General features: G+C 40.7%; 4 protein-coding genes across 11 annotated transcripts in view; 2 read left to right on the top strand and 2 right to left on the bottom strand.

Moving 5' to 3' along the window:
- Window positions 1–37,920: 37,920 nt before the first annotated feature.
- On the bottom strand, window positions 37,921–41,198 carry LOC119915718 (WAP, Kazal, immunoglobulin, Kunitz and NTR domain-containing protein 2-like). The gene is made up of 2 exons (XM_038735429.1): window positions 40,567–41,198; window positions 37,921–40,307 (listed from the first exon to the last, which is right to left on the bottom strand). Exons 1-2 carry the CDS (start codon window positions 40,750–40,752, stop codon window positions 38,760–38,762), a joined length of 1,734 nt encoding a protein of 577 aa, XP_038591357.1. The 5' UTR covers window positions 40,753–41,198; the 3' UTR covers window positions 37,921–38,759.
- A 6,132-nt stretch (window positions 41,199–47,330) lies between these two features.
- Window positions 47,331–101,326, bottom strand: abcc3 (ATP-binding cassette, sub-family C (CFTR/MRP), member 3). Of its 8 annotated transcripts, none has more exons than XM_038735422.1 (31): window positions 100,996–101,323; window positions 86,150–86,326; window positions 84,335–84,460; window positions 82,491–82,628; window positions 80,365–80,490; window positions 79,942–80,003; window positions 79,183–79,314; window positions 73,640–73,903; window positions 68,135–68,312; window positions 67,776–67,937; window positions 67,523–67,615; window positions 66,292–66,495; window positions 65,467–65,613; window positions 65,301–65,388; window positions 64,899–64,965; window positions 64,638–64,764; window positions 62,726–62,902; window positions 62,439–62,606; window positions 61,187–61,370; window positions 60,965–61,073; window positions 60,272–60,428; window positions 59,010–59,217; window positions 56,728–57,041; window positions 53,299–53,498; window positions 51,446–51,572; window positions 50,111–50,212; window positions 49,459–49,605; window positions 49,218–49,376; window positions 48,658–48,824; window positions 48,357–48,551; window positions 47,331–48,142 (listed from the first exon to the last, which is right to left on the bottom strand). In XM_038735422.1, exons 1-31 carry the CDS (start codon window positions 101,029–101,031, stop codon window positions 48,031–48,033), a joined length of 4,653 nt encoding a protein of 1,550 aa, XP_038591350.1. In that variant the 5' UTR covers window positions 101,032–101,323; the 3' UTR covers window positions 47,331–48,030. The 8 variants fall into 8 exon arrangements, 7 of the variants coding, with proteins under 7 accessions (XP_038591350.1, XP_038591351.1, XP_038591354.1 ...); XM_038735423.1 differs by lacking the exon at window positions 56,728–57,041 and adding an exon at window positions 58,152–58,462 and having other exon boundaries at window positions 100,996–101,322; XR_005446996.1 differs by lacking the exons at window positions 47,331–48,142; window positions 48,357–48,551; window positions 48,658–48,824; ... (2 more) ...; window positions 50,111–50,212; window positions 56,728–57,041 and having other exon boundaries at window positions 100,996–101,325.
- A 492-nt stretch (window positions 101,327–101,818) lies between these two features.
- On the top strand, window positions 101,819–132,676 carry si:ch211-176g6.2 (ras-associating and dilute domain-containing protein). Its single transcript, XM_038735421.1, is given in 20 exon segments — window positions 101,819–107,143; window positions 108,273–108,475; window positions 109,273–109,447; window positions 111,109–111,341; window positions 112,267–112,724; window positions 114,936–115,232; window positions 115,380–115,793; window positions 117,889–117,926; window positions 118,013–118,239; window positions 118,439–118,560; window positions 124,977–125,241; window positions 125,875–126,047; window positions 126,685–126,829; window positions 126,953–127,113; window positions 129,251–129,478; window positions 129,481–129,509; window positions 129,511–129,617; window positions 129,706–129,914; window positions 131,594–131,733; window positions 131,862–132,676. Coding segments are annotated over 20 exon segments (3,846 nt in total). The 5' UTR covers window positions 101,819–107,015; the 3' UTR covers window positions 131,956–132,676.
- Window positions 132,677–137,612: 4,936 nt separating this feature from the next.
- The window catches only part of LOC119916487 (serine-aspartate repeat-containing protein I-like), an 8,819-nt gene continuing 2,252 nt past the window's right edge, over window positions 137,613–144,179 (top strand). The window contains exon 1 of the mRNA XM_038736523.1: window positions 137,613–137,673. Coding sequence (XP_038592451.1) covers window positions 137,613–137,673 — 61 coding nt within the window. The remainder of the gene's footprint in view (window positions 137,674–144,179) is intronic.

Genomic DNA, 144,179 nt, shown 5'->3' with positions numbered 1-144,179 from the left:
GAAATGAAATAAATGAAAGATATATATATATTTAATTTTTAACATTTATGCTTGGTTTAATCTTATTATTTAATTATTACTTATGAATGTATTCATTAAATCCATTAAATTCTTGGTGAGACTGCATCAAGACCTATGTCTCACTCATAAACATGTGATACAAACATGTGACACTCTGGGGAACGCATGAGAGGCAGCTAAGACGTCATTCACAATTCTAAAAGTACAGGCAGATTGCAACCAAGAGCATCAGCAAATACACATGCATTTTTGTAACTGTATTTGAAGGTGCATGCACACAAACTCACACCCACAGAAACAAACAGTATCTCATTATATCTCAGTTGTGCCCTGCAGCAGGCTGAGTATTTAGACAGTTGTCCGGATTTTGTAGGGAGTTACTGTGTTAGATTGTGAGCAAATTAGTTCAGACCCTGAGGGCTAAGTCGATGCCAGCCTCAGGCTCTGCATGTGTGTGTGTGTCTTTTAGTGCAGAATTGTGCGTGTAAAAGAGACCGTGTTTGAGTTTACTGGAGGTGGAGGACATCACACATGTCCCCATGTGCCTCTGCCAGTGTCCAAAAATAAATGGACTCCTTGTTGATGAATTCATCGGAGGGTAAAGGTCACTGGTGTGTCAGCAGTGTATATTATGCTTGTCTAGTGCTCCTCTCCTCATCCTCTTCAGTCTTACATTGACTTTAATACACTCAGTTACCTCTTCACATTTCTTCTCTCATCTTCCTCCTCTCCCTCTGCCTCTGCATTTGCTGTGGCAGCTGTTGCTCTTTTTAATTTTAGTAGGCCTGTTGGCTGCCTGGTGATTAATTGGATGGCGAGACTCAGGTTGTAAATAGATGTTCTATTCTCATGGTTGTTTTCCCCGGTTTGGAGACCCCACAGTTCACACAGATAACACACAAATACAGCTGACCACTGACAGACTGGAAGCATGTGACTATAGGTTGACCACACACGTGACGTGAGCAATGCATATTGATGTATTTTTGCCTGTGCCATACTTATGTCACATATGCAGTAACCAGGAGGCCCAAGATGCTGCTCATGAGTCATATTTCTAAATGTACACTACAATTCCATCATCCAACTTAAAGCAGGGCAGGTCACAACAACACAACACACAGCCGGTGATGTCCCACTGTCCATCAGCCGGCAAACATGTGTCACCAGAAGAACAGTGGCTCACAAGGGACTATCAAAGCGACCACTAGGAGGGTTGTGTGACTGATAGTGGCAGCCAAAAACATTGGTAGTCACTATTTGGTAGAATTGCTAGGCTACTTACTTAATCCGTGGAAGAGTGACTGAATTTATTAAAGCTACTGAAATAATTTTCATGCACTGTTAGCAAGTAGCATCATTAGCACCATACACAACATAATTTTAAGCAAGATAAATTAATGTTTCTCAATAAAACCTACATAGAGAGACAAAAAAACAAACAAACATACGAAACACTACAAAATTTTCAGGTCTCAAGTCAAACTAATAAAACACAATTGATGTTGAATAAGATAACTAGTTCGTGTAAAAGTAAAACAATCCTCAAACTCTAAACTGACCAGGCAACACAGCCGTAGAAGCCTCACCCCTGCCTCATTCACAGAACATTCTGCCTGGTATAAAGCATTTGCAATCAATAAAGCCCTGAACTTTGGAAAAATATGTTTATATGTTTGCTGAGAGTTAAGACTCTCTCATGTCCATGGGCGGATTGGCCATCAGGAATTTCGGGAACAATCCCAAACAGCTGATCCATTTCAGGCTGAATCGGCCGGTGGTCAAGAGTTTTTGTTCAGTTGTTCAGTTTTTTATGTTTAACTTTATGATCCACGACCGCGCTGGCCGCCCGGTGTATGTGTGTCTATCAGACTGGGCTAAACCAATACTTTCAATATTGAGAGGGGATCCCAGCAGCCCCTCCCAACTTGGACCAATCCTCATTTTTGCGGAATTCTGATTGGCTTAACAACGCTGATCAATGGAGTTTACTTTCCATCTGGGAGGAGTTTAATGTCAATAAATTTTTGTCAGGGTTGAACCCAGTCCCAGGCTTGTTTGTCAAGCACAACAGAGCCGGTAAATGTTGAAAAGGAAGAAAGAGGACAAAGAAATGTGTGGAGCTGAAAAAATAAAAACACAAGAGGCAGCTAAATGCGCCAAATTAACCGACCTCTTCATTGGTGGAAAGGTGCTGTGGCAGGCACAGATGAGGCAGGACCCAGCACAGTAATGCATTAATTATAACCTAAGATTATTTATAGGCTATATGCATTTATGTATAGGCATATATATATAAAGGAAGAAGGAAGAGGAGGAGGAACATGGAGTAGCTACAGGAGAAGGACGAGGAAAAGAAGCAGCAGGAGCAGAAGGAACCAGAAACAGTGACAAGTGCAGTGTTCAGTGCCGTGTAGGCAATTTTCCATGAATAGAATTAGAGAATGGATTATTGTTACTTATATTTATTACTGATGTTCTTCTCATTCATATGTAGCTGTAAAATCAGTATCCTACAAGCAGAATCAGGGTCCAGCACAGGGGAAACTGAGCCAGTTGTACACAAGTACAACACTATATATAAAAATAACTACAAAAAAATCTTTCTCCGCGCCCCCCACACGGCACTCGCTTAAAACTACTCTCCATCTCAAAGTCCCAGGCTGAATTTCAGTCCCAGTACACCCCTGCTCATGTCTGTATGGTCAATATGAACCTACTGCCAGCAGCCAGTTTAACTTTGCATGACTAGAAATGAGGAAATAGTCCGGCACATAACTTCCTGTAAAGCCACAACATGTTATACTTCAGTTGTTGTACAAATTAAACAAACAACATATTAATTAGTGAGCTTTATGGTGCTGGTAAGCAATATTTTTGGACTTGGCCAGGCTCATCTAACTTTGTTTAATTTGTCCAGGTTTTCAGATATCCTTCTCTCCGCTACTTTTAGCATTAACAGTATTCAATGCCCTGATATTAAAGTTTTCAACAGCATGCGCTTTAACATTGCTCCCCTGGCTGGACTGTTGACTCTTGCTGCTGTCATTTTGCTGGAATAAAGCCCATTATGGATCAGAAATACCAATAGTCACAACTTGCTCCTATTAGAACTATCCTGTTTTGAGAATCTACCATATTTTTAGTAGAATTTTCAATGTCGATTGAAGTTACTTGGTGGGTATTTTAAGATTTCATGCCTCTCTTCTGCCTACCCCATCCTGCTTTCGTAGACACCCCTCTGGACTCACAAGAGTCCATGTGAACTCTTTAAGGTGGGGTACACGACTCCTGAAAAATACCATGACACATGTTACAGAGCGAACAACAACGCAGCAAGTAATGTAACTAACATTAGCTAAGTTGTGGGGTAGCAAACTGTCGCTACAGTTGCTGCTGTGAAGCTCAAATTTAGAGAGGATAAGACGTTTTCAAGAGCACACCAGCTGTGGACAGCGATACTCACAACTGTCCTGCTATATTTAACATCACAACAACATCTTGGCAAAATAGAAAGTAAGATGAAATTTGTGGGCAAGTCGTTTAATGTTACCTGACACACAAATCATGGCTGGATTGGCAGGAATAGCCTGTTTCCCATTTACAGACCTAAGACCGTGTACAAATACATGTTTGTTTTCAGCACATACACACAATGGAGAGCGGGCAGACTATGAGGAGATGTTCGCTGAATTTGACAAAAAGATGTGTATTGCATTAGAATCGCACACTCCACCTTTAAGAGAGTCTGAAGTGGGGACTGAGATTGTCTGCTCTATCCAGTGTGTGCGTTCATGCATGTGTAAAAACAGAGTGGGAAAGGGCACAGAGGAGCGCACAATGGTTATTGAAGTTACCTGAAGTTACCTTTCAGTATTGAGATGCATGGAAATAACTGCCCTAACAGGTCAATTCATTGGCAGGCAGGTGTGCATAGATACAAGTGTATTCATTTGTGTGCTGATGTTGTGTTTGTGTGTTTATGGGAAATAAGACTGCTGTTCACTGGATCTGCAGAGCCTTACCTCCTTGTATTTGTGTCTCCTGCTACTCCTCTCACTCCTCTGAAGCAGCTAAAAACTGCAATGACAATGAATATATTTATGATTATTTCCAGTGTTTCCCCTCACCTAATGTTTTAGCATTTATGCATTTTAGCACACACATCTATAAACATAACAAACTTTGCTGTACAAAGACATTTCTGTCCTTTACTTCAATTAGATTTCTTCTCTGGCTCTGCTTATCTGGCCAGACTCATTCCTACACACACAAACACATGGCCACCCATACATTCACTTTTAGCTCTCACCTATTAATAGATCCGGCTAGGTCCACTGCCTCTCTAACGTCACTCCACTTGTCAGTAAATCTGCGCCTTGGAAACAGCACCCATGACACCACTAACCACATCACATGATGAGGAGAAATAGCCAACAATCCAGCTACCCCTATCACCTGACGCATTGGAAAAAATAACCAGGACTCATGTAGGTCAAAAACACCATCAGACCCCCGTTGGGGGTAAATCTAGGCAACGGTGAGATTAGGGTGTGCAAGGGGACATTGAAGGAACAAAAAAAATAAATGTGTGTAATGACAAAAACCTCCAGGGAATGTCCAGTGATTTGTGCTAATTGCTGACTAAAATTATACTTACCAGAATTTTGAAGACAGTGGTCTCCTGATAAAATTAACTCTATTAGAGTGAAACGCTGGAACTTTTCATTTGAGTTTTGGGGTTGAAACTTCCCCTTCTTTTTCCCGGACACATGGTTTTTATTTTTAGCCTGTCAATAACTGAGTCAGTGGTGGTTTCTAAAAAAGGGATGAAAGCTTTTTTTAGCAAAACCTTCAGTTTTGGATATTGCTGATGCCGAAGTTCCTGTAAAACCTTACATTTTCCTTTTTTTTCTGGCATGCCAGTGAATTTCATTATCCTTTGCAGAAGTATTTCAAAACATTGAGAAGATCACCAGTCAGACCACAGCAGACATTTAAACTAACACAATTACTAATAATAACAATGATGGCTCTGTTCCATTCAAGTGTCCCAGTAGAGTGACAGTGAGCCAGCATGCATAATGCCAGGATCCTGCTGTGTGCTGCTTTTCCTACTGTGACATGTCAAAATATCTTCCTGGAAAAACAGCTATAATCAATATTTTATTGTTAGGTCCTTTCATAGCAGTTAAAATAAACTATATTGTGACATGTTTTCAAAGGAGAAAACAAATACATCATGGAAACACCCATTCAAACCTTTTAAACCAATCCATTTTGACTGTCCATCTGTATGTTCACAACACTGATATTTCAACCAAGATAGCTATTTGGCTAAATGGTCCTGTCCTCACACATGTCCATGTTGATCTAGGGAGCAGCTGCATTCATTTGTACAAAATAGAGCTCCAAGTGTTCCATTCCATCCACCAGTCTTTATGCACATTTTCAATTTGTGCATAAAATAATGGGGTGGAAATGCAGGAAATTCATCAAAAAATCTGGAAAAGTTAGGTGTATTAAAAAACACAAAAAACAAAATGGACCCCTGACTGAATAATGAGTGAAAAAATTGGTTTACAAAATGTCACTGTTGAATTTTTTAATGCTGTGAGCACCAGCAACAAAATTCCATTCACCTTTACTGAACTGGGGACAGGCAGAATTAACAAATCTTTTTGGCCATACCACTACAGGTAAGTGAGAAAATATGTTTGACTAAAATGTTATCGGACATTCAGAAAAATGCATGATATTCTTCCCCCAGTTGTGCATCTAGTCTGTCTGTCAAAATATAAACAATGCATCTCTGTCATTGTACGTCCTGAATCCCAGGAGATGCTGTGCCAAACCAACAGAGAGGTTATGCTGCTGTTTATGCCACGGTAAATTAGCTAACTTTAGGTTGACTAAGCATATTTATTAGCTAAGGTTAAGTCACTGTTACTGGACAGTTGGCTACGTCAACAGCACATTAGCTTAGCCTGGCTGGAAGCAAGTTTTCCTCGCAAAATAAGTTTTCAGTTTGCACCGTGGCAGCAAATGAATCAATAAGCCTGGCTTACATTGGCTAGGTTAATGTGGTGGCTAACTTCCGTTCGATAGCTTCAAAACTTATGAGTAAAAGATGCAGGGCTTGACAATTAACATTGTAACTTGTCCTGTACAAGTAAACCATTTAGTCTGACAAGTGAAAAGATTTATCCTATGTCCTGTCCTATTGTTAGAGTGAAACATGTTGGGAAAAACCTAGTTGACTTTTCAGACCTGATCCTAGGCTGACCAGATGAGAATGGGTGAAATACAGGACAGTAGAGTTTTGAGTGGGTGTGGTCACGTGTCCAAGGTGCATGGCCTCCAGTCCTTTACATTCAGTTACAGTAAAACATGTGAAAGTCATAACTCAATGCTAAATTGTATTTTTGTTTAATTCAACTGTCTATCATTAGGAGAAAATGAACCCACAATGACTGTGTTGTATGTAACACTGTTTAACTCATTAACTGATACATAAAATTATCACATCTGTCTGTTTAATGCAGCTATCATAATCTACACTAGAAAACAAAAAGGGATAAAGAGCATGCATGGGTGTTACTTTGTGGCTACAACGCTGTTGACACAATGTCCACGCTGTTGTTGGAGCTTGTGAGGTGAATGGTAAAGAGTAGCCTAGCTGTTAAGTTAAATTCACATAGCCTATATCGTAATAAGACTGGATTTTGGAGGACAGCTCTCTACGATGAATTTGTGAAAGTCTGCTCAGCTCATTTGTAAATTCATGAATAAATGAGCACCTGATTCTCATATCATTCCAGGAACCTTTCATAAGAATAAGCGTTGCTCACGGGGATGCTCAAGACAAAGGACAGCAGCTTGACATACTGGGGGAAAGCAGATCTGCTTTTCAAAGCTTGTGCCAAAAGCAACAACAGGGTGATTGTGTAGCTCCAGGTAAGGCAAGACCTCTTTCAGAACACAGGTCTTGTTGTAAAGCTCATCCATGTCAAGAGCGTCTTCCATTTGAAGGGTGGATACAACTATGGTCAGGTACTGGTGGTTGATTTATTGATTTTCCTTGAGGTTGATATGCTGGGCAATGTACAGAAGTCCAGCTTGTGACGAGCTGCTTTCGTGCAACCACAACTGATGTCTTTGGTATGGCCATGGAGGTCAGCTCAGCAACGGCTGTTTTATCATACATGGGGTCATCTTGGCGCTTACAGAAGGACGAGAGACCATCGTGTTAGTCTGCTCGATCGCACTGTTGGCTTTATGTTGCTTGATGCTATCATGCAGTTTGACGTGTGCCTCCCCTCAGTGCGAAATGCCAAATTCAAATGCTGTGTTTGGATGGATGTTCACCAGGCTCTAGGACATGTAAGCGATGGATGGTTTAATTTCCCAATGTAAATGTTTTAATTCAACAACGTCATAGTTATACTCTAAATTTCTCTAAACGTCAACATCAATCATCATCTAGGCAACGGTGAGATCATCATCAACAATCATCACCATTGATGAACCCCACAAAAAATATTATAGCGTTCAAAAGGCAAAACTCGGCATAACAGAGGTTTGGACCTCGACGACCTCATAGCCTGATCAAACTGTCTGGCATGTTTAACAAGAAATCTGCAAACATGGAACTGCTGCTGATGCAGAGGCCTCCCGTCTTTTTCAGATGGTAAGCTGTATTCTACCTGTAGACCTGCAGAGCCTCAGTACAACACTGTTGTCGATGCTAACTTGAGATGCCTAGCACGTTCACACAAACATACACATAAAGACACACCTGTTGAGCTATGTGACTGACATGCTGGAGTCTGACGCTACTGATGCATGTCACGGATTCAGGCGTTGATGACAAGAAGACAACCCTACTCTGCGCACCAACAGGACAGAGACATTCACGCATACAGCACTTACATTGGCACCTACACCAAGAACGTCCTTCTATAGGTGTGAATGGTTGTATCAGCAAATTTATGAATGTTCAGCAGCTATGCAGGGAGGTTCCTAATGTTCAAATGTCCTATAAAAACACATTCAGTCCCACTTTAATTAAACTTTGTTTATAAGGAAAATCCTCTTATCTCAGATGTCGACATGTTGAAGTAAAAGTAAAATTCCCAGCACAGCAATTTAGTTTTCGTACTAATAAGAAGTAGTATATTTCCATGGTTCAGGGTTGTGTGTGGAGCTTATCACCAGGCTAGAGGAGAAGGTGGAGTACTCAGCACCAGCCACAATCTTCTAATATCCAATATGATGTCCCGACCTTCGCCTGCCTCTCCATTCCACCCTTTTGTTGGCTTTATCTCCACACACAGCAACTGTAAAGGTCATAATTCCTGAGTGCTCTCTCACACAGGCAGAGGGCACTTAGATGCACATGACACAACACCGCACGCAGTCCTGAGACTGCCCTGTAATGGAGATTTCACATAGGGTATGATAACTCCACTCCTGTGGCCCAGAAAAAATTATTCCCAAAGGTGCATGCTGCACACGATCAAATATCAGCTGAACTTTGTGCTTGAAGTTCCAATTTTTGAACCATGTGTGGCTAAACCATCATAAGTGCAAGAGACACAAAGGAAGGGAAAGATAAAGAAGAAAAATGTCTCTCTCAAGTTGTGTTTTTGTAAAGAGATTACAAGCTGTTGTCACCAAGGACAAGAGTTGCTGCAGTGAGCCAAAGGGACAATGACATAAACACAAACAGGGACATTTGGGAGATCCCATCATCTCCAATTAATCTTTAGTAATGTCACACACCTTTCTGTCAGTTGTGTGCTCACATACACCATGCACACAAGATGATCGGTCGATATGAGTCTGGTATTTTCTTTTAATTCTCAGTGAAACAGACAACACAGACACACTCACAGTATCAATGGTGAACTGCATAATACTCACCATGAAGTGGGTTAGTATTAAAACTTTCTCTGCGTCTCTGGCAAGTGGTTGTTAGGGGTGGGGGAAAAGATCGATACAGCATTGTATCGCGATATTTTGCAAGGCAATATCGTATCGTAACACGAACGTCAAGTATCGATCTTTTATTATATAAATTGTACATGAGAAGTTTGTTTTTTGGCACTAATAAAATAAGCAATAAATTGCAATATGTTTAAAATCGCAATAATATCGTATCGTGACGTAAGTATCATGATAATATCATATCGTGGGGTCTCTGGTGATTCCCCCCTAGTGGTAGTCTGGTTTCAGATCTCTAAATTTCTTCTCATTTTTTTTAAGTGATTAAGGACAATGACATGTCAATTTACTGGTTAAACATCTCCCACAAACAGTCCACGCAACCATACGACAGGCCTGTCAGCCTTTGAATTTCCCACATGCTGAAGCATTTTGCGTGGGCTGAAGTAAGAGAGATACACGTGGTGTCTTTTTGTAAGCCTCTCCAAAACCAAAAGAGCTAAAAGGTAACTAATGGGTTAAACAGTGTGTTTATCCGCTCTAACCTCATTAGCATGCCTGGCTAAGTAGCAGCCGTTACTTCCATTGCCAATGAGTACATCAATCGCCGGAAGCCAGTCCTGGAAGCTATCAGAGAGTTTAATGTTAGCTACTCTGTCCCGCTCTTTGTTGAATTTGGATTTACACTTCAGCAACTTCAGCTAATGTAACCTGAGATACCTTAATATTGGCGAAGCTTGTAAGCCTTTTTCTAAAAACACTTTTCTCTTTTAACGCTAGTGTTAAAACATAGGCTACTGTTTGAAAATACGAACAAGTATGTAAGCAAAGCAGCCAAAATAAATTATGTTGGAACAAAGTAACTGTCTAATCTCAGCATATCATCTGTTTCCAGCTTGCTTGCAAATTGGGCTCTGACCAACTCCGTATGGAGATCTATTGATCCTCATAATTGATTTGTTATAGGCTTTTTATGCCGGATGCCCTTCCTGACGCAACCCTCCCCATTTAACCGGGCTTGAAACCGGCAATTATGAATGCACTGGCTTGTGCATCCCCAGTAGCTGGGTAGTAACCTGGGGTTGCTTATCATACTTTTAATAGTAGAACTAAATAGGACTGACTAGTTTCTTCCTGCAATACAAGAACAGTGCTGTTTCTTTATTTCCATATCGTCTACATGGGTCATCAACTGTTACGGACACTGTAGTAGTATGTATTTTCCAGGGTTCTCATTGTAAAATGAGCTGGAAACATTAAAAAGTAAGACGTTTTCAACCTACCCTTGGAGTTAATGTTAGCTTTATTAGTTAGCTTGCTACAGCAAATAAAGTTATTGTTATAAACTGTACATGTGTGCAGCAGTAAGGTTGCGGAGCAGGGCCTAGTTCAATGGATGGTCAATGCAATCAATTGTTTGCAAAGTCAGAACTGATGAGCCAAACCTATTCAAAATAATGAACTGTCAGTGCAGAAGCCATACAGGTGCATGTGATGTATGTATGTATAAATCTGTGTTCCCTGAGCATGTCTTTAATATTCTCATAGAATATGCTGGATGATTGATTTAATGACAGTATTTGATGCATCCACTTTCCCCACTAGATGCTAGATGTAATTGATTGTGATTTGTTATTCTCTCATACAGAGTCCTTCCCCGTGCACGCTCAGTGTAAGCCTTGAATACCAAAGTATGATGCATTTGTTGTTGTCATGTAGCCATCAAAAATAGGCACAGTTACAGCATGTCATTGTCTGAAAATGCTTTTATACACGCATACCAACAAGACATGGAGTCAGAGTAAAAATTAATGAGTTTTGAAAAGTTTTCAATGGACGTTGCTGGAGTACCTTCACCCTGCATGGACTGGGATGCTAGCAACCTGCCAACCTACCGGCGCAAGTTCAAGCTAAATGTGGATTTAATATTTTCAAGAAGAAAGTAGAGGATGAAAAATCTCCTCCTTTGGATCGGAGACAAAGGTCGAGACATCTACAACACATGGACACTCACGGAAGACGAAAGAACATACTATGATCGCTTTGAAGCATACGAAGTCAGATGTCATTTTCGCGCACTACAAATTCCACGAGAAAGTGCAAGGAGCTAGATGATAAGAGACCGTGTTGTGTTTGGAATCAATTCAGTGAGTGAGAGAAATGCAATTGAGCATCAGCACTGACTTAAAGTTGGATAAAGCAGTAGACATTGCCAGGTCTCATGAAATAGCGCAAGCACAACTTAACACTAAAACTCTGGCAGCAACAGTGGCCCTTGCGAGCAGACTGTTCATGCAGTCAGTCGGCATTATTTGATAAAAGCATCTGAAAAAACGCGCCAAGACAGGCCAAAAAGAAACTCTGATTATGCACACAAGAAAGAGGAAGACAAACAGCACCCCAAAGCATGTAGCTACTGCAGAAATAGGGCCCATAGAGAAAAGGACTGCTTCCCAGCAGAAGGAAAACATTGCAAGATATGCAACAAATGGAACCATTTTGCAAAAGTATGTCGTTCTGGGCAAGGAAAAGGAGTGCATATAAGTGGGAATGAGCCAGACCAAACTCCAGACAATGAGGATTTGTTCATTGATGCAGTGACACTAAGAAGCGATGCTAATGATGCAGAGCAGGCCTTTGTAGATGTGCAAGTGGGACCAGACAGAGCTGTAATTAGCTTTAGGCTACACACGGGAGCCACAGCTAATGTCATTCCAACACATGTTTTTTAGAGGATTGGGAATACAGAACGTACTACAGCAATCAAACGGTCCACTCTATAGCTACGGTGGTGAGCGACTAGTTGTCAGAGGCAAATGTAACATAAAATGCCAATACAAGGACACTCAATTAACTTTGAAGTTGTTGACACACCTAGACTTTGGGTTTATCAAACTCATACCATCTGTATCCACCTGAAGCATCAATCATGGAGGAGTTTGCTGACATTTTTAAAGGAAGAGGATTGTTTCCTGGCAAGAACACCCTTCACACTGATCCCAACGCAGTGCCTGTGGTTCATCCACCACGCCATGTTCCACTCGCTTTGTGTGATCACCTAGAGGAGGAGCTACAGAACATGGAAAAGCAACAGATCATTGTGAATGTTACCGAACCAACTGCATGGGTCAATTCAATGGTAGCAGCAAAAAAAACGCGTACAGGCAAGCCGAGAGTGTCTAGATCCCAACAGGGAGTCACAACAATATCTGACTACCTCATCTATGGCAAAAAGAAACACGAGTGTGACAAAAAATCTCTGTGCTATGTTACAGTGCTCCAGAGAACAGTGAGTTAATCTCACCCCAGAAAAGAGCACAATCTGCGCTACTGAGGTTAGTTACTTTGGACATCTCGTCACCAAAGATGAAATCAAACCAGGTCAAGTCAAGATTGCAGCTGTGAGGGACATGGAGAGCTAGAAACAATCTTAGGCATAGTTAATTGGCATCAATGCACCAATGCGTCATCTGTTAAAAGAGTCTAGTGAATTCAGTTGGAATGCACAGCATGATGAAGCATTCAGAAAGATGAAGGAGCTCATCACGCGAGAGCCAGGTCCAGTCTTAACATATTTTGACCCCAACAAAGAGCTCAGGCTGCAAGTTGATGCATCGAAGTATGGACGCATCAAAATCGCTAACAAACAGTGAGATCAATTATGCACAAATCGAAAAAGAGCTGTACGCCATTTTATTTGCATGCAAGTATGTGTGGATGTCACTTCACTTGTGGAGAGTGACCACAAGCCACTCGAGTCCATCATGCAGAAACCACTTGCAGCTGCACCTCCAAGACTACAGAGAAGGATCCTTCAACTGCAGAGATACAACTTTAGCATCATGCACAGACCAGGCAAAGACATTCCTGTTGCAGATACTCTCTCCAGAAAGTCATTATCTGATCAAGACGGCAGTCTGAGAGAAAGCATGGACATGCAAGTGCACACAGTATATAGCAGCTTACCCGTCAGCGACGCTAAGCTGAAGGAAATCAGAACAGAGACGGGAAAAGAACCACAGCTCAGTCTACTCAGAAAGACAATCAATGAAAGATGGCCTGAGGAAATGCGATCATGCCCTCAAAGTGTAGCGGAATACTGGAATCATCAAGATGGGCTTTTGCAGATAAATGACATTGTATTCAAGGGTGAGAAAATCATCATTCCTACCTTACTGTGCACAGAGATGTTATCCAGAGTACATCCTGGATACATGGGCATGGAGAAGTGCAAGCAGAGAGCACGAGACATCCTATTTTGGCCAAGGATGAATATGCAGATTGAGAAGATGTTTGGAAACTGCCTCACCTGTCTTGAGCACAGACCTTCCAACACCAAAGAGCCCATGATCAGTTACAAGATCCCAGATAGGCCATGGCGAACCGTCGCCCCCGACCGGTTCACATGGAACAGCGAGAACTACATAATCACGGTGAACTATTACAGCAGAACATTTACCAGACATGGAATACCAGAGACTTTTATATCTGACAATTGCCCTCTGTACAAATACAGAGAATTTGAAACCTTTGCCAACATTTGGTATTTTACCCATATCACCACAAGCCCGCACTATCCCCAAAGGAATGGACTCGCTGAAAAATCAGTGCAGATCGCCAAATCACTTACAGAAAAAGCCAAATCCAACCAAAGACATCCCTATTTGAGTCTCCTAGAGTACCGGAACACTCCTGTCCACAGCTTCAGATCACAAACTCAACTGCTCATGAGTCGTCGCTTACGCTCAATCCTACCCAATAACCACCAGCAGCTTTGACTTAAGGTGGTCAGTCACAGAGATGTTTATGCCAGGAGAGTTTACCAGCAGCATTACCAGAAAAGATACTATGACAGATCAGCCAAACGGATTTCACCACTACCTGAAGGAACACAGCTATTGGAAACCAGCAATAGTAATGAGACGAGCTGAAACTGACAGATCTTATCACATAATCACAGCTGAAGGAGGGCAGGAGTACAGGCGAAACAGACGTCACCTCCTCGACATAAAAGACGATACACACATAGAGAACAACTCTGATCACACACAGTGCAGCACTACATCACACACCGCACATACAGCTAGGGAGACAACCCCTCTCACTGTCCCCTACAAAACAAGATGAGATGTGAAACCCAGGGTTGTTTTGGATTGGCTGCCCTTAAAAAAAAGTAAAATGTTATTGATTATTGTGTTTATTGAGAAAATAAGTTCATCAACACCAGTGTGTATATAATTGCTCAAGATAGAACCAGTGTTGGTTCTAGGTATGGTAGTAACACTGAGTTTTGTTTGATATATGGGATTGCAGTGCACATTAAGCATGGTTAAAAATGCTACACTTAATCATATCAAGAAGGATGGCGTTACATTGATAAGCATCCATTTTTGTTTTTGTTTTTTAAAAGAAAGGGGATCTAATATTCTCATAGAATATGCTGGATGATTGATTTAATGACAGTATTTGATGCATCCACTTTCCCCACTAGATACTAGATATAATTGAGTGTGATTTGTTATTCTCTCATACAGTCCTTCCCCGTGCATGCTCAGTGTAAGCCTTGAATAACAATGTAAGATAGCCAGGTCAATTCTTGTTGTCATGTAGCAGTCAATAAACAGGCACAGTTACAACATATTGTGTCTGAATATACTTTTGTACATGGGTACAAACAAGACAAAGTCAGTCAATGTGGAAGTTATAAATCTACATTAAAAGTTAGAATTATTAAAATGAATGATATGAAATGATGGTACAACTTTCTAATGTCACTCTTTATAACAGGCTTAGAAATTGTAACTGATAGCTAAATTAATGTTAATATATCATGTGACAATACTTCATAGATTAGTAATATGAGCATCTTTTGTATGGCTGTGAAAAAACTCTTCAGGTGGTATCCTTCTGTAATAAGGCAGTTCAAAATGTTTTCCATAAATGCTTGGGGGGGTTCTTACATTAGGAATCTAGATTAGGAGCAACCGGCATGCTGGTTTGTTTACATGTGTGAGACTGTGGGTCACTTTCCATTTAGCATGCGTTTGTGCTAGGGAACTAGAGGCAAATGAAAAAAAAAATGGTTTGTCCCTGCAAAATGACAAGCTACACACTATGTGGTTTTCTATTTCTACTATCACTGGACAGTAGAGACTCCAGTTGTGGCTAATTGCATTCCAAAACACCCTGTAGTATCAAGGAACTCAGAGACGTCACATTCTTTTTATATTTAATTAAAAAAAAATTTTTTTACCTGGGACCAAATATTTAACTGTGAATTTTTCTCTCACCTTTTTAATTTTAATTTTCAAACGGTCCAATAAGTCATAGCAATTTTTCGCAACCTGACATCCCAAAAGTTGTTCTTACTAATGTATTTAATAATCTGAAATGCCTTACTAATTTATTAACTATTAATAAAGCCATTAGTTACAACATATAGCTTTTACAAAGGGAGACACATGGATGACTTTTGTTCCAATCCCCTCATCACATATTGTGATATTGTCCTTCAACAGTTAAAGTCCCCTGCATATATTGGAGTGTTTCCTGGCATTAGAAGCCCCGACCAGGAACATGTTAATTACTCTTCCTTAATCTTCAGCCGCACAGCTGTTATAATGACTGTTTTTATTTACCCCCCCTAAAAACACACAAAACATGCTAGAAACTATCTCTGCTGAACAGTGAAGAGATTGTGTGCGCTTGCCAGCCAATAAATGAATTTGAATTTGATCGCTGGCTCATTTAGCGGAATGGGCTTCTTGCTTAGCTGGGAGACAATTAGAGCCAATCAGCTATGAACACAGCCTTGCCATAAATCTTATTTTCAGGCTGTGCTGCGCAGAGTCCCACGGCTCCAGTTTTACCTAGAACAAGACAACCCCCACCCCTTTCCCTAAAAGGAACTGAGAGTATTGATTTTGCTGTGTGATAATTATAGCTTTCATTAACAGAGGCAGCAAAACAAGGCAGTCTCCTCCACAAGTCATTTCACCCCAAGGACGTGTGTGTGTGTTGTTTTCCCTAAAAGTAAGAGTGTGGATCTAATTGATGTCCTTCGAATTGATTCGGAGCAGCTGGGCAGAAGTTATCAATAACCAGGTTAACATTTGCTGAATCGGCTTGGTGCACTGTATCTGCTTTCTCTCTCCAGGGTGTGGAAAATATAACAATCCCTGATCAGTGGACCACAGAGACGGGTGGTGTCGGGCTTCAGCATCTCATAATGTATGCAGGTACCTGGCCCTGCAGAGCTCTAAAAGTGATCGCAAGAATCTTGAATTTGGAGTTGATGGGAAGCCAGTGTGGAGAATTCAAAATCAGTGTCACATGAGGACTTTTTGAGAACCCGCAGCGCACAGTGTGCCTGGGTTAAACTGTGACTTTAACCCGGGCACATTGTGTGCTGCGGGTTTTAGAGACAAGGCCAACTGGAGCAGAAATAAGAACTTATGCTGTTAAGCTGGAGGAAATCATCTACCACCCGATTTTTAATACAGTTCACGAAGTTATGAAAATGATTATGTTGTGGAGGTATTTGAGTCTGGACCGAAGAGGTGGACTGACCGACATTGTCCTCCGCAGAGCCACACAGCTGGCATGGCTAAAAAGCAACACACACGAAGGTGTAGGAGGACAAACCTTGAAAGAACTGCACAGACAGACCAAACAAAAGATTAAAAGCGAGAATGAGGAGAAGGAAACTCGAAAATCTGAGTAGTTTTTTATTTTTTTAATTTTGTCTTTAGCACTGAGGGCCTGTACCTCAGCACAGGAAGGAGCTGGCTCAGGAGGCATATTGGGATTCAGCTCCAGTCGTCTTCATCTGTTTTCTATTCTGTCTGTGTGAAGCAGGGCGAGCAGGAGAGATAGACTGTTCTCTGTATCAGCACTCCAGGGGCTGCATGGCAGGCAGACACAAGTTGCCAACAGTTTCTCCATTGCATGGAAAGCTTCTCTTCTGTATGTAGGCTACACATTCAAACCAGCCTTAAGTTAAAGAATTTATATTAGCTTTGCTTTTAGTGAAAGTGCATGCTGGTGCAATATTGCAAAGTGACACTGCATCTGAGAGCTGGTAGCATTATAGCAGAGGGAGAGTCGAACTCCCTCTGCTCCCTCCTTTCTCCCTATGAGAAACATATGTTTTAATGCCACCACTATCCTTGGCTAGTGAGAGGAACTGTTTTTTTTGGGCTATCTATGGTGTGTGTGTGTGTGTGTGTGTGTTAGGAGGTGGTACATCATCCCTCCACTTGAGCAGCAAGCTGCCCTTGGGTTACTGCAGTATTTCTCTCTCACTGTCTGTGGCCCTTTATTACTCGCTCTCTCTCTCTCTCTCTCTCTCTCTCTCAATCTTCCATGTAATTGTATCCGGCATAAACATACAGACGTGCTGCAGTCACACACAAGCACACAGATGGGCGTGCTCACACACATACACACCCTCTCAGGGCAGATGTGCAGGCTTAAATGACCCCTCGTTTCAGAGCAGTTGCTAAAAAAAGCAGCTCTCTCTGCTCTGAGTTGATGGAATTGCATAATGAGTGTGATGTCAGCATTGTTCTTCCCACGGTAACAAGTGACGCTGACGGGCAAACGGAGGTGGGGAGCGGCGGGATGATTGAGGTAGATGTAGAGGAGAGGAAAAGCAGAGGGTGGCAAGAACATAAAGTAGAGAAAGTCAAAGCTGTAATGAGGGACATTTTTTTTGTCCCATCACCAGCTTAAATCCCAAAGTGACACTGCAACAGAGAGAAGCATCCCTTTAACACTAACTGGAATGCTGTATGTTACCCAAATTGCATTCTGCTGTTGGGTATGGACACTCTCACATGAAATGATGGCTCAGAATTAAAAATGAAATATAAAAATGTAACAGCAGACAGTTTGTGAAAGCTGAACTCATTGTTAAATATTTGACCCCTCTCATCCTACTGATCTGCTGGTATAAAGTGTCACCGACCAATCATAAACATGACCGTAGTATACTATACTAAGTATACTACAATGTAAAAAATATATGTAAAAAATCATTACAAGTTCTGCGTGTTACTAAATTAAAAGTGCTTAAATATATATTATCAGCAAATGTATGTAAATTATCAAAAGTGAAAGTACTGGTGATGCAGCAGAATGGCTGTATTTTTAGATTATTATTAATCATGCTCAAACATGGAAGCATTCTAATGTTGTGGCTTGGTCAAGAGCAAGGTGATTTTAACTACTTCTTATCCATTGGCAAGGATTACCAACTGGGTTAACTGTATGGCAATTACTTTGAAGTACTATAATTTGATTAATTGCACAATTGTTTGGTAATATGCACCATTAACACATAATCTAAGCGAAAACGATTAAGGCCTTAAAGGGTACTTCACCGCAGTTTTGCACCTCCATAAAGCTGGGGGAGTCAAACGAAACACCTTACAAAAGGAATGGTCAATACTAAAACAGCAGGAGGAGATCTTTGATCCTGTGCTCAAGCACAGAATCCTACATTTCCTATAATTCAATCAATAGCATCATTTAGTTTGACCTGCACTGCCTGGTAAACAGTTAAACCTCTCAAACAACACATCCCTACTCTGTAATGCAGGCCTCCAAGCCCAAGCCTAGATCTGAAAAAATGTCCCCAATTAGGGGTTGTGGATGATGTCATCATCAAAAAAATTCTAATTTAAATACCTTTAACATTTTTGATGATGTACTCACATGGTGCATATTCTTAAATTATTTTGCTTGTTTACCAGACTAACTTGGGGCCCATAGCAATTGTTTTTACCCAGGGCCCCCTACTGGGATAATCTGGCCCTGACTTTGGGGTGGTTTCATCTGCAACAATGCATTATATTTTATGAACTCATCAAAGGCTTTCGTAAAGTAACAAATAACTATAGTTGTCATGAATGTAGTGCAGAAAACAAAACAATATTTCCCCTTGAAATGTTGAGTATAAAGTTTAATACAGGTAATTGACTATCACATTGCAGGTTTTCAGGTTTTCTTAATTTTGCTGCCTTTTGAGGCCGTTTGCATAGAAAGTCCTTTAGTTCAGCTTTGAATCAAGACAAGGGAAAAGGTGGAGATTTTTATAACAGCAGCATAAGTGGCTTGTTTGTTAGTCAACATTGCGAACTATAGAGCCGAATGACAGTGGTGATTTTCTGCTCTGCCAGATTCATTTGCGGTCATGGTGCTTTAGTATCTGCTGTTAGCTGAGCTCATTGTCAGCCATTAATCTCAAATGGTCGCTCACTTGCTTGGCTGTTCATCATTGCAGCAGCACAGTTGTTCATGCTCCCCTGTGGGGTTGCTTTCTTATGTTTAAATCTGAATGTCTTCCTCTTCTCTTCTCTGCTGCCTACATATACTGTTGTGTCACTAGCACACAATTCTGATCCTCCTAAAGCCCTGTCTTGGTTGAGGAGGGCATGAATAAGTGGCTTGTTCTGCTGATCAAGGTCACAAGACAGTTATTGATTTTTTGGCCAAAGGGACCTAGTTATTAGCTGTCAAATAATGTAAACTCTCACTTTTTTTATGTTTACACTTTTTAAAGCTGCATTAATTTATTGTTTTTGGTCCTTCGGGACAACAAACAGTTATACTACTCATTTCACATTCAGTAGGCACCAACCAACATCAGCATTCCTTTGGAGTTGACTTTCTGTCCTCCAGATGGCAGCAAGTTCAATATTCACTCTCATTTAGCACTCTTTTGGTCTTCACCAACACCAACAAAATCCGACTTGAACAAAATATTTGGCTCTTTAGCTGCTAAATTCTCCACTATCTTCACTAGCTTTTCACTTACTTTGTCTGTAGGGCAGCAGTCGTTCAGAGTAGACTCTGCAGACTTGCTGGGTACAGGGACGATGGTGGCTGTCTTGGAGCAGGAGTGAACACTCTCCTTTGACAGTGCGATGTTGAAAATGTCAATAGTAACATCAACTTGCTGACTGGCACATGTTTTCAGGCCCAGCAGCTTTACTCATATTTACTCTCAGCAGGACTCTTACACACACATTAGCTCTGGATACTGATAGTGGCCAGATCTGGAGGTGGAGTAGACTTTATAGCTGACTCTTTATTGAGGAGATCAGAGCCAGCATAAAATGTGTTAAGCTTCTCTGGTAATGTGGTCTTGCACATAGCCTGTGATGTTTTTGATTGGCTGCCATGTTGGTGTTAAGGTCTCTCTCCAGTCTCGGCAGATATCCCCTTTCAATACATTTTTAACATAAAATATTGATTAGTGCAGCTTTAACACCAGAAAATTTAAGCTCATGTCAAGCTGAAGGAAATTCTAAAATTATTTTTTCTCTACTTTCAGTTAAAAGTTTGGCATCAGCCAATGCATTACACATAAGTATTTGATCCTATTAGTGTAGCTTTAATTACTAAGTTTCAACTTCAGACAACCTTAAAAGGATATCCTTAAAAAACACTGTCATAACCGTTAGAAGCAGATAATATCTTCTAGACAAATGTGCAGTGAACATAATAATAATTCCATATTCCAAGTCTTTGTATTTAATTAACAATTACTGACATAGAAACAGAGGAATGACAGACACATTTATATAACATAGAAAAACATTGAAAGTGAATATGAAAGAAAATGTACATTGTCAGTACCTGTTGACAACAGTCTGCTTTGTTCCATTGACAGACAGACTGAATGATAGCCAACATTATCTTGACAGGAAAGAACAATAACATCAGGTCTGTTGCTAATCAGACAAAACAAGAAGCCTATTATTTGCTTCAGCTCAGCTGATGAAAACTTTGCTTTTGTTTTTGCAGCCTACATAGCTAGTATATGAGCCTCTGTGTTCTTGATATTTTATGTGACCAAAATGCTATTTGTTATACAACATGTTTGCTGTGTCTTGAGAGTAGCAGTAGGATGTTTGAGTCTCTGACTGGTTGATAAGAGTTTCCAAGACACACAGCTTCTCTGTTGTTGTTGTTTTTTTTTTGTCATTTTAGGGAGATAAATATAATTTGGTCTGAAAAGGTTGAATATTAGTCTTTCACAAACAGGCACATGAGCCAACAGAGGCTCAGATCTATGTATGATGAAAGTTTGTAGTATTAAAAGGCAATTATATTCTTGACCTCAGAATATTAAGATCCCTGTTCCTTTAAAATGCTGTGAATCCAAATACCCACCTACAGTTACTGCTGCAGTGTAACTTTAGCTCTCTGCGTTGGCATTTTACTTGATAGAGTGATAAGTGCAGCAGTAATTAAATCACAGTGCGGTAAAAGTCACAAGGCAGTGCAAATCACAATGTGTTGATACAGTATGGCTTCAATTTCCCGGTCAATAGGTTTTAAGGTTTAAAAACAAGCTGATAAACAGATCTTCAAGCAAAAGACACTCGCATACCCTCAGTGTATTCCCTACTGCGATTCTTCATACAATCATTGCGCCACGAGAGAGATCAAGGGTGGCACCACCAATGTATTTTGGTCGTATTAAAAGGGAGCGAGCATGCTGATTTGGAGAAATAACCATCTAATTACCACGTAGGAACAGAGAAATAATGAGTGTAAGCGATGGAACGCAGCAGGAGGGGGAAGTAGATGCAGAGGCCTCTATTGTTCAGAGCTGTGGAGAGTCTGAGTTAACCAACAGTCTAATAAGCTGAGGAAAGCTTTTAAATGAAACACTGGCATTTCTCCCTCTGTGCTTCCATCCTCAATTTAAGATCCCTTTTCCTGTTTCATATTGTGATAGACAGAGTGAAAAAAAAAACACAGGCAGGGACTTATTTATTAATTATTTATTTTGATGTTACAGACAATATTGCTGTTGTTAACTTAAAATCCCCCTTGTGGTGCAATCAGCGTAATCCTTTTTATTGCTTCCAGTCAAGACAGACATTTGGCCCATATTGGGACCTTGCACTCACAGAGCACTGCTGTCCACTGAGTCCAAACTTAAATCGCCACGACGGATTGTGTACTCCCTTACGTGAAGGACTGGAAACAGCAGGGAAGAGCACCACTGTGCAAATAACCAGTGTCTCCCCAGCTCTGACGTCTATGCATTGACGTCACACAGTTTACATGGTGTGCACAGCAAGAGTTGTTCCCAGTTGTGAATGTAATCATGTCTCAGCTGTGTGCATAGACACACACACACACACACACAAACACATGCACGAGACGTGTTCCTCCTCCTACTCCGCTTTCCTCTTTTTTTCACTTTTTAATGTTTAGCGGAAGCCTAGAGATAAGGCCAAATATAGCAGAGGAGGGAAAGGGGGATGAGTGAGTCATGAGGATCAACTAAATGGATGTGTGTGTGTGTGTGTGTGTGTGTTTCCAGGTTCGGGATAAACACAGGTGAACTGACAAATACCAGCACGTTCAGTGTCTACATCAACAAACACTGCCATTCAAATTTACACAGATGCAATTAAACTGCAGTAAAGTTACTCAACATGCTGTATGATACTAAATGTGTCCCTTTATGTATTTAAGGGAGTGTAGTCTTTGTTAAAGTCTGTTTGTCATATTAAAAGTAACTGTATGAACTTTAGCAGAATAAACTAGATGTTAAAGGGGTCAGTTCACCCAGATGATTTATACATAGATACAGTACAAGAAAACATTCTTACAGTTACTTCTAGTCAGTAGTGGAAGAAGTACTTTATGTCAAACTACCAACACGACATTGTAAACGTCCTGTACTTAAAATTCTACTTGATTAAAAATACAGAAGTAAAATCAGCAAACTGTACGTAAAGTAGGAAAAGTAAAAGTACTTGTTCTGCTGAAATATTGCAAATGTGATTGAATTGTAAGCTATATATTATATCATTGGGTTGTTATATATATATATATATAGCATTGATGCATGAGCAGAACTTTACTGTTGTAGCTGGGTGAGGTGGAGCTAGTTTTAACTTCTTTGCCTACAGTTTTAACTCATAGACAGATGCGTTTTGTGAAGGATCTCATGTCAAAATGTTGGGAACTTGTTTAATAAATATTTTAAAAAGTTTTATGTAGAATCTCAATCTGAAAAGTAACCCATAGTCAAATGAATATAGTGCAGTAAAAAGTACAAGACTTCCCTCTGATTGAGTAAAAGTAACATGCAATGGAAATACCCAAGCACTTTTTGTGTGCAGCTACACTACATACATATAAGGAGAGACACTTTTATTCCCATAAGGCTCATCATGTCAAGATTACAAAGGACATTTTGGGGAAAGATTGGGAAAGCAATGTGTTGCAGCCAGGATGAGGCTATGATAGCAGCCTTCTCGCCTCTGCTTTTGAGTGCAACCGACTGGAACAGGTGTAACTACTTTAGCTTTGCTTGCTCTAGTCTAATCACAAAGTGTATCTGCCGATGAGTCATTTTAGCCACATTGTGCATAACAGGACACTTTGCTGTTGAATTTTCATTTGTAAATGCTTTGAGCACTGCAAAGTAAATTCCATATACCTCCAATGTGTCGGGTTGGAGGCAGATATCTCAGAACCTGGTTTGAATAAAAGCAAAACCATCTGCATGGCCAGTAAAAGTGAGTGAGAAAATATGTTTCTGTAATTTGCGTGAAGGACTGAGGAGATCACATGTGATAGTAACATTATTCAACCTCCAAGCATGCACACACACACACACACACACACACACACACACACAAGAACATAATGTACCAAAGCCTGTATGATTACTGAGCCATTAGCATCAGCTGTAGTGCAGCTGGAATGAATGCACAGGAGAATTGCATAAAGAGTCTGATGACTTGTGAACGAGAGTTTGGCCTGAGGTTAGCTTGAGATTCATATTGGCGGCTTCCCTGGAGACGAACCTTAAACCTTGAGAAGACAAGATGAGAAACTTGAAAAGGCAGTGACTCATCACGTCTTTTTTTTTTTTTTTTGTCTCCATCGGTATTCAAGGAGAGCAGCTGTCCTGGAGTGAGCCTGTCTGTGGATCCACTATACCGCTCCTTCCTGCTGCCCTGAGTTCACACAGAACTGTCGCCGCCGAGGCTCTCCCAGTCAAGTGGATGTGCTAATGGAGCGGAGTGTTTTTTTAAGACGGACTCATTTAAGTTTCATCAGGCTGCTCCTGAGGGGCCAAGGGGGAGGGAGTCGGCTCCAGCCGGGGGGGGAGGCGAGTAGCTGCCGTGGCATCGGCTCAGGCCATGGCTGCCGACCAGATCTGAAAGAGTGGAGCCTCTTTTCATCTACCATTCTTCTGCACTTCTTTTCATTACATTAGTACCAGTGTAGAAAGTGTTTTCAGTGGTGTGTGTTGAAAGGTAACCTCTTAGGAGGGCCCAGGGTAATAACTCCTACCTTCAGTTTTTGTTGAAACTATTTTTAAATGGGTTGATTCAACTGCATGGTTATTTTGGAGGTGGGAGGTGCTGTTGAATTGTGTTGCATTTTAGTAAAAGGTGTTTATTTTACTTTGTTCCCCATTTATATCTGTGAGGGTGGGCTAAATCACAGAAGCAATCTTCTACAATATCTCACAAAAGTGAGTACACCCCTCACATTTTTGTAAATATTTGATGGTGAACTCCATGCCCAAGAGGGTTAAGGCAGTGCTTGGAAAATAATGGTGGCCACACAAAATCTTACACTTTGTGCCCAATTTGGACATTTTCACTTAGGGGTGTACTCACTTTTGTTGCCAGCAGTTTAGACATTAATGGCTGTGTGATGTGTTATTTTGAGGGGACAGCAAATTTACACTGTTATACAAGCTGCACACTCACTACTTTACATTGTGGCAAAGTGTCATTTCTTTAGCGTTGTCGATGAAAAGATAGAATCAAATAAATGTGAGGGGTGTACTCACTTTTGTGAGACACTGTGTATGTCACACCTCTTCAGGGGGAACACGGAAGATTGCACTTTTAATTTGCAATGCTAGTCCATAAATGGGGAAAAACATTAACTGTGCCATAATAATTGTGTTTACATTTCAATTGGGGATTGTCCCATTAAAGACAAATTTTGCTACGTTTTATTTGAATGTCCAATTCGTGTTGATGGGACATGTAGTATATTGAAGTAACACATTCCTCAGTGTGTGCTATATTAAACAAGCTGAGTTCTTCTACTCCTAGCTGTGTCTGCAGTGCCTATGTATACCAGGATGCATTGCGCAGAGTTTCTGGCGCCAGTGCCCACCCTAAAATAGCCTGTAGTTCTTCCGTGACTCCAACTATGTCACTGTACCCGTCTGCTGCGAAACAACAACAGATTTTGCAGCAATAGAACTCAGATGAGGATTCACAACTGTAATCTGTTGTGATGTTTATGACCAATTATACATAGCTTCAGAATACTTTTACGTATACGTTTTGAATCTTCTTTGGATTTTGTTCCTGATTACAGTTAACATGAGATAAACAGTTACACATCTGTGTGTGTGTGTGTGTGTGTGTGTGTGTGTGTGTGTGTGTGTGCGTGCGTGTGTGTGTTTGTGTGTGTGTGTGCGTGTGTGTTTGTGTGTTTGTGTGTGTGTCTTAACAGATTGTTTTCTGAGTTTAGGCTGTTATTTGTGTCAAAATGTCTCACAATTTGAACACATTTGAGCGTGGGAGTGTTGGTGTGCTGGCCCGTGTGTGTGTGTGTGTGTGTCTGTGCTGAGTGTGTGAGAGAGGGAGCAAGAGAGAGAGAGAAATGGGAGAGTGAACACGATGTACCCAGGCACAATTTTCCTGGGCGGCGTCCAACTGTAGGAGTCTGCTTGCAGCTATGTACTTTGGGGACGCCTCCAATCACGTCCCCCGCTATTCTCTGTCCTTTACCCTAACCTGATCTAACCCCACCCCTCAACACATACTGCCACTGATACCCCTCCAATGCCCTTTACGTCCTTTCTTGTCCCACTATCCGCTCACTTCTCCCCTCTCATTCCTCTCCTCCTGCCCTCTGTCCTCTAAACTTAACCAGTCCTTTCATGGTTTTCGGCAGCCCCTTTATGGTTTCTCCCACCTCCAAGAGACCCGTACAGTCTCCTCTTTCTCTCTCTCCTCATCTTTTGGCCCTTCCTACCTTTCACTTGTCCTTTGGAAGCTTAATGGAGTGGAGGGTTTGGTCATGTGAGGTGAATGCAGTCTCTTGTGCTAAGCCTGCAGGCTGGTGCCAGTGGCATGAAGACAAAGCAGAACCCCTAAAATACACAGTGACACACACACACTATAAGCACTACACCAACACAAGAATTTAAAGTGGTAATCCTTGAGATCCTCTTCTCTCTGTTTTGGCAACACGTCAAATGGTGGTGTTTTGGCTGTGTGGCCCAGACCTTTCTGTTGATGAAGTTTCTAACTACAGTTCTTCTATTCATAAAAAAATACCCCTCTGTGCCATTTAGCCTTGCTGTCTACCATTTCTCCCAGAGGTCAAATGTGGTACTACAAACAAAAGAACCCACTCACGGCTTTGAAAGCATTTATTTCCATGTGGAGCTAGCATTATAGACATATAAAATTAAATATAAAAAATAAATCAAAAAATAAATTAAAATGCATCTGTAAAAATGCTTAGAGGACACCTCAAATGCCACACAAGGTCTTGAAGTGAATTATGCAGGTTTAAAAATTTAAAACATACTGAACCTTGAAAAGCAACAAGCGTTGGAAGGATGTTATGTTCAAATAAATGGGCATGAACATTTTGCAATACCATGTCCAGTTCTCCTTAATACATCCAAATACCTTCCAGATAGCAGGTGTAATGGATTGTGGGTAAACTCAGCCTGGTTCCAGACCTGTGAAACACTGCCCACATCTAAGATTTGTTCAGCAATTCATGCAGGTTCCTAGCAGCTGCTACTGCAGCTTCTGCGTCGACTGAAAGACATATCAGTCACTACTTACTGGTCAGGGCAAAACAAAATAACCCCCACTCCCACCAATAGCATGGCTCACATGAACACAGTACCAGGCTGAAAGAATGACGTGGATCAAAATGTCAGTTTAGTCTGATTGTCAGGCTGGGGTAAACCACCCCTGCCCTGTTTGCTTTGAGTGGTGAAATGCCATACCTGTACCTGGGGGCTCAGTTGACCCAGTTGCCTTTCTTGTTATCTTAGCTGCTCTTTGTTGTGATGTCAGAGCAAGATTAACCCTGAACCTAAACATAGCCCTATCTCTAACCAGAAGAGCCCATTCATGGTTTGTGCACTGGTATGCACATGAGTAACCAGTGAAAGTTGTAAACAACCTAAGAATTATTGTGAATGCAGGCACTGTGGCTGTCATTCTTCTCATACAATCAACCACAAAATTAAATTGACAGACTTGGGTATCCCTGACCATGTAGTTTGATTTCAGTCATACTTAAGTGATAGACAATTTTGTTACCATTTCTATGCTAATGATACACAAAGTACATCTCTGTCATGCCAAAGGACCCCATTGTACTGCATGCTCTCATTGCCTGTCTCACTGACATTAATGTATGGATGGGTACAAATCTTTTAAAGCTAAATGAGGAAAAAGCTGAGGTTATTTTAATAGAACCCAATGCAGCAAGATAAATGTTTACATTTAAATTCTCATTTAAACAAGGTCACTACACATTTTAGGAATATCGCCAGATTCAGACATTTTTAACTAAGAAAAATGCTAAAATACTCACTCACACTTTCATTACCAGCCATCCAGTCTATAAGACAACTACAGCTAGTCCAGAATTCTGCAGCCAGAGTCTAAACTAAAACAAGATGAATCACAACACCTCACTGCTTAAGACACTCCACTGTATCTTTAAGAATTTATTTGAAAGTTCTTTTACTTGCTTTAAATGAGCTCCCTCCTCCCTAGATTAGAGATCTTCTTGTTCCGGCCAGATCACTAAGTTCCTCCATGGCTTTTCATTTAAATATTCCTATGTGTTCCTTGAAAGTAGTGTAGAGGTTGGATTCTGTTTTTATGCCCCTAAACCAGGACACTTGCTGAATGGCAAGCTATCTCTGTATTTTGAAGTAATGTTATAGCCTTAGTTTTAATCATAGGTTTTTACGTTATTTTAATCTGTGGTGTTTATTTTATTTTGTTTCATTCTTTTTACATGAACTGAGTCTTATTAAACAGCACCAGATAATCAGCATTGAACAAAAGATTCCACAAGGGTACCCATGGTTATAGTCACTCCTGTAAGGGTGGAAGTGCAGCAGTTATGTACACATCAGTGGTTTCGGACAGTTCCCTCATGGCTGAAGACAAGACGACACATAGTCAACACAGAGACCAAACCGAACCCTTAAAGAAAGCAGCAAAACATCAACCAAAGCAAGTGAAAATTATGTCAATTTAGAACTGATTCCACAATGATAGCCCAAGAAACACAGCTTAAGGCAGATCACTCTCCACAAGCATCATCAAAGTTGATATTCAAGCATCAAGAAAAAGGTTTTGTGTTAGACAAGTCAAGGAGCTTCAAGTTAAACTGAGTTGAAGCGCCAAAACAAGATTAGATGACTTGTTCAAATGGATTAAATTTTTGGACTACGGAATCTTCAGGATAACACTCTCCCAGATGAGGGAGGAGGAAGGCGGGTCCAACAAGATAGAGAAACACTGATACAGAAAGAGGGATGGGTGGAAAGCGTGAGAGAGGGAGATGAACGAGGGAATGAGGGAACCGACGGGATGAGCGAGGGAAATCTGGGTTTAAGAGCTTTGCTCCGCTTTAACAAGAGCAAATTATTCGAGCCTGCAAACAATGGAGCCAAGAGAGGAAGAGGACTCAGCTGAGATCAACACCATGTAGGAATAATGAAGTTCTCCGTCAACACACAGCAGAGAGATTTTACCGTCTGGAGGCTGGAGACACTCTCCTAATTGTGTTTTGATAAAAGAGAAATGGCTCGTACTTCATTTTCCAATTATAACTGCAGCACTGATTAAAACATGGTGATTTTTGTCTATTTTGGCAATTTGTCATGCAATTACAGTTGAGTAAATTAAAGTTGAGTAAAAACTTTTGTTTGCAGAAACCCCTATTTACATAAATTTGTTCTGAATAACATATTGTTATTACCCCTGCCAAGGAGGTTATGTTTTCGGTGCTGTTTGTTTGTGTGTCAACAGGATTACGGAAAAACTACAGGCCTGATTTTCATGACACTTGGTAGAAGGGTGTCACATGAGCCAAGGAAGAACCCATTAAATTTTGGCATGGATCTGAATCACGGGGCAGATACACAAATTGTTTTTCACTTTTGTTAACAGGTCCATTGTAACACCTTTGTCTACGGAGAAATAAATTGAATTTTGTCACACGAGTGCCAACTCGTTATAATAAAGTAAGTGGTGTGTCATGACTAAACATTCAGCAAAATATAACAGGCACCTCAAATATCACCATTGAAAATAGTATCAGGGATGTGATTTTTGTCCAGCAGAGATGAGGCTTCAGTTAGGCACAACCATATTTTGATTCTTTAAGTCCAATAGTGGTTGCACTTTGTAAATTATCAATTTGTAAATCATGGAAGACTAGACTATTGGTCTTGACCCTTCTAGTTTTATTTACATTTAGAACGACAGCGGTACATGTTGAAGGTTGAATCGAACGAAACATTGTAAAAATGTATTCCAGAGTAAGCGACACAGTGTGCAGAAGTTTTTATTGAAACGACAACTGTGCCAAAATGTGTCGCCATCATGTGAACAAAAAAAACACCATTAGTGATGAAATAAATACTCAGATTTTTTACTTAAAAGTAGAATTGTCACAATGTAAAAATTGCCACTTTTAGCTCGTTGTCTTGTTTTGATAGGTGTAGTGCTGCCAAAGTGCACTTGAACAACTATTTTTCTACAAGCGAGGAAATAGAATATTTGCAGTTCGCGTACCATTTTTAAAGTATTTTTAGGAAGATCCAACCATCACTAAAGACTATGTCATGCCAAATGACTAGCCAAAAAACTTTGGTGTGTTGATTGATTCACATCAACTTATGTATTGAGGAGCATGACAGCATTCCATCTTAAAAGTTGCCAGTAGCCTTTGAGCGGCACAGTGAATTAAATATTTTTTTCTCCAGTCTGTAGCTAGCTAAGGTTAGTAAAGATGAAAAGGCAGCAAAACATCACCTTTCATTTTGTGGAACAGCTAAAAAAAGTAAAGGTTTAAAAGCTAAACAACTTCATAGGTTTTCATTGCCTAGATAAGGATGACTTTGAACTTTTCCTCAGAATGGATGTTTCAAATGCTGCTGTTTCAAATGCTGCAGCAGACAGTTGTTTTACATAAAAAAAAACCTAGAACCAAATGGCTGGCAGAAACAGTTAGCAAGTAGCAGGTGAAAATACTAATGCACTTAGCAGATAAAACCCCAGACATTTTTCTCAGGAGTTGGTGGAGACTGAAACAGAGCTAAAAGGAGAGTAAATGTTGAATAATCATCAGGTGGACTGAAATAGGACTCAAAATGAATGCGGATGTTGCAATCAAGCGGGAAGTCTGATGTAAATAAATGTACTGTAGTGCGGCACTTAAGAAAATCAATACATTTTTCTGGAATGTAGTGGAACACAGTCGAAATATAAAGCAGCACAAAATGGTAATACTTTATTTTGTTAAGTACCAAAAAATTACACAGTATAAGTACAGTACTTAAGTAAATGTACTGTAACACTGATAGCCAACATAAACAATCATTTTAGCTTCAAAAGAGCATTTATTGTAATCTGCCTGTCCTGATACAACCTTTTTTTCATGCAATTAACATCACCAACTTACATCAGAAATGATGTCACGCAGATTTAGACCGAGATGGATCAGTGCGGCTGTGGCAAAAATAGATGTTTTGTTTGAGTTTAGTCGAGTTTACCCTCCATACAGCTCTAATCTGAAGCTAAATGAGGCTCCTTCCTTATGAGTCTGATGTTTAGACTACTATCTCCCTGCTGGTAACGATGAGTGTGTCACATGGTTGAGTGTGTAACATCCCTGATAGATCAAGTATTGACCTTTCTCTCTCTCTCTCTCTCTCTCTCTCTCTCTCTCTCTCTCTCTCTCTCACACACACACACACACACACACACACACACACGCACACTCTTTGCCTTTCTGGGCACCCTGATTAAACTTCCAAAGCAGATTGCATAATACATACAACAGAAGCAGGGCAGTGGAGATTTAGAACAGCAGCCTTTCTTTCCCCCTCTCTCTCCCTCTCTCTCTCTCTGATGAAGGGATTGCATAAGGAAGGAGAAGGGATGGATTCAGGTCACGGTGGCTCTGGGAGCCACTGTGAGTGATTAGACCAGACAGACTCAGGCAACTCGAGCTCACTCCCTGTCTGGTGAAGAAGGATGGAGGGATGTGAAGGAGAGAAAGACAGAGACAGAGACCGGCCTTCCAGGCTGTCAACTCATTCCACTTGACTGTTGTTCTATTCCTGACCAGCTTGTGTGCTGTTCCAAAAATAAAACATTATGAAGGAGTGGGCGAGCACTTGCATATGCAGCGACACCCCCCCCCCACCCCACCACCCCCAAAACACACATATAGACACTTACTACTCACATTTAGAACATACAAAAGATGTCAGTCATTTATTGTGTCATTTTGGCAGCCCTTCTCTGGTGTAAAGATTGAAACCTCATCAATAAAACAAAACAAACTACAAACGTTCATATATATTTGAAAAGAAAAAAGTACAAAAAGAGAAAAGTGAACACCTTAAATTCTTTTTGGTAAGTACAACAACATCCGATTTTTCTTCACGGTTTTAGTTTCCCACATTTTGAGCCTGCCTCTTTTAGATTTCTTTGGTTTATTGATGCTTATTGGATGCTTTATACACAATTTAAACCATTTTTAAAAATGCCTTACATCAATAAATCCCCAGGGACTGCTGCGGCAGACGTGGCTAGTATGTCATTATAACCGTAATAACACCGATTTGGATGTAAACAAACAATATCTTGTATTCACATTAGCTGCTGAACTCTGACCTTTCGACTGACACCAAATTCGACCCAATCGGAGCCTACATGTCCCTTTCACAGCCTACAATAGCCAATGAGAGCCCACGCTGTAAAGAAGGGCCAGCCCCTATTATTTCGTGCCAAGCCAATTGCAACCGATGAATCGATGAAATTGTGCCAATGGCTGGCACTTTGTGTAGCCAATAAAATTCTGAAAATAACAATATCCTGCTTCAACTACGAAGTTCATGATCTACCAGCTAAAAACCCCCACATCTGCTTGCTGTTTTGAAAAAAATACTCAAACTGATGCAAACGCGGCCCCTTAAACCTGCATTCTATCGAACAGCCAGCAGGGGGCGACTCTTCTGGTTGCAAAAAGAAGTCCAGTGTGACACCAAAATGTGTGACCTATCAGATTCTGTGACCCCAATGGGAAGTTGACTACGTGAAGCGGCTGCAATTTGGTTAGGTGTAGGCACCAAAAGTACTTGGTTGGGTTTAGGTACAAAAGTACTTGGTTATGGTTGGGAAAACGTCGTCGTTTGGGTTTTGGTCACAGAGTGACTCGTACCCTCAGCACTGTGTAAATTTAACCAGCGCCTTTAAAGAAGCTTATTGGGAGTTGGCTGTTCACTTTCTCTGGTGAGTACATTTATTTTTAAGATTGTTGTTCGCTAGACAGAGTTGTCAGCCATATTAAAATGACAGTTAATGTGAATTACAGATGCACCTAGCTAAGCAAGCTAGCTAGCTCCACACACGGCCGTTAGCTCCACTGTCCGGTGCTGCTGGTTGCAAAAAATCAACATGGTGCCGGCCTATCGGCCAAACTCAGGGCTTCAAAATGGCAGTCCATAAACCAGCAGGTGATGTCTATTAAAAACCTCTAACTCTCACTGATTAACACTTTGTATATGGTTTGTTGAATCTGTACACAAACAGAAATGTTAAAAACTTCTCAAGAAATACTTCCAGAACATTATTTCCCTTAAAACAGCATTATATGTACAAATTTAAAATATTGGTCCATATTTATTAGTGAACATTAGAGGGGTTGAGAAGAAGATATATCTAATTTCTATGCATCATCTACAAGGCTGGAGTCGGGACATGTTTAGCTTAGCTAGGGATGAAGACTGGAGTCGAGGGAGAGAAGAAAGAGCTGGCCCTGACATTTTGTTTGTTTAACCCGTACATGAACAGAAATAACAATGACAATTTTGGTGAGTTTTGGGTTGGAACTTTTTAATGACATTTTCATTTGTGAGCTTTAGAGGGACTGGTAGGCCTACATCTTCTCTTTGGACAGCATTAAGCTAGCCATTTCCCCTGCTTCCAGTTTTTCTTGGTAAGCTAGGCTAAACATGTTCTAAGTCCAGCTCCACATCTCACACCGTCTGAAGGAAATTAAATAAATAAGCGCTTCCCAAAATGTTGGACCAGTTCATTAAAGCTTCTCAAGTGGAATTTAAGGGGGGGAAATTCAATGTTCGGTCATGTTACTTTAACGCCAAAATTAAATGTCAAACAAGGAAATTGTAGTTCTCCTCTTCACCTTCAGTAGACAGCTGGCATGGGCATTTCCAGGGATAAAGTTCTAATTTACTGTGCTTATACCCTTGACCATCTGTACACAAATGTGCATACCCTTTCTCTGTTTACATGGTCTTTACACACACCCTTCTTATACCTTCAGTAATCCAGCACATGACATTCAGCTGATTTAAATGTTTAATGTGAAATACACGACGCTGTCATATAATCTTTGCTGATGTTTACTGATCTGAGGATTTTCATGCCACACAATCCACATAAGATCTCATTATGCATGAAAAACAAAAACAAACTCATGATGACACCAATGAAATATTCAGGAGCAGTCAATCAGGGACGGCAAACTGCTTCTGAAAGTGTCACTCTGCTATCTCGTCTCCACATGACATGAAAATAAATGGAGGATGCACTTTCTCCCCTCATTTTCTACCAGTCGGTCACCGTTTTGCTCCGAGCTGTGAAACTTGCTGAGTGTGCATTGTGTGTATGTGTGTGTGGTTATATATAAGCCGTTTCATTACATAAGGACAGCAGCAGCAGTGGAACTGATGGGACCGCTGGTTCAGTACCTGGTTTACAGCATGAGGTTGTAAAAAGCATAATCTAGCAGCTGGATGGGAGACAGAGGCTTGCAGTCCACTTGAATATCCCCCTTTATTGTCTTCATTACATGGTTAATTATCTGGGCCTTAGATAACAGCACTTTTCCAGCAGAGCACAGTAAAACAGCACCAGAACTACTTTTCCTGAACATGTTCCTGCATTTCGGGTAACAAGGTTCTGACAACAGAACATTGGGCTCTGTAGTTGTCTAAATGCTCCATGAGTCTATGAGAAAATACATAAACAGCTATGAAGTGAAGTCATGTTGCGCACAGTCCGGTGTCACTGTCAGTAGGGCTTGTTAGACACGTCACGTGGGCTTATGCTGCCATCTAATGGAGCTGAAAGTTTACTGCGTCGGTTGATCCGTTGAGGTTGAGACATACAAACATTTCATTTATTATTTTTTTGCCAGCTTGTCCTTATATGGGGTCACAAGAGGGTCATATCCCAGCATGCACTAGGAAAGTCCCACTAGGCAGTGTCTGTAACTCCTACTTGTGTGGGAGCCACCGTTCAAACCGGCTTTCTTGTTGAGAGGCAGGCCAGCTAGAAAGTGAGGGTGAAGGTAAGATCACAAGTGGGAATCACATATTACAGATTTGTTTTAAATGAGATCTCTGAAACTCTCAATCAACCCAATGTCGTGTTTCCTTCAAGTCCAATTTTTCACATTTTTGGTCACTTTAGGGTAGCTGAACGGGCTATATGTTTTATGGCAATTGCTTCCACATCCAGCAGGCACAGAGCAGCAATAGCATTTGTCTGGAGTTGTGTTTCCTCCACCAGACCCAGGTAGAAGCTGTTTGGTGCCGAGCCCTGTAAAGTGGATTTATCAGAGCTACTGTTACAGTACTGTACAGTTGAGGGAAACTGCAGAGTTTGTGATTATTCTCTTTTGGTTTGTGACACCTTTCACCTTATACATAGTAATTTTATTTAATGTTTATATACAATATTTATTTGCTGCTTTATGTTTTCTTGGTAAGAAATAATTTCAGAATGGACCCTGGACCAAAGTAAGTTTTTTTTCAAGTTGATTGCTTGTTTTATAGTTTTTTTAAGCGAACAGCCTACAGTTCTGCAATGGTAGAATGAAGATGCGTGTATATATTATATGTGTATGCAATATTTTAAGCAATGAAGCTAAATTAATTACTGATAAATTCCAAACATACATATATGTATTATATTGCTGCAGGACCATAGATAAAAAAATAGCTGACGATAAAACAGGCTTTTGGGACTGCAGCATTTGCAGGCAGCACCAGTCTTGATCGCATTTGTTCTCACAGTACACCTACACAACAGTTCACAACCCTATGTAGCATAATCTAACAAGACTTTAGCTGATGCTTACTAAATATTTCCAAACTCATGTCAGTGAATCTGTCTTGTCTGGACTGTGCTAAATAGCGGAATCAAACAGCTCTATGTAGACAGGCTTCAGTCCACCAGAGGATGCTGTGGCTCACACAACCTACTTGAATACAGATCCACGTTACCTGCACTGCAGGAACAGGGGCAAATAAACTGCTCTGCACTAATGACATCAGGTTTATTGTGGCATATACTAGCTTTATATTCCATAAATGTTTAAGACTGTATAAAAGGATTTAAATGGGAAAAAGGCCCCCAGCTCAAACTGACCTAATTGATACATTTCCTATTTCTTTTGTGAAAACCAAACAAAAGGCATCAGGACAGCTTCAGTTTTGTCAACTTTCAGTAAGTGCGGAATATGTCAATAACATGCAAGTGAGCCAACACTGCAGATGAAATTTAGTTTAGTATTGAGTCTCCAAGTAATCTGCCAGAAGTGAGCATGTCATTTGTGACAATGAGATAATCCATGAAACAATTTGACTTTATCAGAACTAAGTAAAACTATTTAAGCATATTGGTAATTTTTTTCCTTTTCTTTAAAGAAAAAGATGACTTGATTAGTGCTTTTATATTAATGTTTTCCTGGCTTTAACTAAATCATGCACTGATTGCCTTTTCAGAGAAAGAAAGTCAGAGAGTCTGTATTAAAAAGCAGGGGTTTAGGCCACCTCTGCATGTGATTCATGGAAGTGACAGCATTTTCCCATCCAGAATAAAAGACCTGAACCTCCCAGCCTTAGAGCAGCCACCAGCTACCCACTTCAAACCTTTCAGCTGCTGCTGCCCCAGGATGATATACTGCCATGGCATCCTGTTCATCTCCAGTCAATGCGTGTGAGTGGCTACTGTATCTTTTCAATAGACGTTCGAAATGATATGGCCATAACAGATGCAGGTCATGAATCAAAGGTCTTAAACCACCCAGCTAGCTGATCTGTTCTACAGGTGCTACTGTCCGATCTCCTCTGGATACACAACCTGGAGGCACCACATAGAAATACACACCGAGTGTAACCATCTCTACTGTCCCGGACTCTGCTGTCTGCTGCGTCCTTTCTACCTGATGCAGGTCTACATCTGAGCTTTCGCATGGACCACACTGACTATTCCTGCCTTGTGTGAACTGAGCTTGCGAACGCAATGACCCCATCAAATCAACAAAGCCTGAGAGGAAGGAGAGGAAAAAAAAAATGAGAGCAAAAATTCTGTACAGCATATCAAAGCATAACTCTTGTACCTTTTTACTTGGCCCAACTCAAATTAGAAAAGCATTAAAGTGCTTGAAAAATAAGGATCACACATGTTTCGAATATGCTGAATTTTAATTGATAATAAATTGTGCTTTTGTGGACCCCAGACTTCGCATTGAAGTGGTTAAAGGTGTTTTTTTTTTTTAATGGACATAGGCTGGAAAATCAGAGGAGAAGAAAAATAATTGATGGCATTTGAGGTTGTTTTAAGGGGTTCTAGTTTGATAGCTGAACCGGTTCCCTCAGCTGAACTGTAGGTTGCACCTGTGAATGCTATAAAATTCACCAGTTGGACTCAGTCCAAGCTACATTAGAGGGACAATAGTGTGCACATATGTACCACCAATAACCATTAAGAAACCAAAAGTTATTCCATAAGCACCAGTCTGTGGTTTAAAGAGACCCTAATCCTGTGGTTCCCAAACCATAAACCATCTATCTGACTTCTTTGTTGCATCTCTTTCCCTCATTTCTTAATGATTTCTATTTTTTAAACAATGTTGCAAGAAGTGTGTGGTTTTTCAGATGAACAGTCTGTTATAAATACTGTGTATCGACACAGAACTGTTGGTTGGTTTGTGTTGCTGATATAAACTTTGTTTGTATTGCTTTCTGATGTGATCCAAGGTGCTGCAGATGTAATATTTCCTTGCTCTGGAGTCTCAACAGCTGCTGAAGTGCAGGTCTGAGCTCCCTGGTGGTTTTGCCAGTAAAGGAACATCGTACATGGGCTGATCTCCCGCCTCCTTTGCCGCTCTGGATGGGAGAAACAGAATCTCATCTGGGAAGTAGAACACCCTCGTCGAAGCCCACCAAGGCCTGTTGCTAGTAACCCAGAGACGCCTGCTGGCACAGCATGAAACACATAACTCTAGTATGGGAGTGGATCTGTGGTTTACAGCTTGGGCTCCTTACCCAATTAGACTGGATCATGGAGGCAAAGCAGAATAGGTGACGTTTTTACAAAGCCACAGGGGTCTTTAGAATGGATAGGTTCTGTTTAGGATGGAGGGGGGATCAGGTTGGGTTGGGGATATGCTATTCCTAAGTCTCTTTAATCACAACCTGTCAGAGTAACCACACAGGTACACGGAGCAGCTGTTCTCTGTTCTATAGGTGCAGAGGTACCAAAAGCAAGCTAAAATTTCACTTAATTTTGTCACATGGTGACTGTGTACCCTGCTCTATAACCTTCAAAAGAGAAAACCATTCAATCTGCCCTATTATTAAAATATAATTCTATATTACATAGATATGAACAGAAATCAGTAAAAGGAGACGAAGAAAATCCCCAAAATCTTTATTTTCTTCACAACATTACACAAAGTGATAAAAAAATGCCACTTAAACAAGACAAAAGAAAAGCTTAAATGATAATAAATAGCCAAAAAGTAAGAGCAAGTAGATAAAAAATAAATGATTCATTGTGAGAAAATGCATTGGTTAATAAAATATATTACAACTCGTTCATTTGGATGAACCACCACCTTGTAGTATATGCAGTACCTTGCACAGGTTTGTGGATGTATTTATACAACATGAAAACAGAGAAATATGGGTTCAATGCATGAAGGTGCCGGGTGGAAATACGGCTAACAAATAAAAGAATCAAACGTCTTGTAATAGCTAAATTACATACATAAAAAATTTAACTCAATTGTGTCTGTTTTGTGCTTTCATGCAAGTCTGCAACCTCCATTTCTGCTGGAGGCAAAAGAGGGCATGAGGGAGGACGCAGTCTGGGGTAACAAGAGGATCATGATGGATGTCTCATGGTATTTCAATCAACAACACCAATGACCGCACCATAACAGAAAAGCTCTGCTGTGAACAGACCACACAAAAGGAAATACAAAATTTCACATGACAGGGTTCCCCATCAGGAGCTCCTGACAACTTTCAAAAACAGAAAGAAACCCATTAAATTTAGCAAGAATGGTCCCAAAATTCAAAATTTCCTGTAATAAATGTTCAGAATGTAACAGCCTGTTGAGTCAAGAGAGGTTTTCTAACTCTAAACTTTATGTAGAGATTATATCCCTGACCCCAAACCCTATTGAGGGCTGTTGGTGATCGCTTTGAGAATGTCACACGTGTTCTTGGAGATGACCTCTCTCAGCTTTCGCACACGGCGAGGGCTGGACGCACCGACATAGCTCTCCGGCTGAAGGACAGCCATGCCGTCGTTCGCGTTTCCCATAATGATGACCTGTCCCTCAGCGGCGGCGGCCGTGATGTTTGGGCACGGGCAGTTCCAGTCCATGTTGAGGAAGGTGACCTCAAGAGGCTCCTTGCCAAAGAAGCGTAAACCCATCTTCTCATCCTTGAGGATCTCATCCACAGCCACAAGGGCATGGCCTGAGTCCTTCTCCTCCGTCAGCTCTGTCATGCGCCCCAGGATGACGAAGTCGCTCCGGCAGAAGCTCGTCACCATCTTGCCTCTTGGCTTGCAGGCCTTGCAGTGGTGGTTTTTCGGGTAGGGGCACATCTCCTCGCAGGCTTCTTTAGATTCAAAGTTGTTGTCGTTGCCCTCACATCCACCGTAGATGAAGGACTGACACTGCCGCAGGGTGCTGCTGTAAGCCCAGCGTGGCTCGTAGGCCTTACAGGGTCCCTGCAGGCTGGGGAGCCCACAGGGGCCTGACAACTCGGGGCCGCAGCACTGCATGCACTCCTCGTATGTCTCGAACACCTTCCTGGGCTGCTGGCTGTTGTTGCTGTGGCAGTGGGTGAAGGAGAAGCAGTTGTTGGTCTTGAGCTCATAGTACCAGCTGACTTTCTCCAGCTCGCTCCCACAATCTTCAGGGTTATCAGGGGGTTTCAGACACTCCTTGGGCAGGCAGCGCGTCACGTTCTTGGCCTCGGGGGTCTTGGGTGGCTCTGTGGGCAGCACAGTGAGCGGGTGGTTGGCCTGCACGGAGCCAGATGGGTTCTGAGCAGTGCAGGTGTAGACTCCTGAATCATGCGGCTGGGCGTTGTAGATGACCAGCTGACCTATGTTAGTGACCACCATATTCCCTCGCACATGATTAGGCCTCATGACTACCCTCTCCACCTCCTCTGGCAGCTGCTTCTCCCAGGTGATCTCGGGCTGGGGGCGACCTGTCACATCACACAGGAAGCTGGCTGTGTCACCCACGTTTACAGTCTGGTGAGCGGGGCTGCTGACCACGACGGGTGGCTGAGGCTCAGTGGGAGGTGGGATAGTTGCCTGAAGTGGAGCAGTGGTAGGGCGAAGAGTGGTCGCCTGCGGCAGCGAGGGGCTAGTGTTGGGCCAGGTGAGGTGGAATCGGCAGGTGACGACAGACAGGGTGATGCCCTTAGAGCACGCCTCAGCATCCATGTAGCACTTGTTGTAGTAGGTCATGCCGTCGGAAGCGCAGGTGAAGTGCGGCTCCCTCTCGCAGCGGTCCCTGCACTTACACACCGGCTGGCCGTCCCAGATGTCACACTCAGACCCCTGCTGGGTGCACATAAAACTGGCGCAAGTGGCTTCTTTGGGCATTCCCATGGGGCCTTTTTTGCCGTCCACGTAACGGGCTGCCACACAACTCCGATTCCCACACACATTTTGGCAACACTTCTCAAAAGACTCACACTCCTGAAAGAGGAGAAAGGAGAAATTACAGATGCAGGAGGCTGTGTGCATCTGGAAGACATTTTCATACAGTCCGAATGTATACAATTAGAACACAGAAAAGAGATTAATTATAGGCTAACTGACAAATTTCAGAGATGCAAGTGGATAAAAACAGATCAGATATGATTGATATAATACACAAACTGCATGCAAAATAACGAATTAAACATTTAAAAACTGTCATGTGGTTAAAAATACTTAATTCTAAAAGGTTACTCACCTGATCAGATTCACACTCTCTTGTGCAGGTGCTCATTGCATCCACCCACAGGTTGGGGTTCATGTCATTAGGACAGATCCCCGCGTGTGAATAGGTGATATGAGGCAAAACTCCGACCTCGTGCTCCATCCACACTGACACACACGCCAGGAACCAGATCCAGCGTGGAAACAGCATCCACCACATCTCCAGAGCGGTACACAACTCAACAAGTGGTGAACTTTTTTTGTTTGTTTGTTTGTTTTTTTACTTGTAGATTTCTGTGATTCAGCAGGAAGCAAACTCCACTTCTCTGAATATAAAAGTAGGTAAAACGACGACACAATTCAAAAGCGCATCACACGTGTGTGAGTCTGCGAGTCAGGACGATGTGTGTCAGCTGATTGATCCAGTTTGGTATTCCACTTCTGCAGCGATGATGCTCTATTTATACTACCACCACCGTTAACATCACTCGCCACGTTACTCGCCACATGACAGTTTTGAGTTGCTCTTGAGATGTTGGAAGAACCGTTTAAAAAAAGTCAGTGGTAAGCTTTGGGCTGGGACTGGCGGGGCACCTGCCTGTTAAAAGGATTGCTGGTAACCCCGTTTAACCCTTTGCGGGTTCCAGCGGCGCCAGAGCGCACTGTGCGTGAGGACGCACGGAGAGAAGAGACACAAAGGCAATTTGTAACTTAGACATATTATTTAACGATCGTACAAACTAAAACCACATGTTCAGCTAACACACATAGAATTCAACAGCCTATGTGCTGCACTGTATGCTTTTGCTTTCTAGTTGCAATAATTACAAATGATGCAGTACGCCTGCACACGTTAATTGTACTTTGGTTTTAATAAGCTATATACTGACTATGACAGCACACTACTCTTATTTTTGATTTGCAAATATGTAACTCAATTTTATCTTGACTTACCTGTTGAAAGAATAGACACTTTTCAGTAATAATAGAGATGATTTCCTTAAATGTTTGATTCTCATAATTAAAAAACATCTGTTTTTGCTGCAACAAAATATGCCTGTAATAAACACTTCAAGGGTTCCAGGATCAGCCTCTGTAGGTGCTGTAAGTTTTGTGGAGAAATTCTATTTAGATGTGATCTCTTTTAAAGTTTGAGTGCTTAACAAACAGGGGATTAATGTTTTCTCCTAATATTAGAATGTAATAACTTATTTCATATTATAATAATGTCAGTGAAACTCTTTCACATTCATGGTCTCTAACTGATTAGTCATAAAGAAAGAAAGCTGTGATCAACAATACCTAATGCACAAATATTTTGTAAGATAAGTTTGACATGATAATATAAAATGAAAAATGTTCAAATAAATAAATACAAATACATTTATTCTCCTAAGTTTGGTGCATTGTAAAAATAAATCTAATCAAATTAAATCTAACTAAAATACTTGCTGTACTGTGTAAAATATTTGAAGTACTGTTAATTAAAAGTCTGACTAAATAAACAAATGTACATATACAGTAAATGTTTAGAGTTAATTAATTGTTTCTCCTTTCTCAACAGTGACTACACATGACCTGTGATACGTGACTGCCGCTGCACAGCAATTTCCATTCTTTCGCCAACATTCAGCCGTGGACTTAAACCTAACAGTGTACATGCTCTACATTCTACAAAGCATGTCTTTGTACACAGGATTAGTCAATACAACCACTTTGTGTGGATTTATGGAAACTTTTCAGACTCATTCTCAAGATGCACAAGTTCCAGAAAAAAAACAGTAGAACATTATATTGACAAGAAAAGCGTAATTGCAACATTATAACAGGTTATCACCCAGCGCTCCCAAGTTTTCATTTATGAGTTTGGCTTCATACCTAGGACTTAAAATAGAAAACACAACTAGCTTTGAATACACCCCTTTTCCAATCTGACTCGCAGGCCAGGAGAGGTGAGATGAGGACAGTGTAATTTTATACAAAAAAATAAAAACAGACTTTGAAAATCAGGTGATGTGCTGCACGGTGGGCGTGTGTGTTGGCAGAGCATTTAATGAATGAAGGTGTTATTATAATTTGCTCTGCTCATTCCTTTCCTGTGTAAACTACTTGGACTGGTTTCCTCCACAGTTCAGCTGAGGACAGGGGAGCTATTAGCCCGCCTTCCAGTGCAATAACTGTGGACTCCTGCTGTGTCTAAGTGTTTGTGCGGGAGATTATTTGTTCTCGATGCAGACATGGTGATTTTAGTGTATGTGTGTGTGTGCCTGACAAGCAAATAAATAAAGTCTGTTTATCTCAAGCTTGCCGAGCTTCCAGGGCTGTAGGTCTCAATCCTGTAAGAAGGATTATATACGCATATGCTCCATGACAAACAACTGCACAAATTCTCCATGTATAATTAACTATATCAGCTTATTTGACCAAGAATTTACTATTTACTACTATATGTCTGGGGCTTTCCTGTGATTTATGAACTGACTTCAAACCTAACATTCTTCTAGTTCTCTCATCTGTATCACTGTCTGCACAACCTGACTGTAAAAATCTCATCCGATGTATGCAAACTTTTCATTAGATACTACTTCAAGCTTATTGCTGAAATGAGAGAAAACATATCCCATCACTTCCCCGGGGATATGCAGAAGGCGGCTCACCTTATACGGCCCTCACACAGTCTAAACCTGTCATGTACAAATGACACGTTTCATATGGAGGCGGAATTAATAAACTGTCAAACCCAGTGTGGACGGATACTTCTCGGGGCTACAAATACGTAGGAAATGATAGGCTTATTCTTTTTCAGTCAGGAAAACATTTCGTGGAATTAAATAATAGGGAAGCCTGAAAAGCCCGAAATTACCCAATGGCATGCCCTCAGGCGAGAGGTTATTTGAGGATTCAAGCTTCAGTAAAAGCAACAGCTACTAGAAACGTTCCTTAGCCTGATATCTGTGTAATTCGGAGAATGAAACTCCACATTTAGACACAATTTAGATAAGATATAAGATCAGTGTAAGTTGCAAGTTTACAGACCTTAGTGAGTTAAACAAAACAGCTCCACAAGCGCAGCTGACATTAGACTATTAAGCACCTGATAATGAGCTTAATGTACCATGTGTAGTACGGTACAGCACACACACCAAATATTCACAAAACAAAAAACTGAGAAAGAAAACCAAAAGACACAAATTCACTCAGCATGCAGAAACAAAAAATGGATTTATGCACAACACTGAGGCAGGACACGAGACAAAAATATGAAAAGCTACAGGAATAGTTCAACATTTATTTGCTTGCCACAAGTTAAATGAGAAGATTGATACCACTCTCTAATCTGTCTGCTGAATATAAAGCTACAGCCAGCAGGCGTTTAGCTTAGCTTAGCATTAAGACTGGAAACAGGGGGAAACAGCTAGCCTAGCTTCAGGAAGACTTCAGCTTCAGGAAGTCACTGCTCCCACCCAATAATTAGTCTGGCACATTTCACCCATGTGAAATTGCAACTTGTTATTTTTATTTATTTATTTATTTTTACAGTTTAGGGTTTTTAAAGGATAAAAACAAACATGACATAATGTGTTAATTAGCGAGCTGCGGAGACCGATACCCCTTAATGTCTGTCCTCTAAACATTAAGCCACTGCCAGCAGCCGGTTAGCTTGGAGCAGGGAGACTGGAAACAGGGGGAATCAGCTGGCCTGGCCCTGTCCAAAGATAAAAAATCTGTCTAGCACCTTTAAAGCTCACTGATTTACTCAACACATCCCCTGCATAACGCTGTAGATGTAACGTGTTAACTAGCAGCTGGCTGTAACCTTATCAGTTAACTATTCCTTGAACCATTTAAATTTTTTAAAATAAACTTCAACGTGTTCTATAATGTGAACAAAAATGTAAGGTTTCTAATTTTGTCTGTTTGTGCCATGAAATTCATGAGAAATTCACCATTTGCAGTTGTTAATATGCCAGCAGTTTTCCACATCTGCCACATAAATTTGAAACTTGAAGAATACTTTGACATTTTGGGAAATTATTTGCTTATTCGCTTTCTTGTCAAGAGTTGATGAAAGGATTGATACCACTCGCATATGAGTGCTAAAATTGAAGCTACAGCCAGCAACCGATTAGCTTAGCTTAGCACAACATGTGGTGACAAGGGGAGAAAGCTGACCTGGCTCTTCCTGAAGCTGAGAATAGAATTTAAACAAACATACAAATATAACACGTTAGAGGTTCTGCTAGACATATTTTGTTAAAGTTTGGACAGAACCAGGCTAGCCTTTTCCCTCTGTTTCAAGTCTTTATGCTAAGCTAAGCTAATCTGGCTGCTGGCTATCAATATTCCAATTGAACTCTCATCAAGGGCTAATAGTGTATTTCCCACAAAGTATTCCTTTAACCTTTTTAGACAAATGTGTGTGGTCCAAATATAGTAACAGAACATAAGAGCGTGGAAAGAAAAAGGAGCTTTTGTCACCACTTTGCTGAAGTTGTTTTCAATCTTCTTCTCACTTCTGGTTCCTGTGCCTGCAGCACAAACTGATGGGGCAAGTCAGCAGACAAGCCTCCCTGCCATTTCATGTAGCTTTGCCCATAGGCAGGGATATTACTAAGCAATCTGGCAGTGAGCACTCATTCATCCCGGGCCATCAGCATCTGTCAGTTTTGGCAAGTTGGAGAGACAGAGACAGTGTGTGTCGGCAGTAATTGGAGGCAGACATTGAGAAATGCTAACCGCAGCTTCTCTGTAAAGCACCAGCACACGGTGTGCATCTGTGTGGGGCAAGAGACATCTTGCTGTGGGGGATCTGAGGTGAACTCGTCTTCTCAGTGCTGTGTGTGCGTTTCCATTGGATCAGAGTACTAGTAAACCGCTCAATCCCCAATCAATCCTGAGAGCAGGAAACATCTGATTTCTCACGTCCACATCGTTCCCAAAAATCCACTGAGCAGACAACAACAACATCCTGAAATCTTGTTCATCTGTTTGTCTGAACAAGCTCAATTCAATTAATTTTAGTTTGACATTGCCCATGGAAAACTTCCTCATCTGGTGTTTAGACAGAGCAGTGTCATGTATGTGTGTGCTAAGCTCCATGGATGGATACTACTGACACTGCAGTAATATTCTGCTGGGTTTTAACAGGTCTTCTTCTTCTGAGGTACTCAAGTTTAGATTGGGTGCTGGAGATACTGAGACAAGGTTTTAGTGAAGGTACTGGAAACAGAAGGGTTTCTAGTGGATGCCTGATTGACTGTCAGCACACTCTAGTGGATGACTGGAATAATTACATCCTCATTTACAGATTCTTTTTCTTACATTTCACCAGCTCAGCTCACCAGGACCGAATTTTTATGTGAGGTCTACAGTTAAATATCCACTCCGTTTATTGGGAAAACTAATGAATCCTATCTGAATGAAGGTGAGACAGATGTTAATTCAACTTAATGGTCATTTTGGAGGCTGCAGTGTTTTACATACATAAGAGGCGTCCCTAATATTTCCCCCACCATATTTACGTTGAGCAATGCAGATTTAAGCTGCCAGTGCGCACACATAAAACAGCCCTGTGTTTGCTAGGTGTACCTAATGAAGTAGAAATTGAGTGCATTTAATCCCTCTTAAGAAAAGGGACTTTTGAACTAAAAGCAAATGGATATTCTATAAAATAAATATTAAAAATTCTATTATACTGCATTTAAATAGTTGTTAGCACTAAATGAGATGCTGCTCGACTTGGAGGTCACCACTGGTCTTTGGTTATGTGCATTCTACTCTTTAAATCGGATCACTAATACATAAGATTTGAATTGCTGGAGTTTAAATATTAGTGAGTGGGCTGTGATTTTTCAAATTTAAAGGAGTACATAAGTGATTTAGTGCCGGAGCTCTAGAAAACTGGGAGACCTATGAGAGACAAATAATAATTAAAATAAAGCAATTATAAAATAATTATTAATCCCTAGTTAACCATCAAAAATGTTGGATTCTACATTTCCTAAAATGCAAGTTTATAGCTTCTCTTGAGTATTTTCACCTGAAGTTATTTTGCATGGTAAGATTTTACTGAAACATATGAACAGTTTGTATAATACGATGCATTTTTCAGTGCACAGAATCGGTTTACTGAGCAATTTCAGTCTTCACCTAGGTCCCTTATGTCTTATTTAGTTTTTTTTTAGTGACCAAATTTGCAAGTGCTGTAAGAATATTCCAACCTTTTTTAAATGCCAATGAATTTTCTAAAATGTAATGTTTCAAAATTCTAGCATTCCCTTGTTTTTACTGCAACAGCCAATATTTTCACTTGTTTTACGAAAATGAGTTTTGGAAGAAAAATACACCTTCAAATAAACCATCTTTTGGATGACTACTTTTACTTTTATAGGTACATTTACATACTAGTTAAGTGCTTTCACTTAAGTAGAATTTTGAATGATGGACTTTTTATATTTTATTTTTAGTGTGATATTACTACTTCTAGTTCAAGGCTCTGAACACTTCTTCCACCGCTGTTTGAATCTAGATTCAGTTCTGCTCCAAATATGTTCTTCTCATTCTACCGACATCACGTAAAGTCAGCCTAAATGTCTTGCCCCCGACTTCGTAAAAAAGACTTTCTGTTAAGAATGTTTAGTCTCTACACCCAGGCGTTCACAACCCTGAAGACCTAATACAACTCTTTTCACAGACTGCAAGTTACTTCTAGTGACTACTAAACTGTCCATGTAAAATCATGGCGTTAACAAATCTATTACTTCTTACAATGGCTAATTTCAAGACAGCACACATGGATTGGTCTTCCTTTTTTTAATAAAGGCATTATTACATTTCATATTTTGGTGGTACAGAATTCAAGTTTTTATAGATTTGGTTCACAAAAGAATCACATATTTAACTGCAAACTTCCCTACATGAGACAATTCTTTAAAAAGTAGCTTAAATAATGATACAGTACAAAAATAGGTGGGTTTATCACAAAAGTGTATGTTTTTTTCTAATGAGGAAAGTACAGTGGCACAGTATTTTTCTTTGTAGAAAAAATAAAATAAAAAAGTTCCTCCTTTGTTGTTGATGTTTGTTGAGCAGCAGATAGCCGATTAGAAAATTATACATTCACTGGCTTTCTTCATCCCACTGGCAGAAGGCACTAAAGAGCACACTTGAATCAACTAGAAGTTACACATATGGCTTGTATTTTTCCTCTTTTGATCCCAAAGGGCCATTGATTGCAACCCAGAACAATTCAGTCATTGCCAGAAACTTAAAACAATCACAGAAGTGTATGTAAATAGCCTGATGTGGGTTCAGACAAACACAACTGTTTGCAACTGCTAATTGATCTAAGTGTGCAAAGGAGTTCATGCTTAATTGAAAACCAGCAGTAAGTGCCCTGAAAAAGAGGTACTCTTCAGTTCCACTGCCAGGTTTGAAATTCCGACTGAGCTGAGCTGATCCTCAACCCTGGTTTGTAACATTGGGACAAAAGGCGGTTCTACTGTGTCAGTCCTGCATCTTTGGCCATGCCGTAGAATATTCCTCTCTTTGATAAGAGGTTTGAAGGAGTGTCAAACTCTGCTACCTGTCCCTTGTCCAACACCAGCACTCTGCAAGAACAGAGACAAGAGAATGATTCATTTACAGTCTGCATAGTTTTCATAACAATGCTATAATGGCTAAATGCATGTAGATCCATGCATTTGAAGGGAAATTCCACCTTCATACTACCATGTTGCATTTCATTAAATTCAATGCATCATTGGCAGGGCCATGAATTTGGATGTTTCCTTTAAAGCAAGTATTAATAGATATATATTGAACCTTGTGTAATCCAGGATTGTGTTGAGTCTGTGTGCGATGGTAAAGACGGTGCAGTCTTCAAACTGAGTCCGAATGGTGGACTGGATGAGATCATCTGTCTCCAGGTCGATCGCAGCTGTAGCTTCATCCAGGATGAGGATCCTCGTCTTCCTCAGGAGAGCACGAGCCAAACACACCAGCTGCCTCTGGCCAACACTGTAGATCCAACAGAACGCAATACATGAAGCACAGCAGACTACTCTACCGACAACAACTATTCACTCAAACGCTGCTTTACTGGGTCTTTTTCCTGTGAGCCTACCTGAGGTTCTCTCCTCCCTCTGAACACTCCAGGTCCAGTTTTGCCGGCTGGTTGCTGACAAACCTGTGGAGGTGAGAATGTTCCAGAGCTTTCCACACCTCATCATCACTGTACCTCTCAAAGGGGTCCAGGTTCATCCTCAGCGTGCCTGAGAACAGCACAGGCTCCTGTAGCAGAAAAAGACAAATTAACCAAAACATCAAACTAATCCTTTAAAAGCAGAAACAATATATTATGGGGATATAAGCTGCTGATAAAAAAAACATTTACATTTTATATTTAACTGAAATATGTCAGCAGTAAAATTTTCCATTCATATTTCATTTGCTCGAGTCTGAGAGAAATAGACAACTGCTGCCTGAATGCTATTTCAGAAACGCTGCTTTAACCCTGCCAAGAAATACAGTATGTGATAATACTGTGATAAAGATTAACAGCACAAAATATTGCTATCAGAAGCTCCAGGTCAAAAGCAACTGTTGCTTTAGAATTTGATATCTGTCAAAGGCTTTTTCTATCCCTCGTCTTGTGAGGAATCTGTGTGTGAATGTGTTGTGTACCTGTGGTATGATGGTGAGTTGGGACCTCAGGTCGTGCAGGCCGATCTCAGATATCTTCACCTCATCAATGGTGATCTCTCCTGCTGCAGCTTCCAGCAATCGGAAGAGGCAGAGCGTCATGGAGGACTTGCCGGCCCCTGTGCGACCAACGATACCAATCTGTACATACAGAGCTGTGATTAGTAAAGCCACCCTCTTGATTCATTATTACTTGTGGATGGCCTCATCGCACTCTCCCCACCTTCTCTCCTCCTTTGACGCTCAGTGAGAGTTTCTTTAGGACGAGGTCCAGTCCCTCTCTGTACCGAACGCTGTAGTCGCGGAACTCCACGTTCCCCTCCATGGGCCATTCGGGTGGGGGCTTCTTGTCCTCCACCTCCCAGGGGGCCTGTGAACACAAACGCAGCATTTCTGACTAGGAAAACTTTCTGAACAAGTCATTAGCTCGCTTGGCTTTCAGCAGAACTGATTTGTTTATCACTCTAAAAACACTCAGAGCTGCCAAACATTTATTTCACCTCTGGGAGACACTGGATGCTTCAAATAAAGGATTTCACTAACAGCTATACCAGCTATAGAAGGGGCACATACTGCAATGGCTACTGAAAAAGTACACTGTGTACAGTACAATGCCCTGTTTGTCTTTGGCAACAGAGGGGGCCTTGTTGGCACCAGGTACCATTTCTGGATCTAGTTATGGTTTATAGGTCCTGTGTTGTTTGAGAACATGTCTTGGCAGCAGCACAGTTTTGTGGAATGTGGGTAAATTCCTACTTTTTAACTGCAGCACAAAGCCAACGCTATTTTACTTTTGATAGCAAATGAATGCACGGTCCAACTTCAGCTATCTCACACACGCATGCATGCATGCACGCACGCACGCACACACACACCTCTGGCTTGGTCTCAGAGTACTCCTTCACTCTCTCCACTGCTACTATGTTGCTCTCCAGATCTGAAGACATCCGCACCATCCAGTTCAGAGACATAGTCACCTACAAAAACAATATTAGAGTGTTGTTTAAAAGGTTTTTCAAAGCGATGTAATGTATTTCAGTGATCTTCAGTAGGTACTTCTGCTGTTGCCTGGAGATATGTGGAAAGACTGTGGAGTAGCTTAACTAATTTGAAAAAATATACATTATGAATATGGTTAAAACTTCTGTCATTCTACTGTGTAGTAGTACAAATACAAGCCTGACCAGAAAAATGGTAACAATTCAATTGTATGAAAAAAAAAGTTTCATAACAATGTCCATTTAATTAATGGTGTTAAATAAAATCTAGTAATTTTTCTGCTGATCAAATGAACACACTTGGAACATGTTGGGTGGCGTCCATGAAGGGGTATATGAGTTCATCTGTAACAAGGCTGTGGAGGTTGGTTAAGAATCACCAATGTATTTTATAGCCATTTCACCCTGAGCATATGCTACCTGTTAGGGTTCAGTAGGTTAGGGCTGGAACTAACAATTATTTTCAACGATTATTTTCTTGACTAGTGGTTTGATCTATAAAATGGCATAAAACAGTGAAAAAGTTGATATTGTGAATAGCTACAATTGCATTCATTTGGAGTCATGTTTCTGGAGACATGGCAAATGTTAGTCTCCTTTTACTTCTTTTTGGACTGCTATGAAAAATATCTGGTTCTTTAGCTGCACAATGTTCACCAGCTAGTAACTAAGTTTGTCTGTTGTTTGGTGGTGGGCACAATGTGTTTATCAAAGCTGCTTGCTGTAAGAAATGAGGTTTAGGAGAGTGGAGTTTGCAGCTGCTACAATGAGCTATTGAAAGAGAGGCTAAAAGACTCCTTATACTGAGTTAAACTGAAGAACTGTGTGCTAGTTCTCTGCGAGTTGGTCATAATGAATGAGTGACCCATGTTACATTAGCCATAGTGACGTTACCCATTGCTAATATTAAAAAATATGATTACTGCAGCCCAAAGTGAAAAACACTAAGTTATTAAATTATAATTTATTTTCAATGTCAACATAAAGAAGAGCGTGGGTATAACTGACTCAATCCTAAGCATTTTAAAATATAAGTAATTAGTGGTAAGTTATTGACATAACTAGCATAGATAGTAAGTTATTGACATAACTTACTATCTATGCTAGGACTTATAAACAAAACTAAGCTCAGCTGCTGATTTACGTCATCTCTTTTATACACAGTTAAACGCTACAGATTGATCATTTTACAGTAGATACATTGCACCATACCTGTAAAGCGTAGGACACTGACAGACCCACAAGGCCGGGGTTCAGACTCTCCTTTCCAGTCACAGCAAACAGAGCAGCAAACAACACGATGCAGTTCCCAATAAACTCAATACGCACTCCGAGCCACCTGTTTGACAGTGTTACAGCAGGGTTACAGTTACAAGAAGTCAAGCCTAATGTACAACTGAGGAACTCAGCTGTGGGTATAAATATGCAAAAACTTTAAACTAAAGGATAAATAGCACCAAGTAACTTATTTTCATGTTGTACTTCTGGTCACACCTATATTAGTGCTGTCACAGTTAGCGTTTTGATTGCGAATTGAAAACACCTCACTGATTACATACGAATGTCACAAATAAAATAACGACTAGTTTGCTTTTACATGCTAATCAATTATTATTTATTTTAATATGACATAGCAGAAAAAACACAGGTGTAACTAATAATCATGGCTGTATTATATTTCACTCTTCCAGTTCCATGGCACTGATATTGTGCCAGCTGACTCAGTAGCATGGCTTACTTGTTAATGGTTTCAGTGACACTTGTGCTTTTCCTGTCATGAACAGTCAAAATGTCTGTGATCAGGCCTACTGAGATGGTGTGATGGAGTTTGCTTGATTACCAACCCCAGCCTAATAGGCTAAAGTACACAGTTGTTGATGGCAGGCCTGCACAATGCAAGAGTGTAATGTATCACCATCCACTAAAAAGTAAGTGGGCCCCTCGTCCTGAGAAAGCTAGACTCACCAATATTCAGTCTTTTGCCTCTCTTACCCCCATGGTATCTTTTGGTAGGAACCATCATGGAAATGCAAACAAGGTTTTTTTATTTGAGGTTGAACTATGAAGATATTTTTGCAAATGTAATGAAATGAAAATGCTCCTACTCATTTGCATTTTGAATTATGCCACGTTTGTGTTTTGATAAAAGCCAGCTGGAGTCAAATTTGCGATGTCATGTAAACCTGAATTGATGCTGACATTTTGACTAAAATCCTCAAAAGGAGGGCTGATTTTTAAAACGCTGTTGAGAGGCTTTTAACCTTTAATGTAAAATTGTTTTGCAGTTTAATGAACGATCATTAGCACCAAATGACCATTGACGCCCTTATTTAATGATCTGGTTGCTTCTCATCCATACCGATAGTGGCCTTGATAAACCAACAACGACACTCAGTGTCTAAAAGAAATAGTTTGACATTTTGCTTAAGTTTGATGAGAAGATTGAGACGACATTCTATATGATCTAACTAACAGCACCTCTGAAGCTCACTATTTAGCATGTTATTTATTATTTGTTCAACATCCACAAACCCCTTAAAGAAGTGTAACAGTGAAAAGCTGTTGTTTATGGGGGTTATATGGAACACTATTTCTTGACGGGAAACAGTGTCTTCCTGGCGACTTGTCATCACCATGACATTGCCAGGTAAAAAGCGGAAACTCCAGAAAATGACTGACTGGACAAGAAATAGCCCTCCATATAACACCCCCACCCCGTGAAACCGCAAATAGTCATTTTCACACTTCAGTTTTTGTAGGTGGCTATTGTTATATTTGCACAAAGCCAGGCTAGCTGTTTCCCTGTTTGCCCGTCTTTGTGCTAAGCCAAGCTCAGCTAACCAGCTGCCCTGTAGCTTTATAATTACCGTACAGATATGACTGTTATCAATCTCTCCATCTAACTCACGGCAAAAAGTGAATTATATATATATATATATATATAAATATGTATTTTTTAAAATGTCAAACTATTCCTCCAGAGGCCTTAAACATCTCACCACCAAGTCTTTTCAATATTACAGGAACACAGCTGCTGTTCTGCTGAGCTGAAACAGGACACCTACCTGTTGGACACTATACCAGGGTAGTAACTCTTTTGGTTGTCATCCACTCTCTTATCACTCATCAGAACAAAGGTAGAGTGTCTGCCATAGGCTCGGATTACACTAGAGCCAGTGACAGTCTCAGAGAAATGGGAGTATATGGGAGAGCGGCTGACTGACTCCAGACGCTTTAGCTGCCGAGACGTGGCAACGTAAAATCTCTACAGGGGTTGAGGGGGAGAGAAACAAACACAACATTACAACTGAACAAGATGTCACAGATGGTCAGATATTCAAAAACAATTCCGATGCACACAGACGAGCCCACACACACACACACACACACACACACACTTGCACGCATGCACAGCAATAAAGAAAGCCTGTGTGAACAAAACACCTGCAGTGCTCATTTCATATTCCAATTTAAAAATATTTGATAGGATGCCAGCTAACATTACATAAGCTCCTCAGAGGAGGTGAGTTCAAAGACTACATGCAAATCAGCTCTCCTGCATTAACCTCGGGAATGTCTGACTCTCTACGCGGCATGTAAACAGACCAATCATTGTTGCGTAATAACTTGTCTATTTTTGTACAGTAAATAAAGTGTGTGCTATCAACAGGGGCTAAAGCACTGGCAATGTTCAACTGCAGATGTTTTGTTTTTTTAATCACACAATAAAATCAAATATATGTCTAACAAAAACAGAAAAAGTTTGAAAATGTTAAAAGTTTAGTTTTCCTTAGTATCTATATCATTTTGATATAGTGAGCGGTTTGGCTTTCATTTGCAGAATTTCGACACGTATCATTGAAAAAGCAGACCCTCCGACAGTAAGATTATAGACAAATGATGCAGCACAGACGCAGGCCATGCAGGACGGATGCCATGACAAAGCCATGAGAACAACATGTGTGTGTGTTAGTACCGCTGATATGAATCATTTAGAGGTCCAGGTAGTAAAAATGTTAAAGGCGACCACCACATGAATCTCTGCTCTAAAACCACTTCAATGATTACCTGTACAATCTTATAATTGACTCGTGACTGATGATTTTATGTCAAGACTGTTTGTTTTTTAAATTTAACTCATTCATTGGTGTAAGTGTGTTTAGGACATGTTTAAAAGATGTTTAAATGTGTTTTTATCTCTTTTGTTCTTCTGTTGTCTGATTTACCGTGAAGCCTGTGAGGTTATTGTTTATGAAATGTTCTACTGATTTAGTGATTGATGAACGGTTTGATTCGTTAACTTTAACTAATTTGGTTTGCCAGATTTCCAACGTTGCATTATCTCTACCCAGTGGGGTTAAAGGGCTACTCCAGCGATTTAGCATTTCACTTCTGTAAAGTTGGGGGAATCACAAAACTAAAAGGAAAAACCTAGGGAGAAGAGGCTGAGATTTCTGGCACTTTAGTCCGTATAATGTGTCGAGCACCAAAGACACAGGATCCTCTCAAACTCCAAACCTCCAGTTTATAATACAGACTTTCTGTTGAAGATGTAGGTCTCAAGCCCCAAACTGAGATAACCATCACTCTTTACAAGTCATTCTGTACAAAATTTGGAAAGCTCCTTCCAGAGCCCCACACAAGACATTATACAACTGTTTTAACAGGCTGATTAGTATTCCTTGTGACAAGTAAACAGAATTTCAAGTGTAAAATTGGTGGAGTACCCCTTTAACCAGATGTAATAGCAAAAATATCCCAAACAGTGCCATCTCGAGGTCCAGTGTGTTTTGATCACTACACTGTGTATTATCAAATGTAAAATGGCCTTTAAAATACTTTTACTACCTACACTTACAAGCTCTGAATCTCAACATAATACTATATGAACACAACCAGCCAAAATCAGATATTATAATCACATTACTCTAAATCCCACAAAACACTAGCAATAATTTTTGATTTGGAATTTGCCTTATTAGTGTTATCAGTTAAAAAAAAAGAGAAAATCTATACTGCAGTCATGTGAACACCACGCACACTACATTAACAACTGCTGTTCTTCAGCTTCAGTTCACCTGGCGCTGACGACACAGTCTCTGACAGACAGAGCTGCTCCTGAGGCAGGGATAACCTCATTAAACCTCAATGCGAGGACTGGCAAAGAGGTCCCTCTTGGCACTTAAGATCTTTGCAGATCAGCAAGTATGGTTAGAAAAAGACTGTGTGGAAAACAAAGAGTTTACCCGGATATGACCTGCTGTAGATAGCTTCTTTCAGTTAGTACAATGAATCTAAACATACAGTATGACTAGTGAGATTATGTCTGCCTCCAGAGCAGCCCTGCCTCTGGAAATTAACAAACTAGAATTTCAAATAGCCAAAAAACAGAATTCAAATTTAGCTGTTGCATGTTTTGTTTCATAGCATAACCTTAAAAAGGCAAAATGTGTAATTCCTGGCCACATGCTGCAAACAAATAGGAGGTAACACTTCTCCCCCTCCAACCCCTCAGCCACGCTACTCCCTCAATGATTCTGCTCCTCTGCTCTTTTCTGATCACATGTAACGTTAGAGCTTAACATTGTAATAACCTAATGAATTAAGCCTTTTAGGTCTTCCTGTGTAAGCGGCCGCCGCTTCTTCTGAAGCAATGACGTTAAAGGGCCATGGCCTTGTGTGATGATCTGTGGGGAGAGGATCTCTCCTGCCTGAGTGTGACAGCTCCTCTCTGTCACTCTGTTTAGACACAGCTGACAAATATGTAGAACAAGTATGTAATTAAATTTTTTTTAAATTAATACTGAATTTAATACTGAACCCCAAATTGCTTCCAAAGGCTGTGCCATCAGTGTGTGAAAGGGGTGAATGTGATATGCAGTATAAAGAGCTTTGAGTGGTTGGAAGACTAGAAAGGCGCTATATAACATTTACCATTATTTATCAGAATCAGATCATTTATATCATATATCATTTATGTTGTTTATAATAGCCTATTAGTGTGTTTTCTTGACAGATTTGCTTGCGGCTGTACCTACCCCGGCCTTTTCTGTTTAGTTTAACATGAGCGCTGCCAAATGGTGGCAGGAGACAAAAAGGTAGCAGAGGAGTGAGAGGTTGAGAATTACAAGGGGTATTACACCACAGGACTCTTTCTTTCTGTTGATCATGTTATTTCATTTTTTGAATGTTTTAAACATTCGGGCCAAATCTTACACATAGTACCTTTAAAGATTATTGGTGTAACCAACTGAACCAAGTGGGGCTGCTTACTAGAGCCTCCACAGTCTTAAAGTGCAGACTGGGCACCGAGCCCCTAAGCTACTGTATGACTACTGGACTAGCAAAGACCAAACTACACTGCACCTACAGCACTAGAACAGCAGTGATCAACGTTTACAACAAATGCAAAAGTCTACCTCGCACACACATTCAACAACACTCGCAGACATGCATGTTGTATTAATAAGTTAGCAGACTTGTTTCCTATTTACCTGAACCCACCAATAGAACACCATTAATGGGACTATGACTATGAGGAACATTGGGGTGAGGGCAGAGCATATGAGCAGCACATTCAGTGTGTACCAGAAAGTGCGCATCCATATGTCAATATTGTCAGGGATGTGGGAGTCTATAGTATCGATGTCTTTGCTGAAGCGGTTTAGTAACCGCCCAGTGGGGGTGCTCTCGAAGAAGGCCTGCGGAGCTCGCAGGACCCCCTGAAGCAGGTTGTGGTGCATGAGCTTGGCAGCCTGCAGCATACTGTAGGCCCGGCACAACAGGCAGTTAACCAACAACAGCACACCTGTGAGAAGGGGGGAGGGGGAGGGGAGGGGTCAAGTGTGACAACACAACAACACCTGCGTTAAATGGATGAGGAGCCGTTCCTAATGTCTAATGACCGTCCGTGCAGCTTTCACAAAGTCACATTCAGTACTTGATTGTGGCTTCTTTCTTTTTTTTAATGAGACTGAAAAGAAGACAAAGTTAAAATTGCCTAAAATACATCTTTTCTGTAGTCATTTCTATTATCATGTTTCTTGTGGTTTGTGTTTTAATATTCTTTGTGTCTTTGTGCCTCGTTTTTAAGGTTTGTTGTTGTCTTGCGTCCGGATCTGAAGAAGTGTCATTATTGTCTTTTATAGCTGGCACTGCGTAAAATAATATTAAATATTTAAATACTGTTTGAGATATCTCAATACCTTTGAAGGGCTTAAATTGAAGAAAAGTGAGAAATTTTCTTAAAAGATAATCTGTTACATACATACATACATACATACATACACTACCCTTTTACTATTTCAATTGAGAACTCAGTTTTATCCATTAAACCCCCAAAACATTTCACCCACATGCATATGTCGCACACTATTGTCCATAAAGGTTACTTGTGCAATTACTAAAACAAGGCTAGCCTACAAAAAGGATCCACTGAATTAAGTAGTTTAGTTGTATTAAGGATTGGTCCACCACTAGAGGGAGGTTATAGATCACTAAAGACTGAGTAACATTGCTTTAGGTTCCAAACAGATCAGGTTTTACATTACATTACATTACATTATACTGTGTGCATATTGGGCCCCACTGTATTGATCAACATGACAGTATGTCTTTATGAGTGTGTGTCTGTGTGTGTGTGTGTGTGTGGAAGGGTGTGGAAGTAGCCGGCAGGCAGGACAGGAAGTGCTTTTACTGCAAAGAGAGCAAAGTGAATTTATGATAGAAAGGAGATAATCACAACGGCAGATGCTCATCACGGACAACATCACAGCGTACCGAGAGACAAAAGACCATACTGGAAGGTTAAAAACATGCATGCAGCATTCCATTTCAGGAAGAGGGAGGGTCACAGTTTTGGAAAGAAAAGAGGAACAGATAGCATCATCTGGCACATGAGCAACATTTCCCCAAGTACCTGGACAAAGACGTATATTAAAGCCAGGGGTGCTATGACAATGGCAAAGATGGGAGTGGTGGCAATGATAACTATCATGGTGGAGAGAGAAACGAAGAAGGTGCCCAGGAACATGAGCACAGTGGCTGGAAGAGCCTCGTCTATGACGTAGATGTCCTTGGAGAAGCGGTTGATGATGCGTCCTATTGGTGTGGTATCAAAGAAAGACTGGGGTGTGTGAAGTTTGTTGACAAGCAGGTTATTGTGCAGCTTCTTGGCTGCACCGATGTTCCCCATGGCTAGTGTGAAGGAAGAGATCATGACCAGGATACCTGGGGTGGGGTTAAACCAGAGCAGGAGTGAGGGAAAAAAAGATAACGGAGAGGACGATTTTATTGTGGAATGAGAAAGCAATGGGATTACTAGTAGACACAGGCAGCATCTGTCCTGAATGTTAAGATGCAAAGGTAACAGTTCACTGTGAAAGGAATAGCAGGAAAACATTATGTTATACATCCTCTATGACCACAACCACTAAACAATAACAGAGCATAGTAACTGTTACACGGATGTGATGCTGGGCCTTTGGGTGTGTGTTTTGCAGATTCTAGAACAAATCATCTCTTCAGTGAGCTTACAGTATAAAAACATTTTAACTGGCTGCAAAGCGAACACATTCAGTTAATTTTTAATGCAACAAGGAGCTGTGTGGGTGGAAGCGGCATAGTTAAAGAAGCTATTCAGATTGAAAAATAATTTCAGTACCTCTTTACCAAACAGTTTCCACTAAGTTGTTTATATACAACTATAAATGCATGAGGTTTAACTTTAACCTAGTGCTTCATTCAGAGCTTACTGTGATACTTAAGTGTTTCTTACCTTGTGCAATGCCCAGCGCTGCGTACACCCCCACCCTCATATGAACATTCTCCTTGGTCTGATTTGTTGAGGCGTCATTGGTCCACTGGCTGAGCCAGATGTTTGCTCCGATGGCAGCGGCGTTCTGGCAGCCGTACAGGAAACAGATAAACACTGACAGCAGAGCTCCCACCGCCTTGGCGTACTCCAGGTACACCTTTGTTTTCACCTGGTTAGCAATGACAGAAGAGTTAACAGACTGAGTTCGGTCGAGGTCAGCTCAAAAAGCCTCAATGACAAAGGCTTTTATTATAGAGATATTGTATTTAGTGATAGAGATTGAGAGGAACTGTCTATTGTTTGTGGATATAATGACAGAGAAGTACAAATTCGGTGCCATCTGTAACTCAGGTAAATGTGATTGGATCTGTCTGCAGCATGATGCATCTATGATTTGAAATGCTTACAAGGGAAGTAATATGTTATGAACATTTCGCATAGACTATATTACAGAAGTGGATGCAGCCACCGTGATGTCATCCATTGGTTTATGGACTCCCGTTTTGAAGCCTCCAGTTTGGCACGTTAGCTGTCACCATCTTGGTTTTTTCAAACCATAAGTGGCTGTATTTGGATGAGAGGGTTGAACTCGGGCAGGATATGCATCAACCACAAGGTAGCCACGCCCTAAAGGATACTATGCTTTATCATCTATTTTCCTCCAAAGGAAACTAACGATTGAGACCATAAACTCACTACTGAGGTAATACATCAAGTGGGAAGTAGGGTCATTTTCTCATAGACTTCTATACAATCAGGCTTCTTTCTGCAACCTGCAGCCCCCCGCTGGTCATTAAAAAGAATGCAGGTTTCACTTTTCTGACCCGGAGACTACATCCACTTCTTTTATAAAGATGTTTTTATGAGTCTAGGTTTTATTTTATCCGTCTAATATGGTGCAATGCCTCCTGAAATAATAGATAAGACGGATGAATATTTGCTTACATATGATATTTGCTTACATTACAAACTCAGTAATAACATAATTAGTGAAGTAAATTAATGAAAATAGGAAAAAAAAATTGTTCTGATTAAAATGTATGACATGACTAGCTTATTCCTGACAAGCCACCACAGTTTAACATTTTAAACAGACCCATCTCTGTAGTGTGTTAGTACCAGATTCTATCTCTGTGGCAAACTAAACTTGAAAAAATTTTAAACGAACTAGAGGCCTAAGAGATAGAAATGGACAGTTAAAGATATTTGGTTGATGGACTGACCCTGCCCGTCTCCGCGATCTCTGCCTGGATGAGTTTCTCCAGCTCACGTGGTTTCTTCTTCTCTTGTGACTCTGAGTGCTTCCTCTGGCTGCAGCCGTGTCTCCTCACTGAACGGGTTCTGGGGTTCTCTCCGTCTGCTGAAATGATGCTGATCTGCCTTTAAGGACAGAAAAGAATTATGTCAAAGCGTGGCACTTACTTGGAAGATCCATTTACAAAAAATTCCACCAGAAGAGCCCTCAAGAATATGTCTCCTATATCTGTGTTAAATGACCAAATTAAAACTATCCAGTCAGTGGCTGTTCAGTGAAATGGCTACTCTGAATTTTATTCATTAATCCAGCAGTTCTCAAACTGGGGGGCGCATTGCCTGGAGCATGGAGATCTAAGCAGACCTAAAGTTGCAATTGCATCTGTTGTTGTGGCAAAAACCAAAGAAAGGGCTCTGATGCAAGCAAGGCCATTGTGATAACCTGAATCTTTTGTTATTTTTCAATGTTAATGATTAATAAAAATAAAATCCACTTTTGCTGAAGTGGGGGTGGTTGACCTTATTTCGGCTGACAGAAAAGATTTAAGAGCCACTGCATTAATCTAACAGAAAAGGGCGGAATGTATGAAAAAATTTAATTACAATATCTAGCCTTATAGTTAGTTCGAAATAAACTACAATCTAAAAAACATTTCTTCTACCTAATGAATTGTCTCCTTGCTTCATTGACCACAGGCTCATTGTCCACCATGTCCATGTGGTTGCTAAGGGCATCATCAGGAAACATTTCGCCATCTTCGATTATGCTCTCTGTTAAAGTATTATAAAACAGTATGTTATACAGCTTTCTTCAAAGAAGCTACAGTATGAGATTCTGATAGGATATAAAATGTAACATAAGAGTGGAGGAAGAGACGCTCTACCAGTGGTCTCATCCTCTTCTATGATGTCCTCCAGGGTGTAGTTCCTGAGAAACTCTGCAAAGGCTCCGTTCTGTTTGAGCAGCTCCTGGTGGGAGCCCATCTCCGACACCCTGCCCTCCACCATCACTATTATGTTATCCACCTGAGGCAGGTAGCTGATGCCATGTGTCACTAAAATCCGTGTCTAAAACAACAAGAAACCTTGTTATCATACAAACTACACATATAACAGGTTTTTTAATGGCTTGGAAAGAGCCTTTGGGGGGTGACTTTGCGGGACAGTAAGCATGATCAATACCTGTACAGTGAAAGGCAATGAGTCACCTTATGACCAAAATCTATGCATAACCTTATCTGGAGAGGGCAGGGAAGAGTACTCATACCGGCACACTTCAAGCATGGCTTTAATATTGTGAGAAACAACAGGAAGTCATCTCTCCCATTATCGCGAGCTTCGTGGTGGAGCGTTCAGGCTTAGTCAAACAAACACAGCAGCTGCTTCATAAATCTAGCAGCAGCTGCATGTGTAAAATAAAGTGGATGTGGATAAGAGGAGAGGTGACTGCTGGAAGTCAAGACGTCGTAATTAAATCTATGTTCTGCTTGCTTGACAGTTGTTTGATAAATGCCATGTTAAAACACATTCGGAGATGATTTGAAACGCTTATTCAATTCTGATCATTTTGCCGCAAGTGATTTTCCTTTGGTGCTCGCTTGAACCTCTTTGGGGAGCGCCATAAATTTCTCTGTGCAGGAAATCCTGATAACAATGTCAAAGCAAACCCACAGACAAACATAGGTGCACCTTTTACAATGACATATTCCGTGTTATATTTGCAATTGCTGAGAAAGAATCCAGTCACAGAGGAACTCAAGTGCCTCTTATCAGACACTGGTGTCATAAATGTGAAAAACAAACAAGTCATAAACTGATAAAAGATGTAATTTCTTCTCTGGTGAAAAGATAACATACAACTTCCTTTATTGAAACAAGAATCTACAGCCATGCTTGCAGCTTTGTGGTGCTGTGGGCCACACAAAATTTTAATGTCAGCATGCGAACATCACAATGCTAACATGCTGACGTGTTGGCACGTTAACATTTGCTAATTAGCAGGTAACTATCATATTTACTAACCATACATGGTTTATTGACCTCTGCAGTGTTGTTTATGCATGCTTTTAATACCACAAACTGATGTGTTTCTTAGTAAAAAAAGAAGATGAAAACCTGGATTTAAACTCTCCTCACCTTGCCCTGTAGCACCCCCTCTGGACCGATGAGCTTGTCAAAGATGTGTTTGGACACGTGGGCGTCCACAGCGGACAGTGGGTCGTCCAGCAGGTAGACGTCGGCATCGCTGTACAGAGCTCGGGCCAGACTCACCCTCTGTCTCTGCCCACCAGAGAGGTTGATGCCCTGCAGGATAGAGACATATAATCAGTATTGCTTTAATCACCGTGGCTATTTGCCAGATGTCAGTAATACATCAGTAGCCACAAATGGTAACAGAAAATGAAAGTGCTTCTCTTCTGTACCTTCTCGCCTATCTCAGTCATGTCTCCACCAGGCAGCACTTCCAGGTCAAGAGTTAAGGCACAGGCTTCCAGAACACGGCGGTACTTCTGCTCATTGTAGGGATTGCCAAACAGGATGTTGTCCCGCAAAGTGGCATTCTGTATCCAGGCCTGCTGAGGTACGTATGCCACTGATCCCTGAGGAGAGAGGCCGACAAACTTCTCTTTACACCACTTCCTCCAAAGAGATCTGGTGATGTGTTTTGTCTCCAGGATATGTCTACATGTATATCCTGTAAATTACAATCTTATCCCAGAGCCCCAGGACTGTCCTCACATTCAGTCTTATCTTCCAAGCTAGTCAATTCTTTCTCATGTCATTGATATTGTCAGTGCAATTGTTCATTTTCCAAAAACTATTCCTGTTACAATAAGCTGCAATGACAGTGCTTCCTCTTATTTTGTACCATACTCAAGAATCAACATATTACAACTAGAGACCGAAAAGCATGATAATATATATCACAACTTACTAAATACTAACATTTTGAATTACTCTGTAGTCATATGTCAGTGTTATAGTTTCTGTTTTACAGCATGGAGAACTGAAAGGGGGGAAGGGGGAGGATGGACGATGGCATCATCTCTCAGCCCAACCCTACTATCAGCAACAACAGACATGTAAGACATAAATGATTCAGATGAATTATTATCATTATTATTTTAAGAGAGATCATTATGGGTCTTCACACCACTAGTAGAGTCAATACATTAGTTACTTGTTAGTTTCCATACTCATTCAGCTTTTTCTGTAAAGATCATTGCACAGACTACAAATCTGAAATGCTTTAATCAGATGAAACAGGAAAACCTCTTAGTCCTGCAGTACTATTTTCATTTTCGCTAATCTGAGTTTTACCTTAAACATTTTGTGCATTGGTATTATTTTCTTTTTCATCCCTTTTTTAAGAGTCTGGCTTGTTTTGTCAATGATATTTGCATTTACTTGTGAACTGCACTGACCCTTTTCTGTACCACTTGTGTGCTAACTTGTGCATACAGCGCTATATAAATAAAGTCCAGCTGAATGGTCTCCGTCTTTTGTGAATGCTTACAAACGGTGACAATGCATAACAGAGCTGGTACTTTCATATGGATAACATGTATATAAATAAAAGTTAATGGAATACAAGTTTTAAATATGACGGTGGGCAATACATCTGGAGGTGCATTTACCCTTGGATTTTACATGCTCTGCAGTCACACAGGGGACTCGGTACAGTAACACCATCAGTTAGAAATGGGAACTGCAGAATTCTATGTGGTCACTATGGCAATGACTTAGTAATTTGACCCTTTGTCAACATGTAAATATTTAACAGCTTTAAATCTGTAATAACTATTTCTTTGGCCACTTGGGCGGAGCGGAACGAGCTATGAACACAACACAAATGCCTTTTAAGTTGTCATAAACATGTTAGCAAACAGTTGCCTATTTATACATCCAGCTCTCCTTTTGTTCTGTTTTGGTGTCCCCGCATCTTTGGGCTTCAGCTGTTAAATGCGCCACTATGTTCACCAGCTAGTCACTAACTTTGTCTGTCTTCTGTTTGGTGCTTGGCAGGTAGTGTGCAGTGGGTTTATCAGTGCTGTTATTGCTGAAAACAGAAACAACTCTACGAGAGCGGCAAGACTCAACCAAAACAGTAAAATTGCGGCCAAAAATAGAACCGAGTTGAACTGCAGATTGTGCAATTTCCTATGGGTTCATCACCACGAGCATCTCCTTCCACATTACACATGGGCAACTGATCCATTGTTAAAATAAAAATATTGATTAGTGCAGCTTTAAAGGAGGGAAAGGGAAAATGAAGAGGATAAAATAACCTGCCACTTGCTTGTATGTTTTACAGAACATAAAATGAAGTCCTACCCGGATAGAAACCTCCCCCTCCAGTTTCTCCATTTCACCCAGCAGTGCAGAGATTAGGGAGGACTTCCCACAGCCAACGTGACCGACCACTGCCAGCAGGGAGCCCTGGGGCACCATTACGTTAATACTACAAAAACACAGTAAAGAATTTGTTTTAAGAATAGTGTATGACAGTATGACAACACAAACACTTGGAGAAACGGAGAGACAGATACTTCAACCAAGTGGAAACCTATAAAATGTTGGCTTTTCAGGACATACTTGTGCAGAACAGGAGGATCTTCTTTAGCCCAGGTGAATTTCCCACTGACAACCGTGACTGCAAATTCTGTTGAGCAACAAAGGATCAGGACAAAAGACTGTAAGGTGTTTCTTAACCATTAGTCATCCAAAAGATCTTCAGGCTCTGAGTCACTGGGTGAAAGGTACAACTTGGAAGCAAGGACTTTGTACTAAAGCCTTGTATTTGAGGAGCCTATTGAGTCTGCACAATGGAATGATGACATACGATGACAACGCACATTTTCTCAAGGTATTGCATCAGAAGGTATTGTACACCAGAAATCCCAAAAAGCACTTACTGAAGCTGGACAGGGTGGGGAGGTGGGGGGGGGACATATTGTTTTAACCTTAAATCAAAGGAGGAGCAGTGTTTAATTTTACCTGCAGCTGTGCTCTTTCTGTCCACTGAATTTGGATCCAGCTCATCATGACTCAGGAAATTTTGGATGCGATTGAGTGAGACGCTGGCCTGCGATGCAGAATAAACAACCTGTAAACAAACACACGCAGAAAAGGAAGGCAAAAAAGCAAAATGAAACACTCTTACCTGTACGATACTGCTGATGACTTGGGGAAGCATGTTGAGAGGAAACCTGAGGATGTTAAAGAGCGAGAGAGACACAAAGGCCTTCTCCGCGTCCAAGATGTTGTTCTCATCCACAGTCACATACACAGCAAACGTTGTCAAGGCAACCTGGGAGAAAAATAAATAAATAAATCGGCAAACAGGGCGCTCAAATATCAAGGTCTATTATTTTACTGTAGAGATATACAGCAGTCCCCGCTGTGATGTGACACACACTTGCACATTAATCTGACTCAGCAATGACCTCATTATCAACAGCTAGTGATAGTCATGGCTTTTGGCTGCTAAAGTGTTTATTTATGTGACAAATTAAACATATGACCAGGAAATCAATAAATGCCTGCATGTGACCTACACAACCTGACGCAGATAACTGATGAACACACCAGCGAAAATTTAAAAACAGAGCAGCTGGCACATGCATAGAAATGTCTCCTGGATCAGGTCATGCCTTTCTCTAGGTTTATGATTTGGGTCAGTAAACGGGCAGTCAGCTGATGAAAAGCGGTGTGTAATGTTGCTATGACATTTGCACTTAAGCTTGTCCATCTTTGCTTTGCAGTAAATGATTCCTGTCATCTCTGGTGCTTTCAGTAGGTCTTAAATATTCAAATTAAGTGTAGAGCACATTATTAAGGCTCAAATAGGTGGTTCATCTCAAAGGAAAGGAAAGAAAAGGGGAAATATGAATTTAGGAATAATAGTTGAATACTCTTTTTAGATATTCCAAGCCAATCTTTACACCAAACCAAAAAACAGCCACAGTTGTCTCTGGGCGGAGCCTACCAAGAAAGGGGCGCTGGTCCAGGCCATGGTGGACAGAGCTCCCAGGTAGGCTGTCTTGCGCAGCACATTGAGCTCCTTCTGCCGAATTGCCAGGACCTTGTCTTTAAAGGAGTTCTCCCAGGCGTACAGCTTCAGGACTTTGATGCCGTTTAGGATCTCGCTCATCAGCTTAATACGGGAGTCCTTGTACCGCATCTGCTCCACCTGGGGGAGAGGAAGAGGAGGATAAAGACAAGGACAAGACGACAAGAACTCTTCTTAAAAATTGTAAAATTACATATTTAATACTTGCTTGAATTACAGTACACTTTGCAAAGTGCAGTCAAACTTAAGCAAAACAAAATGATACCACTCAAGAGTTTAAACCTAGGTACTCTGTTCTTTACTAAAGCCAAAGCTGCTGCTGGCATCCACTAGACAAGGCATGGTTTGACGTAGGGTAGCAGCTAATATACAGAAGATTCACATTCACAATATTTTTGAGTCTGCCTTAAAAGAATCCTACTAAGCTACTGTCTCCTACTGTGCTTCCCATGTAAGTGATGGGGGTCAATATCTACAGTCCTCGTTCTCTGTACAAATGTATTAAAAACCTTATCTAAAGATAATTTCAAGGCTTCGGCAGTCTAACTTAGACTAACTGAGTGGATTACAGTGTTTTTAGTAGGAACGTCCCTCTTTGTGTTTACACAGACTTCTTTACTTAGGGACAATAACAAAGAGGGAATGTCATGTTAAACAGACTACTTTGGAAGATTCCTACTTGTTTGACTCAGACTACTAAAGCCTCATATTAGCCTACGTCAAACTTCAGAATGCATTTTTGCACGGAATAAGGAGTGTGGATTTTGTCCTTATTATTACAACTTCATGGCCTGTATGAACAGGAGGAACTATTACAGACAGCAAAAACTGTGTCGATGTTTAAATGGGCACCTTACTATTGTTTTAAGACAGACATGAAAAAACATATGTTGTAATAGGAGTATTTTTAGATACTGAGATATATATATATATTTTAACGTTAGAATATAGCAAGGTTGTCGAGGTCAGGACGCTGTATATAGCATAGCTGGGAGTCAATATCGACTACACGTATCCCCCCACACACACACACACACACATACACAGCCAGCACACCCACCTCCACGCCACAGTTACACAGTCATTCTGTGGGAAGCACTGTATACACAGTATACAGTATGGAAAATGTATGCAAAATCCCTCGTACCTGGTAGGCTCGAGTCTTCATGGCAATGACCGCATTAAAAGGGATCAGCATAATCATGACAGCCACCCCGGCCAGCACAGAAGGACCAAGGTTCTGTAAAATACAGCAGATTCAGTAAATCAATGCAAATATAATTCAAAATAATGACAGAGATAAAGTCCCGTGAGTTCAATAATGTGTGTACTTGTAAACAAAATAAGGAGGGCCTTGTCACAGCCATCTGTAGTAATCCATGTACAATTTGTGTATGTACCTGCCAGAGAAAATACAGTGCCAGCATAATCTGAAGAGGAGCAGACCACAACATGTTGAGGAAGGTGGTGAGGTCCATGAACCTCTGTGCGTCCACAGACATCAGGTTGACTACCTCTCCTACTGTAGATGAACGCTTGGCAGCGTTAGTTATCACCAACGCCTGCAGAACAATAATAGAGGCAAAAAAACACTGTCATATATATATTTCCTGTGAATCATACTGTATCTCCACTTTATTGACTTGAAGCTCTGAGGCCTCTTTTAGAGTTAGTACATTTGTGCAAGTGTGCATGGTAAAATCACTCAAATCAATCAAATAATATAGAAGTAACAATAATAAGATAATTTCTTGCATACCTTCCTGTAGATAGCTCCTATGATAGCTGTGCGTACATTCATGCCAGTGACAAAACAGTACTGAAAGTGATGGTGGAGGACGAGAGTCTGCATGAAGGCAGTAAAGAACATGAGGAAGGCCAGCGAGTAACCCCACCAATCAGGAACATCCTTCTCTTTTGTGAATGAGATCAGCAGCCTAGTAAAGAAAGAAAGGGAGCGTTTCTTTTAAATTAAACACACTTGTGTGTTACTACTGAATAGGGGTGGGACAAGATCTTGTGCCACGAGATCTCATGAGAAAATTGTGAGATTAAATTTCTCGTCAGGTAAAAAACTGTCTCAGGAGACATTTTTCACATGCTGTCATGACACATTAATTTTCTCATGCAGTGAAAAACAAATGTATAACTGATAAGATTCTCGCAGAGCTAATCAACTCCACCCAGCTGATGCCACACCGGCATACGCCCAGATAGTAATCAACTGCACTGCCGGAGTTGTGCTTCCAGACAGCTGTGACGAGTGGTATCGTAGCTGGTTTTGCAACAGTTTTTGCAACATCAACATCTAAAAATTGAAGCGCAACCTTGCTCTGTCTGGAACTGTGAGCTGCACTTTATCAGAGCTGCTGAAGTTAACATGTGTGGATTTGTGGTGAGATTTCTGCCTGATCACAAGTGTATCAGTTACTTTCGGTTTCACATGCAACATGCAGTCCCACACTGCGTCGGTCAAAGGGTCTGAAGGGGATAACATTACTTCCACCGGATTAATAACATAATGTAGGCTACAGCAGAGTAAAGGGCAGGTAGACTTCTCATCAAATGATGATGTTAGTCTCCTAATATTTTGGCTTTTTTCTGGACATGCCAGAGAACACAGATATGCGCAGAAAGTTTTGAACATGAGCAGAAAACCTGCTGAAACACAGGAGCTATTGAAGTCCAGGAGTTTATCACTAAATTAAAATGAATTAATCATTGAGGTGAAAAGGTGCCACGTGAACATTTAAAGAGGTTACTTCCCCAAACAAAGACAAAGGGGAGGGAAGACTAAATCATGACTCAGCAGGGATGATTTTATCTGAGAAAAGTTGATCTACAGGAGAAACAGATCTGAAAGCAACAGAGAGCTACACTGACTTATTTTGAATTGTAACCTGCCGCCTGAATTTTGTGTTTCTCTTTGTATTAATCATCATAAATCACCATAAACTGGTGCAGAAAAAATCATCAGAATGCTGGAATTAAAGTGTTTAATACTCTAATTTTTCATATAATTTAGTATTAAAGATTTCTTAAAAATAGTGTTAAAATCTCGTCTCGATCTCGTGAACCCAATCTCGAATCTCGTCTCATGGGTTAAGTGTCTTGTCACACCCCTACTACTAAACTATTGTGAAATTAACTGTGCTAATAATAGGACAGCTAACTTCTTATGTAATGCCTATTTTCCCTACAGATGGTTTGTAGAAACCCACACAACATGTGAGTTAGCATAAGCTAGAGCCTGGCCGACTTATCGGCCAACATGAGCTTATTGCATTTACTTCAGTATCGGCATTTGTAACAGCTGATTAATGATGATTAAAAAAGAAACGGAGAGACAGATACTTCAACCAAGTCATGACTGTTGCATAGCTTTCCCACCAGAGTATGCCAGCTAATGCCCTGTTAACGCGCTAACATTAATGAGCAGTTGAACTATAGCAATTAACTAACTCTGCCTAAATTAATTAAGCGTAAATATCTGCGAGCCACATGTCTGTAACTAAGTTTTACAGTCGTTGCGTCAAAAGATACAAGTAAATAAATATGAGCTGAACAAGTATCTAACACGGCTTCCTAGCCAAACAAAGCTCCTCTTTCAAATGTGCAACGTTGGTGTGAAATCTTAAAGCTTCAAGTCGTAGACACTCATGTAGTGTTAGATGCAATCAGACGGGTTTGTTTTAAAGTGGTTGAGAAATGATTTCTCAATTTTCAAAGTCAAAATATCAGCTTAGAAATTGGCTTTTTTTTTACTTTAATATCGGCATCGGCCCCAGAAAACCATGTCGGTCTGGCTTTAGCATAAACACACTATTGGTTGGAATTTATGGAAATTCTGGCTGTTTAAAGTTGCTGTTTTTGTACCAGGCAAAGGGTGGACTGTAAAGAGGCAATGAAGTTTTTCAGCTATGGTAATGGATTATTTGGATGTAGAACAACAAGAAGCTTGAAGTACATTTGGTATGGGCCACTTTCATATGGATTTCTTCCATGCTTGTACTAAATTACACCTGCCTCAGACCGTCTGCAATAGCCTGGTTTAAACCCACAGAATGCTGCACTACACAAAAACAAGAAGTAGCTCCCAGATGAAATCTTATCTAATTTCTTTTCATGGACTCCCTATAAAATTTCAGTAAGGTCATAAGATTAATTCTGACTATGAGACACAGTATGACCTCTGTGCACTCTGAAAAACTGCAGAATTATTTAGACTTCCTCACAGTGGCAGAGACATTAGCGGCCGTGTTGCATCCCTGCTGTGAGATGGTCAGAACACCATCATTTACATGGCCTCCCAGGATCCTAATCTCATCTGGGGCTCGTCTAAAACACACTGATCATTATCAGAATCAGACAAGCCATGTATTTCCATCAGCCTTCTGTTAGCATGCAACAACATGTTGTTCACACTGATCTGAGAGCACATAAATTACTGCCAGGAAACTGAAACAAAACACCACATTCATCTGTGGTCTCAGTGAAACCAGAACATTTTTGTCATTGTTCCTTAAATAATTATTTTAGGTTTTAATTGTCTTCCCTTTTTATTGCCCTTTATAACTATAGACATAGGTGTATGCTTTGTTGATTGCTATGGTGAGGTGGCTTAAGCAGCATGCTGGTTAGCCATCTTGTTTTTCTTTGTTTATGTGTTGGCTCTGGCAGAATGCAAGCTAGTTAGCTTAATGTGATATAGTGATGTGGTAGCTAAGGATCACTGTCTGGCTTGGTTAGCATTATGCTGCCGATGACAGCAACACGCTAGTTAGCTTGACATGTTTTTAGCAGGTTGTTGTTGGCTAGCATGATATCAGAATGCAGTGTTGTGGACAAAAATAAAATGATTTATAACTCCCTAAGGAGAGTTGTATCTAGTGTGTGCGTGCAGCTAAAGAGGGGGTGCTTCTGAGATGCTGAATGCTGTTGAGTCTTCTTGGTGTTGAAACACCTGTTTGTTTTTTTCCTTTGGTAAGAAAGTTCAAGGGACTTTAGTCTTTCTCATAGTTCTCATACCAGAGAGGTCGCCAAATAATGGTTATTGGTAAGTCTAGTGGAAGCATTCAAACAGTGATGGTAGCTGGACAGCTGAGCGAGACACACATGAAGTTACAGTTTAAGCCTCAGCCAAAGCGGTTTTCTACGCAGTTACAATGTAGATGTTAGGCCAGGTCAAGCTGTAGAATATCTGCTCTTTGTTAAGGTAAGTGTAGAATTTAAAGACAGCTTAAGGGTACATTAGTTCAGAGCTAGAGAATGTTGTTGCCCACAGCCTGACATATGCCAAATGACAGGTCTAAACATGATCTTACACGAGTACTGGGCTCCCATTGCAATGTTCAACTTTATGCACATTTTAATGTGTATAACTATTGTTTTGAAAAGTGGTGCATTAATACATTTTATTTTTATGTAGTACTTTGATTGTAGTACTACAAATTTTGTATTAAAAATAATGACAATTGTGCAAAAGCTGTAATAAAGAAGCACATTAATGGAAATGTTACTGAATGTTTCATGAATTTATTTGGTTGGATAATTCTGAACTTTGACATATATTTTTATTCTGAACATGGAAGACAAACTTGACAACAGACATCTGCAATATGTCTGACATACCTCAGACTCTGGTTAGAGGTTTTTATGGTTTAAAATGTATATTAATAAAGATCTGGCTTCTGACTCATATACAAGCTCTGGGAGGACGCAGAGAAAAACTTCTCCCAAACATCTTGTCCTCACTGGCAGGACTCAAGTGGTGACATCAAGGGAAGTTAAGTGACAACTGCTCCACTTTATGACTGACCAAGACCAACAGTGACAGTGGGTCAGTTAATTATCCACACTGGGGCGGCTGTGTCTCAGGAGTCAGAGTGGGTCGCCCACTAATTGAAAGGTTAGTCCTTGGGCAAGATCCTAAACCCATAATTGCTCCTGAAGGCTGTACTATCAGTGAATGTATGTGTGTGAATGATTAGTTCTGATTTGCGGTTTGCACCTTCCAAGGCAGCCATCAGTGTATGAATGTATGTGGGGTTGTTGCTATAAGATATTTCTGAAGATAATTTAGATCAGGAAGGATCTCACTTAAATACTATTTCATTATCTCATGCTTCCCTAGTAACCTCTCAGTTGCTGAATGTGCATAAAGGTGATTTCTCTGGTCAATGCCAAAATTATTTACTTATCTGATTACACTGGTCCCCAATCATTTATTAATTATTCATCAATGTATTCCTAACACTCAGTTGCATTTATCCATTCACTTGTGTGTCTAATAGTTACTGATTTTTTTGTAAGAAATGTTTCACATATAAAGTCAATGCTATTTGTTTTCTGTAACTTACGTATCCATTCCTTCTTACCTCTTGCTACCTGATTTCAGGTTAATTCTCTCACAAAGCTAATTTCTGCATTATCGAATCAAGAGAAACTGTGTAAAACTAAGCAAAATTGCAACTATATGTTAATGGTGGAGAGTTTTATACAAATTGGTGCTGTACAAATTTCATTCAATATCAAAATGTCTACATTAAGTGAGTTCTGACCAGACCAGTGTGCCAAATCAGCACTTCCGTATTAGGGTCAAAAAGTTTTACCCTCTCTTTCTTTTTTTTTTTTTCTTTCCTTTTCCTTATGTTGGTCTCTATGTTGGTTTTGTCAGATTAGATCAACTTATGTTCATGAAAGAAATTTGAAACGGCTCAAATTAATCCTTTGTTTCAAAAATACAGCATTATAGCAAATCATGAACTCCATTTTGTGAATAAAGCAGAAGCAGTACTACAGTAGTAGAGCTTTCAAAATGTCATTCCAGACAAAAAGGAAAGGTTAGGTCTGCATTACTACTGTAGTCTATTAAATTTACATGGGTATAATATCGTCTTGGTATAATGGGTATAATAAGTCTTGAAAGAAGATAGCTTTAATATCAGATCATTTGAAATTCAAATTAAATTTGGCAGTTTTCCCTGGTGCACCAGGGCTAAGCAGATAACAGCATTATCAAAAAAATACATACATGAAAACTATGTGGTCAGCCATCTGCGATAACATATTCCACTGACATAGTGACAAGGCTTTCACAGAACAGCTACTATCACTAATATTTCCACCCCGGCCTATAAAAAGTACACATACTACATTTACATAAATACTTTGCATAAATGCATAATGGTAGTTGTTGTTCCAAACTTTCAAGTATGGTGTAGCAAAAAAGAAAACAGTAGCAACATGTGACCTCGCTTTTTACCTGAGCAGCTGAGGGTTGACAAAGGTGATGACATCCTGCAGGAGCTTGAAGGCCGAGCCGATCAGAAAGTAGGGTCCAAAGGCTCTGATTAGGGCACGTAGGAAAGATGGCTGGTGGGAAGCAGCTTTCTCCTTGGACAGCAGAACCTCTACTTCCTCTGGGCTGCTTTCACCTCCTCCTCCTCCTCCTCCTCCTCCTCCTACATGGTTGGTGGTTGATGGAGCGGGCTTGGAGTACACAGCCTGTCTGGACAGATTCTGTTCACTGGAGAAATTTGGGTGGTTGTTTGGGATAGACAGAGAGATGGAGAGAAAGAAAAATATGGATAGAAAACTCTTCATAAGTAAGTCAGTAAGTAAGAAAACAGACCATACTTTTAAATGTACCTTTCTTAGTTGTAAAAATGAATATCTTGATGAAAGAAATGACCACTAAGTTCTTAGAAAACTATCTACTACAGGCTGAAATTGGACTGAGGCTAAGCTGTATCTGAGATACAGTGCCAATAATCAGGAACCCCTATTTATAACTATTTAAATATCAGCATTTTTATATTAACTATGGATCACATGACTAAATGTATGTGAAAGCACAAACACTGTAGATTACCTGCAGCGCACAAAACAGCAAACAGACAAAGTTACCAACAAGCTTGTGAAGATAATGGAGATGTATGCAGCTAAAGAGCAAATTATTTACAGTAGTTGGTGGAGACCAACGCAGAGCTAAACTGAAAGAGAATATTGGACTTTCATTCACTAGGTAACCAGAAATATGAATTTTAACTTTGCTCAATATCTGCTGAATGAGTAAACAGGCAACGGTTTGCTAGCATGTTAGCAATTCCTAATAGCAGACAGGCAGTCAGGTAGGATAGCTAACCTATTTAACTGATTCGATTTAAAGGAGCTGAGTATCATCTGAGTAACAATGTGATGTGAAATCAAACTATTAATAATGTGTCCTGGCTAATCAGTAATTCACTGAATTACACTACACTAGAGGCCTGTACTACGGATTTGACAGTATTTGACATTACGGAGGTAACTGATTTAACCATGGGTTTTTAGTCCTAGGACAGTGGTTCACTTGTTACCGGGCGGAAAACGTTTTTGAGCGTGTTAAATTAATCAGATTTTTAAGTTCTTAAAGTGAGTTAAACGACCACTTTTTGAGTACCTTGCATTTTTTAACGTCGTAAAGCCGACACACAGCTGCTGCAGCTGAACGAACAAGGCTGATAGAACACAAAAATGTAATCATAGTCAGATTTACTCGCGTGCCCTAATGATGGGGTAGTGATAACATAAGCCTGATAACTTATGCATTCACACAGTCTGCGATTTTCTGTCCTTCGTTCGGTCCTTTTAGCCTAAATAATGTGTTTAACTTTTTAATATTTGTCTAATATTATAGTTTGTTCTTTGTTTGTAAAATATGATTTGTTGATCTTGCTTCATATATGGGCCCTTGAACTGTTTTCATTATTGATTAATCAACACATTGTTTTAGCTCTAAATTCTATAGAAATAAAGAATGAATCTGAATCTTTTACCACATAAAAAATATTTCATCGGTTGTGATAAATCCCTTTAACAAAACTGGATCCTTGCAGTAGGACCTAGTAATACAAACGGACAAAAAAAAAAAAAAATGATGCAGTGTGTTCATTTCTTCATAGGGATCTCTGTAGGTGAGACATAATTCAAGAAATGCTCCAAGTTTTCAGTAAAAGGAATGTTTTGCAAACTACACACAATCTATTATAATACTAGCTTAATTAAAGCACAGGAGTCGGATTCCAGCTTTAAACTAATTGGCGACTACAGTTCAACAGGAGCATTGATAGAATTCAGCTTAACACCAAACAGGTTTCTAAACCACAAGTGAAAAGGCCTAATCAAGCTTTACCATATCATTTTACAAGTTGTTCTCAGTGGGAAGGCACAATGAAACTCGGACAGAGAGAGGAAGCAGCCTGAGGGTCAGAGTTCACAAGGTGTTTCAAGTGTGCATTAAATTCCCGTTTTACTGGGGTAGCACAATGTGGAGCTTAAGTCCTGTTCTCAGTGATTACGTAACTAAACTTATCTCTCCAGTTTGTGGCTGAACACACCTCAACTGTGGAATGCAATACTGACGACATGAGAAAAGTAATTAATTCTGCAGCATATTATACTGTGCAGTGGGGGTGGATATAATCTTTCAAGGCTCTTACATTAATAACAAAAATGACTCCACAAACACACAGAATAAACCAGAGCAAGAATGCTACAAAAGAAAGCAAAGCAATACATTTCATATGTTCTCTGATATCTGCAGACACTGGATGAGCTGTTCTACTTACAGTATGAACTGCAGTCTATTCTTTGCCTCTATTTTTGCTTTTATTAGTTCACCACAGTTTTTTTAATTAGCTAAGGGTAGGAATTTCATATATTAGATGTATGTTGCTATGGTGCTGCCGTGGCTACTAAATAACATGCTCAAGGGTGAACATGTATCTGCACATACACACACTTTTAAACTCACATTAAGAGCCTTGTCCTTTAAGACAACATCCTATCCCCTCTCTGTTCGGACAAGGAAGTGGAACATGGGACTGTGGACCATGACAAGATTTGGACTTATTGTTTTTATGTAAAAGCAAAAATTATATAAATTATAGATGCATGTAAATTAGAGTAAACATTTCTCACTGGGAATTAGAATTAGATTGAGACCACAAATCTCATTCAGTAAATTTAAATGCACTCAAGTAACCTGGTTAGTGTCCGTTCACTGCATTAACCTGATGTCTACACACCATTTTAAAAGAGAAACGTGGTTAACACAGCTTGAATTCTGCTGGAGAAACCAGGTTTCTTATCTGTCAATCTCTATCATGGTATTACTCGTTTGTGCCATAGATCTCCATTGTTGTCAAAAGCCTATTCAAACCCATTAGTGAGCCACACTGATGCACTGGGTGTTCCTTCATTACCATGAACACACTTACTGTAGTTTATTTTGACTCAATCCTACTTATGCCGTCCTGCTGCTACTCACTAAAGCACCGAATGTGGATGAATCTTCAGCTGAAAGTCCCCAACAAATGCACCATTTCCTCCTGTTTGACTAACATTTGCTAAAAATTACAGTGACAGCATGTTTTACGAAATTATTGTGTCTTTATAAAAAAACACTATTAAACTACATAACTGTAACCTGTTTTTGGAGATTTATATCTTTAGTAGGAACCAGTGAGCTTGGGAAAGGAAAGTGTGGCAGGAGTGAGGAGTATCACTGTGGCAGGAGTGAGGAGAGATGAAAGAAAACATCGTTAGCTGTATCTAAGATAATTTAATCCAGAGTCTGACTAAAACTAAAATAAATAAGTACAAATATGCTGCACAAACCTTTGCACAATCAAGGAAACACTGTGTCCCCACTACAGGGGCCTGGTCTCCGCACTTAGTAGTGACTGACCTATTAATCGGTTGACCCAATAATTTGGCCGATATCTGTCTTTTTGTGATAATCTGCATCGGTCAATGCCTGCATTTGCAAGGCCAATAATCACTGTGGCTGCTGTGGAACAATTTTTGCACTCCCCCTTGTGAGTTTTGAGAAAATGGTAAAAAGGTTAGTTTTGAGCCCTAAATATCCTCAGTCACCATTGTCTTTTCTAAATTTTTCTCCCATCTGAAAAGACAGCTAATCTAATCTAAAACCATTAGTGGCTAGTAGGGGTGAGACGAGACACTTAACTCACGAGACGAGATTGGGTTCATGAGATCAAGGCGAGACGAGATTTTAACTCATTTTTAAAAAAATCTTTAATGCTAAATTATATGACAAATGAGCATTAAATACTTTAATTCCTGCATTCTGATGGATTTTTCTGCACCAGTTTATGATGATTTTTTTATTTATGTAAAGAGAAACACGAAGTTCAGGTGGCAGGTGACAATTCAAAATCTAGAGCCTAAATGTAACAGAATATAATGCAGTGCAGCTCTTCATTCTGTGTTGCTTTCAGATCTGTTTTCCCTGTAGATCAACTTTTCTCCTGTAACATCATCCCTGCTGAGTCATGATTTAGTATTCCCTCCTCTTTGTGTTTTTGTTTGGGGAAGAAACCTCTTTAAATGTGCATGTGGCACTTTTTCAACTTTCTAAACTCCTGGACTTTAACAGCTCCTGTGTTTCAGCAGATTGTCTGTTCATGTTCAAAACTTTCTGCACATTCAGAATCTCTCACACATAGGCCTATCTGTATTCTGACATGTCCAGAAAAAAAGTCATAACAACAACAATAATATAATTACTGAAACCCTTGTGATCAGGCAGAAATCTCACCACAAATCCACACACGTTAACTTCAGCAGCTCTGATACAGTGCAGCTCACAGTCCCACACAGAGGAAGGTTGAGCTTCAGTTTTTAGATTTTATGTTCGGCCAACCTGCTCTCTAAATATCGGCATCGGCTATTGAAAAAACCTTTATCACCACTATTCTTGAAGCTGCACTTTCCAAAATATGGTAGCGTATAAATCTGATTACTAAGCAGTTTGAAGTATCCAGGCTACAGCAGTTCTCTGGTTTCCTTCTAATTCCTCTCAATAATCTACTGTCTTTGTATGTAAACATTGTTTTTTATTAGGGTTGAACGATTAATTATTATTAATTATGATTAATAATTTGCAATATTATTGTGATGTACTAAAACGAGATTTTCTAATCGCAAGGCTGCGGTTACACTCTGGTCACATGACACCAAAGAGGAAAGCAGTCACGCTGTACCTTTGCGTTTCACACCAAACTTGCAAGTCTGAAAGAGGCCCAGTCTGTCCCAAGCTACAGCCTGGTTACAGTCAGTGCGCCGCTTACCAGCATTGCAGGCTGCAGGGGAACTCCGGTGTTGCCGGAGAATTACTAACCTTGTCTAACGTTATTAAAAACGAGAGGCGACACTTGGTTTTATTTTCGCTGGCCAACTTTTGAGTTGAACCTCAAACTGAGTATTTTTGGTTTTCTTACTGGTGGTTGGACTGTGTGTTTTGTATTGAGCACTTACTGTATAACCCACTGTGGTGAACTTAGTTTTTCTTGTGGTCTGTAGCAGACCTGATGATATTATTTCATACTTGCCATGACGTGACTCAAATTATCTTTCTCATATTATTATAATTTGATATATCTTCTCCACCATTGCTCATAATAATAATTGTACCTAATTCATCATAACACAAGGTAGAACAGTTCTATCTAATATTTTGTTGGTCATGCTATACACTGATTTACTGCTTGTCTATTTAGAATAATACAGAAGGTAAAGAGCTTAAAATTTTATCACATTTTTTATTTAATCGCAATATTGGTAAAAAAAAATCGCAATTAGATTATTTTCCAAAATTGTTCAGCCCTACTTTTTATATACTGAAACACCAAGTAAAGCTTATATAAGTGACACAGATTTACTTAAAAACAAAAAGCAAAGCTTGCACTGAATATTTGTGAAGTTAATAATACATCCTCCCGCCTTCTTTTACAAACGTACCTCTTTGCTTTGGCTTGTTCCTTCTCCCACTCATTGAGGAGTTTGGGCACCATCACCTTGGAGCTGTCGCGCTGGTTCAGAGACCAAAGATCTTTGTCCTCCAGGGGCATTTTGTAGCCTTTAATGGCCATACTGAGAGAGAGAAATGGCAGTTTAATTTCATATGGTACATTAAGTAATTCAACACTAACAAGTGCAATTACTGTAAAGACATGAGACATAAGGGTTGTCAGCCTACACCGGTCTTCCTGACTCGCTGTCAGAATGTTTTCTTATGTTTGTTTCTTTCTCTGGACAAAATATGATTCTTAAACAAAAAATCTTTATCTCAGAGACAACTCAATAGGAGTGCTATTCACAAAGACACTTAATTGAGTTTCTTGCATTTACTAATCATCATTATACTAGTGAATCAGATTTCCCCGGAAACTGCCTTGATGCATTTTCCGGCATTACAGAAGACAACAGAAAGGAGATGCTGTACTTCTATCAGAAAAAGAGTGACTTCGTCTTTGTACATAACAGTAACAGACATTAAAAGAACATCTGGTGTGAGACGAAGGCTGACAATCATCTCAAACATGGTCAAATTGGTTAAAAGTATAAGCGTAGCATAATTCATTTTTTTATTAATTTAATATTAAAGAGCTTGATGCTCCATACAAAAGATTCCCATGTACTGTAACTACTTGTATTTATTTCTAAAGCAAACCACCATATATACAAGAGTGGATGTTGGGTGCAGTGGCTGACACTCACCTCGTGAACCACCAAAACGTCATGGTGGAGAGAAAACCTGCAGTGGTTTCAGGACAAGGATTCTGAGAAGAAATAGAAAAATGTGCAGAAAATGGGCCAGAGAGGTTAAACAAGGATAAGGAGGACACACTTCTGTGTGCAGCCAGTAACAACGGTGTTCTCTATGTGAGTGAATGAGTGTGTGACCTGCTTTAAGGAGCACAGAGCAACCTCAGACTTTCAGAACACTGAATATGCAATGCCAGCAGCAAAATGATGTTCTCATATTATATATATATATATATATATATATATATATATATATATATATATATATATATATATATATATAGATAGATAGACACACACACATACATACACACACACACACACACATTGCTGTATGGATTCTGAGTGGATACAACAGCAGGGTGTATAACTCACAGGGTCTGTGACAACACTGGAGAAAAGAGGAGGTTTCTCATTGAAGCAGCAGAGGATCAGCTCACAGACCACCATGCTGAAGTAGAAGTAGAACGTGGTGAATCGCAGTTTGTCGGTCACTTCGTTCTGAAAGGTAAAACAAGGACACACACAGATGAGTTGAGACATACAGTTACAAGCATCCCCTGTCAGCCTTGTGGCCCTGTGAGGCTGTACACAGCTCTACATTCAGCTAAATGCTGACATTAACAATGCGATGTTGATGCTAATTTTTAGCAGGTGATGTTAACCCTGGTCAGTGCCATTTTTATTCATTTAGCTGACGCTTTTATCCAAAGCGACTTACAATTGCTATACATGTCAGAGGTCGCATGCCACTGGAGCAACTGATGTCTGAACATCAGTGTGAATGTGGTCAAAAGACTAGAAAGGCGATATACAAGTACAGACCATTTATCAGTCACTCTGACAAACTGAAGGCCTGCCGACATGTCTGTCTGCCTGCTGCATGAGGACGATGACCACAAAAAGTAATCAATAAGGTACAGTGGTGTGAAAAAGTGCTTTGAGGATCTTTTGGTCTACTTCACTTTGTCAGGCAGGTCCTATTTAAGTGATTTCTTGATTGAGAACAAGTGTGGATAATCAGGCCTGGGTGTGGCTAGAGAAATTGAACTCAGCTTTCCAAAGATGTGATGAACCACAGTCGATTTATGTTTTAACGGGGGGGCAATCACTTTTTCACACAGGGCTATGTAGGTTTGGATTTTTGTCCCTTAACAATAAAAACCTTCATTTAAAAACATTTACTTGTGTTATCTTTGTATAATATTTCAATTTGTTTGATGATTTGAAACATTTCTGTGTGACAAACATGAAAAAGAAAACAGGAAGGGGGTACTTTTTCACACCACTGTATATTTTTTGTTTTGAGTTATTTTTGGTGTAAGCAAAAAAGAGCTAAAAGCTTTGAGGAATAAATTCAAATTGTCAGAAAGAACCTCTGAGGTCATAGACATTATCCTTTACACACAACATGAATATGAAACGATGTAAACATGTTAAAAGAATAGAAAGTGATTGTTAAGAAATACAATTATTTGTTAAATTCAGCATATATTTTCTCACTGTTTGCTAGCTCTCCATTTTGTGTGTGCTCTGAGAAAAAAATCAGTTTTTTCCTACACAGCTGAGGGTCTGTAAATGGAAACCAAGAGAGTGGTGTGGACCTTGCCACATAACATTGTACCAGCCAATCAGCAACCGGTGGTGTAAGTGCTTTTGCACAGGAGTTCTATACACCGGCACATTGAAACGTGCTGAACTCCAGGAACTGTGAAGAAGGAGAGAATGGTCTGCCATTGATTTCAGCAGCTTTGAGGTAACCGATTTTTGCTGGAAAACAACACTTTTGTTGTTTAATATGTTACTGATCACTTTGCTCATAAAAGAAAATGGGAGCTTATTTTGAAGTCTAGTAATTCTAGTAGATTAAAGCTCTACAGTCCTAGAAAGCCATAATTCTCAGCAGCTAGCCAAGTTGTCATCTGGGTCAGTGGTATTTTTCAAAAACTGTGCTGTATCAATCCCAATGGATAGATCAGGATACATTTTCTCCTTTATTTTTCCACATTGTCTGCTTCTGTGTATCCTTTCTCTAATCTTACACCATACACAGTCTTTTTTGTAGCCTCCAGGGTTGATTCTTCTTGATTCTTGCGGGCCTGTTGTTGAGCTGTGCAGCACCAGAGGTGAGATAAGTACGCTAGGAACAACAGGCCTACTATTTGCTCTCCAGTGTTAGTGGTACCCTGTGCTGACCCCTTCAAAACCTCCATTCACTGTAAGCTCCAAACTAACTCCTAAGACAACAGGAGTGGGGGGGCAGAGTTCACTGATCAAGTGTTCTTAAACATCAAGAGCAGTGAGACTAAGACTAGACAGACTACGAGGCAGAGGAGTAAAGAAAATGGGATACAAGAACATGTGCAAAGACAACATGAAGTACAAGTAGGTAAGGAGACAAGGATGGGAGGGAGATGGTGAGGAGGGAAGATGAAGGGGCACCAGGCAGAGAAGATGGACAGACATGTAAAAGGCATTTGAGGGCTCTGGCGTGTTCTCACCTGGCTGGAGGCCTGCAGGATCTTGGAGCGGAAAGGCACGATGGCACACAGCACAGACAGGAACCAGAAGATAAAGAGGACCCCTGAGGACTGAACCCCACGTAACCTCTCAAACTGGATCAAAAACGTGGCCAACAGCTGAGAGAGGAGGAGGGAGGGGGACATTACACGGAGAGAGGAAAAAGGAATGGGGGTGGGGGGGTCAAAGAGAGAGCGAGTTAGATTACTGAGGGCACGTAAGGTAAGCCACAGTCTGACTGGGTCAGTCTTACATGCTGACTGTTCCTCCATCAGAGGGTTAGACGGGTTGCCCCAGGACTTTTCAGGCTTTTCTGTAACCCGACATAACCCTCGGGAGAATTATGGACAAGCTCTCCTCAAGTTTGTTGCTCTAACTTTGAGTCTTCTTAGTGCTACGCTGCCAGTACATAGGGTCACCAAAAACACTGGCATGTCTCTATGCACTTTCAGACTTCAGTCTTATTTTCCAGGATTATTACGCTAATATGCTGGCTCGCTGCGCTGTATGAAATGTACAGAGCTGAAAAGAAGGGTCAGATTTGAGGGGTTACATTCTTTCCGCATTTATTGTGGGACCACTGTGTGAAAGCGGCTTCTGACAGGAAATGACGATAGTCTATCGTTAAACAAGACAAGTGGCGTGTCCCAAATCCACAACTATAACTATGACGATCAGTGTGCAGTTAATACTCTTTAGAATTAGTATGTAGTATGGATTTGGGACACAGAGGCTACAGTCAGTATGACCACATTACTCCTATTTTAGCTTCATTACACTGGCTCCCAGTATGTTTTAGAATTGACTTTAAAATTCTATTGATCACTTTTAAAGCTCTTCATGGCCTCTTGTTATATTTCTGACCTTTTAGTCCCATACACACCAGCACGTACCTTGAGATCCTCGGGCAGAGGTCTGCTGTCTGTTCCAGAGTCTCGACTGAAAACTAAAGGGGACAGAGCGTTTGCTGTCAGGGCCCCGAGGCTCTGGAACAGCCTGCCCGAGGAAATCAGGTCGGCTGAGTCAGTGAACTCTTTTAAGTCCCTTCTTAAAACATACCTTTATAGGAGAGCCTTTCCCGATCTTATTTGACTTTATTTTATCCCTTTTATTTTATTCTATTTTACTAATTTTATATTTATCTTAAACATGTATTTTAATCTTTTCTTTTCTTTATCTTGTATTGTTTTTGTATTATTGTTTTTTGGGTATTATTGTCTTTACACTTGTTAAAGCACTTTGTAACTTGTTTTTGAAAAAAAGTGTAATAATAATAATAATAGTTAATAATAATAATAATAATAATAATAATAATAATAACTATTATTATTATTATTATTATTATTATTATTATTATTATTATTATTATTATTATCATCATCATCATCACAACCTCTGGTCTGAATTCGTTTGAAAAATAAAAAACTGCAATGCAAATGACTGAGTCTTACCAGCTATACAAGTTGCACTTTCTATGAACTCCTGGAAAGGCCACAACATTTTGCTTTTGAATAAATTTAACAAGTTAGCTGCTGTGACAAGTGTTTGATGGTGTGACTGAGGGTGTTAATGACAGGCACACACACTGCAGAGTCAAACAGCTTTTGAATTACTTTACAGCACATGATTACATGGTACATTTAATATAGAAAAATTATTAAAAGTCTGCTAGGCTCTGTGAAGCAATGGTGTCAGAAGACACAGTCTGATGAAATATAGCTTCACAGAGCCTAGCAGTGTAAAAAAAATTCTCTTAGAAACCTAGAAGAGACTTCTTCTCATAAGTTGAATTCTTATGCAACTGTTTTAAGATGGACATCCTCACCATGGTCATGCCGAGAACCAGCGGGGTGATGAAGTAGATGGGCGGCTGGCTGTGACCCTGCCGCAGTTCATGGAATGTGTAGAAGAGATCTGTCCAACACACAATCCATAACAACAAGCCAAACACCTGAAAGCAGACCCACAGAGAAAGAAGTGAAAAAACAGACATTAAATACTGTCAAAACAGAGGGAAGTAAAAGTTTGAAGTGTTTTGGCCAGTCCTGTGCTCATCATTCAGTTCAGTAATAACCATTAGTATTTAAAGCCAAAGTGAAATTAAAATCTATCGAATCTAAGAAAACAATACATATATGTTGGATTTTTGTTCCAACTTGTGTGCTTATTTGGTCAAAAGTGTAATTACTAAAGAGGTTGGCTGGGGCACATGCCACATGGCCACAACATCAACAGTTCGATTCGCACCCACAGACCTTCAATGCATGTCACGCCCCTCTCTTTCCCCTCATTTCCTGTCTCTCTCTACACTACATGACTGTCAAATGGAAGTAAAATGCCAAAATGAACCAGCTGGGGGACTGATATTAGCTGTAGCTTCATGTGTGATTTGAGCACTCTCTACATACCTCAACTGCTAACCCTAACCCAGGATATCAACGCTGGGCTGCGAGGTGATTTGGGCGCAGTGGCCATATTCTGTACTGCTGCTTCCAGCAGTATAGTTTGATGCACATCGGCCTAAAGAACATTTTTCCCCACACGATCATCACAGTGACTGCATTTTTCTGAATGTCACAAAATTCCATATTTGTTCCAATAATATTTGGAAAGTCTAAAGGAGCAGAGATGATTAGATGACTGTCCCATTCGTGTGTGCAGCCAGAACAAATCTCAAACGTGCGTGCTCTCAACTGGATCGGCTGGAGAAGACTCTCTGACGCACATGAAGCGGAAACATGAAAGTGGGGCAAAGCCTGCTCAGACTTTTCAGCAACTTTCACAGAAATGAATGGGATGCCATCTTGAACATGGTATCCACTAGGGGTGGGAATCACCAGAGGCCCCACCATATGATATTATCACGATATTTATGTTGCGATTCAATTTTATTGCGATTTTAAATATATTGAGATATATTGCAATTTATTACCTTTTTCCAACTTCCAATTAGGTCCCTAAAGTCAAACTTTGTCAACATCTGTTTATCTAAAAAGATACATTTCTCTGTTTGTTCATATCACTTTTTCAGTCCTCTATATGGTCCTGTTATCTGTTTTCTGTTTTCTAGTGGACTAAAAAAGCAATAGATTTTATCATTCTATTACCAAAAAGTTAAAACTCCCATCTGCAATTTATATACTAAAATACCGATACTCGGCGTCCGTGTATCGATACAGTATTGCCATGGCAAATATCACGATACTATGACAGACTGCCTTTGGAGTGTCTTGAATTTCATAATATATGCTTGTTGGAAACTGGTTCTGTGGCTACAGACTATACTTTATTGTCCCAGAGGGGAAGTTTGTCTTGGGCACAGTGCTACGGTCTGTTGCATCATAAGACAAACATAAACAATATATCATATAAAGTGCTCCACACACACTAAGGAAATTGAAGTTTACAGCTCATTGTTCCAGCTGCAGCAGCATTATCATTTCTTTGCATAAAAAGTGAAAAAAGTGAAAAAAGAATTCAACTTTGAAAGTATAACTAATGGCCTTGGAGATAACCAAAAAAGTACTGATCAACCAACTGTAGTATAACAGAAGTGGACAGCACTGAGTGACTAGATGTGTTGGTCTAACCTTGCTTTGGAGTACACTGTGATCAAATATACAATGAAGTCTCCTCTCACCGTTTTGAATCTGTTCATAATGGACATCATGATGTAGCCTCTGTTGTTCCTCTTGAGATAAAAGAGGTAGATGGGGCAGGCAGCCCAAAGGTAGATGCACGGCAGCCATGACAGGACAGAGAGCTGGAAACACTCTGGGAGGTCAGGCTGATCTGTGTGGAGCGTCTGATTGGCTACCTGCAGAGACACACAACATAGGGAACGGCACATTAGCTTACAGACCTGTATCTCCTGCCAAACAACCGTAAACGGTGCTATCTGGACCTTCCCACTGACCAGCAGAACACGCGTTCACACATGCATTACCACTCCTTCACCACCCACACAAACACACCATCACCACTTCATCAGGTCAGATGCTTTCCTGAAATATGTAAACACTTTGAGAACATTTTCCTATCCCTGTGGTCAGAGCACAGAAAAGATGACGTGAAATCCAGTTCTTCACATTTTAGAAGCTTGGCTTGACACCCTCAGTGCAAGAATTTCCAAGATTACCAGCTTTACAAGCAACCTTGAAGAAGCACGTTAAGGTCAGAGCCACAGCAGTCTCAAGCACATTATATATTTATTCAGCAGGGATTGTTAAGTGTGGTCTATTAAACTAAAGTCAGGTTCAAAGACTACAGCACAGACTGAGGCACAGGACTGAGTACACGTGACTCACTGAAGAACATACAGTGTTCTTACTAAATTAATCAAATGAAAGACCACAGCCTTAAGAGAGAAAAATGACATCAATTCACATACTAATGAGAAACAGCTTGTCTTTACAAATTCACACCTGTGAAAGTTAAAGGGTCTATACACCCAAATTTAAAAGATCTGTAATTTTTTATTTGCCTTTGGTGATGACAACAGAATATGCTGTATGAGTATTTTAAATGTAATTTTGCAATGCTGTGATAACCAAATGATTTGCTTCCAGCCCTGAAAACTAAAGTGGATGAGAAATGTGACATTCTGAAAGTGTCAATATGAGGCTATGTGTCTTTTTCTGGCCTCTTTTGTTTTCTTAGCTACTTCTGTCTTTTTAATTTTTTGCGGCACGTGAGGATGGCTGACATCTACAGCACACGTCGGGCGCACCATAAACAGAAGTATCAGTCAAGGCATAGTAGCTAGCCGATAATATGTGTCAATACGGAGAGCTAATGTGAGTGTGGGATTTACATCAAAATGAATATGTGTGCAGGTGTTCCAATGTGTATCATTGTCTACAGTGCCTTGACAAGCGAATCACTTGTGTCCCATAGAAAATTAATTGGGGCAAACTTCGTTGCCGCAGCTGCTGTACTAGACAGAGCCCCGGGTTTACTATGTAACAATTTGTTTGTGGCCGTGTCTTGAAAAACGGACCTCAAAATCCAACTTTTAAATCATCATCATCGTCTCAGCCACTACTGTGCTTACATAGGTATTATTCTAACATTATTTTTGTTTAATCATATTATAACACAGCAAACCAGCGGCCATTTAATATTCCAGACGGAGGAGTGCTGTACACAACGGAGAACACAGAGGAGCAGGGGTTATTAGGAGAATATGTTGTATTTTTATTTGGGTGACCAGACCCTTTTAAGTTGTTACCACTGTGGTCACTATGGAAATTACACCTGCAACTCACACTGTTAAAAACTGATACCACGCTTAACTTGGTACTCTAACTTATGTACTTTAATAGATTTAGGCCACTTCTATTGCTTCCACACTCTTGAAAATATAAACCAAAGCATGCAGGGATCTGAAAGCATGTTCATTGGCCATTGGCCAAAAAAACGGTCAGATGAGCTCCAAGCGTGACGATATGTTAATGTTTAAACTTTTCCATGACACTGTGTGAAAACAGTGTGATTAATTTATTTTGCTACTGAGCAATAATACATAGACCGACCCAGAGGATATCCGGAGACGAAAGGTAAAGTAAACATGAATCATAGTGAGATGCAGCCTTGAACCAGCGGTTATCGTGCTCCCCTGGACAAACATTTCAAGGCCCACCCACAGATGGAACCAAGATAAACACAGCTGTCAGCCTTCAGCCACTCTCCATACATCACCACACCCATCTGCTGAGGCGTGAGTGTGCGGCTAAGTGTTGTGGTGTTGAGAAGGTGATGGGTAGTTGCCCATGTTGGTGTGTGTGTAGCGTGGTGTGGAGGGCAGCTCTCTACCTCAGAACTCCTACACACACAGGCAGAGGGTTCAACTGGTGGTTTCATTCCCTTTTGTGACAGCAAAGATTAAACAGACCATGAGATAAAGCTAAAAAATTATTTTTTCAAATAAATGTGTGATCTTTTCAATTTTGAGTCTTTAAAAAATCTGCTAGATATTTTCCCCATGTCTGTCATACACCCAGAACATTTTCAGTCTTTACCACAACAGAAAATAGAATAAACATTAAACATATTGCCATTCAATTGTCTTTTTCCATTTCAGCAAGACTGTGGTGTCTATGCTTCCAAGTGAAGCTTTACTATTTAAAAGTTATGTATAGGTATAAGGAGAAAAAGGCTTACTCCACTTACTACTTGCTAACCCAAGTGATAAAGAAGAGACTTACATTGTGCAAAAGGTGTCTGACTTAAATCAGGAGCAAATAATAAAGTCTCTAAAATAGTAATTTTATTATTTGAAACTGGAACTTTAGTTTTTAACTTCAAAGGAATAGTTTGACACTTGGGAAATGCACTTACTTTCTTGCCAAGTGTTAGATGAGAAGATAATAATTGGTGGTTTTATGGCGAGGTTACGTGAAGTATTACTTTTTGGCCGGGTGCCGTGACTTCTTTTTGCTCTAGGATACTGTGATGGGCATTATTCACTGGTTTCTGATGTTTTAGAGACTAAATAGTTAATCTGGTGGATCAATCAATAATGAAAATAATCACTCGTTAGCTTAGCGTTGGACAGAGTCAGGCTAGCTGTTTCTTCCCGTTTACAGTTTTTATGTTAAATTAAGCTAACCGGCTGCTGATTCTAGCTATTCTCAAAATAGCCAAAAAATGAAATAGTTTAACCTGAGACACAACACTGAAGCCAAATAGAACACTCTCATGCTCCATTGTTATTACCGGCTTTTGCTTTTGCTAAATTTGTCAGAAGTAATGCCTCCTGCAGAGTTTGCAATGCAAATTTGTGCACAGCACAACAACTATATGTCCTCTATTCCAGCACTTCCCCTTCCCTCATGCAAACAACACATCATCTGTGTTCATGCTGCATGTAAAACATCCCTTTCTCATTCAGCATGGAACAGAAGAAAGGTAAATTTCACATTTAAAAGCATTCAGATAACTCGACTGCACACTGGGGAAAAGGCAGTGGGCAAATATCATGTTTAATGACTGACCATACCAGACAGAGAGCTTTTACTTGCTATGACACGTCACGCTATTTCTTATCTTGGTGACAAAGGCACTAAATGTATACAATTGGTGTGGTAGTTGTTTAATCAGCTTTTTCTATGGTGGCTCACTTTTCAAATCGAACTATCATGTAAGCATATAGGACAATTATCAGCATATATTAGCTCTTTTGTGCTCTGAAAAGAAAAAATATGATTTGTCTTTGACTGCTATGAAAGAACGTAGTTATTGCAGAAACTACATTATCACAGCTGTGGCCTAAATAATATAAAATGTGTTTGAGTTTCATATATTTCATCATCATTATAAATCTTAATATTCAAGAGCTGACTGTTAGAAAAGAATCAAAGGCAAGCTATTAAAGGACAACTAGCAGTTGTATAAAGGCAGCATAAATTACCATAATTTCACAACAAAACAGACTTCTACTGATCCTAAAACAGAAAAGAAAAGCTACTCTTAACACACAGCAACTCTTACTACATGCATAATGTCTGGCCTTTATTCCATTTCACAGACTTTCAAAGCAGTTATCACTACACTTGAAACCTGAAACTTCAGCAAAAGGTGAGATGAAAAGGGTGAGGCGCTTAGCGATTACAGCCAGCCAGCAGAGACGTGGACAGGCAGATTACATTACTCATCAGGGTGAAAAACGTACACTAAAAGAACAGGGAGTCTGAACCCAATCAACTACATTACAGGTCTGACATGTTTCTCCCTTGTGAGTCTAATCACTATGTGGGATTGTTGCATAGCACAGGATGGTTTCAGAGCCATGGGGATCTAAAGCTAAGCAAAGTTACATCAGAAATAATGATCCGAATCAGTGTTGATGCAAACTAGACTAAAATGTTAATTGTTAAAGTTAAAGGAGTACTCCAGCAATTTATAGGAGACAAATGAAAAAAAGAATGGTCAATATCTGAGCAGCGGAGGCCAGAGAAGCGAGAGACAGAAAGAGGCGGGGCACGCCGCTGTGTTTGCAGAAGTGTAGGTGTGTGAGGAAAGAAAACTGAAGGGAGAGACTTAAATAAGGAGGAGAATGAAGTAGAATTCAAATGGTGAAATAAGAAATAGAATGCTGGATTTATAACACAAGACAAAACAAGAGCATCATTGCGAAACAGAATGCGGCACAATAATCGTTTTATCTCAGTTATCTTGTTTTCAAAATCGTTGGAAGCCTAAGACCTTACTGAAATCAAATTATTTGACAAATGTACTGGCAAAGCAAATGAAACATGAGCTTGCAGATTCCTGTTATTCCCAAGCTAGTTACTTATGTGGCCTGAGCTTTAAGATGACCTACAGTGTGTGCAACTATTCATTTCATTCTCTGACCCTGTTTGTCTGTGCCTTGTCAGTGACATGATGTTGTGATTGTGATCACGATCATAAAACACAAAAGACATGCATGTTCTCCACCTAGGAATTTCAGATTGTACTCAAATGTGTCTCGTATTCAAGATGTTACACAAGCCAGCTCCCCAAAATAAACTTATCACATTGCCAGCAGAGATTTCCTGGAAAATGTCTACAGTAAACCTTTTCTTGTCATGTCCCTGAATGATATAGACCTAAACCATAAGTGGTCATAATAGCAGATAGTTGACTTAGACAGTATTAGTGGTAAAGTCACTGCCATCAAGCTGGCGCCAGGTCACAGACTATTTGGTAAATCACAGACAGAGCTTCTTCTTAACATTTTTGATCATACCTGCCGACAGTTATTAAAATTAATACTTTTTTCAGCAGCGGGGTGTGGTTGGGTGAACTGGTTAGTTTAAACTGTTGAGTCCAACACTGCTTAAGTTAGCAGGCGTATTTCGATTTTTTGGTGGAACGCCAAATTTTTACAAAAACTAAGGCTAAGATAGCTGGCCTCTCTGCCTCAAGAGAGCAGAAGCACACACGCTCCTTGCCCCTCACCACTTTGCTTACATCCAGCCTCCAGTCTCCAGAAGAGTTGAGGAGCGAGCTACAGAGGTCTGATAATCTCACTTCTTTCTAACTCCATACCAGGATTGTTTTTTGTTTTTTAGTAGTCTTTAGACCCAACTGACTCTGACTCGTCACTTGAGGTTACTTATCAGACTTCACACAGCTGCCTCTGGAGCCACAAAAGGCTTTCTACAACTACACATATGCAGTAGCTCTCCCCAATCGGTTTAGCTCCCCTTCAGACAGTATCAATTATATTAGCACTGAATCAAATGAATTACCAAATTATGATTTGTTATGATATATCATAATACTTTTTTTTAGTATTATGATATATCAAAATACTTTTTATTTCGGATGCTAGCCAATCCTCCAGAGATGGCTGTAAATGTGGTCTTTGATCTAATCTAATTTAATGTGAAGCAGCAGTAGCAGCAGCAGCAGCAGCAGGAAGTGCTCAGTTTGCATTACCAGTACCATGTCACAGCTTTGAGAAGGCTTTAGGGAAGCAGATCATAAAACGGTGAGCCTGAAATCTGTTAGAAGAGGAACAAACCTCCAAAATCCTGACAGTCTCGTGTTGCACACAGCTAGATAGCAAAAGGGTACTTTCTCCCGAGTTGTCTTTTTGACCAAAGCAATTCAACAAGGAAACAGCTAGCCTGGTTGTTGTTTTTAATTTTCTTAATATCATAGCAAAGAAGTCCATCCTTACAGCTCATATTATTACAATTTTCTCAACTAAATTGTTTTACCATAGTCTCATTTTGTAGTAAATTACAGCACATATCATGGATGTGGTGTAAGACTTTAATCACATGTGGTTTACTACTTATCAGAGCGCTGAAAGCCTTTAATGGAACAAGGGAGATCTTTAAAAAAAAACAAACAAAAGGTGTGGGGATGACAGATTCTTATGCTTTCTAGTGTACTTACAGGTTAAAGAAAATAAATTGGAGCAGGCTGTCCATCTGTTCTCCGTTACACTGAAAAGCTGTGGAATGGTATGAATAGAAGGCTGACGACAAACTGCAGGAGGACAGGAATTGCTGCTGGCCATGTACGCATGGAAAACATTAGTGAAGTTATTCAGGGATTTGTGTTTGTCATAGTTTACTGGACACTACCGTGTTGCTTAAATGTGGATTATAGTCTAGACATTCCTATTCGTTGTGGACAAAAGGTTATGATTGAGGGGGAATTTTCTGCCGTACTTGGAAATGAAAACCACAAAAAATGTTGCAGAACACACAGGAAGTGACTGAGACTGTGCAGACTATTAGGGTAATAAATCAGACACCAGCCTGCTGCAGGATATGGATAATATGAAAGAACTACACACACAAGATTCTACAAATCTAAATTACGTGTTTGAACAGCAGGATGGTACTTTGCCAGTCTGACATCAGGTAGTTTACATACAGCAGCAGGTTTTTTGTCACATGGCTGTAAGATCCCTGCCAATGAGAGAATTTCACAACTCTCACCTCCTGACTTTCTGCTGGGTTAGCAGTCTTTCAGTTCAGGAAGTAGACACTGGATCTATGATAATATAAAATGTTACAAGCATGCTGATGAAGTGTTTGAGCCAGGATTAGATGGCACGGGATCAAACAGGCTAAGATTGGGCGGTTTGGGGAGGGTTGTTCAGTGTCGCAAAACTTGACTTTTTTTCCCCTGTTCAAATTATTATCTGGTCATAGCTCTGTGAGGAAAGAATTGTGGATGTTTACATCTTATACGTGACTCTTAACATTTAACATAATATTATCATATGGGGGGAAATTATTTAATTGAAATTTAATAGTGCAGTCAGTCAAATCTGACAACACTGATTGTTCCTTTTCCGAGGGTTAACTACTGCTCCATCCAAGAAGACAGTAAGCGGTTCTGTGAAAACTGTACACAGAATAATAGTCAAATAATATTGGAATTGATATTACTAATAAACAACTCACCACTGACAATTACAGACACAAGATATCAGACATCAGCTAAATGGATGCTGTTGACAGCCCCCTGTCTCCCCATTTAGCCGGTTCAAAGTTAGTTAAAGAAAAGCTGGATGCAACCACTACATTTGAGTGTGCTTGTGCTCCAACTAATGAGCAAACAAGACACGGCATCGCACAAAATGCTGGAAACTCAGGTAAACTTCCACTGCAACGTTACAGTAATATCTTTTATCAGCTTGACGTTTAAGTAATCCATGCTCGTTAATTGATAAGGCTATATTGACTGCATTTAGCTGACATGATACGTTGGCGTTATGTATGTTTCACAAGAGAGGCTCAGCAGTGTCAGCATAGCTATAATTTACTGGATGATAACGAAAACGGTTAGTGGGCTAGACTGATTATAAATGAGATTGTTGCCACACTTTAGGATTACAGTTAGACCGTAATAAATAAAGTTAGTGTAGTGAATGGGTCTTCCACTGTCTTGTGGTCCTGCTCCGTTATGTTGCATTATTAAGTTATGGCGACTGAGACCAGCGAGGAAACTCTTTACCTGAGTATTGGTAAAACAAGAATAAATCTAAACTGAACGTTACAAAGCAAACAATGCACAATCCTTGCTAATCTAGCTGGCTGCTCCTGCTTTGCATCTCTTTAGGCTAGTATAAACAAACTGCTCCACATTTGCTTTGTACCGTTACATCATTTCTTGCAGGCTAAAATCAACATTTTGACATACTACAGGATGATAATATGGATCGCGTTAGCTGTGAAGTAATGTGGCAAACGATACATTAGTATTTTGCAACGGTTAACATTAGCAACTGGTCAGCGTTAGGTTGAAAGCCAACTCTGGGTCGTTTTTTTTTTTATATCCAAAACAAAGCTGAGGTCTCTCCATGACTCCTTTCTCATGTTGTGCTTCCGCCCGACGACGGTGCGATCCTCATTTGGCCTGACGGGCTTCATCACATTAAAGATGTTTGTTACGTGGAGTTTGTGCTGGAGTATGTGTTGTGCTGGGAGCCGGTCTTTATTGGTGTTACCGGGCTCCATTTCATTAGCTGCAGTGTTGTCGCTGTGTGTATGGCTCAGAATCACTAAGAAGAGGCTCAAGAGCACACATGCAGAAAATCCAACCCAATTTCTTCACATAGACACAAAATAGAGGCTGTTCCAAGGGAATCAAGAAAGCATGTGAGGTTACAACCCGTTCACACTTAGGCAATAAAAAGGTGATTATGTTAAAGTGATTACCTTAAAAAACTACATATAGCCCCATTTAATGGGATATTTAGAAATAAAGTCAATAATAAGTCAGATTGTTTATTCCCAGTGTGGAACGGCTCTGACCCTTCAGCCGCAGTATCACCTCTACACTACACTATATCAGTTAAAGATAACACCTTAACAAATGCACACCGGCTGGGAAGCATTAAAACTTTCCCACCAAATGTCCCCTGTCATCATGACTCTGACTTCTTCAATTACAACTTCTTCTTTTTCAGTTTTTATATTTCACTTCAGCTCTACTGTACAGCACTCAAACCCTAAGTAATGAAGACATAAACTATAGCAGACTTATGGAACACCTAATAGTTTCTAACACAGTGCATTCAAGGTAAACTCTGCTCCTCCTGCAACGGCTTCCCCTCAACACACAACTGGAATCCAAGCTGCTGCTGACAGACTGGCCTGTTGGTACACTGCTGCTGATAAATAAGCTTTCGATCAGTTCATGTGTGCACTACATTCCACACATTCTTCACGTGTGTGTGTCCTGGGCAGAGTTCACATAATTTAGGGTGACGATAGTTTAATAATTATTACATGCTGGTATGTTTGAACCAACATTGCTTCAGCTTTGCTATTTCACCAAAAAGTCCTGAGGTCTCATTTATAAAATTGTGCACAGAATCCTCACTAAAACTGTATGTGTGCCCAAAAGCTAAAAATGGCGTATGACTTATAAAACCGTGCACACCCACAGTTGTAAGCAAGTTCCCTTTATAAATCACAATCAACTTGAAATGTGGCTCATGTGAGGGAGCTCCATGTCCAACCTTTCAAACGCCCATAGCTGCCTTTGAATGGTCAGTGAAACGCCCCTCATTAATATTAATACTTTCTGACTGCAGGAAGAAAAGGAGGCAAATTCTGACTGAAAAGCTACAAAATTATTAATTTAACACAGTGTGACACTGACCTTTGTTTTGGTGAAACTGAAGCATGTTGTTTGGTGTGTAAAAAACGCACTTTCACGCAACGCTTGTGCACCGGAGGAAAGGGGGCACCGGAGCTCCACCCCTTTAAGGCAACAAATGTGATAACAATAGGTTACATGAAACTATGCACTCGTATTTGCTCGACTGATGCATTGAAAACGGCATCAATTTAAATGTAATTTGTCCTCCTGTTCACCTTATTTATGAGAAATTGCACTGCATGCAAGTATTAATTATGATTCCTGATTAAACTGTCCAACATATTTGAGGCGTTCTTTTGCAGAAATAGAACTCTGTTTGTGTTTATTATCCTAAATCTGGATCTTTTTGTGTGCGCTGCAAATGATCTTAAATTGTGTGTTATTTTTTTGCACACTTCAGGGAAAGTCAATCAAGGGGTGTTTATTTATTCAGGAAGGCTTTACGCCTACAATACTCAGAGGTAATATTTTGATTTATTTAACACACTAGTAGGCCTGTTCATTTCAAACAGTTTCATCCTTCCGCCATGTGATTCGCCGTTTCTCATTTCTCCTCTTTATGTGCGTACACATGGTTCAGAGTTTGCATGGAGGACCGCGCATTCTCCCGTCGAGTTTGTTTGTTTTTAGATCACAACTTGGGAAGCGACGTACGCACGTTTCCAGCCCTGTTTTGTACATACGCACCGTTTATAAATGAGACCCCTGGAGCTTTCAACAGTATCGCACAGGGTTTTCACACATATAGAGCAGGGTTCACAAACACAGAGGGTATTTTTAATAAAACTATTTTAAAACATTTAACAGGTGGGAAAAGCATGTTTGTTTTCGTTAGCGATTATTTTTGCCGTCCAGCCAAAGTCAAACAGACAGCTCTTTCCTTCCTCTCTGGAAGTTTTGGCAGCGTCGTTCCTGGTGCACTGAGCTGATTATGATACCTCGTCACCACGTCAGCGTAATGTCCTAATGTGCACCTCCTGCACAAATGGCTAAAAAAATAGCGTTTACCATGAAGACACTGTCAGAGTTTTATCAAGAGCTGGAGGCGGGACCAAATGTGACAGAGGTGGCGCCCTCATCATTTGTAAGAGAAAGATTGTGTGATACGATCGTAAGCCCCCCCAAAAACTGTCGCTAATGGGCCTTGTGTTGAGATTGTTTTACAAACTGCTGTTTGCAAAGTCAAGAAAGAATTTCAATTTCAGTATTCGGGACTTTCACAGTCAGATAGTCGGACAGGGAACACATCTCACACAACATGCAAAACATTTCCCACATGCCAATCACTTCTCAGCAAATCTACATGCTCCGAAATTTGCACGTATCCACGACACAGCTTGGCTCTAATGAGTGACACATTAACCCACCCTGTACAACAAATGCATCTGCACTACCAATGCACACACTCTTTCAACCTTTAACCTGACACTATTTCAAAAATAATACGCACATTTACTATCAACACTTGATGATAGGGCTGCACGACACTCTATTACAATTGCAGTCTGGATTTTCACATAGAGCAATACAGCATGAAGCAAAATGCAAAAAAAAAAATCACAGAAAAGGTTTTACTGTGAAGCAGCTACATGCGTGATATACAATACAGCACAATAAAGTGATGAGTTAGTGACTGAAGGTGCTTACTGTTGGTACATCAGAACAGGAGATGTGCATATATATTATACATAATATTGTTGCTTATGGGTGAACTGTTACCATCTGGTGTGGAGCTGGTCACATTCATCAATAATCTGGTTTCTGATAAGTTTAAAAAAATAGGATGGAATATACTTTGATTTTGTTACACAAGAACTAGTATTACTGTGTTATACTTGCAGCACAAACAATTAGAAAGTGGTACCACCATCATAACATTTACACACTGCCCGTTTTCTCTTCATCACCTTGCCACGGTGTCAGAAACACTGATTTATTACAGCCACAGTACCATAAAAAGACCCCCCCACTGTCACTTTGATACTGCCTAATCCAAATTCAGGACTTTTAACTTTTAAGTTCTTGTCTCACAATATGTGATCAAAGCTTTGTGTTAAAATCAAAAAGATCTGAATTAGATCAAAGAAGGCTTGTTTTGTATCTTGATCTTGTGATGGTGATGTATACATGTGAAAAGGATCCATTTGTAGCAACAGTTATATCAGCGTATTCAAGAAAAGGTTAAAATCAAGGGCAAGTGGATAACTATGACCTGAATGACTGAGTACCTTCACAGACAGTTATATCAGCATGTTAAGATTATCGCTTGAAAACTTATTAACATGTTTACCGACAAAGCAATGACCAATTTGAGCACTGATTTTACTAATAATAGTAAAAATGTTTGAGCTATCAGCAGGTTACGCTGATGCATTTTGCAAACAATAAGATTGCAAATAAAGTTCTTGGCCAGGTCTTAACCTGACTCGCACTGAGCATGCACTGTTGAGTGCTGGGGGATTACAACTTGCCCCAGTTTGTTTGAAGTGGATGCAAAGAACAGCAACTAGTTTAGGTCACCTCAGACGGCCTCGTAAACAAGGAATATCCCTGTAATATCCAGCCAGACCAAAAATCAGCTGCACAGTCTTAACCCTTTTTGAAACAACAAAGTGCCTCGAAGCTTCTTGGAAGTGTGTACGAAAGGCTTCCCAACTTCCCTCATGTCACACAGACCTCACATCAATAGCTACAACACAGACAGCTCAAACATGGGGGCGACTTAACGGCATAGAAGCAAACACAGCTTCCCCCACGGCTGCACATAGCCGACAAAACCGTTAAATCAATGAGAAGAGTCTTCGTCGGGTTAGTCACACTAAATTTTACAAAACTCAAACTCTATTTGCGAGTTGTAGTATCAGGGGATTGTTGAAACATGGACATTTTCTCTAGTAACAAGGAAGTGATGGCACACTGCTACTAACTCTAGTTAGTGCCCCTATTAGCAGACTCTGCCCAGAATAGGAGCTCAGAGTACCGAGGAGTGTTGGTGTTTGTGGGGCGGGGAACCCAGAAGGTAATGCTGCCAGAGAGCAGGGCCAGGAATGAGCACCAGAACCGGTGCTGGGTGAGCGAGCAACGTAAACGGGCTCAGCAGCCTACCTGTGAACACCAGCCCTGGATCTAATGCAGGCTGCGAGACCAATGGAGGCCAGTTTGAGGACAGAGAATACAGTACTAAGGTGATTTACAGCAGCTACCGGAAAACAGGCTTTAAACAAAATGCACTTTTTTACTTGTGTAATGCTCTAGCCTACATTTGCTAATCAATACTTGATAATATAGCTGGCTTCTCAACATTTTGTCACCATTGCAGTACGAACTTTCACAACAAGTATTCTACATTTCAAACTACTGCAATATCAAAATGACTAAGATTCATATAAGCTTTCCAAACTCCAAGAAATAGTCAAAAGCAATAGGGCATGAAGAAAGGAAGCACCGTAAGAGAGCCTTTACTGTGAAGCTGCTGCGGACACATGATATACAAACAAGTCTAGAGTTAGAGGCTGGGCGTGCTTTGTTGTTGCTGCTCCAGGATGTGAACATTGAACATGCTGAATATTGCTGCATATGTTCCACGCTCATTTCCAATGTTAAAGCAAAAAATTAAGCTTGTAAATTATTCAATTTTATTATGCAAAATATTATTATATATTATTATTATTATGCACTAAAATGGCACAATAAAAAAAACAATCACAACAATTACACATTTCATATTTTCTTACCCAGCCTTTTTTTGGGGAACAGTGATTTACCACAGCAACAGTCCTACAAACAGACTTCCCCATAGTCGCAACGATGCAAATGTGTTTGTTATCAGTGACCTCTCAAGGCAGGATTTACGTTGTCAAAATTAGGATGTTCAAGATAAAACAGATCAATATATGTGTGCACTTAGGAGCTCCTGTTATGTTTTTTATGGTTGTAGGAATTAGAGCTGCGATGATCAGCTGATTCATTGATTAGTTCACTATTCAACTATTTTGATCATCGATTAAGCCTTTTGAGTAATTTTTTAAGAAACAATGTCCAGATTATGTGATTTCAGATCCTCATGTGTGAGTATTTTCTGGTTCCTCTATGATAGTAAAATCGATATGAAACTCACTGATATTGAAACTGAAATAGCAAGACAGCAGAACAGCAGTTGCAATGTTTGTATCCTTGTACCAAAGTATTTCCAACCAAGCATGACCCAAGTCACCTCATCACCCAGGTAGTCAAGGTGTAGTGACTGCTACTGTGGAAAACTAAGAGGTAGAAGAAACAGGATGTTTTCATAATATTCCCATTGGGATTTACTGTGTTTGTGGAACTACTGAGTAGTGACCTTATCCTACAGGACTATAGTCTGGAACTGCGGGCCTCCCCTCAGACAAAGCTTAGGAAACCACCACAACATCTTTAGTTTACTTGGTAAGTTTCGCTCAATTCCTGGATGCTTATGGGATCATGATTATAAAATTTGATCCCATAGACACTCAACATTTGAGCCAAAAAGCCTAATATTGCTGTTTGACATAACTTCTGATTGCACCAAATAGTTTTTAAAAACGGTCTGTCTTAAGGTTAGTTAGTTAGTTTCAGACTCTGATGGGGGGAAAACAGTTCCTAAAAACAACTGTATGACTGAACTATCACACATGTAGGCTATTCTATCTGATCTCCTTTTGATAACTAATGCATTAAGTAAAGTAATATGGTCTCACTTCCATTCACTGAGGCTCCCTGGGGGGAGGCCCACCTCCCACTTTGGAAACCCCTGGTCTAAAGTGTTTCCTATCTACTATTAATATTCATTATACGTAATGTTATACTATTAATATGGGGTGTTGTTGGTTTGTGATTTTATCACCATACAGAATTATTCCCAGTGGGGCTATAGTTTCTGTAATAGGCAATCCATTAGATACTTCCTTCACTAAGGTATTTTTTATCTTTACTGCGCTTTCACTTTGATATTCCTTCTGGGACGTAGTTCCTGTATACTGACTCTGAGATAACTTTATAGCTATTATCTTGACGGAGGTCCATCATAAAATGCCTAACGTTACTACAATAACATTCATTACATACAGTGTTCTTCCCGGAGGAAAGAAAAGCACCGTGTCCTTCTTTATACACTAAACGAAAGCACGTAATTCAACATGACATTAATTGGGAGCTTGTTAACACAGCAAATGCTATTAAGTGGGTTATTTATAATCAACGTTAGCTATGGCCGTTACTTGCGTTACTTATACATGGCTGCCCTTGTCAGGTAGTACGCGTAGTATGTTACACAAGGCCATTGGAGTACAGTAAACCACCGGAGCTGACACCGGCGACGGGTGACGGAAACGCAGCGAACTCACTCACCCAGAAGGGCAGCTCTGGTCCGCACAGCCGCTTCATCTCCGTCGCGGCGGGAGACCGGGAACCACCAGAGATCTCTGTATCCCCTCTACAGGTCGAGCCCTTTCTTGCCGACCAGCTTCCCTATTCCTTTCGCGTAAAAAGACGCTCGCTGGCTGTCACATGCCACACAGACAGGTATGCGTTGCGGAGGAGCCTCGGTGTGCGAGTCCACCGACCTGCGACAGGAAACGCTCCGCTCCTTCCGCTCTGCAGAGAGATGAGAAAGAAAAGTCACCGGCGGAGGCGAAGAAGTATTTCTTGCGAGGTTGTCGCGACGACAAAGGGCGGGGCGTCAGCTTCGTAGGCCCCGCCTCACTCTCGCTCACTCTCGCTTACAAATACACATGAAAAAACATGACTCGGCAACAAGATCTCATACTCGTGCTTTGTTGCTGAGTCATATCGTCAGGGTCGAGTCAGGGTTGAGAGGTGAGGTGAGGTTAAGTATTCTGTTTGTTTCGCCAGCGTTTCATGTCCTCACACAGATGTCATTATAATTGTGTTTGGTTTCTCTGTAGTGTCCGAGGGTTTTTGGAGTTTCAGTGGACCCAAAGATTTCTATGGACCTGAGTACAGACTAGCTAGAGGGAGTAGATTAAGTGTACTTCTCTGTTTATTCTCTTTTCGAAATAATTGTAACTCAATTATTTGCTCAACCCCTCAGCCTGTTTTTATTTTCCATTTAAACACACACACACAACGTTTAACCCTGATTGTACACTGCACTGTTGCTTTTATGTTTTATGTAAAGCACTTTGAATTACCTTGTTGTTGAAATGTGCTATACAAGTAAACTTGTCTTGGAAGCCCCCCCCCCGTGAAAATATGCACAACAAGGTGAATGTGTGTCACAGAGCTGACAAGGCAAATCCATTGTGCGATTTCCTTGAACCAAATAAGGACAATAGAAAGCCAGAGTTTCAGGACACATAAGCCACACACACACACACACACACACACACACACACACTCAGACCCTGGAGTTTCCGCCTCTAGGCTACCTTCATACCTCTATACCTGAATACGTCATCATGACATTGTGTTCACCAGTAATTTATTATTAGCTCTTCCATAATGTTTGGGAGGTTGCGAGAGAAAACTGAAAGATCTAACTTGAAGTAGCAGATGCTGAGATATTGTGACTTAAAGTCCCTAATATCGGTCAAGCTCCAGAAACACTGGATCCTACATTTCCCATAATGTTAAACATTTTAAGTCTCAAGCCCTAGCCGAGATGACCCCAATGGCTTCACCAGGGTTATTTTTTTCCATACTTTGAAAAGCTCCTACACAGCCACAGAAGACATCATGCTGTTTTCACATGCTGAGAACTGAATTCCTCGCGTAAAATTGGAGTACCCCTTTAATTGACTAATTAACTGATTAGAGTAAATTTGTAGTATTCAGTTGGTGCCCCATTCTGTTTTTAGTAGTCAAGCATATTGTTTTTTATTATATTCCCAACAAATCTGATGTTTACATATATCCATTTTGCACATGGATAGGGAAGTTACTAAATAATGATGCCTGTCCGTATGGCATACATTAGATTAAGAACATACAGCAAACACGCACATGGGCTGAAGGGACCTTTTAGTTCCTTGAAAATTAGTTCCTGGGACTAAAAGTTCCTGCTACTTTTTACTGTACAGACACTTGCAGATATTATACTACAGTATATATATTTTGTAGTATTATATTTGGACACATGTACTGTACATACCAAAGTATACACAAGACAAACAAATTTACAACAAACAGTTGTTGATTTTTCACAGCAGATATTTAGACTTTTTATAGTATGAAAAAGTGTCCCACTGACAGTGAGCCAGTGTGCAAAATACCAGCACACTGAAACTGTAGCAGCCATCATACATTTTATTATTTACACCCATAGATTGTATTTAAGACTAGTCACTCTAGCCTGATTGACAGGTCGCCATAGTAATGACTTGTCAATCATAGATAAGGGGAGCTCTGGTCTGTACAGCTGCACCTTCTCTCCTGGGAATAAATGTGGAGCAGTTGATATACACCCAGCAAGGCACCATGGGACTGCACGGTATCTAAGACTTGCTTGTTGGGCCTGATTATGTTTGTATGAGTGAGTAAAGCAGTTTAGAGTCACTAAACTCAAGACGGTGCAGGGTGTGTGCTCGTCACCCTGTGTGGAAAACGGTTTGACACTGTGAGCGTATGACCAGCTCGGCAGCACTAATGTGCAATTTTCACACTGTTTCAGCTGGCTCCTGTAATAAATCTTGGGGATTTGCTTCCTGGGCCAAAGATAATCCACAAGGAAGGAAGATACCTCAGCAGTTACAACATGCAATTCCAGCCACATATGAGTCAAGGAATGTTTCCCTCTAAATCACAAATTTTATGAATAATTATTATAATTTTTTATGCACCTCAAAACCACAACAGCTAATATACTATCTATCTATGACCTTAGACCTCATTTCGCCAAAATTTAATAACCCACCGAGGATACAATGAATCACACTCTTGTATCAGATCACTTACAGGCAAACCAGGAAAAGTATTTATAAGTAAAAACAGAACTGTGGCTGCAGAAAGTCCTCGGCTTGCTTAATTTTATTTCACATCAGCATTTATTAAAAAAAAGGCTTGCAGGAAGCCCCAGGTCGGGGTAACTGTAAGAAATCAGAGGCCAGACTCTCTCTTGTTTTGTGTTACTTTTTACAATGAGATGCATGTCTCTGTTCAGAGGCACTGGCTTTTGGTAGCCCTGTGGTTACTGGCTCTTTCTAAACAGTTAGGATGGGTCAAATGCAGAGGGCAGGTGTCCCCCCAAGGATCACCTCAACCTTGATCGCAGTAGTTATTTCAACTTTTCCTCATCAGGGATTGCAGACGACGCTCAGAGAAAACCAATGGACCATGCTCTGGAGTAGAATTTAGCCCTTTGAATGTCTTTCAGGAAGGATTGTCAAAGTGGGTTTGCTGTTATCCCTTTATTTGAACGATTAGTGCGTCACGCTCCTTTCTCTGACGGCAGGATTTTCACCCAGCCTTGTGGAGTCGTTTGACACAGCTAGCACTTAGGTCTTCAGATGTGGTTGAGTGAAAGCATGCTAGAAACTAGATAATTTTGAGCCCACTGTCAAGTGTGAAATGCCCTTTTAAATCCTAGTGCCATACAGGTACACTGGTGAAAGCACAATATGATACACCCTTACCGTGCAACTCCAAAATATGCATCTCTTTTTAAATGAAGTCTCTTTTTAATGATTATCTAAAACACATTATAAAGGATGCACACTAAGAGTTATTGAATCCTTCTGTTTCAGCTGTACTTGTGTGCCCTTAGAATTGAAAAATATTATATCTGCCTGAGATAAAGAGTTCTGAGATACTGAGCTTTAAAGTTCTCAGTAATCTTTGAGTTGTGGTGGCGGTTTATGTGATCCATCAGTTTTGACAAAAACATCAGATATAGCTTCAAATACCAAGGTCTCGCAGAGCACTACTACAGAGAATTGTTTTTGGTTTGTAATGCAAAATAACTGATGTGTTTAGTCTGCTGTTATTGGGGAGAAAGCAGTGGAGAGAGGGAACCTAGTGTTTAGGAAAGACATTTTTAGAGTTGTTCTGTTTAGCTAACCTAGGCTACACTGACTTCAATTTTCCTCCGGCATTCCTACTCTATGGGCTGTAAAGGTTTAGTCTCCAGCCCTCCTGCTACAGGTGTTACTCCCTTCCAACAGGGGATTTGATTACCAGACGTTAAGCCCTTCTGTTCTCTCCCTATGTTCCAAGAAGAGCTGACCTTGGCCCATAGGAAGACGCTTCTGTGTCCATGATTAGTCGGATATCCTCTCTGATGCAGTGCAGGTAAATGAAGGCACCTGGCAGAGGACCTGCAGAGTGTGAACCTACCATGACATGTGAGGGAAGCCCTCTGTTGTATTTACACTGCAGGAGCTGTCACAAGTCCTCAGGTATCAGCAGTGTCATGCTATACAAGTAAAGCCTATATAGAGCAGCTCCTCCCAAGGACCTGTAAGCCCATTTATCTCTCCATTCAGGCCAGGAGGGATTTCCCTCTGGCTCTCTGGTTGATGTTTGATTTATACAGGATACCCAAAGCTGCATTTATATACAACATAAGTTGTGTTACCAAAAAAAGTATGATTTGAAGTTATAAGTCAACAAAACCCTGGGAATCCTTGAGGAAGATACAAAACACTGCCTTTGTAAGTAGGACATAATGAATATTGTTGCTACTCTATTAATACTGCGATTGATTACTATCCCAAATTTTCATTGATGTTCCTGTAAACAATGACAGCATGTAAACAGATCATCTCCTGTGAACTGGTAACCTGGTAATGGTGTTTCCAGAGCTGAGCACACCATCTAGTGGTCAACTGGGAATAACTGTGACAGACATGCAGATGGCATTAGGATCGTGATTGTGTTTTTTTATTGTCATAAACACTCAAATAAGTTTTAGTAGTAAGCAGCAGCCGTGCAAGTTATCAAGGTTAACATTGGTAAGCCTGGTAGCAGCGGGTGTATCGTAATACAGGGATTTGGATAAAAAAGATTGGTATTACCTAAGTAAGTATAATAAAAAAGGACTCCACTAAAGTCCTCAACAACCAACTTTATTCATCAAATTCAGTTTACAAGTCAGTTCATTCTTGAGAGAACTCTTGTAGAATTTGATGGACACTGGCATTTACCAGGCAGGGAAGGTTTAACAAAAGTTGCTGTTGTTTGCATCATGGGAAATGTAGGATTCAGTGTTTTGGCCTATATTAGGGAATAAAGGTCAGGATCCATTTTAAATTTGACCTTCAAATTTTTCTATGTCTCTTGTCAGTCCACCTTTACCAGCAGTAAAATGTCCCTTACATTTCAACACTAACAGTAGCCTACTTCCCCTTACTGTAGTGTAGTTTATATTAAGAGTTTATTGTATATTTGTGAAACCTTTCTTAAATTCCTGTTTATGCAGGCACCAATTAAATGGAAGGAAAAGTCCCACTCACCTGAAAAAACGTACTTCGTTACTCACTTCTGGTATTAACATTATAGTATTTGTAGCCTAATAGTAGATTGCAGTGGCGTTTTATAGTAATGATGTTAGGTTATAGAGGAGCTGTAATGTTGCAGCTTTGTTAGTAGTATTGCAAGGAGCAATAAAAATGGTCTACACACGGTGAAGTAGGCCGTATGTGACCACATAGCTCCGTTGTGATGCGCAGCCAGAAGATGGGGTCATGAACGCAGCAATGTTGGGTCCGTTGGTTCATTCGGCTCATGGTGCGCAGGACAACCGTTTTTCTACCGTGATCTGATATGCAACTGAGTTGACTAGAGCTATACAAACTCTACAAATTCTATCCAAAATGATTCCTCAACAACAGCAGCACACTCGAAATATTATATTACAGGGTATAAAATTCAAATGAAAATCTTCGATTGTGAGGATTTTATTTTGAAAGTTTTAGTAGGCCTATGGGGTAGGCGGGTGTGTGCACTTGGCATCTCCAAGCGTTTGCGCTGTAGACGCACATCTGGAGAGCGTGTTCCCTCTGAATTTGAAACAAGCTGCCTCCTCCTCCAGCACGCGGACTAAATAGACAGTGTTCAGGTGAGTCCACTTACCGACCGGTTATCAGTCATATTTCACTCACCGGATGTGTCAGCGTTCCAGAAACAGCGTGAAGTAACCTAACCCATCGCCGTTGGATTGAACAGCCCGGTCCCGGCAGTTCCAACAGCTGGATGACGGCTGGAAACATCTGCAACGTCTGTTCCGTAGTGCGTAAAATGAAGCAGCAGCAGAATGGCTTTGCGCCGCTTGTCCAGGGTGAAACATCCTGAGAATGAAGTAAATCAGTCTGTATGCATCACAGGCTGGTGGGACGGGACAGTAGATAGGAAGCCTCTGTCTTGATTTCGAATTGCAAACTCGTGCAGGATTACCCGAGAAGATTGAAACAGGAATGAATCACATGCATTTTTCTTCTGAGGATTTGGGTTCTCTCCCTCCAAGACCACCGACTTTACCTGCAGCTGCTCCAAAGAGACGCTTTGTCAAGCTGGGAAGGAAGACAAGTGATGGCTCTCAGCAGTGAGTATGAATGACTGGTTGAACAAAAGCATGTTTTACACTGTGTACAAATGAATTCTCTGAGAGTTGTGATGACTGTAGTCTTTTTTGCCACTTTCTTCGTTCATAGAGAATGTGTTAGTCTTCTTATGCTCTCAAAATGAACTGAGAAATACATATTCTCATCTATTTTGAAGTTAAGTGGGAGACTTGTGCTTTAATTTGTTAAAAATGAGGCTTAGGTTAAATACAATGATTTGATGGAATACAGAGGAAAGGAAAAAATCTAAACACTAAACTCATTAAAGTAGCTACATTTGAAACTGTGTATAGCTATTTGAATAATGCATTTGTTTTTCAACTATAAAACACCATGAAGTACTTCCAGTAAGCTGTGTGATGTATTAACACTACTAAGCCATGGACAATCTGCTCACGTGCCATGGTATTCCATCACCGCACTTTCTGTCGCTCCACCACAGACTTCAACCAGTTTTCACTAATATTATTAGTCAGAAATATTTTTCATCCAAGTGGTGGCGTAACTGCAGAGAACCTTTGAACCACAGTGATAAGAAGCTTACAGGCTTTGTCAGAGGTAAAACAACACTTCATTATTTCATTAATGTACTGAGGGAGCTGATGGAGGCATGGTGAAGGAGACTGGACGGCATTGTGCTGGGGACAGACGCGTATGTATCATAGTGCATTGTAGCATGGTGATAGAATTTTGTGAAATCCTTAAATATTATCTAAATGCATGCATTTTCTCCACATTTTCTGCTACTCATGCTTATTTCCTACTAAATATTTCCTTTTTTCTTGTCACCATTATATTTTCTCTACTGTACTGTGTCATTCACTTTACTTTATCCTTTGCTCTTTTGTAGTTCTTGATTCTGTTCTTCTGTCTTCTGTTTTTTTCCTCTTTTACACAATTAACTTACTTACTTCCTCTCCTTTTTGAACCGTATATCTCTCCTTCCCCCATCCCTCCTTTAACGTGATGGTGAGAAACTCTGTTGGTCACTATTGGGAACCCTCCTACCTCTCCTACTGCCCTTCACTGTCTTGCTCAAGGTCACTTCTTCAGGATGGGTTTGGATCATGGACTTTCCTCAAGGACCCATTTTTATTCTCTGTTCATCAGATCCGCCTCATCCACTGGCAGTTCATCCACCGGCAGATCAGCCGAGGGTGTGGCCGTCAGGCACCCCAGCAAGAGCCGCATCCGCCGCCATACCAACCGCCTCTCAGGTGTCTTCCTCCGCGGCCCCGCTTCCAACTCAGGCTCCATGGCGCTGACAGCAGGCATCAGGTCCTCACTGTCCGTCCAAGCCAGGAAGGGAAGCAGTACGTCACAATGTCTCTACATTTCCCCCTGCATGTCTGTCCTGGGAATTTGTTGTCATTGGAGGAAATCGATCTAAGGTTGCTGGAGCTACGTGTAGAAGTGTAAAATTCATAAATCATTTAGTCACGCTGTGTTGTATAATGTCTTCTGTAGCTCTGGTAGAGCTGTCTAAAGTCTGAGACAGTAACCCCGATGATGTCATCAGGGTTATCTCCACATGGATGTAGAGACTAAAAATTTATAACAAAAAGTCTACACTGCTAAATGGGGACAAGGAGCTTGAACAACATGGTGTTTTAACATGCAGGGAGGGTCTAACAAAAAGATGCTTATAGATTGCATTATGGGAAACGTAGGATCCAGCTTTTCTGGAGCTTCAACTATCCTATCCTTAAAAGCAAGGATATCTCAGCCTGTGCTTGATTATCAGCTTTATGAAAGTGTGTGTGTATGTTCCAATTGTATAACTGTACAGTAATTCTAACCATTATTTTACTATTTCGTACATTTTCATGGGAACATGGGAACAAAAAGAATTAAATTTAAAAAGGTTTTAAATGTGGTTTTAAATTACAGTAATAATGGAAATGCAGAACTTGTTCAACTGCTATCCATCAGCGAACCTATTCTATCATTTCCTTCACTGCGAGTTTTAGTGTATATGTTATGTAAGTAGCTTTGTTGTACATTGATTGTCTTTCCTACTGGCCTTGTGGTAAATGTATGGCTGCCATCAGTGCTAATGAACCACAACTGAGAGCCAGCATCAAAACTTCTTTCCTTTGTTGTCATGCAGTGATCTCTGTAGATGCTTTAAATGCGGACGACCCATCTGAGCTGTCCAATCAGATAACCGCTCCAGGAATCCTGAAGATCTTTGGAAATGAAATCTGTGAGGGAGCTCACTATAAGAGCGTCCTGGCGACCACACACTCTAGTGCAAAAGAACTAGTCAAAGAGGCCCTTGAACGGTAAGGCCATGTGTTATCTGTGCATGTATGTGTGCATCTGCCTGCCACATGTGTCTGCTTTGTGTGTCTACGCAGGGTGAGTTACATCATGTCCATCCACATGCTTCCTCTGCTGTAATATACCTTTGTGCTAAATCATTTGTATATAAAGCAGTCAGAACAGTCCTTGATGTGCGAAACGTTGGCGGTTGAAAGGCAGGCGTGTTCATGTTGTTGGTATTAGTATATTTCCAAAGAACAAAGTCAACTTGATCCGCTGTTCTGTTTATTATAATTGCAGTACAGTGCACACAGTGTTTAAGTGTGCCAAGAAGTTCATTTAGTTGATCTGAAAAGGTCTAGAGCAAACCACAGACTTGTGTGAAAGACAGCCAGTGTTGGCCAGGGAGCTGAGGCGGCCTCTCCGTAGAGGGAATGTCCGTCAGTCTTTGCTTATGTTTCAGCCAAAAACATAATGGAATGATTAATAGAAGTGGTATTCAGCTTGTAGAGGAAAGAGTAAATCATTTTTCTTTTCCCTCAGTGAAAATTTACACTGTAACAGTGACATTTTGCTATATCATTACCAGATCTCTTATTTAGTAATGGATCAGCAAATACATTAGTCACATGGCAACATTATGATACTTGATAAGTTCATGTACTGTATGCAGATTTAATGGAATATCCATGATAAGGTGTTGCTTTGATTAGGAAACAACCCTCTGCGAGTCAGCAGATCTAAGTGTTTTATATCAAAGATGCTCTAACTTATATTTTTGGAAACCCACAGATTATCACCCGATTGCGCATTTCCCCTTAGTTCTATGAAATGTTTTAGCCTTGTTGAGTTGTGGCGTGCATTGCAGTCCACCAGAGTGTCTTTTCAGGTACTTAAAGTTGGAGTCAGCAAAGTCTAACATTTTAACATTTTACACATAGGTGCCTTAAAGTTCCCATGAAACAGAAAGTAGAGTGCTGCTTTATTTTAAAAATTAAAAATCCCCTGTGCTCCGAGCTCCCGGTCCAGGCAGAGTCATCTAAAATGACCACTAGCTGCACGGCTAATTGAGCTAACTAGATAATGGCAGCTCCTGTTAGCAGCAGTTAGAAGTTAATTTAGCTCCAATGAAAATCTGTCCATCAGGAAATTCCGTAGATCACAGAGAGTTGAGGCAGAGCAGCCGTAGGACATTAGAGGGAAAACCAGAAAATATTTTCTTCATAAAATATGGTCCCCTTTCACCCAAAACAGTGAATAAAATTGCGTTTCTGTGCAAGTGATAAAGCTAATGTTTTTGTACAGTAATCAGTGAGGCCCAGCCAGAGCGCAGGAACACTCTGCTCCGGCCGAGTCATAAAAATTGAGAAAGCTTTTCATTGGATGCTTTATTACAGTAATACACGCCACACTAAAATACAAGTAACCTACAAAACAACTTTTTTTGTCATTGCTGCTCCACATACTGGCTAATAGGAGATGTATAGCACAAGACAAGACAAACTTAAATTGATTTGGATTTCATGGAGACTTTAAGTAGACCAGACACTGCAATAAATTGTGATTTACAATGCAAGAAACTAGAAGTTTTCATAAGTACACTCATGCTTTTGGAGCTCTAAATTCATTTTGTCCCGTTTATCATTATGATGATTATATTACACCTGACTATGTCTTCAAGGTATGGCCTGGGCAAGGAGGAGGCGGAGTCCTACGTCCTCTGTGACACCATTGGCTCCATTGGCAACCATCAGTGGAGAACAGAGGGATTCAGAGTCGTGGGCAACAATGAGAAGCCCCTCCTCCTGCAGTCACTATGGAAACCCAGAGAAGGCCTGGCGAGACGTTTCGAAATCCAGAGGAGAAGCTCTGTGGAGGAGAAGACGTCCAAAGACAAAGACACCATTACTGCTGGTACAGTGTCTGACTGTAGCCTTAGGGTGCTTTAGGGACATATCATTCAATATACCACATCCTAGTTTATGGTGTCTGCATGTCCGGGAATAAAAGTTTTTGCCATTTAATAAAGTATTGTCAGTATTAAATCCAGTTTTAGAGTTCTCACAGTAAAAATGTGGTTTGTTGGCATGCTGTTTTTCCAATGAAAATCAGCCAAGCCACACAAACCAAACTATATTTTAATAGGTCTACAATTTCTTTCTTTTCTATTTCTGTTACAAACGTGGACTATTTCATTCTTAAAAGAAACTTTAAATTTCATGAACATCGCAGACACCCTGTGATTGTATTGAATTTGTTCCACTGACACACCCTTTCTTTAACACTGTTTTAACATAATGCTGTAAAAGATTTGCACAGCAAAATATCTTAACATCCACTGATATTAACAAAATATGACGCAGAACTTTCCGTCGATGCAGGAGACAAACACTTTATGGCAATGTGAATGTGCAGGGTGGACCCCTTTCTGTCATTTCTACTGGTTGTGGTTGACACAGCTGTGGTAAGAGTGTGTCCTGTTTTGTGTTTTGCTTTTATGAATGGCGCAGCTTGTGATAGCTTCTATCAGTGTCAGCTTGAGGATGCCTGCTCCGTGGGTGAACTTGTATATTATTTCCATGAGCTCTGGCTTTCTTTCCACCGAGGTCTGTTTCCTGTATGGGGCTTCTCCATGTTGACTCTGGCATAAAAACACAATGTACAAATGACCGAACACACGCAGGCTTACGCACACCTCACCATGCCTCAGGAAAAAAACGGGTGTTGCCCTATCACAATATTCCATTACACCTTAGCTTAACATGTTTATGTAGCAGCTCAATTTGCACACATTTGAACCGCAGTATTCACTCTAATTCCCAACAGTTTTGTTTGTTAGGTATCAACGCCCAGGCTAGAAAGCTGCAGAAGAGCCGCTCCAGAGTGACCTCCACCCTCATTGAGAAGACCATGGGGCGAAGCCACAAACTGTGGAGGAGCAAAAGTGAGATGGACCTCTTAGATTCTGATACAGAGACGCAGGACGCAGATCATGAGAAACGTCAGAAGGATCGAAGCGAGAGCCTGAATCAAACTTCAGTGCAGAGTTACGAGCGCCCAAAATCAAGCCCAGAACAGAATCACATTCACAGCCTCACAAATCCCTCCAAGGGGGGCGGTGGGTCGCAGGCCAAAACAGAGACCCTCTGTCATTCGAGGCTGAGAGGCGAGAGGGAAGGAGAAGAGTCAGAGAGGGAGGAGACGGAGAGCAGCGACGATAACACCACACAGTACTCCATTCACCCTCCTCACGACTGTCCATACCTGCTGTTGCTGCAGGGCTGCAGCCTCACACAGGTATCTCATTCAGACACTCCACAATACAGTTGCTAAGTAGAAGGAGATATTTTGGCGTCCCTGGTTTTGGAAGTAAAAAGTCCAACTGATATTTCCCAAAGACAATGCTACATGACTTACAGTTGAAGCTCCTCTGTGGCTTGGATCAGCATGAAACTCACAGATAAATCAGTTAGATTAAGATGTACATTAGAAAACAGCTGGGTCTTTGATAAAAAGTTACAAGAACAGCAAGTCTGTTTATATACAAACCTCAAAAGCTAACAGTGTGGAGAAAACTCCCCATTTAAATTCTGGGTGAGTGAATTCAGCTACTCAAATAAAAAACATTGCTCTGTTGGTATTAAACCCGGACCACCGTGCCAAATTTAGAGACAAAACATGACTTCTCTAAGACAAAGCTGAAATAAATTACCTGTTGGCCAAAACATAGACGTATATGATTGTTATCTTTATCTGGAAGAGTCCTGTGTTTCTCAGTTAAGGATATCATTAATCTATCATCAGAGTTTAACATTAGCAGCTCTGTCCTGCTATAAACATTAATAAATCAGAGGGAGACAGCTTTTATCTCAATTCATGGATTCAACATTAGCTTTATTTGCTAGATAGCTAGTCAGCATTTTTCACCCACCAAAATCACAGTCCTGGGCTAGAAGTGATAAGCTGCTTTTGTCTACCTCTGTCTGAAATAAAGGACCTATTGTTTCAAATATTACTAAGAATTTTGACAGTAAATCTGCTCTTGTTATCATAATAAATTACATAAGCTTACATGCATAGTTACAGTAGCGAAGGGAAGCAGGGCACACTGTCAATTCTACCTCTCTACCACCTGTCACACAAATTACTCACATGCTTGCAGGCAGATTTTGGCATATTTACAAAATGTTTACATGTGCATTGTATTACATTCAAACCACTGCTTTATGTCCTTTACTCACTGTGAAATACTTCAGAGCTGCAGCTCTAACAGCATGTTTTCTCAGTATGAAAAGAGAGACAGAGGAGAGAATCATTATGTGAAAGGTCAGCGAACTGTACATAGAAAAAATTTATGTCAAAACACTGATCAGGAAACAGAAAAAGACAACCCTGGCACTGCTTCCTGGCTGATTATATGCGGTTTTACTGGTTCTTTCTCGCACACTGCTGTGATTTTGACTCTGCGTCACAGTTGTTTTCCCAAAAGATCCTTCGTAAGAAAATAATCACCTAACATGAGAAATACTGGGCTTAGGGAGTTTATCTGTGAATTAATTTAGCTGGTTAAATCTGTCCCGCTGGAATAGACAGACATCACAAGGGGAATGTCAAACATAATAATCCCTGCATAAAACATTGTTTGCCTAATCAGGCTTGGATCAAGATTATAATTCTAATGCCTCCACATGATCAGACTGCTTTCACTGAGAGAGACTGTTGTATCGTAGCTGGTAGTAGAAGTAATAAACATGTACCATATTAAATCGAATTTCCTACGCTGTCACTGATTGTATTAAAATAACTATTCAGCCTCAATTCATTTATACATTTGCTGTTCCTATTGAGCAGAACTGTCCATGTGTTTCAAGATGAAAATGCACAGGTCACATTAAGTAATCCATCAACTCATTGGTTAATTTGCAGTGATGGCAGAAGTACTTGAATCATACCACATATCATATCATACCACAATTTACAACAATATTCCATTACAAGTAAATATCCTGCATTTCATTAATATATACGTACGTTAATATATAAGAATCATAACCAGCATTTACTCATTATACAGGTTTGCAGCTTTTACAATGTCCATTATTACATAATCTATATTATATTATTACATTAGTATTACTGATCCATCAAAGTTTAAGCAGCATTTCAGCAGGTTGAGGAGGAGTTAATTTTTACTTTTATTAAATACAATTCGGTAATCAAATCTATAATAATGCATGTTATTTAATAACTGATAGTAGCATATACATTTTAAGTAACATGTTTAATTACATTATTCAAGAAAATGAACTTTGATTTCATTTGGAATATAAGAGAAACAGAAAACAGGTGAGCTGGTTAGTTTGTAGAAGCATGGTTGAAAAACTAAAGAAAAGAATATCACAACCGGCACACATCAACATACTGGACACAATGAGTTTGAGACAAAGTCAAAAGAGTGGAAAACATCGACTCAATTGTTGGTCATTTATGTTTTTTCTCTGCACCCAGGACTTTGTCATCTATCTACTAGCTGGGCCAAACATTATCTTTGGTCAGCAAAGTGATCACGAAGACGGGTCAAAGCCTGACATCTTTCTCTTTGCCGCTGACATCCTTCCGAAACACTGCTATTTCCGTCGCAATAGTGTTGGCAGCCCCACCACGCTCTGTCCTTGTCAGGACGCCGTGGTCACGAGGAATGGTGAAGTTCTGAGAAAAGAAGTGCAGCTCAACCCTGGTGATGTCATTGGACTGGGACAGCGCTACCTCTTTCTTTTCAAGGATCCCTTAGCTTTATCCCACAAGGTAAGCGTGAGATACAGGAGAGACAGGAAAGTGAGAGCACATATGCAAAGTATGCGTTTTTTCTATCTGGTAAGATTTTCCTTAAAGTCCTTTAGTGAGAACATATAATCATACTTTATGATTCTCATTTCTTTCTTGGATATGAAGGAAGTGAACAGCGCTGCTCCTGAGCCCAGTGTGACTGCTGTCCCCTGGATGCTGGGTCACACCACTTCTGCCACTACAACAAGCCATACTAGAGAAATGATCATCTGCAACACCTGCATCACAACCTGCACTGAGCTGCAGAGCTCCAGCAGTGAACAGTCGCTGAGCAGAGGCCTTCCCTTTTTAAACTCACCTGAAGGCCGCAGTCTGACTCTGAAATATGCGAGCGAGGATGAAGATCGCATTGTCAAGGAAATAGTTGCTATGGGAGGCAGCAGCGTCAAAGACAGACCACCACTGACTGTTGCATTTTTGCTGTGTCTGTGTGTTCAGTATTCGGCCTCATGTCTTCATACCTCAGACCTGCGCAGGCTGCTGTTGCGCATTGCAAGTGGAGTTCAGAGTGCCATGTGGGTGAGTTGTGGTGAGGAAAAGAGACATGCTAGTCTTTTAGGAGGTCCTTTTCACACACCAGCATTTGAAAGGGTGACATGTTACTTATTGTCCCTTTAGCAACAGAGGTAACAAGCTTGCTAACGGATAGCTAGGTTTGCCAGTAACTGACAGTTGACAGGTTCAACCTGAGAGGCAATAGCTGTGTTTCCACCACAGGAACTTTGCCCAGGGACTATGAACCTTTGGAGGAACCAGGCACATTACTTTACCCCACTCAAAAGATACTGCTTGGGTGTAGTACTGTCCAAATGTACAGGTTTGGGGGTGGGGCTTGCTGCACCGAACATTTGTTATTGGTCAAGTATTCAAGCCACCGTTCTTAAAAGTTTGCAGCCACAAACCTGTGTGTTTTTTGTTAATTGTGCTTTGACACATCGACATGGAGTTACAGCACAAGAAAGCACACAACCTCTTATACAGTCAATGCACACGACAGAGGGACCAACAACAAAGTCCAGGCCTTACGGGGCCTTTATGCTGAGGATCAAGGGATTGGAAACAGCGACCCGCAATAATAAGGTGTACATGCTAAATTTTCCTGAAAGTTAAAGGTTCAGTGTGTAATATTTCTGAGGATCTATTGACTGAAATGCAATATAAGATCCATAACTATGCTTTCAGTGGTGTATAAAGACCTTATATAATATTAAATTCCAGGCAGAGGACATTTAGGAGAATCATGTTTTCTGACGGCTATTTCAGAGGTGTGTCAAGCAGGCAACAGAATCTTTTAGTACAAGCACAGTTCAACTCCAAATACTGCGTTACAGTAAACAAGCTTCTTGTGCTTTTATTTTGTAGGCAAAACCACTAAAGAGGAAGTGATTGTGAGTAACTGTTGCTGTCATGACTGAGATCTATTTCGGTACCCCTATCAAAGTATTTATTTTTATTTCTTGCCGCTATCAAAGCACCATAATCTGGCAGCGGGCCAGATATTATTGTTGGCAGGCAGTTTTGGCGATGGTTCATTATCACAGGAGAATTAATGTGTTTCCCTTGTCAATGTTTGTATAAACTTTATCTAATGTGTGGTTTATAATGGACTGTGGTGCAGGAACAGTGACAGTGTTTCACTGTCTTGGCTCACATTTTCCATGTTATCTGTCAGTGGCCAAGTCGCAATAACATATGATTTTACTAAATAATTAAGTAAATATAATTTCTTAATAAATATACCTAAAGAAACCTCATTTCTTGAAGGGCCACTCTCTGCTGTCTCAGAAGAGACACCTTTTGTGCTGTGTCAGCCACCGTAGCTGTCCTACGCTCTTTGAAAGGGTAGGGGGCAGTGGTAGACTCGAAGGTTGGTTGCAATTCACAACCCTCACCACTAGATGCCACTAAATCTTACACACCGAACCTTTGATCAACCAGAACGTCTGTCACCAGGCTTGCAGAACCACATATTTTGCAAAGAAGCACAGATTTTTGCTGTGCCACTTTCTAATGTGACCAGGCCTACAAGGGCTAAAGGCTACAAGGCCAGCATTTGTACCTAATCTTCAAGTTAGGCCTAATCTGTCTTGTGGAAGGGCTCTAAAACCTTTACTATTTCCGTTTATATATTGCTTACATGGTGCACATTATTAAAGGAATTTGTGTTTAATCACCACAAATTAACTAAAACACAGCAAACCTGGGGCAACACAGTATCTCTGAGGTTCTGGGGGAAAATATATAATGAAGCTGCCATTTGTAGTTTGCTGTGTGCAGTTCATCTAATGGTTACTCAAAGGCAATACCATACATACACAATACCACAGTAAAAAGCTCTTTAAATTCCATTTGAAACTGCAGCCTTGAGAATTTTCTATCATCTGTTTCAAAGTTGTAGTTGTAAGCCAGTAAGTTAGTAAAGCCACTGAGGATTTTAGGCTGCCAGGTCCTTTAAAACTCACTATATAGACTTATGATTTTTACTTAGAATGGACCTTTTTGTAGTTTATTCTTTCTTCTAAACATCCACAATTTTGTAAAAACAAAGGTTGTTACTATAATATTGCCACAACATTTGGATGCACTCACTGCAAAGCCTATTTTTGTCATGCAGGAGCACACTAAGGACCTAGCTGCAGTTCAGCCTGAAGTGTAAGCACATTATACTTTTATTCTTCAGCAATCAGTTGTATTACAGTTCACAGACTACACTGAAGAGCTTGTCTTCTGTATTGCAGCCTCAGTGGTGAAGGCTCAAACTCAAAGGACCCCAAGGCTCTCAGTCTGCACGAGGTGATCTCAGGACTGTGCCCCCTGGTGGTATGGATGTCCAACTGTCTGGAGCTGCTACAGTTTATCCAGTATCAGTTGCCTCTTATTTTGGAGTGGAGAACCCGAAAAGAACAGGGGAAGGAAGACGAAGACGAAAGAGAAGAAGGGGAGAACAAGGAGGTGGAGAACTTGGGTTAGTCACCTGTTGAGTTTTGAATTTGATCATGCGACCATACGTAGGATCAAAGCTGCACTAAGTTTTAAGATTTTTAAATATTACCTGTTCTATCAGCTCAAATCATCACCATGATAACACAGATTTGCTTTTCCTGCTCAAAGTAATTTGTGATCTGGGGATCCCTACAGCATAACTACACCTGTATCATTTATAGATATATGCGTCCTATTGGAGTTACGTCTGTCCTGTGTCCGTTCAGCCAGTGAGGAGACGATGGCTGTCCTGGAGGAGGTCATCATGCTCGCCTTCCAGCAGTGTGTGTACTACATCACCAAGGTGAGAGGATGATCAAGCACACAGCTATAGCACACACAGGATTTACATTGACATACTGTACTTTATATCCTTAATAGCCCATCAAGCCACACTTTTGTGGCAAAGACAAGTAATATATAAATTAGTTCTCCACTGTCTTGCATGGGAAGCTAAACATCTGAACATCTACCTCACCTTCGTCAGCCAGGCTTGTGTAAGGGCTCCATCTGTTCCTCTCCTCTCCCAGATGATTATGATGTGTAGGCTAAGAAAATAATCAGAGACGGGTTGAGAATAAAGAGCCCAGTTAGCCACTCTGACAGGTTTCTAATAGACCGACCAGCCACACTGCTAGACCACACTGGGGCATTAAGACATGGGAGAGAGACAGGACACCAAGGGCCTTTGTGTGTGTGTATGTTGGGGGAGGATGAAGGAGATCTCTCAAGTGCTGCCAAGGAAGCTTTACATTGCAACCTATAATCTTTCAAATGAAGCGTAAGGCATGTTTTACTTTAAAGGTATAATTTGTATCATTTTTGCATTAAAATGTCTGAAAACGACTAGACCGTTTTTAATCTATAATTTTATTCAAGGTAACGGGGCGTTTCATTTGGTTGTCTGTCACTGCCATCGCTACCCCCTCTAGTTGCTATCACTTCCAGGAAAACACGGGATATGTCAGAAAGTGAGGAAGGAATCGGTGAACATGACTAAATGCAACGTAAATTAAACTTGTATTCATTACCGCGTCTGTGAACATGATTACGTCAGATAGATTTTCAACCGCAATGGTGGACACAACAGCTCCCCACCCCCCACCACAACTGGTCGAGGCAGATGGCCGCCCCACTGAGTCTAAGTTCTGCTCGAGGTTTCTACCTGTTATAAAGGAGTTTTTCCTTGCCACTGTCACCAAGTGCTTGCTCGTGGTGGAAATTTTTGGATCTCTGTAAATATTACAAAGAGTATGTGAGAGACCCCTAGAGGCAGAAATACTGCACGTTTTAAAAAGAGTGAGAGAAATAAAAGCTGCAAAAGGGAAGATGTACTTTAGATTACATGCAGTGCGAGACTGGTCGCTCCCACTGTTAAACCCAGAGAAAGATCACTCGACTCTGCAGTCCCCTTGTTTTGGTTTTAGTAGTGGAACTTTGAGCTGCTAATGAGACATTTCTCTCAGCACTTATTGGAGGCAAGAGAAAGCTAAAAGGAGAGACAATATTGGACTTTTGTTGGGTGGCCAAAAACAAGACTCCAAAAAATGCTAATGTTGCTAACATCTGCTTGAAGTGTGATTAGGCAGCTGATTGCTAAGATGTTAGCTGTAACAACTATTATGTCAAAATGGCTGTACTTGTGGAGAAACACACTGAGCTGCAGCACACACAGTGACAAGAGGTCCACCTGCTACTTTCCCGTCCACCCTCCCTACTGAAATGTGCACAGTTAAAACGTTACCACTCTGAATCATCTTGGTCCAGTCTAGGTTGCGAAGCTGTGGCCTTTACTACAAAGAGTTCAACCTACTCAGAGTTAACTCTGGGTTATCAGGCAAACTCAGGGTTGACAAACTCTGACCGCCTACACTGGAGTTAAATGGTACTACAAAGGTGGATAAGAGTTTGGTTAGTTGAGTCCGTGTTAACTTAATTGGAGCTGGTGCGCGTTTGCATAAAAGGGGCGTGTTCGGCCGTGCAGGCAGCGTTTTTTCGCAACGGCGCATGCTCCGTATTTCTCCAGAGGAATGCACATTGGTAGTGTCAGGAAATTGTGAATGTAAAGACAAGTTAACGGCTAAATCTAATATCGTGGCGGACGACAAAGCCAGGGAGGCTTGTTCGCATCGCATTTAGTAAATTAGTTACCTAATTATCTTCACAGTCTTCTTATTGTAGATCTAATCTCTATTATGTAGGCTATTTTATGGGCTATTCTTTTATGTGTAATATGATTAAGATGTAAAGGTACAACTGCACAGAAGGTCCATTGTAATGAAAAAAGGAGCCAGTGGAGAGGGGGAATAGACAAATTTATTTCCAGGATTAATCTACAAGTAAAACACATGAATATTCTCTGACATTATAATCACAAATTTATGAAAGAAACTTCACTTTGTAAGGTTGCAACATCATACACGTCTGCAGTGTAGTATGCAGTAGAAAATTATATTATTACATTAGATTGCAATCGGATTTAGCAGTGATGAAATAGGCTACTTCTTTCATACACCTTAGAGACTTTGCCGTGGATTGGGCGTATTCAGAAGAAAACACCAGAGTGATTTTCAATTTTTGATGACATGAATTTCCGATTTTTCTTCTTGTAAAGTTCAAATTTTTTTTCTCGGTTATTAACCCCCGACCCTGGCTCCATATTTTTGCGACATGTAAAATAATCTATCTAAATATGTGAAAACACTTAGGAGAATTCAATTATAGACTACAGATGGGCTACATCTAAGAAACTATCCATCCATCCATCCATCGTCAACCGCTTATCCTGCGTACAGGGTCGCAGGGGGCTGGAGCCAATCCCAGCGTACATCGGGCAAAAGACAAAGTACACCCTGGACAGGTCGCCAGTCCATCACAGGGACACACATAGACTATTGGCTAATAGTCCTTACCTAAGTACTGTGCATGTTCAACTCCTAACAAAGATCTTATACAAGTGAGATGCTTCACTCAATAGCTTAAACGGAGCGTTCAACACACAGGGTGAAAAGAGGAGCTGCGGCAATGTACGGTACAAAAATATGATGTTTTTTGAAGATGAAACCATGTAAACCTGTTCTGGTACAGCAGAGCGTGAAATGCTGTATTTGGTTGTGCAAAGTTTTGTATCGTGCTGTATTCTCACAGTGTCACTTGGGAAAAGAGGAACAGGCGCTTCACTGGAGCCAGACTGTTCAGTTGTGTGCAGTTTCACTGAAGCACCACACCCATCACGTGGAATTGTGCTGGGGAAATTTCAGACAAATTTCCAGTTAACTGTGTGGGTGTGGATAAAAACACCATCCAAAAAATACTAATGAGCAGATTGGCCTATTTACGTTCATACAGTGACATCTAACTTGTTCCTTTTTAACATATCTTAGCTGAAAGCTCAGCTGCATGTCCGCTGTCTGCACAGCCCCTCCAATGACCTGGATGCTCCAAACCAGCACAGCCCAAAGTAAAAGGAAGGCATGTCAAGTACTGAGCCACATCAGAGATCGCGTTAGCACAGCCCTGGTCTCACAGGCTGTTAGCGGCAGCCAAGCCAAGGTCTCACATGTCCAGCCAATTGGAATTCAGATGGACTTTGTGCTTGATGTGCCACGTTTGAGGCGTCTTCTATGTTAGTTTCCCTACAGGAAGGAAGTCAGTGATATGACATTGTATCTCTAAAGAGGAGAGTTTAGAAATTCCTCAATAGCAAGTCGCAAGATTTTGACAGCAAAGGTTTTGCTCAGTGCAGGAGGATGTGGTTATCTAACTACCTGCCTCAGACAGCATTTATTTCTCCCAGCAAGTCTGTCTGTCTGATGAACCAAATGACTTCCAGATGTGGTTTGTCAGTAAATCCAGAAATAATCCAGAAATGTAATACAGTGTGTTCATGGAGTTTGAACTCACAGGATCTAATTTAAATTGTATGGTCAATTGACACATTGCATTATAGTCTGAATTCTGCTGTCCTGACAACTTACAAGTTCAGAGATTTCCTCTCATGGAGACAGGGGTTGGGTACCAGGTTCAGTATAACCAAAATGTTAAATGATGCAGCTGTGGAATCTCTTGATTAAAATTGCAGAGGATAGAATAAATAAGAAGGTGTTTATGTGGAATTGGCTAAATCACTCACTTCTCCGTGCGCTAAAGAAAGGAAGCCGATATGCTGTATATGTACAGGAATAATTGTAAAGCCGTTAAAACTAAGCTTTTATTTGCAGTTACTTGAAACTATGTTATCAAAGCCAAAATTAAGGACATGCTGTATATGTATATAAAAAGAAACATCTGGCCCTGATTCATACCATATGTTACGCCTTATTTATCTAGAAGCCAATGATCTTTAGTTGCACATTAGAGAACTGGTGTTGGATTTCTCCAGAATTGCTACTGCATCTTTATTCCTCATTAAAAAAGACTTCCAGAGCCAGAGTACAGAGCCAGGGATGTGCACAAACACCAGAAGTTCTTTCAGTGCACACAGATCGGACAGCTGTGAGGAGATCTTTGCCAAATTTCCAGACAAACGTGCATGAGACAAAATGCATAATTTTGGTGAGCAGATGATCACCGATGGGAATGACGGTGTGTTTAAGTTAGCTAATTGTGTCGCAAAAGTGTCGCTTTGAGAAGAAGGAAATACAGATTATTTAACCTTTCTGATTCTCCAGTATCATCCAGCATACGTTTTAACAGCTATTTATAAAGTTTGTTGATGACTGGTCTGTAAGGTTGTCTTTATTTTTGAACTTAGTATGTATTGTTTGGAAATGTATTAACAGAATTCTCAATCTCATTTTTTTACTTATGTCATGTCATGCCATGTGACCTGGACACAAATTGTGTGCAGGACAATAATAACAGCCATGCTGATGCTTTGAGCTAAATGCTAACATCAGCATGCTAACATGCATTACAATGACACTGCTGACATGCTGAACATTAAGCATAATGTTTACCATGTTCACCATCTTAGTTCAGTGTGTTAGCATACCAACCATTTGCTAATTAGCACTAAACAAAGTCCAGCTGAGGCTGATGGGAATGTCATAAACCAAAGTATGATGATTTCTTCAAGCGTTTTCAGATTAAGTTGGCCTAGTGTGGACATGGTGTCAAGTTCGTTCTTGGTCTTGCCAGTTTTTCTTACCCCAACCACAGCCTGTTCACTCTGCTGCTGTCTGGCAAGTGATACAGAAGTATCTGCTGCCATACCACCAGACTACAGAGCAGCTTCTTTGCCCAGGCTCTGAGACTCCTCAATTCAGCCTCTGCACTTGTTTTTTTGTGTGTAGCATGAAGGGACCACAGTTTGCATTTCGTTGTACAACGTTGGTTTGCTTGATCAATAAATGAACCTTGAACCCAGGCGTGCCATGCCATCCATCATGACTGTCACCTCACAGCGAGCGCACATCCTTTCCTGGACTGACAGACCAGAATTTGTGAGGAATGTGGTCAGGTCACCAGTGTCAAGCTGAGGAGTAACCTGGCTAAGGCCTGATGATGGCCTAATGTATCTATCCTGTCCCTTCACCAGTGCAGTGAGTTGACCTAGTGATTAATGTCATTGCTTACTGCAGTGTAGCCAGTCCGACCCAGGGTTCAGATTGTGATTTGAATGATCCAGGGTGGAAAAAAGGAAGACTGAGCTGAACATTTTTTGCCCTAGCGCATCTTTTTCTTTTACCTTCCATCCAACGAGATAAAAGTGACACAAACCCTACTATGTAGAGAACAAAATCATATCTAAATCCATTTTCTTAAATTGTGTTTATTTTGGGGTCTCATCCATCCAATGTGAGGGTAATTGCTGCGGGAAGGCGCCACTGGTGAGCAGCTATTCCAACTGAAGGCATATCGCTTTAACGGGCTTGTGGGCAGACTGTGTGTTTATTTGTGCATCACAATGACAGCACAAAGAAGCACAAGACAACACACTTTATTTTTTGACTCTGGAAGAATACATGCCATGGATGCATGTGGTAATCCCAGAATGATTGAATCCTCTCTGGCTTGGCTCTGCTGAGTGACATTTTCCAACCAGAAACACTGCAAGATTATTTGGCTCAATGTTTAACCCATTTCCATTGTCTTGTGCGATAGGAGCCGTGGCTGTTGCGCTCTCCTGTTCATGCTGGCTGCGGGGCCTTACAGTAAATGTAAAATGATCTGCTCAGGGTGGATTCCTTCAGAACTCTTCACTCAGCAGCCCTGCTGCAGCGCCATGCCAAGCCCACATGAGCCATATTCAGCTTTTTTAGGAATGTGGATCTATGGCTGGCGCTGGCCTCGAAAGCTTGGTGGGTGTAAGACTGAGCTTGGAGGGGAAGGGGGATGTCTGTGTACAATTAGCCCGAACAAAGCTATCGTTGTCCGGGCTCGCTCTGAAGAGCAGCAAGGACCTTTGGCTGGAAAGGAGGAAATGTTACAAACTCTGTCTCTCTTATTCCTCTGTCTAATAGCGTCAGCTATGTTTCAGTGTGAGACACTCAGTGAGATAGGCATGCAGAGGCAATATGGGTGGTCTGAAATCCAGGGTTAGACGTTTACATGTTTTAGTTTATCCCAGTGATCAGAACATCCACCACACAACGTTAACTTTTCCAACCTCAAACTGACCCACAGGAATTTTCAACCTCAAGTTCCACATGGATGAGTGAGTCACTCTCACACTGCTTTATTCTGCTTTCCTTTATTCAACCCATTCTGTTATGTCAGGTCCTGTACCCCGTCCTGCCGGGCCTTCTGGACTGCAACCCTTTTAGGGAGAGTGCTGACGTGCAGGTGAATGGCGAGAGTGCCCGGGTCCTGGATAGCAGTGGACTGCAGATCCCTGGTGAGATCCAGCATCTCGTGGAGGTTCTGACCGAGACCCGGAGACTACTGTCGGATTTTCAGGTCCACCCGGAGATTTCGTCACAGCTCATTGGCTACCTCTTCTACTTCATCAACGCATCACTCTTCAACTCACTTATGGAAAGAGGTATCAATGCGTCAGTGCCTACGCAGAAGAGTGTGCAGGCTTAGAGTCAGTGAAGGGTAGACTCACTCCCCCAGCCACTTTTCCAGGCTGATAATTGTTTATGACTTTACATTTCTGAACATATATCACTTTTGTGGTCCTTCTGGAGGTTACCATTTGTACACCCTTCTAAATACCAAAACACACACACAGATGGATAGATAGATTTTCTTCCTTTCAACCCATCATTAACTTATAAGTCATAAAACATATAGTTAGATTTTTTACTGAGGTTAATGTGCTAGAGTTTTTGGAGTGCAGGAAAAACAGTTTATAAAAACTAAACTTTTTAAAACTATTATAAACTATATTGCCTGTGTTTTAGAAGCCTGGGTGGTGGGGGGAGGGGGTCACGACATGCAAAAAACAACCTCATCCAGACTCAAACCAGTGACATTGCAGTTGCAGGGTCAGTGTTTTATGTATACAGATTTTCTGGAACGCTGTAATAATGCAAACACCTCACAGAAACAACATAACTCCCAAGCAGAAAAAAAATATTAGTATTGTTGCTGTAGACCTGAAGGCTGATCAACCCAAGGAAATGAACAAAAAAGTGATTTTAAAGATGACTGTCTCCTGATGTTTGCACAGGCTCTGAGCCAGGTTTCTACCAGTGGTCCAGAGGCGTACGCATGCGGGCCAATCTTGACATGCTCCTGGACTGGGCCCACGCGGCTGGACTTGGGGGACTGGCCTTGGAGCACACGCACAATCTCTCGTCGGCTATCAATCTGCTGGCTACACCCAGAAAGAATTTACTGCAGGTAAAAGACACGCACATTTTACACATTCAGCAGAGTTGGGTTTATCCAATATAAATAATCACCAGAGACATAACAGGCTGAGGATTTAGTGATGTGATTTCTGCAGAGTGGGCAAAAAATGATATTGTATGTGTGTGTGCAAATTGTACAGTTTTATTTTACGTATTTCATAGAAAATGTATATAAAATCAACCTTTGTCCAGTTAAAACAATAAAAACAGTTTATAGTAAATAATACATATATTTACAAAACAATTAGTTGAAAACATTACATTTATTTATAAAGCATTATTATTATTAGAAAATAATAAATTTATATATAACATTTCCAGTGATGTGAAGGTGCATGTCAGGCCCAGTCCCATGCCACTGATTGAGCTGCATAGGTCCAGCCCCTGTAGAGCTATGAGTGGGGCAGTCACAAAAAGATTGTTTCTTTTATATGAATGTGGCTATTCTTTAACAAAAGCATTACAATTTAGGAAAGAGTAGCGTTTCTTTTACATAATAAAAGCCTAAGTAAAGTCTTCATTCAACAAATACATGCTTGTATTTGACTGAACACAAATAAACTGAAGGTTTGATCTGTGTGTGTGTGTGTGTGTGTGTGTGTGTGTGTGTGTGTGTGTGCATGTAGACATCTTGGGTGTCCTTGCGGTCTGACTACCCTGCCCTGAGTCCTGCCCAGCTGTACCACCTGCTGAGTCTTTACAGCCCAGCGTCTCCCTGCAGACACACCTGGAATCCATCTGTTCATGACCAGGCTGCGGCTCACAAAACAGGTGAGAGGTCAACATACTGGTCAACTATTATAGATACCTTAATTTACTATACCAATTATGAATATGATTATTTGCAATATTTTGATATACAATTTTTTTGCAATATGTCACTTCTTTTCTCAGCTGATATCCTGGAGAGTTTTGACACCCACCATCCTCTGGTGCTTCCAGATGTGGGTTACCAGTTCCAACTGGGAAGGGAGGTAAAAGATTCTGCCCTGAGGGAAGAGCTGGACAAGCTGAAAGAGCTAATTTCCACCAATTCTGACTCAGTGTCTGATAAGGTAACAGCTACTCAGCAAAAGGTACAAAAATGTCATTGTTACGTGATGCATGGAATAGGTATACCGAACACTAAAAATAATTCTGAATAGTTGGGACATTCAAATAATGCAGGATTTATGCTTGGCTGAGGTGTTAAAGTTGGCATATCGGGAGCTGATGGCATGACTGAATAAAAAAAAAACTAGTGCTGGGCAACGATTAAAATTTTTTTCCGGTGCGCGTGTTCACTCGCAAAGACTTTATTCGGTTAAAAACTTGAAATGACGTTACAAGTCGTGGTGGATATTTTACAAGCACAGACCAGGTAATGTTAAAGCAACATTGAACACAGGGTGCGGATGTGTGTACTCAGAGCCAGTGAGCAACGGACTTTCAAACTAATAATAATAAAATAAAAACTGCATTGACGTGCGATAAAATACTTAACGTGACCAGCCCTAAAAAAACACTTGTGAACAAAAGACAACACTGCAGGGCTTGCTTCTCCTTCCTCTTTTAAAGATCTAGCATAGGTGTATTGCTGTCCATAATCACTTCACCAGAGAGCTTTAAATGTAAACAAGATTAATAGTCTTCAGCTATGCTTAAAGCTGTGTGAGGCTTTACATTGGCACAGTGGTACTTTGAGCTAAACGCTAACTTGAGCATGCTAACAACTGCCATTTGGGAAAGTACTGCTGAGGCTGATGGGAGTGTCATTAGTTTTGTAGATAAATGGTCATAGAATGAAGTATTGGAGAAATAACAATGCTGATCTGACAATGGTGCTAGATGAAAAGTAAAGGGTTTAAAATTATTATGTATATAAATAATTTGCCACGAATGCCAACCTCATGGTGGCACGAGTGAAAAAGATATGGGATCACCAAACTAATTCTGATTCATCCTCTGTGGACCATTAAGTCTGTACAATATTGCCTGGCAATCCATCCAGTAGTTGTTGAGACATCCTGTTTCACTCTGGACAATAGTGGTAGACTGAACACTATAGTTTAACCGCTCATTAACGTTAGCGCTCTTCCACTGATAAACATGGTTAGCTATATTTGTGGATAATCTAATTTAGCAATGGGCAGCGTTAGCTGCTATAAGCGATGTTAGAGATAGAAGTGATGAACTTGGGAGAAATTATAGGACCGTTCGCTAAACTGTTTCAGAAATAAATCTACAATCAAGTCTGTGAGCAGCATAGCCTCACCCACTCACCAACTGTAAAATTAAACACACTGCTGTGACCTCGGGAGGAAGCCAAAAATTGGAGGGTTAGCAAGTACGGTCATCATGATTATTTTCTGGAGAGAAGAAGTGATGGCTTTTACAAGCTACTGGAGGTCAAACTGCTGAAAGTTAGAAAGGTGTCAGAACACACAGTGCATCCACAGTAGAGTCCATGCCTCAGTGGGTCATGGCTGTTTTGGCAGCAAAAGGGAGGTGTACATTATGACCAGCAGTTGCTCATAATCTTATGACTGATTAATGTATAACAAGTTGGAGATTTTCATTGTTTTATACTAGTAGCAGCTAATGCTGTAGCAGCTAGCCTCAAGCAGAGTTGAGGAGCGGGCTACAGAGCTCCCCAGGCCCAACCGACGTTGACTCAAGTGACATCACTGGAGGCAATTGCTCAGACTTTACACAGCTCCCTCTGGAGCCACAAAAGGCTTTATAAAACTTTTTTCACATATGCAGTGATACTCCCCGAGTAGTATGGGTGGGATTCACCAGAGGCCCCACGATATGATATTATCACGATACTTGTGTCACGATACGATATTATTGCGATTTAAACATACTGTGATATTTTTCAATTTAATACCTTTTTTCCAACTTCAAATTGTGTCCCCAAAGGAAAACTCTTTTTCTTGTGGACTGAAAACACAATTGATTTTATTATTACAGAACCAAAAAGTACCATTTTCATGTACAATTTATATAATAAAAGATTGATACTTGATGGACATTTATGGATACAATATTGCCTCGGAAAATATTGCAATAATATGCTGTATTGATTTTTCCCTGCACCCCTACCAAGTAGCCTACTGGAAAGACAAGCTGATGTGTAAAATTAGTAGTGTCCACATAGATGTGGTTTTCTTAGTTAATTTCATTGTTTTAATGCTTTTTGTCATCCAGGTTGGAACCATTCAAAAGGAGGCTCAACTGACTAAGATGGATCTCCTTTCAAAAGCCAGTCTGGAAACATTACCTCCATCACCCCCATCACCACCCACTCCTTCATCCACCCAGTACCTGTATGAGCTCAGCTCCTGTGGCACCCTTTTGTCTCAGAAGCTAAGAAATTTGGAGTTGCAGACCGGAGAGAGTGAGAACAGTGAGGTAAGGTGGTCTACTCTGGACCCCTCTCCTGTCTCCTCACCCCACCCAACACCCCCCCACATCATAGATCCTGCTGATTTGGGGAAGGCATACAAGAATGAAGAGATAAAGGGTGACAGTGAGACACTTCGCCGGTCCTCTGATGTAGATGCACATGATGAAGGTACAGTATAGTAATACACCATTCATGGTTTTCTACTGTTTGTCTGCAATTAAAACAAAGCTGAACATGTCTCTTATTTTCTCCTTAGGTGGATTAGTGTTTGAATGTCTGGCTGCACTGAAAGTAGACCGTTTGAAATCTGATTGCCGCAGTATGAAAAGATTTATTGAGCTAAAAGAGGAAGAGGAGGAGGAGGAAGAGGCGGATGACCATTATGATGACAGTAACGATGAGGTTTTTAGCTTGGAGTTGGAGCGAGGTGAAAGAGGACTTGGTCTTGCTTTGGTGGACACAAGGGTGAGTAAAAAAAGATTTAGATCTCGTAATACTTAAACCTTAAAGAGACACTTTACACCAGGTATGAATCCTGCCTCTGCTGACTGTCATTTTCTGACCTCGCTACAGTGATGTAGAAGTGTACTGTGCAACAGTCTTAAAACTTTCAACCAGGAAAATACTGCTGTTCAGCCTAGTATTAAGTTACTCTTTAAATGTCTGCATGTTTCTGTTTGCTGTTGTCATCTGTAGAGTCATATCCGGGCTAGCGTGTGCTCGACTAGCTTCTGTAACTCAATGCAATCTCTCATTTTGCATTTTGGTGTTTCTGGAAAAAAAATAAAATGAAATGTGTTCCTGGGGTTTACTGTCCATATTTGGAAACCACTAAAGCACTTGATTTCAGAAGTTGAAACCTTTGTGATTTCTACTTAAACAACGATTCATTTCAGTATAATAAAAAGTACAGCTGCCGTGAAAATGTACCAGTGTGGCAGCGCGGGTTCTTACATTATTGTAACTTTGTTTCATCCATATCCATAAAATTCACCATTTTCCTCTAAAGTAATTTCCCCAACTCTTTCATCTGTAATTTCTGCTGTCTAAAAATGTCTACAATGGCTGTCTACACTGTTTGGCCATCACTGTACTGCAGTTAACATGTCTGAAATATCTGGAACCCCTTAACTCGCTCATGGACTGGCTCTTTAGTCGAGCTGTGACGTTTATCTCGCAACGGTCTAGGCCAAAACAAACACGATTTCCCCGTGTTTGTTAAAGGCTGCTAAAAACAGAAATATTAAGCAACCAGACGCATGATTTTGATTTGTCCTGTTGTCTACACTGTGCACATGCCTCGCACAGCTAACTATTAAAACGTCTTGGTTAATGATTGTTGTTGGATAAGGACCTAGCAAACATTCCTAGCTTGTTCAATCAAGTCTGTGAGCAGCGTAGCCTCACCCACTCACAACAAGTTACTTATCAGACATTAGCTATACTTTGTGTTTATTGGTAATGTTAGCATTCTAACATGCTAAACAAAGAAAGCTAACATTAGACCTGCTGAACATCAGCGTGTAAGTATTGTCATTGTGAGCATGCTGATGTTAGCATTTAGATCAATGCACCATCATGTCTGCTAAGGACAGCTTCAACAGAGCTGCCAGCATGACTGTAGACTCTTAGTCTTGGGCTGAATCTGTATCCAGTTCTCGTGTTTTGGTGTTGATTTCGACATATAAGACTACAAAAATGCCCCAAAATGCACCACCATGTTTATTGGTAAGGTTATGAGAGTCACTACTCAGAGCAATGAGACTGACTGATGCAGTGGTAAATGTTACCTTTACAAAACATAGCCATACAGATGGCATGAAAAACAAATGTTAACTAAAGCAAGTTAAATTTCAGATTTAATCAATGTGGATCTCTTCTCATTAGTAGTTTATTTTGGGTCCACCCTTTGACTAATTACAAATTATTTGGTAATAGTTATTATTTTGTCTTATTTGAATGTTTATTTCAAATATGTGTGTTTTGGACTTTCTAAATTACTGCGTTTTTTTAGAAGATAAAGAATAAGAAAACATGGGTGATGTGAAAAGGGATGCTGTGGGATTAAAAAGGTTGCAGTGTGGCAGCTGTCTACAAAATCTTGGGCATCAGTGAGTCCTTGACATTTTGACCTCATCTTCCAGGACACTTCCTTGAGGGTGAAAGGCATCTTCATCCGTGCCGTGGTCCCAGACTCCCCCGCAGCGCGATGTGAGAAGCTGGTACCAGGAGACAGGATCCTGGCTGTTAACGGAGTCAGTCTGCTTGGACTGGACTACAACAGGTAAGAATGATTCAATTTCAAATCTGAGCAAAATCAGTTCAAACATTTGGGCAGCATATATATATATATATATATATATGTATATTTACATATGTCCCACCTCTTTGTCTGTGTTTTGTCTCTGTTAGTGGAAAGGAGCTGATCCAGTCATCAGGTGACAGACTGAGGTTACTGGTGGCCAGATCTGACTGGATGGCTAAGGCTAGACAGACTGAATGCTGACAGCAATTTTCTTTTTTCAAACCAAGACTGTTAATGCACCATAAGCGCACTTAAAGATGGCCATAAGAGCTTGTTGAACATTCAGTTTCAGGACATAGACCTTAATAAAAGGTTAAGAAGACAAACATGCACTATGAAATAAACTATGTCCTGCTTGAATTGAGTACCAGGTTTAAACTGCTCAGTGTAGTTTTGCAGTTTTTAAATTTACATTGTAATAGCATGATATTACTGATGTGTGTATGTGATCATTTCATTGCAAGCAGTTTATTTAAACTCTTACGCCAGTGGAAGAAGAATACTTATATTGACCATTCCATAGCCTCTGTACGGTCACTGTCTCTCAGTTACACTTCTGCTTCACTAATCAAAATTGAGTCCAGAGAAGAAAGGCTTCCCACAGTAAAGTTGGTCTGATAGCAGTCTGCTGTTGGAATTACATTATTACAACGCTACCATTTGTCATTTGAATGTAGAAAAATAACAAGCACCATCTAAGGTGCAATATCATTGCCATTCTTTAGTTTATTGATTCGACTGGATAAAATGATTGGATATACGACGGTTGTTTAACATTGTAAAAAACACTTTTTTTTTTCCTTTCGGCTAGGGCTCAGATTTTATTACTGTTGCTGTATTTTTTTTCTTTTTTTTGCAAATGACCCATTTTCATGGTTAGCTCGTGTCTGTTGTGTTTCAGCAATAAATACATTTTAATTCTGTTGGTGTCATTTCCATTCACTCACACTTAAGCAATGGCTTGGTTTGGACCAGAAACAGAAACATAGTTTTAAGAAGGGACAATAACAGTGTTTATTAAACAATGGGCCCTGACCCAAAAGGGACAATTTATAGGTGGGGCGAGTTACATTTTCCAGAGTTCAAAATGCAGTGACATTACATTGCACTGCTGTATGCTTACAGCTGTATATTGCTTATATTTCACTTACTTTCTCCTTGAGTGCACTACATGCCATCTCAGTGCAAAGGTATAACATTTATTAAATTATCAGGTTATTTATGTTATGTGCATAATACATGTTCAATTGTGTTTAAATTTCCTTTAAGGGTTTTATACTGTATGTAATAAGGTGTAGCACACTCACCCTATTTATATAAAACTGACAGCATTCTCCACTGGTTGGACTGCAAATTAACATAAGAGTTTCTGTAGGTTGTTTGGAACGGCAGAGAAAAAAATCTGGAAGCTCTTACATCCTGTTTTTTTTTTCTCCAACATACCATAATAGAGTAGCTGATTAAAACATGAACTTCCAACTCAGTGTATAGTGTTTATGGTGTAACAAAGAATGACCCTTTTTGGATTGTTGTGAAAAGGTCAACAGTGTTTTAGTTATAAACCTGCATTAATATGGTCTTTCTGTACTCGGTTATTCTGTGATACACACTTCTGATAAATCTATTGGTTATTGATAATAAGATTAGTATGGCCATAATACTAAACTTATTGTAACAAAAACTGAAGTAAACCACAATCAACTGGATCTTCAGAGGTTTCTGTGCATCACTGTATGGCGGGATGACTTTCATTAAGTTTAATTTAATCCCATGCAAACTTAAATCTGACATGCAAACAGCATCAAAGTGCTCTGCTTCTTCCAGAAGTTGGTTTTTGCAGTCTCCCGCAATTCCTGAAACACACAAAAAGAGAAATCATAATAAATACAGAATAAAAAATTAAAAAACATCCTTTTATATGCACCAAAGAACATCTCTTTTTAAGAGAGACCAACTTCACCCATACAAACGGGGCTCAGGAATGTTAGCTGCCCATATAGAGCGTGCGGTGCGGTCCTCCCTACTTGACTTACGTAAATGAATAATCATTCATGCAGCACACCTGGACACACCACCTGTCACTGAACAGAACTCTGCCTCACTGCCACTGATAATTGCCTCCTCGAGTACTATCTCTACCCGTCGGCATTTTACTCTGTCTCTTCCGAGCGCTGTTCAAAAGACTTTTGATATTAACGATAATGCGTGGATTTGTCATCCACACAGAAATCCTAATAATCTCTTAAGGATTAACACAAATACACAAATTCCAGCAACAAGTATACACTTAAAATAGCACTCTTCAATGTGAGATGTCTGTGAAGGTTCCCAGTCATCCAGGTCATAGTTATCCAAGTCCAGTTGCCCTTGACCTCAACCTTAGTTGGACTTCAATGTGAGATCACTTTCAAGTAAGACTTTCATTTTAAATGATTATATTTTGTCTGCAAATCTAGATATTATGTTTTTAACTGAATCCTGGTTGCAAACTAATGACCATAGTCAGCTGGCTGAACTGTGTCCTCCTCAGCATGATAATTTCTGCCAACCAAGAGTCCGTAGTCGTGGTGGTGGTCTAGTGAGTGTGAACAGGAAAAACTATAAATGTCATCACGTGATGAATTTGCCTCATTTAAAGTTCTCACTTTTAAACTTGGTGGCCTGCAACTGATCATATTTGCTAAAATTTATAGTCCCGCAAAAACACCTGGAGGATTTTAGCAAAAATTCCTGAACTTTCATCTACTCCTACTACTTTGAATTATGACAGAGGTGTTCTTTGTGGCAGTTTTAATATTCATGCTGATGACCCCACCAAGGTTCATGCCACCAACGATCTGGCTGACCATTTCAATCAGATTTGCTTGTCCTCATTAAACATTCTTGCACCTATCAAGGTTAAGTCTGCAGCTAGTATGCTGCCCTTGAAGAACAACAACATGTGCAGCTTTAAAAGGGAATGCAGAAAAGCAGAGTGCAGATGGAAAAAATCCAGTATCAAAGTTCATTACCTCAGTATGAAGGACTTATTATTAAACTACAATAACATGGTTAAGGATCCGAGAACACACTATTTTCTGAACTCATTTCTACACCTCATTTAATCCTAGATTTCTATTTAAGACTGTGGATCAGCAAGTAAATCCAGTCCATCCTTGTGCCTCAGCTGAATGTGTTGATGATTGCGAATTGTTTTTATCTTATTTTACTGATAAGGTCAATTAGAGCCTCTGTTACCCAATCAGCTTTTTACTCAAAGGTCCCATAGGGGTTTTATCCCATTGACTTGCCTGAACTTTTAAAAACAGTATCACAAATGAGTGTCTTCCAGCCCAGTCTTTCCTATCCAAGAAGAATAAAATATTAAAACAAACACATAAATTAATATATTGTAGAAATAACTACTTAATAAATATATATATATATATATACATTTATATGTAATTGTTTAATTTAATTCAAGTCTGCCCTTTATTCATTTTTATTTTATATTTTGGTTTATTTAATAGGATATTTTATTTATTCATTGAGCATTTTTTAATTTCTGTATTCATTTTCGATTGTGTCAGACATGGTCCACTATATCCAAGAGGCTCTGCTGCTTATCTCAAAGGCTGCAGTTGGTTTTATAAGCCTGAGAAACAACTGGACAAAGCCTCGGAAAAGAGCTAGTATACTAGTTAAGGGGCTATCTGCTGAACAATAGATGAGGTTAAATGAAGATGTTGTATGTAGTTTTTTAGATGGTCCATACTGCTGCCAGTCCTCGTTTTGTTTCTATATCCTAATCTTCTTTTTCCCCCTTCTCTCTTGTTTCTTTTTCCCCCATCTCTGTTCTCTGCTCCACTCTCTCTTCCTCTCTCCAAAGTAGCCTACAGCTCCAGCTGCACCTGTCACCATGCTTTTGGAATGACATGTGCAGACTACATAATGGGCACTTTATGAGGATACTCATTGTAAAAGCCTAAAAATTTGACATTAGCTGCTGTTTGCACTCGTCAGGTCACCATTGTAGCAGTCTTGCTGGACAGCGGGGCCTTGCTGCCCACTGTGGTTGCACCGGTGGCCTCGCTGGCAGCAGGGGCCTCACTTGGAGGCTTTCTGGGGCCCTCACTGACCGCTGTTGTCTCACTGGGGACCTCACTGACCGCCTTGCTGGCTGCCGCAGCCTCGCTGGTCTGTCTAACTTTATTTCAACATGACAGAACAAATATTCAATTCTGACTGCATCCATGATGTTATAATACTATAGGTATATATATATATATATATACCTTCACTTCAGAGGAGTCAGTAGTCCTTTCTCATTTCATAAGCACAAACCTGTACAAAGTGTATGATAAGCGTATATAGGGACTTTACTGTTGTAAACAAACTGTTACTGTAACCTTAATCTGGATTATTTGATGATTCATATTGTTGTTGGCAGAAGAGAAAATAATGCAGTGGAGTGGAGAGCACAGCAGCAGAAAGAGCAGCGTCATCAAATCTGTCATCAAGAAAATGATCAGTACATCTCTGCAGTCTTTTCATTTTAAGTAACTTCAGGAAGATATTTTTATGTGTAACCGTCATTATAATGAATGAAATCAAAAAGAATTTATGTGAATTTTATTAAAGTCAGAGTTTCTGCTTGTAATCCACCCCGACCTTATCTGTCTGACGTCACACAACAGTGGCAGCATCCATAGAAGTGCACATTGCAAATGGTAAACCATAAACCAAAAGGCAATGTAAAGTATATTTGCCTGTGTTTAATTAAATTAATACATAAAATCATAGTAAAAGCTGGTCTGTATGTAAATTGATGTCAACATATGCCACCATTAATATTTATGGTAAACAATCTCTGAAAGTCATCTTCTCTGAACAAGTTATTATTGTTATTATTATAATTTATTCATAATTTATATATAAGTTATTGAGATCAACTTTTGCTGTTGATGATGATGAAACGTTCACCCTCATCAAGCTGAGGCCTGAAATGATCTCCTGTTCACAGGCAAAAGGCACACAGCCGAGGCCAAGAGAGGAGGTACACACTGAGAAATGAGAAACGCCTGCTGACTTTTCAATATCACTAGATGTTGTTTCTAGAGCAGCAACAGCAAAGTCCCCACGTACCCTATATGCACTTTGTACAGGTTCACATGTTGCTGATGAAGTGAGACAGGCCCACTGACTCCTCTGAGGTGAGAGCCAATTAGAGCTGATCAGCAACAGCTGTGTCACCAGCATGATGGGCTTTTTAACCCTCACATGTGGCACAGGTAGCATTTCCTCTTGGTGACTGAAGCAATGGGAGCTGTTCAGGTCTTGGTTATTTGCGTGCTGACTGTTTTTCTTGCTAAAGGTTTTTATATTCCTTCTGTTTGAAGCATGTGTTGAAGAAATTGGTAGTTGTAAAGTTATGTTTGAGCCAAAATGTTTTGCTATGAGAAGCCAATGCCTTGCTGTAACTTCTAAAAGTTTGTTCATTCCTGAAATGTTACTGTGACAAATTGATCTGTGTTTTGAAATGGCACAAACATAAGTTAACAGTGAGTGCACTGTCCATAGGCTCTTGTTTGCCAGTTGGTGGCCCAAATGAAAGACATGATGGGCTGCAGAGGAGAGTAAGAGGTAAGAACACTTGTGATATATTCAGAGCGTCAGGCTGACAGTAACTGCTTTGTACTACAGAGTTGTTGCAGTGAGATGTTACAGGAGAAGATTCTACGAAACCCTACTGGTAAAATGCATGTTGGTGTAGCGCCTTAGTTCATAATCTCAATGTAGTTAATCTGAGCACACCATGTGACGTCTACAATGGCTGTCTACATCAGTCATGCAAATAAATATGTACATACTAGAACATCATGGATGCAGTCAGTTGCATATTCTGTCATATTGCAATAAAGCCAGGGCCGCTGTGGAGCCGGCGACGACGACGCCGCCGCCGGGCGGGCCCACTGTGGAGCCGGCGACGACGACGCCGCCGCCGGGCGGGCCCACTGTGGAGCCGGCGACGACGACGCCGCCGCCGGCGGGCCCACTGTGGAGCCGGCGACGACGACGCCGCCGCCGGGCGGGCCCACTGTGGAGCCGGCGACGACGACGCCGCCGCCGGGCGGGCCCACTGTGGAGCCGGCGACGACGACGACGCCGCCGCCGGGCGGGCCCACTGTGGAGCCGGCGACGACGACGCCGCCGCCGGGCGGGCCCACTGTGGAGCCGGCGACGACGACGCCGCCGCCGGGCGGGCCCACTGTGGAGCCGGCGACGACGACGCCGCCGCCGGGCGGGCCCACTGTGGAGCCGGCGACGACGACGCCGCCGCCGGGCGGGCCCACTGTGGAGCCGGCGACGACGACGCCGCCGCCGGGCGGGCCCACTGTGGAGCCGGCGACGACGACGACGCCGCCGGGCGGGCCCACTGTGGAGCCGGCGACGACGACGACGCCGCCGGGCGGGCCCACTGTGGAGCCGGCGACGACGACGACGCCGCCGGGGGGCCCACTGTGGAGCCGGCGACGACGACGACGCCGCCGGGCGGGCCCACTGTGGAGCCGGCGACGACGACGACGCCGCCGGGCGGGCCCACTGTGGAGCCGGCGACGACGACGACGCCGCCGGGCGGGCCCACTGTGGAGCCGGCGACGACGACGACGCCGCCGGGCGGGCCCACTGTGGAGCCGGCGACGACGACGACGCCGCCGGGCGGGCCCACTGTGGAGCCGGCGACGACGACGACGCCGCCGGGCGGGCCCACTGTGGAGCCGGCGACGACGACGCCGCCGGGCGGGCCCACTGTGGAGCTGCTATAGGCCTAGACTGCCGAGGGATTTCCCATGATGCACTGAGCTCCTCTCTCCTCTACTTTCTCTCCCTCTGTATGCAACCTCATCCCATTATTGCATGTTACTAACACAACTTCTCCCCTTTCTGGTAGTCTTGCGCTTTCTCATCCCTCTCCTCCTATCACTTCCTGCAGGTGTTTCTGGCTCTGGAGCTGTGGAATCTGGATCTGTGGTTGCGGGTCACCTGCTGCCCCCGTGTTCCTGCTCGACACCCTCTGCTGCAACGACTATTGTTGCTAGTCTTATTGTTGTTGTTATAATCATTAACATTACAATTGTTACCATTAACACTACTATAAATATCTGTACCATATTTCATTTAGTCTATAGCAACATCACCTTCACTGTCTGTACCTCTGTGTGTATATTGTGTAGGCTGCCTCTCTCTCTCTCCTTCACCCCAACCGGTCGAGGCAGATGGCCGCCCACCCTGAGCCATGGTTCTGCTCGCGGTTTCTGCCTCTTAAAAGGAAGTTTTTCCTTGTCTCTGTCGCCTAGTGCTTGCTCTTGGTGGGAACTGTTGGGCTTCTGTAAATAACGTCACAGAGTACGGTCTAGACCTGCTCTTTTATGAAAAGCGCTGTGAGATAACTGTTGTTGTGATTTGGCGCTATATAAATAAAATTGAATTGAACTGGAGCTGTAGGCTACATTTGAGGCTTTCGCTGAAATGATCTGTTTTAAAGATAAAAGGTACACAACCAAGGCTAAGCGGAATTGAGGAGGTAGGCTACAATCTGAGAAGAGACCTCTACTTTTGAATCTGTGGGAGGTCCTTTAGGCCTTTCTCAGTTTGTACCTCCTCAATTTCTTTCCCCTCTTGAGATGCATTTTAGGAATTAATGTGTTTCGAGCATTAATAGAATAAAAAAAAAAAAACTTAAATAGAACAAATTCAGGGCTCATATGGTAGTCCTATAAATACGCATGTGTAGGGCTTCCTCTTAAAACAGCTGTTTATATAGCCAACAGAGAAATGAAAGAAGAAAAAAAAAATGTGAAAATGTTATGTAAACCAAGTGCTTGTTATATAACCCCACCCCCTTTTTTTTCTTTATACACAAGCACATTTTGCGAATGATTATACTATATTAAAAACACATCTTTGGGGTTCCTCATGACATAGATGACCTGCAGTGATGACGTGATAACTATTATTCATTCATGGAACTTTGAACACTCAACCCTGTTCCGTCTACAAAACATACTGTGTGTTTGAATACATGAGTCATCAGTCTGCTCTGTTTTAATTTGCCACATAACATGTATGTGTGATATGCGGTTACTTGTTGACATCTCTGTCTGACTATACCAAGTGTTGAAGAAAGATGAGGCCCATTTTATGGCAGCTACTTCTTCTCAAAAGTCTCTGATTAATCTAAATGTGTTAAGACTGACACAGTTCAACTATCTCACGAACCGGCCACAGTTTGTGAGAGCACGTGACGGTGTGTCTGACCGTCTCATGTGTAGTGCCCCCCCAGGGGACTGTCCTGGCCCCCTTCATCTTCACCCTCTACACGGCAGACTTCAGACACAACACGGACAGCTGTGTTCTGCAGAAGTTCTCTGGCGACTCTGCCACTGTCGGCCTCATCATTGATGATGACGCAGAGTACAGAGGACTGACACAGAACTTTGTGGACTGGTGTCTGCGAAATCACCTCCTGATCAACGCGGGGAAGACCAAGGAGATGGTCGATTATAGCAGACGGCGGTCTGCCCTCCCCCCTCCGGTGAACATCCAGGGAATGGTCATTGAGAGAGTGGCCACTTATAAGTACCTGGGTGTTCACCTGAACAACGACCTGGCCTGGACTCACAACACAGATGCTCTATACAAGAGGGGTCAGAGCAGGCTGTACTTCCTGAGGAGACTGAGGTCCTTTGGAGTGACAGGGCCCCTCCTAAAGACTTTTTATGACTCTGTGGTCGCGTCAGCCATCCTCTACACTGTGGTCTGCTGGAGCAGCAGCATCACTGAGAGGGACAGAAAAGTTGGACAAGGTGATAAAGAAATCCAGCTCTGTCCTGGGCTGTCCTATGGACTCAGTGAGGGAGGTGGGAGACAGAAGGGTCCTGGCTAAACTGACAGCTATGCTGGACCATGAGTCACACCCCCTGCACTACACCCTGTCAGCCCTGGAGAGCAGTTTCAGTGACAGGATGCTCCATCCCCACTGTGTGAAGGACAGATACCGCAGATCTTTCCTTCCAGCGGCCATCAGACTGTACAATGAACACCGTTGACTCTGTGCAATATATCCCATGTGCCATTATTACATCTGTGCATAATTTTCATTTGTGCAATTATCATAAGTGCAATTTTACTAATATGCATTTTACTAATGTGCAATTATTGTATAATACAGTTTGCTATATCTGACTTATGTGCATTGCCCTTCTACAACACTTTTATACTACCAGTATTTATTTATGCCGCAGGAGACTGTAAGGCATAGTCCTTCAGTCTTATTTAATGTACAGTAACTTTGTTTTTTGTTTTTTTATTTACTGTAAGAACGGTACTTTCTTGTCTGACACTTGTTTATGCTACTTTGTACACTTATCTATCTCTGCTCTTGTCTTAGCTGTTGCAAACCACAATTTCCCCACAGAGAGAGAAGTATACAGGTCTGACTTTTTTTGAAGAGATCTTTTAGCTTTTCTGCTTTTTCAAACATCATTTCCATCCAAACCTCGACAGGTATCCTTAATGAAGTCTGAAACACGCCACATTCAGTATTGAAATACTGCAAGACAAATTCATCCAAGGCTTCATCTCCTTCGCTCTTCTGATGGCTTGCACAGTAGAACCATCTGCCGGAAGCTGAGCTTTTTGTCTCCTAAACACTACAGGAAATAATTTTTTTAGGAACAAACACGAGTGGAACTTCCTGCTTGATTCCCACAGTTGTTTGAGTCTGCTTGTCTTTTGTAGCAGGTTCCTCGGACGTCGCGGCTTTGAGATTGTTTAAAACCAACAGAGTCAGCACAGCACAGTCCATTGATGTGAGCGTTGTCTTTGCTGTGAGGGGTCCAAATGTTTCACCTTTCTCCAACTGGTAAAAACAAAGTTCATTTACATCATAATTGAACGCATACCCCCAGACACGTCCTGAATCTAAATTCCATTCCTTATGAAGTGTATCGGGGGGCGGCGTCTGTATCCGACTCAAATACAACACTTGTTTCTTTGGGGCTCCTCCCGGGGTTGAGTTTTGATAACCCATTACAGGTGTCTGGCTGATCATCTTCGAATTGGCTGCTCTCTTGCTCATGTTTAGGTTGTTTTGGAATAGTTTTGTTATATGTTTCTGAATGACTATATGGACTCCTTTTATTTTCACAGACTCCCATCATTGGTCTATGGTAACCCCTCCTAGTCTCTTATCATTGGGTCACGGAAACTCTGCCCACCCCCTTATTTGTATGTGACAGCATGTGGGAGATAACTGGTGAGGGGTTGGGGCCGTTACTTCTGGTACAACCAGATTATTATATAGTTCCAAACTCTTGTCTCCGGCTGATAGAAATAGGTTCCCGTTTCAAAAACGAACTCTGTCTGATAAAACCAGACCGTTTTTTAACATCCGGAGTCTGGGTTATAGATAACCATAGTTAATAACTGGTCTACAAGATTACCCGAGGATGACAGTTAAACACACAACTTGATGTGGCTCATTGAGAAAAGAGAGGGAGGGGAGGGATGGAAGGTGCGGGGGGTGGAGCACATTCCTCAATTCACCCTGCACAGCCTATGCTACACCAGAAAGAGAGAGGACAGAGAAGAGGAGACACAGACTCTAGAAGGATTAAAGTTTTAAGACTCACAAGTTTAAGACTAGGCTACAGCTTTGGAGTGATAATGATGGCAAGTTTGTAAGACAAAACACTAGCAAAGTAATTTGGAACACTCTCTTATTTTGCTGCATGCTGTTGAAGGTAATTTATAATACTGTTTACTTTTTACTCACCGTTATACCATTTTACTGCTTTACTGTAATTATTTTAATTTATTCTTCACTTGTTTAATAATAAAGACTGACTTGATTCCAAAGAAACCTCCTACTGATCCTTTGCTGGCCCCGGAGATTCTTCCTTTACTTATAACTCACTGCTATACTTTTTAATGATAAATTTATTGCCATAAACACCTACTAGTTAATTCATTCAAGTTTTATTACTTAATAAAGTCTTTAAATCAATGGAAAAACCTCCTCCAACAGTTGGGGCGGGACCGGATGCACCCTCTTATCAGATACATACAGACATATTTCCGGTTGGGGCGGGACCGGATACACCCCTCTTATCAGTTACATACACGTATCCGGTATGGGGGCGGGACCGGAAGTAGCTGTCAAAATTAGTTTGATGGAATGTCATGTATACTTCTCTCTCCCCACTGTCAAACATGAATTTTCAAGCCAACAGCTATTGCTTCTAGGTGCTAAAACAACTGGTCTATAACTGTAATCTGTTTTCCATAAGTGTATATGACTGTATCATCAACGTAGATCTGGTGACCAACCCAGAACATGATTCAGAAAGGTTCTTTATATAAAACTAAAGAGTTTTGATCCTATAGCTCCACTCGTTTTTGGACATTTTAATGTGTAAATGTTACATATTGTATCTTGAAGTAAAATTTTAATGCTTTGCTCATAATGGAGCATTCTCTTGTCAATTTTACTTAAATAAGAAACAGCATCAAATTAAAATAAACCAATAGTGGCTGCTGATCTGGTAAATGAGGTTGTGCCTGTACAGCATCTGAGGTATTCAGTCACACCAGGTTAAACAGTTAATTATCTTTCAGAGACCTACGTGACTCCTGAATGTAGCCTCATGTATTAGCATGAGGCTACATTCAGGAGTCACAGAGGAGAGCGACCCCAAACATGTGCCTTTTCAGATTTCATAATGTGCTTCGATCTGCATCACAAAACATAATGTTATGATTTTTACTTCCTCCAATTATGTACATCAATTCTTGTTTGAAAACATTCACAGTATATCTGGAAAGCTTTCAGTGGCTGGCTGGGGAGGAAAATCAGGAGAACATAAACATCACCATCACCATATTGGGACAGCTGTGGCTCGTGGGTAGAGCAGTCGTCCGCTAACCAGAATGTCGGCGGTTTAATCCCCGGCTTCCCCAAGGCTGCATGTTGAAGTGTCCTTGGGCAAGACACTGAACCCCAACTTGCTCTGGTTGGCTGTGCCATCAGTGTGTGAAAGGAATGTTATTTCCTTGCTGATGTGCAGTTGACTTAGGCTCCCAGCCATCAATCAAAAGACTAGAAAGGCGCTATAGCATTTACATTTATTATTTAACAGTATAAACATGCTTGCCATTTTGGCCAGTTTGAATTAAATAAATGCCGCCTGTTCCCATTAGCTGTAACTAACTTGACGTGTACATCTATGTGGCACAACTTTCTTTGTTGGTTTTTTTGCTGAATTCATTTCAGAGTCTATTTAAAATCAATCAGCTATGTTGTTTTTGGTGGCTCTAATCATTCCTCCTGGCTGAAAAATCTTTCTCTCCTCACATATTAACTTAGGAAAGTATCCACAGTCCTC

Source organism: Micropterus salmoides, unplaced genomic scaffold (assembly GCF_014851395.1).
Source record: "Micropterus salmoides isolate LMB-PRFRI ecotype aquatic unplaced genomic scaffold, ASM1485139v1 Ms_hic_scaffold_21, whole genome shotgun sequence".
Classification (NCBI taxonomy): Eukaryota; Metazoa; Chordata; class Actinopteri; order Centrarchiformes; family Centrarchidae; genus Micropterus; species Micropterus salmoides.
Note: the sequence above shows the minus strand (reverse complement) of the source record. Positions and strands in the feature narration are given on the sequence as shown.

Bases quoted from the DNA above. Each gene is read 5' to 3' on its own strand.
- LOC119915718 (XM_038735429.1), bottom strand. From the start codon at position 40,752: ATGTGGTGGATGCTGTTTCCACGCTGGATCTGGTTCCTGGCGTGTGTG. The intron at 40,308-40,566 runs GTGAGTAACCTT...CTCCTCTTTCAG, and splicing joins GAGAGTGTGAATCTGATCAG to GAGTGTGAGTCTTTTGAGAA.
- abcc3 (XM_038735422.1), bottom strand. From the start codon at position 101,031: ATGAAGCGGCTGTGCGGACCAGAGCTGCCCTTCTGG. The intron at 80,491-82,490 runs GTGAGAACACGC...TTTACCTTTCAG, and splicing joins TCCTGCAGGCCTCCAGCCAG to AACGAAGTGACCGACAAACT. The intron at 68,313-73,639 runs GTAAAAAGCGAG...TTTCTTTACTAG, and splicing joins GTCAACCCTCAGCTGCTCAG to GCTGCTGATCTCATTCACAA.